Source organism: Oncorhynchus clarkii, chromosome 4 (assembly GCF_045791955.1).
Source record: "Oncorhynchus clarkii lewisi isolate Uvic-CL-2024 chromosome 4, UVic_Ocla_1.0, whole genome shotgun sequence".
In the NCBI taxonomy this organism is placed as follows: Eukaryota; Metazoa; Chordata; class Actinopteri; order Salmoniformes; family Salmonidae; genus Oncorhynchus; species Oncorhynchus clarkii.
The window spans coordinates 39,040,593-39,184,771 of NC_092150.1; the positions used below are offsets into that span (position 1 = coordinate 39,040,593).

General features: G+C 43.6%; 4 protein-coding genes and 1 long non-coding RNA gene across 12 annotated transcripts in view; 2 read left to right on the plus strand and 3 right to left on the minus strand.

The window, feature by feature from the left end:
* Positions 1 to 1,656: 1,656 nt before the first annotated feature.
* Positions 1,657 to 62,317, minus strand: LOC139406797 (auxilin-like). Of its 7 annotated transcripts, none has more exons than XM_071149846.1 (20): positions 62,070 to 62,317; positions 58,304 to 58,442; positions 42,551 to 42,701; positions 34,208 to 34,257; positions 29,601 to 29,749; positions 21,294 to 21,416; positions 19,797 to 19,930; positions 18,966 to 19,160; positions 18,651 to 18,768; positions 16,159 to 16,238; positions 15,728 to 15,921; positions 11,651 to 12,067; positions 8,941 to 9,012; positions 8,352 to 8,450; positions 7,934 to 8,071; positions 7,420 to 7,767; positions 7,041 to 7,189; positions 6,508 to 6,684; positions 3,469 to 3,953; positions 1,657 to 3,384 (listed from the first exon to the last, which is right to left on the minus strand). In XM_071149846.1, exons 2-19 carry the CDS (start codon positions 58,314 to 58,316, stop codon positions 3,852 to 3,854), a joined length of 2,709 nt encoding a protein of 902 aa, XP_071005947.1. In that variant the 5' UTR covers positions 58,317 to 58,442; positions 62,070 to 62,317; the 3' UTR covers positions 1,657 to 3,384; positions 3,469 to 3,851. The 7 variants fall into 7 exon arrangements, with proteins under 7 accessions (XP_071005947.1, XP_071005943.1, XP_071005941.1 ...); XM_071149842.1 differs by lacking the exon at positions 62,070 to 62,317 and adding an exon at positions 12,508 to 12,534 and having other exon boundaries at positions 8,857 to 9,012; positions 42,551 to 42,686; positions 58,304 to 58,688; XM_071149840.1 differs by lacking the exon at positions 62,070 to 62,317 and adding an exon at positions 12,508 to 12,534 and having other exon boundaries at positions 8,857 to 9,012; positions 58,304 to 58,688.
* A 3,014-nt stretch (positions 62,318 to 65,331) lies between these two features.
* On the minus strand, positions 65,332 to 70,729 carry LOC139406798 (adenylate kinase 4, mitochondrial-like). Of its 2 annotated transcripts, XM_071149849.1 has the most exons (7): positions 70,531 to 70,711; positions 69,924 to 70,105; positions 68,544 to 68,663; positions 67,819 to 67,991; positions 67,272 to 67,390; positions 66,935 to 67,075; positions 66,543 to 66,666 (listed from the first exon to the last, which is right to left on the minus strand). In XM_071149849.1, exons 2-6 carry the CDS (start codon positions 70,063 to 70,065, stop codon positions 66,946 to 66,948), a joined length of 684 nt encoding a protein of 227 aa, XP_071005950.1. In that variant the 5' UTR covers positions 70,066 to 70,105; positions 70,531 to 70,711; the 3' UTR covers positions 66,543 to 66,666; positions 66,935 to 66,945. The 2 variants fall into 2 exon arrangements, with proteins under 2 accessions (XP_071005949.1, XP_071005950.1); XM_071149848.1 differs by having other exon boundaries at positions 65,332 to 67,075; positions 70,531 to 70,729.
* Positions 70,730 to 72,072: 1,343 nt separating this feature from the next.
* Positions 72,073 to 73,600, plus strand: LOC139406799 (uncharacterized). Its single transcript, XR_011634025.1, has 2 exons — positions 72,073 to 72,368; positions 72,682 to 73,600. It is a non-coding gene; the product is annotated as an uncharacterized lncRNA (long non-coding RNA).
* Positions 73,601 to 79,314: 5,714 nt separating this feature from the next.
* LOC139406800 (tyrosine-protein kinase JAK1-like) lies at positions 79,315 to 136,673 on the plus strand. The gene is made up of 24 exons (XM_071149850.1): positions 79,315 to 79,541; positions 87,137 to 87,342; positions 99,401 to 99,524; positions 103,704 to 103,857; positions 104,069 to 104,232; positions 105,415 to 105,760; positions 105,960 to 106,142; positions 107,730 to 107,887; positions 108,086 to 108,200; positions 109,086 to 109,284; positions 117,035 to 117,144; positions 120,727 to 120,879; positions 121,130 to 121,217; positions 121,723 to 121,850; positions 122,336 to 122,471; positions 123,867 to 124,018; positions 124,382 to 124,532; positions 125,249 to 125,337; positions 125,500 to 125,692; positions 125,813 to 125,937; positions 127,213 to 127,385; positions 128,143 to 128,260; positions 129,505 to 129,615; positions 132,629 to 136,673. The coding sequence occupies exons 2-24, from the start codon at positions 87,144 to 87,146 to the stop codon at positions 132,734 to 132,736; spliced, it is 3,477 nt and encodes a 1,158-aa protein (XP_071005951.1). The 5' UTR covers positions 79,315 to 79,541; positions 87,137 to 87,143; the 3' UTR covers positions 132,737 to 136,673.
* Positions 136,674 to 140,066: 3,393 nt separating this feature from the next.
* LOC139407980 (ribonucleoprotein PTB-binding 2-like) overlaps positions 140,067 to 144,179 on the minus strand; it is a 41,064-nt gene continuing 36,951 nt past the window's right edge. Inside the window, exons 13-15 of the mRNA XM_071151834.1 lie at positions 143,604 to 143,726; positions 142,599 to 142,811; positions 140,067 to 140,339 (exon numbers count right to left, since the gene is read on the minus strand). Of these exons, the coding sequence (XP_071007935.1) occupies positions 140,202 to 140,339; positions 142,599 to 142,811; positions 143,604 to 143,726 (474 nt within the window). The 3' untranslated portion in view covers positions 140,067 to 140,201. The remainder of the gene's footprint in view (positions 140,340 to 142,598; positions 142,812 to 143,603; positions 143,727 to 144,179) is intronic.

Below are 144,179 nucleotides of genomic sequence, written 5' to 3' on the forward strand. Positions count from 1 at the left end.
TTATTTCACTCACCTCGACATCGTCGCTTTCTAAGTGCAAGTACGTGTTCGAATCCGTCTCACCAACCAGCATAGATACACAGCCTCTTCCACTTTGGCGCCATCATTTTGAGTAATTAAGTGTTTTTTTTCTGTTAAAAGTCAAATGACAGCGAATACGACAACAGGTTTGTTTGCAAGATAATTTTGCAATATTGACAAAGATATTGTTAGAAAAACAAATCCACTATAGTAACTTAAAGAAAGTCAGTTGCAGCCTCTATGGGTTCTAAAGAGTTATTAATATTGTTTGTTAATTACGATTTTTCAGGTGTTGCAGCACCCTCAGCACCCCTACTTCCTGCGGCTATGCTTACTAGCTAGTATGTTTTACTAATAGTTCTTGCTTTAAGTCTGAAATGGGTCTTTTAATTACAATGGTTTGAATATTAATCTTTGTCAAATCCATTAATTAATGAAAAGTCTAACATATCTCCGTATTTCTCCTGGTTAGCAACGGTTGTTACATTGTAACTACAAAGTAATTAAAACAGTCACTTCACTTTACATTAAGTTGCTTGCATTGGAAATACATGTCTACTGGTTAGCCTGTTGTCTGCAAAGATTGCTAAATTGTATCCACATAGTGATTTTAAAGGTTATACCCAACTGGGTTTCACTTTACATTAAGTTGCTTTCTCTGGGTAGATACATGATAATTGCAGTATATCCCATGTAAATACATTGTTCTTACGTTACACTTGATTCGGTATAGCCTTTGAGCCAGGTCATATCATAGAACTTAACTACTTGAAAATGACTGGTAGTTAATGACAGGTGTGACTTGTTACAGTTGTTGTTTCTAGGTCCTAGACTAATTATCAACCCTGGTATTACCTGTAGATTTGATGGTAGTGGCACCCTGTAGTTATATAACAATGTCACATGTTGGAGTCGTTAACATGAAAATTCACATGCGCCTTGTGATTACAAACTTGTGATTACAAATTATTAGTTACATACTGGAACAAGAAAATGTGTACTAACATCAGTAATTGCACATGCGGAATAACCTTCAGCAAGTGGATGTGTAATTGTGTAATATCTGATAGCGCTAAACCCTATTACTTAAAGTAAAGCGTTAGCCTATTTCCTTTGGGACAGTGATGCGGACGGGTCTGGATTTAGTTTATAGCACACAGAAAGCTCACCTATCCATTCATCTCAGATCAGATCTCACAAATTAAAAGAGAGACATGATAGGAAGTAGGAAGAACATAGTAGGAACATAAAATGCAATGTGCCTGAGCCCATAGCAGCTCAATACCATACATTTCTAGCATCATCCACGTAAACATGTTTTCACATCATTGATCAGTCATAAGGCAGGACAGGCAGACGGAGGACACTCTAAATTGGCCAACCACTGTCCTCTAGTGGTCAACATGAATTACTCAAATGTGGTTCCAAATGTGATTACTGTAATTAATAATCTACTGTGATCTTAAAGTACATTTTCACAAATACAATTAACATGGATATATCAATATGTGTCTAATGTATGCATAATAACAACCCTGACAAAGATTGAGTCTCCCAGAAGTCAGTGAAAGGGGCCGTGAACACTGTAGCTGCACAATGCATTAGTGGGGAAGTAATGAAAACAGACACATTTGATTGGTCTGTTGTTTCTCACCCCATGTTCTACTTCTCTATTTATTTGTGCATTGCACCTCGTCACGTCATCACTATGTACATCCTGTGAGGGTAAACAGAACCCACAAAGAGAAACACAGAAACAGAAGTTAACACTTTTAGTAGTAATGCTTTTACAGCAGACAAGCAAACACGTACAGTAGTTGTATCCAAATCGTATCACATCCTCATGTACGTGCAGCGGTTTCCACAACACACATCCACTATATAGAGAGGTTTAGCGTTTTAACATTGCCTTAAGATTGCAGGTAGACAGAGATTTCAATCAGCAAGGGAGCATATAGGGCTTATCTCACAAACACACACACAACCTCAGTGTACATACATACTACACAGTCACAACTCCTGCCATTGGTATAGTCACCAGAAAAAGCATCATAGCCTACAGCGGACAGACAGTCTCTTTAGTTCTGCACTGCTCAGTGGTCAGTCAGTGTACACGTTGTCCACAACCCAGGCGGTACCATTTCACAAAGGATGGAACCCAGGAAAGGTTTGACAGTGTCAGTATACAAGCAGAGAGAAAAAAAACAAGTGAGTGGTTGTATCAGATGAAATAGATGTGCAGTGTCTCTCTTGTTCTCGTTTAGCGAAATGGTCCACACAGATAAGAGAGAACAAGCCTTGCTGAAACATTGATATGCAGCTTTCGGTATGTTAAGACATGGTTGTACATGTCAGGTATTGTATGTTCTCATGAAATCCTTTCAGAGTGCTGACACACAGATGAGGGAGAGATGGCTCCATGTTAGGGTCTGGATAGTAGTCAAACAAAACGGCAGTATCATGAGCATGTATTATGAAATGATGTGCCACCATATGCAGTAAAATAAAGTCCAAGTCTTCAATAAGTGGTCCCAGTCAGTGCATGCAGAAAATATATGCTTCAAACAAACGGGGCGGGGGGGGGGGGGGGGGGGTCTTACTGAAGCAGATGCACATAAACATAAAATTGCTTGATGGGTTATTTGTCCTACACCAGATACCATATTTTGAAACACCCATCTGCAAACGACATCAGTGACATGTGCCCTTGGATTAAAACATCATTTCACTCGTGGGTCAATAGCAAAGGCTTCCGAGAGAGACAGCAGAGGGACAGGAAAAAGACCCCCACTGTATTTCACTGAAACATTCTGCAAAATAAAACACCAGTTCTTCTTTGGGAGGGATCAACATAGACATAAGCGTCACAGTATGACACAAACATCCGATAGTACAAGTGAATAAGTTAACATCATTAAAAGTAAATACACGACTAATGGCGTTGATGAGCCCGATGGAAACACTAGCAGCAGCAGTTTGGTTCTTAGATAAGTACAGTAGTGTGATATGGAATTATTCTATGATATATTTTACACCCTGGTTCCTATGAGACTGTAGACACCGGACAGTGACTGTAAAGACGCCTTTAGAGTGACTATAGGCTGCAAACAAGTCACCAGACTAACCTAATGACGTACTGCACCTTTCTAAACACAAGAACCAGCCAGTTGTGCTTTTTTGAAACACTGAGTCTCTTTTGTTGTTATTGTAAAACATTGATAAAACATCTTCCTTGGCGATTATAGTTCATACAGTCATATCCTGGCTGTTACACAGCACCTGTGACTAACCACACTGTGACCACAGGCGTGTCGTTATCACCTGTGACTAACCACACTGTGACTACAGGCGTGTCGTTATCACCTGTGACTAACCACACTGTGACTACAGGCGTGTCATTATCACCTGTGACTAACTACACTGTGACTACAGGCGTGTCGTTATCACCTGTGACTAACCACACTGTGACTACAGGTGTGTCATTATCACCTGTGTCCAGTGTATTAGGTGGACAGTATCGCTATTTGGTGATGTGTCTCCATAGACAGCTGGATGACTCTGCTTTGCTTGGTTCAGGACTAGGACACTGAACAGTTCTTGTTGGACAGTGCTGCCACCAGATACATAAGATAGGTGGGTCGGCAGATCTTTTTCTGACACGGTTACACTGTTAGTCTGGCTATTGAGGTCTCTACGGAGTCCACGGGACAGTAAAGAGAAGAGAAGGCGACGGGAGTCACAGATCTGGTGGGAGCTTGATTATTGTTCACGGAGGGGTCAGGGGTGGGTGGGCACAAACCCTGTCTCGCTTTCTCTCTTTTTCTATCAGCTCAGTAGAGTGCTTTCTGTCCTTGGCTGTCAAATTCTGACCAGGCGTCATTCAGTTCCATAAAAATCATCTTGGCATATTGTTCATAGGGCTGTCCCGTGGCCTGGGAGAGGGGAAGATGGGGAGAAAAAAAACATCAATCAGTAGGCAGGTTCCCATTGACCCAGGTTTATACGCCAAAAGAGAAACACAGAAACACCAAAAAGAATACATTGCGATGTATAATGGAAAACGGCAGCTATAGAAGAAATCTTCTAAAGATTGAAAAAATGTGGATCCGTTCAACAGGGGTGGATTTCTTTTGTCAACCTTTCTTTGTTGCGACAAATGGTGATGGAAATGTTGACTGAATATGTTTCAAATAAATGATGGTTGCCGAATCACTTGGAAGGTACGTGACGTCATCACGTAACCATAGTATAAAGCTCCACTCCACATTTCATTTGAAATGCCTACTGCTTACTAAAGCAATTGATAGAATGCAATGAAGTATATTTTGGTGAGCATTTGTTTTTCCACTAATTGCATTATGGAACGAATGTGTGCATTGCTGAGCTTATAATGTGAAGAAATAATAAACTCAGCAAAATAAAGAAACGGCCCTTTTTCAGGACCCTGTCTTTCAAAGATAATTCGTAAATATCCAAATAACTTCACAGACCTTGTAAAGGGTTTAAATGTAAAAGGTTTAAAGGGTTTAAACACTTTCCCATGCTTGTTTAATGAACGGCAGGTAGTCTAGTGGCAGCAGATAGCCTAGTGGTTATAGCATTGGGCCAGTAACCAAAAATGTTGTTAGATCGAATCCCTGAGTTGACAAGGTAAAAATCTGTCGCTCTTAATTTGTTCTTAACTGACTTGCCTAGTTAAATAAAGGTTAAATGAATAAAATGAACCATAGACAATTAATGAACATGCACCTGCGCTTACAGATGTTTGACAATAAGGTCACAATTATGAAAACTTCGGACACTGAAGAGGCCTTTCTACTGACTCTGAAAAACACCAAAAGAAAGATGCCCAAGGTCCCTGCTCAGCTGTGTGAACATGCCTTAGGCATGCTGCAAGGAGGTATGAGGATTGCAGACGTGGCCAGGGCAATAAATTGCAATGTCTGTACTGTGAGATGCCTAAGACAGCGCTACAGGGACAGTTGATCGTCCTCGCAGTGGCAGACCACGTGTAACAACACCTGCACAGGATCGGTACATCCGAACATCACACTTGTGGGACAGGTACAGGATGACAACAACTGCCCGAGTTACACCAGGAACACACAATCCCTCCATCAGTGCTCAGACTGTCCGGAGAGGCTGGACTGAGGGCTTGAAGGCCTGTTGTAAGGCAGGTCCTCACCAGACATCACCGGCAACAACGACGCCTATGGGCAAAAACCCACTGTCGCTGGACCAGACAGGACAGGCAAAAAGTGCTCTTCACTGACGACTTGTGGTTTTGTCTCACCAGGGGTGAAGGTCGGATTTGCGTTTATCGTCGAAGGAATGAGCGTTACACCGAGGCCTGTACTCTGGAGTGGGATTGAGGTGGAGGGTCCCTGTAACGCACAGCATGGTCTGGGGCGGTTTGTCACAGCATCATCGGACTGAGCTTGTTGTCATTGCAGGCAATCTCAACGCTGTGCGTTGCAGGGAAGACATCCTCCTCCCTCATGTGGCACCCTTCCTGCAGTCTCATCTGACATGACCCTCCAGCATGACAATGCCACCAGCCATACTGCTCGTTCTGTGCGTGATTCCCTGCAAGACAGGAATGTCAGTGTTCTGCCATGGCCAGCGAAGAGCCTGGATCTCAATCCCATTGAGCACGTCTGGGACCTGTTGGATCGGTGGGTGAGGGCTAGGGTCATTCCCCCCAGAAATGTCCGGGAACTTGCAGGTGTCTTGGTGGAAAAGTGGGGTAACATCTCACAGCAAGAACTGGCAAATCTGGTGCAGTCCATGAGGAGGAGATGCAGTGCAGTACTTAATGCAGCTGGTGGCCACACCAGATACTGACTGTTATTTTTGATTTTGACCCCCCCAATTGTTCAGGGACAAATTATTCAATTTCTGTTAGTCACATGTCTGTGGAACCTGTGCACTTTGTCTCAGTTGTTGAATCTTGTTATAATCATACAAATATTTACACATGTTAAGTTTGCTGAAAATAAACGCAGTTGACAGTGAGAAGACGTTTATTTTTTTGCTGAGTTTAGTTTATCAACATTTTAAGCTAAAGGTTCTGATCTGTTGCATCAACCTCATAGCTTTAAACACATAATAAGTCAACCTTTCTACTATGGGGAATAGTAGTTACTTGTCTTGTTGGCTGAGGAAAAGTAAATGTGGACAGTTATTTTAACATCTTCAATGTGCGTATCGGAATTCGGTAAGAAGGTCTCCCCAAGTTGCATGTTCTGTTAAGATGAATTAGCATCATCTAAATGTGATTATCTACCATTCTGAACACTGTGGGTGGACACCCTAATCAGGTTACACACCCAATGCATATGGGTCTGGTAAATTTCTCAAATGTCCAGTAAATTAAAATGTTGCCTAACGGAAAGCGTGGAAACATGTGAATGTATGCGTGTGTGCTTGCTTGCGTACGTGTGCGTACGTGTGTGTTACAATGTAAACCTCTCCCTTCCATCTCACCTTGTCTGGATGGACCACCAGCACGGCTTTGCGGTAAACCTTCTTGACCTGCTCTGGGGTCACCAGGTCAGCCATGCCTACAGGCTTCCAGCGGGTCTCCCCCTCCCAGAGCACTGTGTGCATGGTGGACAGCAAGGCCCGGATGTTACGCTCCTTCCCCTCGATCCAATCCAGAATCTGGGGGTAGAGAGGGGAAAGCCAAGGTCAGATAAACAGGAGACTCACCGATACAACAAAGATCTCACAAGCCTTCTTCCAAATCTTCAGCTTATTTTTCTCTGGCTGTCCAAAGAGGCTCTAATAATATATAACATTTTTATGTAAATCAACTTACAGTGATGCTTGCATACATTTTACATGTGGGTGGTCCTGGGAATCGAACTCACAATCCTGGCATTGTAAGCGCCATGCTCTACCAACTATGCTACAGAGGACCAACATTTGACTCCCTTCCCCCCCTGTAGTCCTACTGTATCTTCACAGAACTCTCCAACTCTTGGTCCAAGGCTAGTGATTGGCCACTGTAAGACTACCTTGAGTTTCTCGGGGTCCATCTCTTTAGCCATCTCCTCCTTCCTCATCTCTGCTATTGTCCTGGGACCTTCCTTCTTTTTGGCTCCAGCAAAGCCTTGGCCAGACAGCAGGTCATCGAAGTTAGCCGTTGCAACTTTGGGCTTGGTACCTGGGAGGGAGAATGTAAACATCTTCTCTCATCTCGCTTACAAAACAGTATATGTGCAGTCTTATGATGAATGACTACCAGCACAAATCACATGCATACAGGTCAGTTTCAGGTGGCACATTTGTCCATTAATCAAAGAGCAACACAAGTTATTTTTGGGGAAAAACAACCCAACAGTCTATCCATCCCAGTATGATTACAACCAGCCTCCCAGTCTCCCATTGACTCACCCATGTTGGGCTGTGGTTTCCCGGCTGCATTGGGAGCAGCCCCTCCTCCCATGGCAGAGAAACTGATGTTGTAGTTGGGTCTGTTGGAGGGGGAGGTGTGCGGCATGGAGTGGCTGGGGCTGGGTTTGGGCTGGGAGGGTGGGCCACCCTGACCCTGGGGTTGGGGCTGCCACCCTGCCTGCCCTCCACCACCGCCACCACCGGGCTGCCACGAGGGGAAGCCTGTGTTAGCCTGCCAGCCCCCACCGTGCTGGGGCGAGGGAGGAGGCCGTGAAGGGGAGCCCATGGGTGGGAAGGCAGGGGTGGTGCCTGTAGGGGTGGTAGGCTTACTGGAGAAGCCAGAGCCTCCTATAGACCGAGATATAAGGAGGAATGTTCACAGAAAGTTCAACACAGAGAATGAAGTTATCTATCTATAACATAACTGTCATAACACAACTAGTATAACATAACGTAACATGACATGACATATTTTATAGCATCTGTTAGTACAGTATTGGAAGCCTTCACTGACCTCCCAGACTGCCCCCCAGGTTTCCAATATCAGCGAATGGGTCCAGGGTCTTGGGTTTGACCTGGTGTGTGGGGGTGCTGTGGACTGATCCGGTAGGACTGGTGCTGGCTGACCTACTGCCCATACCAAAACCCCCTCCTAACACAGAATTCAAAACAACACAGTTGAAATACTGTACAATACAGTGGGCACTGCCGTTCTATGAATGTGATTCTCATGAGCACCAGTAGAGGGCACTATTAAGTAGGGAGCCTTCTGACGTGAACACATGCTTGCTTGCTTATTTTGGCACAGTACGCTGGATGATCGATAGCATGCCATAGCTCTCTGTTGTTCGTGGCAGATGGTAGTTCCTATGTTCTCAGACCAGCGCCTCTGCAGATGTCGTCCGTAAATGTGGCACAGCAGTAGAGCTTACCTGGAGCTGCAGACTTGTTCCAGTCCCATCCTCCCATGGCGTTGGGAGGCTGCTGAATGGTGACCACAGGGGTGGTGGGCGGGACTGGGGAGCTCCGTCCTATCAGAGCACAGAAACATCAGTGACAGACACGCCTAACAGACAATCGGAGGAAAGAGATGAGGTCATGCTACCGTCACAAACAGACATATAACCATACCACAAATCCTAACCACATTATTACCATTGCCGTTAGGCTACCCAACTAAGAGTGGAACCATACCAATACCAATAGCAATCACTGTAACCATACAATAGCCATTCCATTCAGATCTCCCTCAAAACCTGCAGCTTAAATTCCCATTGATCAACACACATTATGTGCATGCATATGCAGCAGTATATGCCCAACACAAATGTTTGGCTAAAGCAACAGAGTATCAGTGTAAAGAAGTGAATAGTGGATAGTGAGAAATGTTAGTGGATAGATGGTGCCTCTACAGATGCAGTGTAGTCATGCCATCACCCTTGCCAGTGTTCTGCATAGTGGGGGATGGAGAGCGAGCTGCATGCAGGAGGGGGGCAGGCAGCCCCAGGTTACCAAGGTTACCTGCTGGACCCCGGAAGGAACCCATCAGCTCCTGGGGCTTGGGCATCGGACCCGCCCCAAATGGGTCGAATGCTGGGTGGGCAGAGAGAAAAGCATAAACCATACTTTACTATTCGATTCAATTCAATACATTTTATTTATCTTGGACTGGCATTTATTTCTGGATGGCATAGGAAACAGATATTATGTTAATCTATGTACACATATGTGAGAAAATAAAATAAACAGACAAATAAACTTGAATTCCCTGCGTGGTCACCCACAACTCCAACACCATCGTCATTAAGTTTGCCGATGGCACAGCGGTGGTAGGCCTGATCACTGACAACGATGAGCCTATAAGGAGGAGGTCAGACAACAACCTCTCCCTCAATGTGAGTAAGACAAAAGAGCGTGGACCACAGGAAAAGGAGAGCCAAGCATACCCCCATTCACATTGACAGGGCTTTAGTGGAATGGGTCGAGAGCTTCAAGTTCCTTGGTGTCCACATCACCAACAAACTATTATGGTCCAAACACAACAAGACAGTCGTGAAGAGGGCACGACGACGCCTATTCCCCATCAGGACACTGAAAAGATTTGGCATGTGTCCTCAGATCCTCAAAAAGTTCTACAGCTGCAACACCACTTAGTATGACAACTGCTCAGCATCCGACCGTAAGGTGCTACAGAGGGTAGCGCTTACGGCCTAGTACATCACTGCGGCCAAGCTTTCTGCCATCCAGGACCTCTGTACCAGGCGGTGTCAGAGGAAGACCCTAAAAATTGTCAAAGACAATAGCCACCCTAGTCATAGACTATCTCTGCTACCACACAGCAAGTGGTACCGGAGCACCAAGTCTAGGTCCAAAAGGCTCCTTAACAGCATCTACCCGTAAGCCATAAAACTGCTAAGCAGTTAATCAAATGGCTACACAGGCTATTTGTATAAACCCCCTTTTTTGCACTGCTGCTACTTGTTATTTACCCCTACCTACAGTACATGTATACATTACCTCAACTAACCTGTACCGGTACCCCCTGTATACAGCCTCGTTATTATTATTTTGTTGTTACTTTTTTTCTTACTTTATATTAATTATTTTCTTATTACCTTTTTAAAAAATTCTGCATTGTTGGTTAAAGGCCTGTAAGTAAGGATTTCACGGTAACCTGTTTTATTCAGCGCAGGTGAAAAATTCCCTGTCTTAGGTCAGTTAGGATCACCACTTTATTTTAATAATGTGAAATGTCAGAATAATAGTAGAGAGAATGATTTATTTCAGCTTTTATTTATTTCATCATATTCCCAGTGGGTCAGAAGTTTACATACACTCAATTATTATTTGGTAGCATTGCCTTTAAATTGTTTATCTTGGGTCAAATGTTTCGGGCAGCCTTCTACAACCTTCCCACAATAAGTTGGGTGAATGTTGGCCCACTCCTCCTGACAGAGCTGGTGTAACTGAGTCAGGTTTGTAGGCCTCTTTGCTCACACAAGCTTTTTCAGTTCTGTCCACACATTTTCTGTAGGATTGAGGTCAGGGCTTTGTGATGGCAACTCCAATATCTTGACTTGTTGTCCTTAAGCCATTTTGCCACAACTTTGGAAGTATGCTTGGGGTCCTTGTCCATTTGGAAGACCCATTTGCGACCAAGCTTCAATTTCCTGACTGATGTCTTGAGATATATATCCACATAATTTTCTTTCCTCATGTTGCCATGTATTTTGTGAAGTGCACCACTCCCTCCTGCAGCAAAGCACCCCCACAACATGATGCTGCCACCCCCGTGCTACACGGTTGGGATGGTGTTCTTCGGCTTGCAAGCCTTCCCCTTTTTCTTCCAAACATAACGATGGTCATTATGGCCAAAAAGTAATATTTTTGTTTCATCAAACTAGAGGACATTTCTCCAAAAAGTACAATCTTTGTCAAATGTGCAATTGCAAACCGTAGTATGGCTTTTCTTATAGCTGTTTTGGAGCAGTGGCTTCTTCCTTGCTGAGCGGCTTTTTAGATTATGTTGATATAGGACTCGTTTTACTGTGGATATAGATACTTTTGTACCTGTTTCCTCCAGCATCTTCACAAGGTCCTTTGATGTTGTTCTGGGATTGATTTGCACTTTTCGCACCAAAATACGTTCATCTCTAGGAGACAGAACACGTCTCCTTCCTGAGCGGGATGATGGCTGCATGGTCCCATGGTGTTTATACTTGCGTACTATTGTTTGTACAGATGAACGTGGTACCTTCAGGCATTTGGAAATTGCTCCCAAGGATGAACCAGACTTGTGGAGGTCTACAGTTTTTTTTCTGAGGTCTTGGCTGATTTCTTTTGATTTTCCCACAATGTCAAGCAAAGAGGCACTGAGTTTGAAGGTAGGCCATGAAATACATCCACAGGTACACCTCCAATTGACTCAAATGATTAGCCTATCAGAAGCTTCTAAAGCCATGACATCATTTTCTGGAATTATCCAAGAAAGGCACAGTCAACTTAGTGTATGTAAATTTCTGACCCACTGGAATTGTGATACAGTGAATTATAAGTGAAATAATCTGTCTGTAAACAATTGTTGGAAAAATCACTTGTGTCATGCACAAAACTATAGTTTGTTAACAAGAAAATTGTGGAGTGGTTGAAAAACAAGTTTTAATGACTCCAACCTAAGTGTATGCAAACTTCCAACTTCAACTGTATGTTATAATATCCATTGACTACGTACCTGGGGAGGGGCAAGGGGAGGTGGAGGGAGGGGCTATTTTCTGGGGGGTGGACTGGGCCGAGGCGGGCCCACTCCCAGGCGGGGGCTGGGGGGAGGCTCCAAACAGATCCCCCAGGAGGTCTGTGGTGGTGTTGGTGGTGGGGGGCTGGGGTTTGGGGCAGGGGCAGGGGCAGGGGGGGTTCACAGCAGCCCCATCCAGGCCCAGGAGGTCCATCTCTTCTGGGGGAGGAGGAGCAGTGGCGAGGGCCTGAGGCTGCTCTGGTCTCTTGGGGCCCCTGGGGCCAGCCTGAGCCCCTCCGTGTCGCTCTCCGCTAGCGTTGCTCTGCTGGCTGGACAGGGACAGCATCTCATCATCAGACGGCTCACTGTCCTCCCCGTGAGGGCGACTGTCTGAACCACTGTGGGACCGGCTTGGCTCTGCACAGGTCAGAGGGCGGAGAGAGGGGAGGGGGAGAGGAGAGAGAGAGATATAAGAGGTAGGTCACATCAGGAAAACGTGGTCTTCCTTTAATAACACATGGGTTTGCTTTCCACAAAGTATTCTACAGGAGAACAGGAAATATAACTTTGCTATAGGTATGCATATTGCTAGCCACCACAGCAGAGTGACAAAGCCTATCTAACTTCAACCAGGAGAGCTGATTTCCTATAACTACAATAGCTAGCATCTCTACAATAGTATCTCTTTCCCCTCTGGAAAGGGTTCTACATTGAACTCAAAAGGGTTCTACCTGGAACCAAAACGTTTTTTTTAAAGGGTTCTCCTATGGGGACAGCTGAAGAAGAACCCTTTTAGGTTCTAGATAACACCTTTTTTAATGAGAGTGTTTTGTGGTCTCCTCTACTCTAGACCTTACCCTCCAAGTCCAGTCCCTCCATCTCATCTTGGAAGGAGAGAATGAAACCAATGTTAGGTTGAGAAAGAACATCAACAGCAGCTCTCCGTTAGCGGTGGCCATATGAGTGTCTGCCTATGTTTAGCTATCTGTGTCAGCGTGCATAGTTTCCATTTGCGTGTGTGTGTCTTGGAGCACACAGTATCTACAGGCCTCTGTGTGTACCTCTGTGTCAGCGCTTGTATCAATGCCGTGCTCGTCTGTGTCAGGTTGTATGTGTATGCTGTATGTTCACATGCGTGCGTGTCAGGGTTTCCTTTAGACAACGTGATCGGGAAGATTCAAATTTACCGCCCATTTGAGAAAATTGCCGGATCCATATGCATTGGGTGTATAAACCCATTAGTGTCCACCCACGGTGCTCAGAATGATAGAACAGTGCACCTGGGAAAACACCATTCTAAACAGTGCACCTGGGAAAACACCATTCTAAACAGTGCACCTGGGAAAACACCATTCTAAACAGTGCACCTGGGAAAACACCATTCTAAAACAGTGCACCTGGGAAAACACCATTCTAAACAGTGCACCTGGGAAAACACCATTCTAAACAGTGCACCTGGGAAAACACCATTCTAAACAGTGCACCTGGGAAAACACCATTCTAAACAGTGCACCTGGGAAAACACCATTCTAAACAGTGCACCTGGGAAAACACCATTCTAAACAGTGCACCTGGGAAAACACACACCATTCTAAAACAGTGCACCTGGGAAAACACCATTCTAAACAATGCACCTGGGAAAACACCATTCTAAACAGTGCACCTGGGAAAACACCATTCTAAACAGTGCACCTGGGAAAACACCATTCTAAAACAGTGCACCTGGGAAAACACCATTCTAAAACAGTGCACCTGGGAAAACACCATTCTAAACAATGCACCTGGGAAAACACCATTCTAAACAGTGCACCTGGGAAAACACCATTCTAAACAGTGCACCTGGGAAAACACCATTCTAAACAATGCACCTGGGAAAACACCATTCTAAACAGTGCACCTGGGAAAACACCATTCTAAACAGTGCACCTGGGAAAACACCATTCTAAAACAGTGCACCTGGGAAAACACCATTCTAAACAATGCACCTGGGAAAACACCATTCTAAACAGTGCACCTGGGAAAACACCATTCTAAACAGTGCACCTGGGAAAACACCATTCTAAACAATGCACCTGGGAAAACACCATTCTAAACAGTGCACCTGGGAAAACACCATTCTAAACAGTGCACCTGGGAAAACACCATTCTAAACAGTGCACCTGGGAAAACACCATTCTATACTGTGCACCTGGGAAAACACCATTCTAAACAGTGCACCTGGGAAAACACCATTCTAAACAATGCACCTGGGAAAACACCATTCTATACTGTGCACCTTATGGCGGTTCCACACTGTACGTGACAGAGATGAAAATCTCTGTTAGAAACTTGGAAAGAGGGGGAACCTAAAGATGCAACAACTAGGATGGGTTGCTAATATGACTAGGATTGTGCCTTTGGCTTCTGGACAACGGAAGAAAGTTGATTATGAAAATCAATACAACAGGAGAGAAATGGCATAGTGGTTCCAATACGGAAGTAAAGGGAAATACAAAAAAAAAAAATACTTCAAAATACTTCACCAGAAAGCAGAGATTTAACCACAGAGGAATTGAGGATCATCAGCTTCTGATAAAATAAAACTGCTGTGGATTGTTTCAGACCACAAGCTCATAGGCCTATGCCCGTTTGGGAAACCCGCAATTTGGGCAGCGCGCTTGGCAATATGCCTAGCTGATTATTGAGTTGCGGCTGTCAGCGGAAAGCATCTTAAATATGTGAAGTTAATGTGTCTTTAGTATAATTTAAAATGTTAAACAAGAAGGGGAGAGATGTGTGGCAAAGATACAGTGCATTTGAAAAGTATTCAGACCCCTTCACCTTTTCCACATTTTGCTACGTTACAGCCTCAATTCTAAAATGTATTAAAATTGTTTTTCCTCATCAATCTACACACAATACCCCATAATTACAATGCGAAAAAAGGTTTTGAGACAATTTTGCACATTTATAAAAAGGTAACATTAGAAATCCCTTATTTACCTAAGTTTTCAGACCCTTTGCTATGAGACTCGAAATTGAGCTTGATTGGACATGATTTGGAAAGGCACACACCTGTCTATATAGAGTCCCACAGTTGACAGTGCATGTCAGAGCAAAAACCAAGCAATGAGGTTGGAGGAATTGTGGGTAGATCTACGAGCAAGGATTGTGTCAAGGCACAAATCTGGGGAAGGGTACAAAAAAAAGAACACAGTGGCATCCATCATTCTTAAATGGAAGTATGGAACCACCAAGACTGTTCCTAGAGCTGGACGCCCGCCCAAAATGAGCAATCAGGGGAGAAGGGCCTTGGTCAGGGAGGTGACCAAGAACCCGATGGTCACTCTGACAGAGTTCCAGAGTTAATCTGTGGAAATGGGAGAACCTTCCAGAAGGACAACCATCTCTGCAGCACTCCACCAATCAGGCCATTATAGTAAAGTGGCCAGACGGAAGACACTCCGCAGTAAAAGGCACATGACAGCCTGCTTGGAGTTTGCCAAAAGGCACCAAAAGGACTCTCAGACCATGAGAAACAAGATTCTCTGGTCTGATGAAACCAAGATGGAAGTTTTTGGCCTGAATGCCAAGCGTCACGTCTGGAGGAAACCTGGTACCATCTCTACGGTAAAGCATGGTGGTGGCAGCATCATGCTGTGGGGATGTTTTTCAGTGTCAAGGACTGGGAGACTAGTCAGGATCGAGGGAAATATGAACGAAGCAAAGTACAGAAAGATCCTTGATGAAAACCTTCTCCAGAGCGTTCAGGACCTCAGACTGGGGCGAAGGTTCACCTTCCAACAGGACAACGACCCTAAGCACACAGCCAAGACAACGCAGGAGTCTCTGAATGTCCTCTGGCCCAGCCAGAGCCCGGACTTGAACCCGAACTAACATCTCTGGAGGATTTACATTTTTTGGATCGGCCAAAAGCCGGCAATTGCAGGCTAACGAAAACCCTGGTGTTTGTATCTGTGTGAACATCTTTGCCTGTGTGTGTGTGTGTGTGTGTATGTTTCCATCTGGACTCACACAGTGTATCTGTGACTGCCACTATATGTGTGTGTCTGTGTGTTGTCCACCCCTCTACCCTACCTGCGATGGCGAGGGCGTCCTGGTGCTCTTGGTGACATGAGAACAGTACGTTGGGGATCAGGTCTTTATTAGGGAACTGTTCCCAGGGAGGGGTCAGGTCCTTCTGCTTGTCTGTACCCTCCACCTCAATGTCCACCAACACATGGAACAGTTGTGGGTACTTCTCTGGAGAGTCACACGCATCCAGCTCCGGCCTAGACAGGTGTGTGTGTGTGTGTGTGTGTGTGTGTGTGTGTGTGTGTGTGTGTGTGTGTGTGTGTGTGTGTGTGTGTGTGTGTGTGTGTCAAGATAGAGAGTTAGTTAGTTCTTCGTTCACTGTTTCAAGCAAGAGCCATGTCCATATCATGAAATATGCTGACATTTGAAACAATATCAAGTATTTCACATATTAATATTCACATGTACAGATGACAGAGGAGAGAGTCGCTCACTTTGTAAACTTTAACACGGTTGTCCCTGGAGCGATGAAGCCTGTGTGGAACTGGATCTGGAGTATCTGGGTGTTGGACACCTGCAAATACCAACCAGCAAATAACATAGTTAGATTCAGGAAGTGGAATTCTTCTCAAACAATGACACTGTGGAGACTTCTTAATTGAGTCTGAACGCATTAGTGCTTTGTTTATGTTCCTTCAGGGCACACAATCTGTCCGATTAGATGGTAATCCGTCCTTGTGTGTCAACGTGTCAGCGTGTGGCAGTATCTTCCGGAGTGTAATCTCGGACTGTAAAGGTCAATGTATCAGGATATGGTCTCATGAAATCAGAGCTCACAGAAACTCCCATAGTATAGCATATCATCATCTGTGAGTGTCAGTCTGTTCATATATATATATATATATATATATATATATATACAGTGCCTTTGGAAAGCATTCAAACCCCTTGACTTTTTCCAAATGTTGTTACGTTACAGCCTTATTCTGAAATTGAGTAAATTGTTCCCCCCTCCCCTTTAATCTATACACAATACCCCATAATGACAAAAACAGATTTTTAGAAATGTTTGCAATTGTATTATAAATAAAAACCTGAAATATCACATTTACATAAATATTCAGACCCTGTATTTTGTTTTAAGCACCTTTGCAGCCTTGCGTCTTCTCAGGGATGACACTACAAGCTTGGCACACCTGTATTTGGGGAGTTTCTCCCATTCTTCTCTGCAGATCCTCTCAAGCTCCTTCAGGTTGGATGGGGAGCGTCGCTGCACAGCTATTTTTAGGTCTCTCCAGAGAGGTTGGATCGGGTTCAAGTCCAGGTTCTGGCTGGACCACTCAAGGACATTCAGAGACTTGACCCGAAGCCACTCCTACATTGTCTTGGCCATGTGCTTAGAAATGTTTTATTACCCTTCCCCAGATCTGTGCCTTGACACAGTCCTGTCTCAGAACTCTATGGACAATTCCTTCGACCTTATGGCTCTGACATGCACTGTCAACTGTGGGACCTTATATAGACAGGTGTGTGCCTTTTCAAATGATGTCCAATCAATTGAATTTACCACAGGTGGACTCCAATAAAGTTGTAGAAATATTTCAAGGATGATCAATGGAAACAGGATACATCTGAGCTGAATTTAGTCTCATAGCAAAGAGTCTGAATACTTATGTAAATTATGTATTTATGTTTTACTTTTTTTTAAAGTATATTTGTCATAATTTGCTATTGTGTGTAGAGAGGATTTTTATTTATTTCATCCATTTTAGAATAAGGCTGTAACGTAACAAAATGTGGAAAAAGTCAAGGGGTCTGAAATAGGAAGTTTACATACACTTAGGTTGGAGTCATTAAAACTTGTTTTTCAACCACTCCACACATTTCTTGTTTAACAAACTATAGTTTTGGCAAGTCGGTTAAGACATCTACTTTGTGCATGACACAAGTAATTTTTCCAACAATTGTTTACAGACTAATTTACAGACAGACAAAAGCCTCCCTCTTTTTCCTCCAAACATAACGATGGTCGTTACGGCCAAACAGTTATATTTTTGTTTCATCAGCCAAGAGGAAATTTCTCCAAAAAGTACAATCTTTGTCCCCATGTGCAGTTGCAAACCGTAGTCTAGCTTTTTTATGGCGATTTTGGAGCAGTGGCTTCTTCCTTGCTGACCGGCCTTTCAGGTTATGTAATCTGTTGTTGGAAAAATTACTTCTGTCATGCATAAAGTAGATGTCCTAACCGACTTGCCAAAACTATAGTTTGTTAACAAGAAATATGTGGATAGGTTGAAAAACAAGTCTGAAAGACTCTAACCTAAGTGTTTGTAACTTCCGACTTCAACTGTATATATATTTAAAACATACAATCTACCTGCATTGAAGCCGCACAACATTACATTACATTCAATCATCCAGCAGACACTCCCATCCAGAGCGACCCACAGGAGCAACCAGAGTCAAGCACCCCGCCCAAGGGCACAAGGACAGATCCCCCCCACCCACTCGAATTGGGGAACCGAACCAGTGACCTCTTGGCCACCAGCCCAAGCTCCCAACCGCCAGGCCACCAACCATCCAAGATCACCCCACAGTCCCCCCCGAAAATCCTCCCCTCCCCTCCACTCCACTCCCCAACCCCCGACCAAGTCACCATCCCCATTCAACCCAACCAAAACCACCACCCACCCAATGCGGGTAATAACCAACAAGAAAAGTGACAAAAACAAAGGAAAACAACTATGCAAAAACAAAGCCATCAAGGATAACAAAAATCGAAACAGTAAGGCCAACTGTATACATTTCTGTGTGTATGTGGCACTATTTACATGTGCGTATGTGTGTGTGTGTCCTTGTATGTGCACATCTGTGCGTTTGAATGCGAGTGTGTGTGTGTGTATGCAGGTGTACAAGCGCTTGTGTGGCATCAGCCTCAGGCAAACAGTGTGTCAGTGTTGTTAGCGTGCTAGGCCTTATACTGTACCTTGGCCTGCAGTCGTCCTCCTATGGTGTTTCTCATATGATAGACAGAGATGACCACATCACCCTGGACATTCACACCTAGAGGGAAGACCACCTTCCCATCCTGTACCCTGTGCTCTCTGAGAAAAAGGGGGGAGTGAGAGAGAGACAGAGAAAAAGAGAGAGGTAGTCAGAGATGGTGTGTGTGTGTGTGTGTGTCTCCGACTCAGTGCACTAGATAATCCAGTCATGAGGATCCGGGATTAACAAAAATCAGGTGACAACCCAGGTCTCTGTGTGTCCGTCTGTCTTTATCTGTGTCTGCATCTGTGCCTACCGCATCCTCTCATAGTCCTGTGCCGTAGAGAAGATCTTAGTCTCCCCTATGAGGACCTCACAGAAAGGTCTGCAGCCGATGCGTTGTTTGTTGAAGCAGGGTACTGGACTCATGGTGACCGCCTTGACCACCAGGGGCTTTGAGTGGGGCAGGGAGGGCTTCTCTGATACCATACTGCACACATAGCCTATGTACCTGGAGAAGTGCGAGAGAAAGAGTATGCAAGGTCACACACATGAACCTCCCCTAAGCACTGAGTACGGCCTATAAACAAACATTGTCTATGTATATTAAGATCATTTTTGTGCTCGAAAATCACAAAGCTATCCATCTTAAAGTTTAATACTTGAAATCGCTCCTATGTGCGGATGTTCTTGCATAAAAAGCATTCCCAGCGTCAAAACACAACGTCAAATCCCCAACAAAGATGATGTTTGGTTTCCACTGTCCTTATACACCAGCCTCTCTCTTTTTGCACTGAAGGATGAAGGAGTCTTTGTTATTGAGAAGCAGCTGTGTGCTCAAGCGGCATGCTGTGTGGGTGTTAGGTCACCAAGGAGGGGTGTGTGTGTCGCGGCGACTCGGAAAATAAATAGGCTCGTAAAGGATTTAGGAGAGCAATGGAGGGGGAAGAGGAAGGAGGTTTTTATGTTCATCCATCTAAACATGACCAAACTCAAAGTCGGGGAGGAGAAGACTGTTTACAGTGCCTCGTTTTATTTTACTTCACTAATCGTGTGTTTTCACACACAGGCACACACTGTGTGTTCACACACAGGCACACACACACACACACACACACACACACACACACCCTCTCTGTTGCCCTACCTCCGGTGCGAGGGCCAGAGGCCTGAGCCGGGTCTCTTGGCGCTGAGTAGCTGCATGGCGGGCACTGGGTTGCTGAAGAGGTGGCAAAAGCAGAACATGGCACAGACCAGCACACCCGAGGGAGCACGCCCATCCTGAAGAGGGTGAGTGAGAGAGCAATAGATGAAAAAGAGTTGCAGCAAGCTTACAGTGGATCACTTCACACAACTCAATGCATGATTCCTAGAAACTAGGAGGGCCGTTCCATGTTTCCTGTGCATGGCCAATATCTGTAGACTGGTCCCTGATCTGTTTTTGCTATCACTCTTGACAATGAGTGACAAGGAGTTGGGACGACGGTATCTGTGTTTTCAGCCCCACGTCTACTTATTCCTCCACTAGCACTAAACAGGGACTCCACACACAGAGTTTATCACGTATCTGCTGCCACTGTGAGTGTTAGCAAACAGACGGTATGTAAATATATTTCCTGTCTCTTTTTGTTTAATGAACATATCCAGAGTTATAAATACATCCAGCATTCTTGCTTCGACGCAACATTCGAGTTTTAGGAAGAGATTTTGAAGAACTCTCATAAATACTCAGTGACTGCTCGAAACCGATAAACTTGCCAAGCACAATAAAATCACATACAGCACGGTGGAAAGCATTCCATTCCAGAGTCATAGTGTACTGTAGTACTTAAATCAAATATGTACAGCGCACCTCTAAATATGTATACTTTCTCGACCCATAATTATTTTGCTGCAGAAAACGGACAATCAGGTTGTTGTCATTGCATTCTGCTGCAGTCCACAATTGTTCTATTCTCTCTCGAATACAGAGCTCATCTGTCTTTGCTAAAGGTCTGCAGTGCCAGTGAAAGAGCTCAGTGGGAACTGAAGCTGAAACAGAAACAGCAGCCTGAGCACTCCAAGCTGTGTTTCCCTTGGACCTCAGGCAGTCACGATAACCCAAAACAAACCCAGGACAAACCCAGGACGGGAGGGAGGAAACAATAGAAGGAGGAGGATGAGGAGACGGAAGGAAGAGATGGAGAGAGAGAGAGAGAGAGAGAGAGAGAGAGAGAGAGAGAGAGAGAGAGAGAGAGAGAGAGAGAGAGAGAGAGAGAGACAGAGAGAGAGAGAGAGAGAGAGAGAGAGAGAGAGAGAGAGAGAGAGAGAGAGAGAGAGAGAGAGGAATGGTGTGTAAACAAGAAAGAAGTGAGGACGGAGCGTGAATGAGATTCACTTTTGTATATTGTCTACTTCACTTGCTTTGGCAATGTTAACACATGTTTCCCGATGCCAATAAGGCGCCTTGAATTGTATTGAATTGAATGATGGTTCTCAGGACAGAGGCGACGAGAAGAAGGGAAGGAGGAGGGTGTAGGAGATGGAAGGTAGGAAGGTGGAGAGAAAGGAATGGAGTTTAAGCAAGGGAAGAGGAACAGAGGAAAAAGGACCGAGTGAAGAAGATGAAAGTGAATCTGAATAACAACTCTGGGTCTGGTCTTACCGAGCAGGTGATGACACACACATTCTTGGGGTTCTGTTTGAGCCAGTTGTGCATGTTCTTACACACCGCAAACAGGTTGTGCAGGCTGGGAGCCTGGCGGGGCGGCCAGTTACACTCCGAGACCTGGAGGGGGGGGGCAGAGAGGGGGGGAGAGAAGGGGTTGTCGAGAAAGAGTGGGGAGAGAAGGGGGTGGAGAGAGAGCGAGAGAAAGAGAGAGAGAAATAGAGATGATCTGTGACATGAGTCATGTAATTACAATGACATTACCAGAGAGCGAGAAAGAGAGCCATTTTGAATTCACACTTTCCCCCAATACACTAATATCTGCATGAGCAGAGGAAACTGCAGACTGCACAGCCATTTCAGCTGCATTGTACCAGTGAATGAGCAGAGTCTGAGCTCAGGAGGATAGTCGTGACTTTAGACTTGAAAGTTACAATCCTTAATTGAAACAACAAACGCTTCCCACCTCTGTTTTGGTAACAAACAAAACAAACTGAGGGATGGGTCTGGAGAAATGTAATCCCTCTTGAATTCATAGACCGAGGTATGAATGCAAGGACTAACCATCAATGACACAGTGTCAACGATATAGAATTAATCTATACAATGTTTGTTTCCATTTACATGGTTCACAAACATTGGAGTCAAACAAGCTAATGCTATGGGTTCTGATGGCTACGACAATTGAACTAATAAGTCCATTAGGCATTTTATAAATTATATTCTTCAAGAATCAATGGGTATCTATCATTAATTTATGTAGCAGCTAAGGATTTCACATGAAGCCTATTTCAATGGTTTCACATGAGGCCTATTTCAATGGTTTCACATGATATGCCTAAATAATAACCACTACGCTAATAAATAAACAAGTTTTTCTTTTGATTATTTAATTACCTACAGCATGTTATTTCAAGTTATCCTTTTGGAGTGAAACATCACATTGTTAAAAAAGATTAGTTGGGCAACTGAAGGCATCTAGGGCTTATGTTAACTTTGATTGGGTTCGATGGAAATGATAGACCTTTCAAATGTTGTACACGTTGCATGCAACATTATCAGCAAGTGACTTGATGTACTGTGCCAAAGCGATTTAGAGTTGTCAAACAGGAGTGTCACAATAATGGTAATATTGTCAAAAATTCCTTTTAACAACCACAAAACAACTGCATGCCAACATATTAGACAATAATTAGGAGTAGGCAAAGTGATGTACAGCCACATTCACCGTGGTTGTCTGAAGCGTGCTATAGAGTTCACAGCTGGCGAGGCCTCATTGCGATTGGTTATTCCCTATCATTTGCAACAATGTCAATGAGTGTCATCACATTATTTCCTTTGCAGTACCTCAAACTGTACTGCAGATTACCATCTTATGAAAACTCAGTTTGTCTGGGAAGTGTTTTAAAGGCCCCCTGATGTCAAAAACTTGATTATTCTATGTTTTATATATATTTCCACACTATGAGGTTAGAATAATACTGTGAAAATGCTGATAACTCCCTTTTAGTGTAAGAGTTGTTTGAAAAGACCACCTGAAATATCATCCTTTGTTGGGATGGAGTTTTGGCCTTCCATGGTGATATCATGCGATAAAGTAGTTAATAGACCAATAAGAAAGAGAGTTCCAAACCTCTCTGCCAATAATAGCTAATGTTCAGTTTTACCCCTCCCCACTCAGACCACTCCCAGACAGTAAGAGCTAAATTATTGTTTTGAGAATTTGCCCTTTGCTAAGAAGCTATTTATGTTTCTTTTTTTAAACCATTTTAATTGAAAACAATCACAGTAAGGTACTTAATTTTAACTGTGTTTGACCTTTAACATTATCTTAAAACCTACTTTGAGCTAGGAGTTTTTGTGTGTGTGTGTGAGTGCATGCATGCCTGCCTGCATAATGAGAGAGGGGTGATGATGGTTGAAGGCTGGTGCCTCGTTGACCCATAAGTGGATGGAGCGATCTAGCCAGATAGAATCCAAGCATAACATCTCGTCAGTGAAAAGAAAAGAAGCTGAAGTGGGGACCAGGGCCCATATCCACAAAGCATCTTAGAAAAGGTGCTAGGAATCTAGACAAACTCTGAGCCAGAAGTAAAATCAACTCATAAAAGTTTATCTCAGCTGGAAATCACAACAGTTTGAGGCAACTCAAAGGAAAGATAGTAAAAAAACGCTCATTGACATTGTTGCAAATTATGGGGAATAACCAATCGCGATGACGCATCGCCAGACAACATAAACGGTTGTAATGAGAAAACGTTTGAAATCATTGAATTTTGATGATATTATTGTTATATCAACACACTCATCCCTACCCGTTCCACAACTAAATCGCTTTGGCACAGTAGGGATGAAGTCGCTTGCCGATAAATGTTGCATATATTTTTTTAAAGGTCTATCATTTTCACCGAACACAATCAAAGTTAACATATATTTTCAACAACGTGATATTGCGCTCCAACGGAATAACTTGAAAGAATATGACAATTAAATAATCGAAAGAAAAATATGTGACTATTTGTTAGCGTAGTGGTTAGTATTTAGGCATGTAATGTGAATTAGGCCTAGATAAATCATTGTCAAAAGCGCAAGAGCTACTGTGGCATGTAGGTCGAGATTACTTACGGGTTGATTATATAGAAATATCAACAACAAAGCAATTGTTTGTCTATGCTGCATGAATCACTGACCTGCTACCTTTTTCGATTATCAAGACATCTGCTGGTAACTCATGGAGCCTCCTAAATATATGTAGACTAGGTAGGACTCTTATGACTAAAGAGGCTTCATGCAGAGCTTTTATTTTGACCCATAAGAGTAGGCGTGAAATGTCTCTATTATTTTTAAATGTAACTCTGCAATTCAGTTAAGAACACATTCTTATTTTCAATGACAGCCTAGGAACAGTGGGTTAACTGCCTTGTTCAGGGGCAGAACGACAGATTTTTTACCTTGTCAGCTCAGGGAATTGATCTTCCAGCCTTTTGATTACTAGTTCAACGCTCTAACCACTAATTCTCAGCACTATTCTCGACTCCGAGACGCTTTGTGGACACGGCTCCTGATCTAGGAGTTATTGGAGTCCTATTTGACGACTTAATTTCTGCCTCACTGTGAGACAAACTTTCCAAGTTCAGTCTTTCATCCTGATCTAGTTCTATGCATTGTCCTATCTCCTTTTACAGTTTCCAGTGAGTATTCTATGTCAATAATATTATGTAACATGTTTGACATGAAACAATGCTGAGTGCCTATGGGTAATGTAATATAAAACATTGCATACATGTTGGTATTGTGTGTTTTAGCATTACAGTGCACCAGATAGAAGAAAGAAAAATGTATGTCTGAACTGAGGCAGTCTCCCATGTGTATCGCTGTGTGTTGATCTTGGTAGGCCTGGGTAGACTTTTTCTCTCTCTCTCTCTCTCAAACTTGTTACATAATATTATTGACATAGCATAGGAAACTGTGAAAGAGGATAGGACAATATATATACACATACAGTTGAAGTCGGAAGTTTACATACAGCTAAGCCAAATACATTTAAACTCCGTTTTTCACAATTCCTGACATTCAATCCTAGTAAAATGTCTTAGGTCAGTTAGGATCACCACTTTTTTTTAAGAATGTCAAATAATCAGAATAATAGTAGAGCGAACTGTAGTAGAGAGAACTATTATAGTAGAGAGAACTATTAATTTCAGCTTTTATTTATTTAATCACATTCCCAGTGGGTCAGAAGCTTACATACACCCAATTAGTATATGGTATCATTCGGGTAGCGTTCCACAAGATTCCCACAATACGTTAGGTGAATTTTGGCCCATCCCTCCTGACAGAGCTGGTGTAACTGAGTCAGGTTTGTAGGCCTCCTTGCTCGCACACGCTTTCTCAGTTCTGCCCACAAATTGTCTATAGGATCTAGGTCAGGGCTTTGTGATGGCCACTCCAATACCTTGATTTGGTTGTCCATAAGCCATTTTGCCACAACATTGGGAGAATGCTTGGGGTCATTGTTCATTTGGAAGACCCATTTTCGACCAAGCTTCAATTTCCTGACTGATGTCTTGAGATGTTGCTTCAATATATCCACATCATTTTCTTTCCTCGTCATGCCATCTATTTTGTGCAGTGCGCCAGACCCTCCTGCAGCAAAGCACCCCCACAACATGATGCTGCCACCCCCGTGCTTCAAGGTTGGGATGGTGTTCTTCGGCTTGCAAGTCTCCCCCTTTTCCCTCCCAACATAACGATGGTCATTATGGCCAAACAGTTATATTTTTGTTTCATCAGACCAGAGGACACTTCTCCAAAAGGTACGATCTGGCTTTTTTATGGCGGTTTTGGAGCAGTGGCTTCTTCCTTGCTGAGCAGCCCTTCAGGTTATGTCGATATAGGACTCGTTTTACTGTGGATATTGATACTTTTGTACCTGTTTCCTCCAGCATCTTCACAAGGTCCTTTGATGTTGTTCTTGGATTGATTTGCACTTTTCGCACCAAAGTACGTTCAGACAGAACGTGTCTCCATACTGAGTGGTATGACGGCTGCATGGTCCCATGGTGTTTATAATTGCGTATTATTGTTTATACAGATAAACATGGTACCTTCAGGCATTTGGAAATTGCTCCCAAGGATGAACCAGGCATTTTTTTCTGAGTTCTTGGCTGTATTCTTTTGATTTTCCCATGATGTCAAGCAAAGAGGCACTGAGTTTGAAGGTAGGCGTTGAAATACATCCACAGGTACACCTCCAATTGACTCAAATTATGTCAATTAGCCTATCAGAAGCTTCTAAAGCCATGACATCATTTGCTGGAATTTTCCAAGCTGTTTAATGGCACAGTCAACTTAGTGTATGTAAACTTCTGACCCACAGGAATTGTGATACAGTGAATTATAAGTGAAATAATCTGTCTGTAAACAATTGTTGGAAAAATTACTTGTGTCATGCACTAAGTAGATGCCCTAACCGACTTGCCAAAACTATAGTTTGTTAACAAGAAATTTGTGGAGTGGTTGAAAAACAAGTTTTAATGACTCTACCCTAAGTGTATGTAAACTTCCAACTTCAACTATATACTGTAGTTGACCACCACAGGAAAGGAAGACCCAGAGTTACCTCTGCTGCAGAGGATAAGTTCATTAGAGTTACCAGCCTCAGAAATTGCAGCCCAAATAAATGCTTCACAGAGTTCAAGTAACAGACATATCTCAACATCAACTACTCAGAGGAGTGCGTGAATCAGGCTTTCATGGTCAAATTGCTGCAAAGAAACCACTACTAAAGGACACCAATAAGAAGAAGAGACTTGCTTGAGCCAAGAAACACAAGCAATGGACATTAGACCGATGGAAATCTGTGCTTTGGTATGATGAGTCCAAATTTGAGATTTTTGGTTCCAACCGCCGTAAATTTGTGAGACGCAGAGTAGGTGAACGGATGATCTCTGCATGTTTGTTCCCACTGTGTAGCATGGAGGAGGAGGAGGAGGTGTGATGTTGCTTTGCTGGTGACACTGTCAGTGATTTATTTAGAATCCAAGGCACACTTAATCAGCATTCTGCAGCGATATGCCATTCCATCTGGTTTACGCTTAGTGGGACTATCATTTGTTTTTCAACAGGACAATGACCCAACACACCTCCAGGCTGTGTAAGGGCTATTTGACCAAGGAGAGTCACCAATCACCAGACCTCAACCCAATTGAGATGGTTTGGGATGGGTTGGACAGCAGAGTGAAGGAAAAGCAGCCAACAAGTGATCAGCATATGTGGGAACTCCTTCAAGACTGTTGGAAAAGCATTCCAGGTGAAGAGTGAGAGAATGCGAAGAGTGTGTAAAGCTGTCATCAAGGCAGAGGGTGGCTACTTTGAAGAATCTAAAATCTAAAATATATTTAGATTTGTTTCACACTTTTTTGGTTGTTACTCCATAATTCCATGTGTTATTTCATAGTTGATGTCTTCACTATTATTATACTATGTAGAAAATAGTAAAATAAAGAAAAACCCTTGAATGAGTAGGTGTGTCCAAACATTTGACTGGTACTGTATACACACACATTATATATATATATACAGTGCCTTGCGAAAGTATTCGGCCCCCTTGAACTTTGCGACCTTTTGCCACATTTCAGGCTTCAAACATAAAGATATAAAACTGTATTTTTTGTGAAGAATCAACAACAAGTGGGACACAATCATAAAGTGGAACGACATTTATTGGATATTTCAAACTTCTTTAACAAATCAAAAACTGAAAAATTGGGCGTGCAAAATTATTCAGCCCCCTTAAGTTAATACTTTGTAGCGCCACCTTTTGCTGCGATTACAGCTGTAAGTCGCTTGGGGTATGTCTCTATCAGTTTTGCACATCGAGAGACAGAAATGTATTCCCATTCCTCCTTGCAAAACAGCTCGAGCTCCGTGAGGTTGGATGGAGAGCATTTGTGAACAGCAGTTTTCAGTTCTTTCCACAGATTCTCGATTGGATTCAGGTCTGGACTTTGACTTGGCCATTCTAACACCTGGATATGTTTATTTTTGAACCATTCCATTGTAGATTTTGCTTTATGTTTTGGATCATTGTCTTGTTGGAAGACAAATCTCCGTCCCAGTCTCAGGTCTTTTGCAGACTCCATCAGGTTTTCTTCCAGAATGGTCCTGTATTTGGCTCCATCCATCTTCCCATCAATTTTAACCATCTTCCCTGTCCCTGCTCAAGAAAAGCAGGCCCAAACCATGATGCTGCCACCACCATGTTTCACAGTGGGGATGGTGTGTTCAGGGTGATAAGCTGTGTTGCTTTTACGCCATACATAACGTTTTGCATTGTTGCCAAAAAGTTCAATTTTGGTTTCATCTGACCAGAGCACCTTCTTCCACATGTTTGGTGTGTCTCCCAGGTGGCTTGTGGCAAACTTTAAACAACACTTTTTATGGATATCTTTAAGAAATGGCTTTCTTCTTGCCACTCTTCCATAAAGGCCAGATTTGTGCAATATACGACTGATTGTTGTCCTATGGACAGAGTCTCCCACCTCAGCTGTAGATCTCTGCAGTTCATCCAGAGTGATCATGGGCCTCTTGGCTGCATCTCTGATCAGTCTTCTCCTTGTATGAGCTGAAAGTTTAGAGGGACGGCCAGGTCTTGGTAGATTTGCAGTGGTCTGATACTCCTTCCATTTCAATATTATCGCTTGCACAGTGCTCCTTGGAATGTTTAAAGCTTGGGAAATCTTTTTGTATCCAAATCCGGCTTTAAACTTCTTCACAACAGTATCTCGGACCTGCCTGGTGTGTTCCTTGTTCTTCATGATGCTCTCTGCGCTTTTAACGGACCTCTGAGACTATCACAGTGCAGGTGCATTTATACGGAGACTTGATTACACACAGGTGGATTGTATTTATCATCATTAGTCATTTAGGTCAACATTGGATCATTCAGAGATCCTCACTGAACTTCTGGAGAGAGTTTGCTGCACTGAAAGTAAAGGGGCTGAATAATTTTGCACGCCCAATTTTTCAGTTTTTGATTTGTTAAAAAAGTTTTAAATATCCAATAAATGTTGTTCCACTTCATGATTGTGTCCCACTTGTTGTTGATTCTTCACAAAAAAATACAGTTTTATATCTTTATGTTTGAAGCCTGAAATGTGGCAAAAGGTCGCAAAGTTCAAGGGGGCCGAATACTTTCGCAAGGCACTGTATATATATATATATATATATATATATATATATATATATATATATATATATATATATACTGAGTATAGAAAACATTAAGAACACCTGCTCTTTCCATGACATCGATCAACCAGGTGAATCCAGGTGAAAGCTATGATCCCTTATTGATGTCACTTGTTAAATCCACTTCAATCAGTGTAGATGAAGGGGAGGAGACAGGTTAAAGAAAGATTTCTAAGCCTTGAGACAATTGAGACATGGATTGTGTATGTGTGGCATTCAGAGAGTGGATGGGCAAGACAAAACATTGAAGTGTCTTTGAACGGGGTAGCAGGTGGCTGAGCGCAGCGGTTTGTGTCAAGAGCTGCAACACTGCTGGGTTTTTCCACGCTCAACAGTTTCCCATGTGTATCAAGAACGGTCCACCATCCAAAGGACATCCAGACAACTTGACACAACTGTGGGAAGCATTGGAGTCAACATGGGCCAGCATCCCTGTGGAACGCTTCGACACTGACAAATTGAGGCTGTTCTGAGGGCAAAAGGGGGGAGGTGTTAGGAAGGTATTAGGAAGGTGTTCTCGTGTTTGGTAAACTCAGTGTATATCTGTCTCACCCGGTTGGAGAACTTGGCGCCGCGATAGTTACGCTGTGACAGGTTGAAGACGGTGTAGTGGTCAGCGTGCCGTGAGTCCAGGAAAGAGCGGATGTCCTCCACATGGTTCTGGTTGCCGATCTGCAACGCCTCCGCAGGATATGACATCACTGGCAGGGGACAGAGAGGGAGACATATGTTCAATCCCAATGACCATAGAGGTGATGATGAGGCATGCCAGGATATACAGTCCAGTACTATTATTAAACACTGTCATGGGGTTCCACTTTCATTCCTTCTGCACTGTGCAGTATGGAAACGCCTTCAGGGTGATGGACCTGTGGCCACAGGGGTTTACCAACACAAACCAGGCAGGGAATCATTCTAATCATTTAAAAGATGAGAGTCTTGTACTGTATGTGGTTTATGTAGTTAAAGTTACATTCATCTGGTTAAAAGTGGGTTGAAAGTAATTTAACCACAGGCAGGGTGTGAATTACAGAGCAGCAATGGGGGGGGGGGGGGGGGGGGGGGGGGGGTGAAATGTTAGTGAGTGAAATGTTAGCTCCCCTAAATGCAACAAAAGTCAAACTTGGGTAGGGTCTCTAAATAAGGCTAACTTAACCATTTTCCTATTTGTTTAAAATGCTGTGGTAAATATGTTTTACAGTGGTAAATATGAAAATAAAAGCCTCCAAATGAAACGAACACCCCCACCTCTCTGTCATGGTTTAAACCATTTATTTCTAGTTGGCTGCATAAACCGTCTCCCTGTCTACGGCATGGTCCACTCAGTGAGTTTGGCCTCAGCTGAGCTCCTTTAAACGCATAGATTTTCCTTTGTATTTAATTTTCGCCATTTTACCATATTTCCTTGATTTTTCAAGAAAAGAGCCTTTCTTCCAATGCATTCGATTTGTCTGTTGATTTATCATTGTTTGCTTTTGTCCGTCAGCTGTTTAGAGCGCTCATTGCTTTGTTTTTCATGTGCGCGGGGGTATTGGTGTTCTCTGTGTCGTCCGTGGCCAGAAGTAGACCATTTATTTAGCTTCATTATTTTCTATCAATATTTGTTTTCTTTCCTGGATCAGAGGATGATGGTCGCAGATATCACTAGACACCAACGGAGCATCCAATACATCCAACATGAATGACAGTAGGCCTATAGTTGACTCTTTCAGTTAGAAGCAATCGATTTTGCAACGGCATAGGACTACATTATTTGAGATTTGTGTGCCCATGAGAACTGTTTTCACGGTGAAACACAATGAAATGTTATGAAGACATAGTTACACTTACAGTGCATTTTCAGATATCTCCAATATCCAGGATTTTTTTTACAGGGTTTAAGTTCTAATTCAATTGTTATAAGCTTAATAATGACAAATAACACCGTCATAAATGTCATTCATGTAAGGAAAGTCAGGTAGTGTTTTAAATCACGCCATCTGAGAAGACTCCAAGCATTAACTCATGAATTATGGACAACTCATGAACGAGGGTGTAAACATGTTTGGATTCAACTCATGTATTATATTGAATGTAGGCTGCCTGTTCTGCGTGTGTTCATGTGTGTAAAATTGCCTCGGCTGAGAGGTTAGGCTGCCAGCAGTGGTGTAAGCCTAGCGGAGGGTGGGCGCAACTAAATGCAGTTTACCATCTTTTTTCAAAATATTTTACTTATCAGTGGTAACCCACCTTTTTTTTTTTTTACCACTACATCACTGGCTGCCGGTAGGCCAATTTGAAGTTCATGGTAATAGGCCTACACATTGTAGCCTGGACTAGTAAATTGACCGTGTGTGTTAGGGTGACCATCCTGTTTTACTCGGGACAGTTTCAGCCCCATTTCAGGTGTCTCGACTTTTCAGGTTACAAAAAAGGGGTCCATTTGTCAGCAAGATGCATCAATTAATATAGGCCTAAACAATGGCAATCGCCGAATGTCAATAGCCACACTTTTTGGTGTTTTGTAAATAGATGTGTCATTTGATGAATGGAAATAGACGCGTGTACATGCAGTTTGGATTATTTGGAGTGGACAAACGGGCACAGGTAGCCTACTTTTTTGAAGTGATTCGTTAGCCAATCAGATGAAAGCATCATGACTGTTCATGCCACATAAAATGGTAATTCATTTTTACCGGTAAATGACGTCTTTATTATTAGGCCCATAAAAAAATAGAGCTCTGAATTCACGGGCCAGAGCGCATTCTGACACTCGAGTTGAATTTACGAACGCACCCATAAATGAGTGTTCAGTAAGAGGAGGGATCTAAGGTGACACACTATGCATTATGAGATAGAGGCCCTCAGGTGTCAGAGGAAGGCCCTTCAAATTGTCAAAAGACTCCAGCCACCCAAGTCATAGACTGTTCTCTCTGCTACCGCACGGCAAGCGGTATCAATGCACCAAGTCTGGAACCAACAGGACCCTGAATAGCTTCTACCCCCAAGCCATAAGACTGTTAAATAGTTAGTGAAATAGTTAACCAAATACCTACCCAGACTACCTGCTTTGACCCTTTTTGCACTAACTCTTTTGACTCATCACATACGCAGCAACTACTGTTAATCATCTATCCTGTTGCCTTGTCACTTTATCCCTACTTACGCATATGTACATATCTACCTCAATTACCTCGTACCCCTGCACAAGGACTCGATACTGGTACCCCGTGTATATAGCCAAGTTATCCGTTATTTATTCATTGTGTTATTTTTCTATTATTTCTATTATTTTCCCTCTGCGTTGTTGGGAAGGGTCCATAAGTAAGCATTTCACTGTTAGTCTCCGCCTGTTGTTTACAAAGCAGGTGACGAATAACATTTGATTTCATTTCATTTGAGTGGCTGTGTCCTCATCATCTGGAGGACAGACTGCTGTTACATGCAGCGTGCGTATGGATGTGTGTGTGTTTGTGTGCGCTTGTATGTGTTAGCATATACACGACATGGACAAAAGTATGTGGACACACCTTCAAATTAGTGGATTTGGCTATTTCAGCCATACCCTTTGCTGACATGTGTATAAATTCGAGCACACAGCCAAGCAATCTACATAGACAAGCATTAGCAGTAAAATGGCCGGTATTGAAGAGCTTAGTGACTTTCAACGTGACACCGTCATAGGATGCCACCTTTCCAACAAGTCAGTTCGTAAAATTTCTGCCCTGCTAGAGCTGCCCCGGTCAACTGTAAGTGCTGTTATTGTGAAGTGGAAACGTCGAAGAGCAACAACGGCTCAGCCGTGAAGTGGTAGGTCACACAAGCTCACAGAATGGGCCCGTTGAGTGCTGAAGTGCGAATTGTCTGTCCTCAATTGCAACACTCAATACCGAGTTCCAAACTGCCTATGGAAGCAACGTCAACACAAGATCTGTTTGTCGGGAGCTTCATGAAATGGACTTCCATAGCCACACATAAACCTAAGATCACCATGCACAATGCCAAGCGTCGGCTGGAGTGGTGTAAAGCTAGCCGCCATTGGACTCTGGAGCAGTGGAAATGCGTCCTCTAGAGTGATGAATCACGCTTCACCATCTGGCAGTCCAATGGACGAATCTGGTTTTGGCGGATGCCAGGAGAACTACCTGCCCGAATGCATAGTGCCAACTGTAAAGTTTGGTGAAGGAGGAATAATGGTCTGGGGCTGTTGAAGGGAAATCTTAATGCTACAGCATGCAATGACATTCTAGACGATTGTGCGCTTCCAACTTCGAGGCAACAGTTTGAGGAAGGCCCGTTCCTGTTTCAGCATGACAATGTCACCGTGCACACAGAGATATCCATACAAAAATGGTTTGTCGAGATCGGTGTGGAAGAACTTGACTGGCCTGCACAGAGCCCTACCTCAACCCCATCGAACACCTTAGGGATAAATTGGAACGCTGACTGCGAGCCAGGTCTAATCGCCCAACGTCAATGCCCAACCTCACTAATACCCTTGTGGCTGAATAGATGCAAGTCCCCGCAGCAATGTTCCAACATCTAGTGGAAAGTCTTCCCAGAAGAGTGGAGGCTGGTATTGCAGTAAAGGAGGGACCAACTTCATATTCATGCCCATGGTTTTGGAATGAGATGTTCGACGAGCAGGAGTCCACATACTTTTGTGTATCATAATATCACCCTACCCTCATCCCAACCAACCCTAAAAGCTCTCCTAGGCCCGAAAAACCAAGAGCAAACTTTCTCTTGTTGAAATCCCACCCTCTGTCATCTATAGATTTACAGTAGATGTTGTGTAAGGAGGGAGTGAGGCAAAGTTTACAGGAGGCTAGAGACGGAGAGATCTAAAAGTCTAACAATTGGGTGGAGAAGAAACCTGTGAAGCCCAAATACAGGCTTTACTACCCTCCATAATGATGAAATAAAGCTACCGTTAGAGAACGATGGATGTCCTTTTAGCTAGAGAGAAAAGCCATTGCCAGTTAGAAGAAGACGAGAGTCTGGTACGCTTCATGAATGGAATGGTGCTAAAGCTAGAACAGCCCAACACCGCAGGCACCCATGCAGTAAATGAACACAGCTGACGGAATTCATACACAGGCACACGCCCTGTCCTTTCATTCCATTTCATACAGTTGATCTAGAACTTACAGTATGATTTGACAATAATGTGTACTCACCTATGATTCGTGATGTGATGTAGGCAATGTCCAGCTCTCCTTTTGTGTACCTGCGACAGAAATAATATTTTCTCAATTCATAGAATATGTATAACTTCAGATTCTTAAACGTATATGACGCTGAATTGTCTAGATCACTGAGATTTGTCTACAGTTTTTTAAAGACGTGATTGTTTTTGTCTAATTTGTATTTGAATGATCCAGACACATTGTAGCAAGCAGCTGAAGTGAACATACACAGACAGGGGTCTGTGGGAGGGGGGTCCTTTGGGGGGGGGGGGGGGGGTCCAGGGATTTGGAGACCGGTGCAGGAATGCACAATAGGGTTTTTTAATACACCCAAAACAAACACGTATACAAAAACACTGGGCTGTACCCAAACAAAAGAGCGAGGGTAAACCTGGTTGAACGACATGGGACGATACCCGTAATACACAATATATAAAGCACGCAGCATAACAGCTGCACCAACGCATAGGTACTCACACCACCAACGGACAAGGGAACAATAATCGACAGGACACTGGTAAACCAAGGCCAACTGTGTTATTTTGTTTGTTTTTTCGCATTGTTTGTAACTTATTTTGAGCATAATGTTGCTGCAACTGTCTCGTATGCCCGGAAAGAGCTTCTGGACATCAGAACAGCGATTACTAACCTTGAATTGGACAAATCATTTTTCTTTAATGAGTTGGACGGGAAGGATATGCTCCAAACACCCAAACAGGCTCTCATCCCCGTCATTCGCTGGAGAAAGAAACAGAGATTTTGCGGAAAAAGATTGGGGTGCCTTGTGAGGATCAGGCGACGAGTGGCTAATCTGCCTTTGCCATCCATACTGCTAGCTAACGTTCAATCGCTGGAAAATAAATGGGACGAAGTGAAAGCTCGTATATCTTACCATCAGGACATTAAAAACTGTAATATCTTGTGTTTCACCGAGTCATGGCAGAACGACAACATTAATAACATGCAGCTGGTGGGTTATACACTGTATCGGCAGGATAGAACAACATCCTCTGGTAAGACACGAGGCAGGGGGCAATGCATATTTCTAAACAACAGTTGGTGCACAATTAGATATTGTGCACCAAAAATCTTTAGATTTTTCTCGCCTGAGGTAGAGTATCTCATGATAAGCTGTAGACCACACTATCTACCTAGAGTTTTCATCTGCATTTTACGTAGCTGTCTGCATACCACCACAGACCGATGCTGGCACCACACTCACACTCACACCACACTCACACACTCAATGAGCTGTATACCGCCATGCATGTTAAATGTGAAACCAGAGGGGAAAAAAACTCTAGACCAACTTTACTTCACACACAGAGACGCGTACAAAGCTCTCCCTCGTCCTCCCTCGCCCTCCATTTGGCTAATCTGACCATAATTATATCCTCCTGATTCCTGCTTACAAGCAAAAATGTAAGCAGGAAGCAGTGGCTCGGTCTATAAAAAATTTATCAGATGAAGCAGATGCTAAACTACAGAACTGTTTTGTTAGCAGAGTCTGGAATATTTTCTGGGATTTTTCCGATAGCATTGAGGAGTACACCACATAAGTCACTGGCTTCATCAATAAGTGCATCGATCACGTCGTCCCCACAGTGACTGTACACACATACCCCAACCAGAAGCCATGGATTACAGGCAAAATTCACACTGAGCTAAAGGGTAGAGATGCTGCTTTCAAGGAGCAGGACTCTAACCCGGAAACTTATAAGATTCCGCTATGCCCTCCGACGAACCATCAAACAGGCAAAGTGTCAATACAGGACTAAGATCGAATGGTACTACACCGGCTCGTCGGATGTGTCAAGGCTTTCAAACTAGACCAAACTGGCAAGTGTCTTCACTGACATTTTCAGCCTCTTCCTGTCTGAGTCTGTAATACCAACATGTTTCAAGCAGACCACCATAATCCCTGTGCCCAAGAACACTAAGGTAACCTGCCTAAATGTCTACTGACCAAAAGCACTAACGTCTGTAGCCATGAAATGCTTTGAAAGGCTGGTCATGGCTCACATCAACACAATTATCCCAGAAACCCTAGACCCACTCCAATTTGCATACCGCCCCAACAGATCCACAGATGATACAATCTCTATATTGCCCTTTCCCACCTGGACAAAAGGAACACCTATGTGAGAATGCTATTCATTGACTACAGCTCAGAGTTCAGCACCATAGTGCCCTCAAAGGTCATCACTAAACTAAGGATCCTGGGACTAAACACCTCCCTCTGCAACTGGATCCTGGACATCTTGACGGGACACCCCCCAGGTGGTAAGGGTAGGTAACAACACATCTGCCACGCTGATCCTCAACACGGGGGCCCTCAGGGGTGCATGCTCAGTCCTCTCCTGTACTCCCTGTTCACTCATGACTGCATGGCCAGGCATGACTCCAACACCATTATTAAGTTCGCCGATGACACAAAAGTGATAGGCCTGATCACCGACAACGATGAGACCGCCTATAGGGAGGAGGTCAGAGACCTGACTGTGTGCTGCAAGAACTGCAACCTCTCCCTCAATGTGATCAAGACAAAGGAGATGATTGTGGACTACAGGAAAAGGAGGACCGAGCACGCCCCATTCTCATTGACAGGACCATAGTGGAGCAGGTTGAGAGCTTCAAGTTCCTTGGCGTCCACATCACCAACGAACTAACGGTCCAAGCACACCAAGACAGTCATGAAGAGGGCACGACTAAACCTATTCCACCTCAGGAGACTGGCATGGGCCTTCAGATCATCAGAAGGTTTTGCAGCTGCACCTTCGAGAGCATCCTGACAGGTTGCATCCCTGCCTGGTATGGCAATAGCTCGGCCTCCGACTGCAAGGCACTACAGAGGGTAGTGCGTACGGCCCTGTACATCACTAGGGCCAAGCTTCCTACCATCCAGGACCTCTATACCAGGTGGTGTCAGAGGAAGGCCCTAAAAATTGTCAAAGACTCCAGCCACCTAGTCATAGACTGTTCTCTCTGCTACCGCACGGCAAGCGGAACTGGAGCGCCAAGTCAAGGTCCAAGAGGCTTCTAAACAACTTCTACCCCAAGCCCTAAGACTCCTGAACATCTAATCAAATGGCTACCCAGACTATTTGCATTGCCCTCCCCTCTCTCTTCTACGCTGTTGCTACTCTCTGTTATTATCTATGCATAGTCACTTTAATAACCTACATGTACATATTACCTCAATTACCTCAACACCAGCACATTGACTCTGTACCGGTACCCCCTGTATATAGCCCTGCTATTTTTATTTACTTTTTTAACATATTTTCTTAAAACTGCATTGTTGGTTAAGGGCTGTTGTATTCGGCGCATGTGACAAAAACAATTTCATTTGATTTGTAAACGTATATCCACTATTCTAGGCCAATGGTCTGTTTGTGAAGTACTGAGGTGGATGAGAGCCATATGGCCCTGAGGGCTTCCCATCCTGGCCCTGCATGGTTATGCAACAGCCCAGCCACATGGGTAACCTGAGGGAGGGATGAGAGGAGGAGAGGAGGCTGGGAGGCGGGGACAGGAGGAAGCATCAAGTGGGAAATACTCATAATGAGGTAATTGGACAAGCAGCAGTGTTCTATTTTGATACAGTGTTCTGTTGTGCTCTCCTGCAGCATGAACAGTGTTAGACTATCTGGCTAGTGCTAGCTCTACTAACTGTGTCTGCAGGCCTTCAGAACTGGATTTGGCACTGTGGCTGCTACATAGGCCTTTCTGGCTAGCGCTAGCTCTGCTAACTGTGGCTGCTGCATAGCCCTTCCTGGCTAGCGCAAGCTCTGCTAACTGAGGCTGCTGCATAGGCCTTTCTGGCTAGCGCTAGCTCTGCTAACTGTGGCTGCTACAAGTCTAGCTATAGTGCTGGCTCTGCTAACTGTTAACTGTGGCAGGTACAAGTCCAGTTATAGTGTTAGCTGTACTAAATGTGAACTGTGGCTGCTGCTGTCTGGTCATAGAGTTAGTTCTGCTAACTATGGCTGCAAGACTGCAGAGCCAGCCCAGGTTATTTTGAGCAGGATAAGCAGGTGTAATTTTGCTTTGCGTGAGGCCAGCAGTGTTGTAGCATGCAGCTTAGAAGCCTCTGACCTATTCTGGCTACATGCTGGAGCGTGTACAGCCGGGCCCCCCCTTGAGATGTCGATAAGAATCGCTACAGTAGGCTTGCTAGTATCTTGTTGGTGGGGGGAGAGGTAGGCTAGGCAGAGAGCTCTGTAAATATTTGACATATTTTATTGTTTTTAAGGGTTTTGGATCCCCCAAAAAAATACTTTTAAAGTTTTTGATAACTTGTTGATAGATGAACTGAAATATCTGGTGGTGTTCCACATAAATGCAGGACTGATTATGGCAAGTCCGTTTCTATTTAGCTAGCTAGCATGATTTAAATGATGCAGCAAAACCAGATTAACAGCGTTGGCTTTTTAGCACCCTGCCCCAGTTCCTAGAGGGACAGCGGTGTGAGGGGATGCAGAGGCTCATTGGACCATTGTTGAGGTGTGGTGGTCTTACTGGGGCTTTTACAGTCGCTGAAGCAGCACCCAGGTGGGTACTACATTTCAGGACTGGACGATCCAGCCTACCTATGAAGGAGGAGCTGTGACTATCGAAGACGACAAGGTGCCCGTTGAGGAGCTCTGTGGCATATCTGTCAGATGTCTCGAGCTCCCTGCCTGGCTGTACCACCTACTCTCCCTCTTCATGATACTACTTTACTGAACTGCTTATCATCATCTAACGATGTGGAAGACCATTGCCAGATCCCTATATTTGTTTTATAAAATTGTTTTTGGTTTATTTTGTTTTTAAAGCAACTTTGAGATTCTACTTGTAATGAAAAGCGCTATTTAAAATAAATATATGATTATTATTATTAGAGGGCGGTATACACACCCACACACACACACAAACAGGTGTATAGGCTACTGTAGGTATATATTCTATACCCTGCTATATATACACAAAAACACAAAACATTAATTAGGCCAGGCAAGCTACAGCTACCCTTGGCTGTATTACATTAGAGACATTGGAGCCATGCTCTAACAGTTAAAGCTCACACGCTCAGCAGTGTGGCGACAGCACAGCTGTGGCGTTTCCCACCATTTCCTGTGGTTACTGTGACACGTTGCAGTAACCACAGATAGGGTTTGTCTGTAAATAGAAGGTTCTGATAGAGAGGAATAGGTCATCATAACTTATGAGTCGTGTGTTTCTAGAGAGAGAGAGAAAATGGGAGAGAGAAGAGAGGGAGAATATAGAGGGGAGAAAGAGGGGGAGGAAATGAGAGAGAGCGAGAGAGAATGGGAGATAGAGAATATAGAGGGGAGGGAGAAGGCGGAGGGAATGAGAGAGAGAGCGATAGAGAGAACAAACACCATTATAAATACAACTAAATGTTTATTTTTCCTTTTGTACTTGAACTAATTGCACATCATTACAACACTGTATATAGACATATGACATTTGAAATGTCTTTATTCTTTTGGAAATTTTGTGAGTGTAATGTTTACTGTACATTTTTTAGTGTTTATTTCACTTTAGTTTATTATCTATTTCACTTGATTTGGCAATGTAAACATATGTTTCCCATGCCAATAAAGCCTCTTAAATTGAAATTGAATTGAGAGAGAGAGAATATAGAGGGGAGAGAGGGGGGATGTGAGAGAGAGAGAATGGGAGTGGGCCAAGGACACACTGCCTTTCAGACCAATACAACACTCAGTGAAAACAGAACAGAACACAGCACTGCAGAGTCTGTCTGTCACAACTGCATGTGTTCTAAGGAAGACAGCTTGCACACAGCTGATTGAATGGTATCTCATTTGACCATGAATCAAGTAACTGACTTTGTTTCAACAAATTCCACTGAATCTTGGATTATATCAGATGTACACATGTAGCCTCCATGGCTTTGAAATAGCTAGCTGTAGTGTAAGCTATAGATAGGGACTAACTATATCTGTAATACACACTGGCCATGCCTGCTCTACTATACAAATGGCAGGTCAACAGTAACTAGCTGTAATACACAGTACCAAACTGACAGTGGTGTACACATGGCCTGTTTTTTTCTAGGTGAAATGAATCCCTGTGTATCAGCATTGCTCTAAGTACAATAAACCGCTATCAATTATTCACACAGGAGAGGAGAGAAAAGGAGAAGAGAGAAAAGGAGGGGAGAGATGAACAGAAAATGGAGGAGATGAGGAAAGGATAGAAAAGACAAATAGGGGAGAGAATAAACAAGCTGAGAGGAGTGAAGTTGAGATCATAGGAGAAGAGGGGAAATAACAGGAAGGGAAAGGAAAGGAGAAGGGAAGAGACGAGACTAGGCAAAAGATAACCGTATTAGCAGCAAATTGTGATCGACCCGCTGAATCAATATACCCCGGCTCTGCCCTGTCCCTGCTCCGTAACTGACACCGTTTCAATGTGGTCCAGAGAGATGGCAGAGGTTCTGTGCGTGTGCGTGTGTGGCAGGGTTAAAGGCAGAGTGTGTGGACAAGGAGGCATGAGTCTCGAGAGGCCTGCTCACTGTCCGACAGTACAGAGGCTCCTTTGTGTGGCCAGTGCAGACGCCTACGCAGAAAGAATGTCATCTCTCTCAGGACCCAGCGGTGCCAGACTCGGTAGCCCCCCCACAGACATTATCCGTCATCCCTCCACACCCTTCCCACTGTTCCTCCAGGCCTCTCCATCCATTCATCTGCTTTCCTTCCCTCACATCCCCTTTAGGAAAAATCTATCCGGCCTTTTTTATTAGCTATCTATTTTACTCATATTTTATCTCCATATACAGGTACAATTCAAATAATAACTCTGTCTCTCACCAATAGTATTAAGTGTTTTCCCATTGTGCTGTGGTGTACAGCCATAGAGATGTATCTAAGTGTCTAAAACAAAGCTCTCCAACCCTGTTCCTGGAGAGCTAGTGTCTTGTCGGTTTTCGCTCCTACCCTAATTTAGCCCACCTGATTCTAATAATTAGCTGATTGATAAACTGAATCAGGTTAGTTACAACTGGGGATGGAGCGAAAACCTACAGGTTAGCTCTCCAGGAACCGGGTGGGAGAGCCTTGGTCTGAAACCATGCGTAATCAGCCCAGTCATAACTACCCCATTCCATATTTCACAGGTCAGGAAACCACGGCAACCACAGAGGACAGGTAAACATCTCAACTGGATGACAACTGACGCTCCTCCCTTCACACTACCATGTTAGCTCCCAGCAGGCACGTAGAGGCCTTTTCTCAATTCGATTTGCTTAACTCCTGTGTCCTCTCTCACCTTCTTTTGAAAAAGGACAAAGGTAATCGAGGAGAGGCGGCGAGGTGAGGGAGCGTGGATGAAAATGAGCTTGTATGAAATTAGACTCTCCTTCTCCACTCACGCGTCATCAGGCAAATTCCACTTACAGTGGTGGATCGCAAAATAAATATGTAAAGTGTTAAAAACAAATTAAGTTGGCTATGCTAGACATTTTATAGATAAAACGCTAAGTTTCATATTGTTTTTAAACGTGTGCATGCTTCTCTCCTCCGACAAAACAAAAGCCGACTCAAAGTGGGTGTGGCAGATTTCAAAATGCTTCCGCGAAGGACTCAGATAGGATACACATGACTATCCTCGATGAAAGGTGGCTATCGAGGAGGGGAGGACACTCTTCCGTTCGTCCACTAATGAATTTACATCTTCTCGACCACTTGAGGAGAGAGCAAAGGCCTGAGATCTCTGCTAGGCCCAGCCTGAGCGCTCCTTATCGGGGAAGGCATAGAGTCGTTCACCTCTAGGCTAGCCTGGGAACCAGAACTGGGTCAGAGTTGGGTAGGAGGAAAAGCCTGTGAAATTTCTAGCCCAAAACAACTAGATATCATGGCATGGAGGCTAGCCACATGTCACCACACCCCAGCCAGGGAGCACAGACACATCATATCTCCCATGCCAGATCCACCCATAAGAAAAAAAAGATTGCAGTCGGAGTGCAGTATAACTGCAGTATGCTGCAAATACTGCGTTCACATTTTTTTTACTGCAGTAATTTGGCAGAGTAACTGCAGTTACAGTGCAGTATAACTGCAGTATACCGTAGTTATTCTGCAACTACTGCGTCCAAAATACTACATTTGCTGCAATTTTTGTAAGGGCAGAGATGGGTGGTGTAACAGGTTAAGGAAGTTAGGGCTCAGGAAATCAAATCACAATTTATTTAAAGTGTATTTCACTAGGTCTCAACACACTTAACAGAAAAAGTTTGAATTAAAAGAGAATAAAAATTCAAATGAGTCAGGGGTAAAGGGATTGGGGGTGATTTTTGGGACTTACGTGGCCACCTGGTGCATGACTTTAGTGGAGGTGTCTTTGAGTGTGTCCTTCAGGTTATCCTTGAAGTTGCTGAAGAACTTGCCGGCTCCGCCTTTCACCATATCCAGCAGCCCTCCGCCATAGTTGGCATCCATATCTGGAGATGGAGGACCTTTACAATTAAGAATGACGAGAAACACACACTGAGGATGCAGACAAAGACAGACAGACATGTAGACGCATGTAGAGACACAGTATATGGAGCACAGAACAGACAAACAAATATACCTAACAACATGTGTGTCTTTCATCCCCAATGGCCCGACAAACAGAAACAACATCCAACATATAATATAGGACTGTCCCCGACTAAAATAAATCTTGGTTGCCCAGTCTGTTCTTTCGACCAATCGATTGGTTGACATTTTAAAACGTGTATTTTTCCATATATATACACAAACACATCCTACTGTATTGTGTTAATCAAATCAACTAGATGCACTGCGCTTGTCTGATGCTTTAAGCGCACTGTTTGATTAAATAACTAAGACACACAAATGACTAGAGGGAGTCCGACCGCAATGTATTTGGTTGTGCCAGGCCGGGCTCAGACTTGCTACGCTGTGACAGCGAGTGACTGAGTGACTAGCACCCGTTGTCTCTCTCTCCTCCCTGCTGCAGCGACCACCACAGAACTTCAACAGTGTGTATCGCGCTGTCCGTGTCGATGAAGCTGCAACATAATTACCTCGTATGTTTAAGAAAAATATTCCCTCTTCCTTTAACCCTTGCTCTCGTCACGTGACACATATATGCACCGCATGCACTTATTTTAGAATAAGGATAAAGAAGTTGACAAGATGGGGTCAGCCCTAATATAACAAGCACACTAATTGGACCGATAAACTGTTCGAAAGAGAGAAAGAGAGGGAGATGCAGTCAACTCTGGTACTGTGCTAGTTCAAGAGAAAGCCCTCCTCTTGGACTTTACCCAAGTCCTATATCTGATTCAGCAGCCTGGTCTAAACACACTCCTCCCTTCCCCACCCCATCCATCTGTACACAGCACATGGCACTGAGCTGACACTACCACTACCACTTTCACTTCCGCAACCACTACTCCTAAATGTGTTCTCTGAACATTCTTGTAACATCAAGAAAATGTTTCTTGCACAAGTGTATAGTTTTTGTGTTTTGGGAATGTCCCAACAATGTTCCCACCAGACTCTTCCCACAGCCTAATGAAACATTCTGAACAGACTAAATGTGTTCTAGGAACATTCTTGCAACATCAGGTGAATGTTTTACACAAACATTCTATAATCATCTGGACAGTTTTTGTGTTATGAGAATATTTGCAGCGCCCTAACGAATGTTCAGAAAACCTTCACAGAACCAATTTTGGTTTGCTGGGAGGTCTCCTGATCTCAACCAGATTTCTTGGATAAAGGAACGTTATTTTATTAAAAAATATATTTAAAAAAAACCACCACCACTAACACAAAACTCTGAATCACTCAGATCACACCAATAGGAGTTATTGGGGAGTAGTAGGTCTATTGCTCTTTACAGAGAAATCTACATAAGATTTTTTTGTCCATCATGAAGGTAAAAATAACATTTTGTTAGAATTCCTACTGAAATGGAGGGTTGCCTTTATGTCCTGCTACTAGTGTGTGTGTGTGTGTGTGTGTGTGTGTGTGTGTGTGTGTGTGTGTGTGTGTGTGTGTGTGTGTGTGTGTGTGTGTGTGTGTGTGTGTGTGTGTGTGTGTGTGTGTGTGTGTGTGTATTGGGGAGGGGGAGCTCTGGTAGCTTATGGAGGTCAAATCGAGCTATGTACGGCGGTTCCCGTGCGCCTCCTAAATGTTTTAACAATACAGAAGGCTCCACATAGTGCCGTATAGTGTCTTAGGTCTCTCTTGTCGTGATGTGTGTTTAGTCCTATATTTTTATTTGATTTGTAATCCCCCGTTCCTGCAGGAGGCCTTTTGCCTTTTGGTAGGCCGTCATTGTGAATAACAAGTTGTTCTTCACTGACCTGCCTAGTTAAATAAAGGTAAAATTAAAAAAATAATAAATGTAAATTACTCAGCATTGTCATGATTGGTTGTGGGGGTACATCCTGTATAAACAGAAACTCACTTCCTTGACAACTTTGACAAAAGGCTATCAGAACAAGTTCACAAATAAAATACATCTTTATGATACCTCGTGTATGGATTTCAAAGACACAAAAATGAGTTTGATCTCCTGGAAAAAGATCTGGGAGGTAATGGGGATAGATGCCAGTAAAGAGGTCAATGGAATGCAGACCGTGGGGGACAGCAGGGTGCTGAATTGGCGCACATTCAACAAATCTGATCTAACAAAGTGGATATTTGTCAAATCTGTTATGATTGATCTATTGTAACAGGCACACAGTGTAGTTACTAAAATCCGATTTGGATATATTTGGCTGTTTTCGTACATAACATTTAGAGGTTGTCCCTTTTCAGGTTTAGAAAAAGTGACTGCTAAATGCTAACTCCCATCCGTATAAGCTGGTAGCATAGCTAGCATACAGAAATCGGTTGTGGTTGTCAAAGGCGTTTTAAACTGTATTGATTGATGACGATGACATGAAAATATATTGGGGTTGACATCCATACAAGCGTTATACTCCAATTTCTACCTCAATCTAGTGTGAAATACACATGTAAACAATAGCCTAAATGTAGACTAATTTGCTGCTGGGGCAATGGGGAGATTTGGGATGGAGATGCAGATGCGGGAAAACGGTTCAGCCTTTTTATTTAGGGTCAAGGGTTAAAATTGATATCAGTGAAAAGTGTGATTTGTCAAATTGAAAATGTAACTATTAGTCATGGATTCTTTTAAAGTATTTCCACAAAGATCTTTTGGATGGATCTTTTGGATGGATCTAGAATCAAATCAAATAAATGAGCACCATGTGAAGTTTATAGGAGCATGTCAAATTGGGTGTCTGTTGGAGGAAATTATAGTTGAAATGATTAATTATGTATACATTTAAATTAGAACCATTTATTTTAATACTATTATGTTGTGGTATGAAATGTATGGGTTTTTAGTTAAACTAGGACTGAAAATGTAGTTAAAACGAATGAATTGTCTGTACCTTGCGGGTTTAAGCACATACAGCACATTCGGGTTTTCAGACCCCTTGATTTTTTTCCACATTTTGTTACTTTACAGCCTTATTCTAAAATATATTACATTGTTTTCTCCCCCTCATCAATCTACACACAAATCCAAAACAGGTTTTTAGATACATACTTTTCCCCCCCGGAAATGTGACATTTACATAAGTATTCAGACCCTTTACTCAGTACTTTGTTGAAGCACCTTTGGTAGTGTTTACAGCCCAGAGTCTTCTTGGATATGACGCTACAAGCTTGGCATACCTGTATTTGGGGAGTTTCTCACATTCTTCTCTGCAGATCCTCTCAAGCTCTGTCAGGTTGGACGGGGAGCGTCGATGCACAGCTCTTTTCAGGTCTCTCCAGAGATGTTTGATTGGGTTCAAGTCCATGCTCTAGCTGGGCCACTCAAGGACATTCAGAGACTTGTCCCGAAGCCACTCCTGCATTGTCTTGGCTGTGTGCTTAGGGTCGTTCTCCTGTTGGAAGGTGAACCTCCGCCCCAGTCTGAGGTCCTGAGTGCTCTGGAACAGGTTTTCATCAAGGGTCTCTCTGTACTTTGCTCCGTTCATCTTTCCCTCGATCCTGACTAGTCTCCAAGCCCCTGCAGCTGAACAATATCCCCCACAGCAGGATTCTGCCACCACCATTATTCACTGTAAGGATAGTCGTCTTGATTACTTTCTTATGTCATTCTCTCATGCACCAAAAGTTTAAATAGTGTTGATAGGTGACAGAATGCAGTCGGACCCTCACATAATTGGCATATATATATTACTCTTGCAGAATTTCCATGTGGGTGAGGATATTGGAAATTGAATCAAAGCCTACAGGATGATAACTTGTTTTTAACAAGGACAGAAGAATTCATAACTGACTTTTTTCGACATAACATAGATACAGCAGATCCCCTTATTGTATGGGACACTTTTAAATATGCCTTTAGTACTCTATGCCTTTAGTACTTAGTACTCAGTACTCATCTACAAAACAAAAGCAATTTACAGTTGAAGTCGGAGGTTTACATACACCTTAGTCAAATACATTTAAACTCAGTTTTTCACAATTCCTGACATTTAATCCTTGTAAAAAACTCCCTGTCTTAGGTCAGTTAGGATCACCACTTTATTTTAAGAATGTGAAATGTCAGAATAATAGCAGAGAGAATGATTTATTTCAGCTTTTATTTCTTTCAACACATTCCCTGTGGGTCAAAAGTTTACATACACTCAATTAGTATTTGGTAGCATTGCCTTTAAATTGTTTAACTTGGGTCAAAAGTTTCGGGTAGACTTCCACAAGCTTCCCACAATAAGTTGGGTGAATTTAGGCCCATTCCTCATGACAGAGCTGGTGTAACTGAGTCAGGTTTGTAGGCCTCCTTGCTCGCACACGCTTTTTCAGTTCTGACCACACATTTTTATGGGATTGAGGTCAGGGCTTTGTGATGGCCACTCCAATACCTTGACTTTGTTGTCCTTAAGCCATTTTGCCACAACTTTGGAAGTATGCTTGGGGTCATTGTCCATTTGGAAGACTCATTAACGACCAAGCTTTAACTTCCTGACTGATGTCTTGAGATGTTGCCTCAATATATCCACATAATTTTCTTTCCTCATGATGCCATCTATTTTGTGAAGTACACCAGTCCCTCCTCCAGCAAAGCACCCCCACAATATGATGCTGCCACCACTATGCTTCACGGTTGGGATGGTGTTCCTCGGCTTGCAAGCCCAAAAAGTACAATATTTGTCCCCATGTGCAGTTGCAAACCGTAATCCGGCTTTTTCATGCGGTTTTGGAGCAGTGGCTTCTTCCTTGCTGAGCGGCCTTTCAGGTTATGTCAATATAGGACTTGTTTTACTGTGGATAGAGATACTTTTGTACCTGTTTCCTACAGCATCTTCACAAGGTCCTTTGCTGTTGTTCTGGGATTGATTTGCACTTTTCACACTAATGTACGTTCAACTCTAGGAGACAGAACGCGTCTCTTTCCTGAGCGGTATGACGGCTGCATGGTCCCATGGTGTTTATTGTTTGTACAGATGAACGTGGTACCTTCAGGCGTTTGGAAATTACGACCAAGGATGAACCAGACTTGTGGAGGTCTACAATTTTTTTTCTGAGGTCTTGGCTGATTTCTTTTGATTTTCCCATGATGTCAAGCAAAGAGGCACTGAGTTTGAAGGTAGACCTTGAAATGCATCCACAGGTACACCTCCAATTGACTCTAATTATGTCAATTAGCCTATCAGAAGCTTCTAAAGCCATGACATCATTTTCTGGAATTTTCCAAGCTGTTTTAAGGCACAGTCAACTTAGTGTATGTAAACTTCTGACCCACTGGAATTGTGATACAGTGAATTATAAGTGAAATAATCTGTCTGTAAACAATTCTTGGAAAAATGACTTGTGTCATGCACAAAGTAGATGTCCTAACCGACTTGCCAAAACTATAGTTTGTTAACAAGAAATTTGTGGAGTGGTTGAAAAACGAGTTTTAATGACTCCAACCTAAGTGTATGTAAACTTCCGACTTCAACTGTAGGTCAAAAGAGTCCATATTAACAAAGGAAATTGAAGGACTAACAGTACAGACAGCAATAAAAACTACAGCATAGAGGCTCAGAATAAGATAGAGGAAAAAGACAAAGAAATGGAGAAACTTATTTAAGAAAGATCCAGTGTAATATATTATACAAATAAAGTGAAAGTGAATGGAATATGGGGAAAGATGCAGCAAATCTTCAACATAGAAATGCTACCAGAAAGAATTTACTGAACCTTCTTACAAATTATGGAGTCACTCATGATTCACCAAATTATATTTTAAAAGAGGAAGTTAAGTACTTTAAGCATATGTCTCCTCCATCTCCACTAACCAAAGCTAATTGTATGGATTTTTTTCTTATTAACAATGTAAAATTAACATCTGTACAGAAAGACTCATGTGAAGGCCAAATTACAGAGGAACTTCCTGACGCAATTAAAGCCTTTAAGTCCGAGAAAATTCCAGGGCTGGATGGCAAACCAGTGGAAGTATGATATACTCAGAGAACCGTTATTAGCATGTTTTAACCACTTATATATACATGGTATATTATTGGAAACTCAAGAAGGTCTGATTTCATTATTACTAAAACAGGACCCAGGTGGTAAATATAAAGATTCAGTCCATTAAAAAATTCAGTGGCATCTTACACTTCAGTGTTGTGATGCATAAAATCTAGCTAAATGCTTAGCGCATAGAATTAAAAAGGTTTTGTCAGATATTATTCATCCTCATCAGACAGGTTTATTTTACAATGGAGATAACATAACACAAGCACTGGAAACAATAGAACACTATGAAATATCTGGGAAACCAGGCCTGGTATTCATAGCTGACTTTGAAAATGCTTTGATAAAGTACGACTGGAGTTTATATATAAATGCCTGGAATATTTCAATTTTGGTGAATCTCTTATAAAATCGGTTAAAGTTATGTATAGTAGTCCTAGGTGTAAAATAGTCAATAATGACTACTTCTCAGTTTTAAACTGTCAAGATGAGTACAACAAGGCTGTCCACTTTCGGCATATCTATTTATTATTGCCATCGAAATGTTAGCTGTTAAAATCAGATCCAACAATAATATTAAGGGATTAGAAATCCATGGCTTAAAAAGAAAGGTGTCATTGTTCACTGATGATTCATGGTTTCTTTTAAATCCACAATTAGAATTCCTCCACAGCCTCATAGAGGATCTATATACTTTTTCTAACCTCTCTGGATTAAAACCAAAATATGATAAGTGTACTATATTACGAATACTTACAGTCGTGGCCAAAAGTTTTGAGAATAACACAATTATTCATTTCCACAAAGTCTGCTGCCTCAGTTTGTATGATGGCAATTTGCATATACTCCAGAATGTTATGAAGAGTGATCAGATGAAATGCAAATTAATTGCAAAGTCCCTCTTTGCCATGCAAATTAACTGAATCCCCAAAAAACATTTCCACTGCATTTCAGCCCTGCCGCAAAAGGACGAGCTGACATCATGTCAGTGATTATCTCGTTAACACAGGTGTGAGTGTTGACGAGGACAAGGCTGGAGATCACTCTGTCATGCTGATTGAGTTCGAATAACAGACTGGATGCTTGAAAAGGAGGGTGGTGCTTGGAATCATTGTTCTTCCTCTGTCAACCATGGTTACCAGCAAGGACACACGTGCCGTCATCATTGCTTTGCACAAAAAAGGGCTTCACAGGCAAGGATATTGCTGCCAGTAAGATTGCACCTAAATCAACCATTTATCGGATCATCAAGAACTTCAAAGAGAGCGGTTCAATTGTTGTGAAGAAGGCTTCAGGGAGCCCAAGAAAGTCCAGCAAGCGCCAAGACCATCTTCTGAAGTTAATTCAGCTGCGGGATCAGGGCACCACCAGTACAAAGCTTGCTCAGGAATGGCAGCAGGCAGGTGTGAGTGCATCTGCACGCACAGTGAGGCAAAGACTTTTGGAGAATGGCCTGATGTCAAGAAGGGCAGCAAAGAAGCCACTTCTCTCCAGGAAAAACATCAGAGACAGACTGATATTCTGCAAAAGTTACTGGGCTTGAACTGCTGAGGACTGGGGTAAAGTAATTTTCTCTGATGAATCCCCTTTCCGATTGTTTGGGGCATCCGGAAAAAAGCCGAAGAAGACAAGGTGATCGCTACCATCAGTCCTGTGTCATGCCAACAGTAAAGCATCCTGAGACCATTCATGTGTGGGGTTGCTTCTCAGCTAAGGGAGTGGTTTCACTCATAATTTTGCCTAAGAACACAGCACGAATAAAGAATGGTACCAACACATCCTCCAAGAGCAACATCTCCCAACCATCCAGGAACAGTTTGGTGACGAACAATGCCTTTTCCAGCATGATGGAGCACCTTGCCATAAGGCAAAAGTGATAACTAAGTGGCTCTGGGAACAAAACATCGATATTTTGGGTCCATGGCCAAGAAACTCCCCAGACCTTAATCCCATTGAGAACTTGTGGTCAATCCTCAAGTGGCGGGTGGACAAACAAAAACCCATAAATTCTGACAATCTCCAAGCATTGGTTATGCAAGAATAGGCTGCCATCAGTCAGGATGTGGCCCAGAAGTTAATTGACAGCATGCCAGGGCGGATTGCAGAGGTCTTGAAAAAGAAGGCTCAACACTGCAAATATTGACTCTTTGCATCAACTTCATGTAATTGTCAATAAAAGCCTTTGACACTTATGAAATGCTTGTAATTATACTTCAGTATTCCATAGTAACATCTGACAAAACTATCTAAAGACACTGAGGCAGCAAACCTTGTGAAAATTAATATTTGTGTCATTCTCAAATCTTTTGGCCACGACTGTATACATTGCGTGTATTTTACCAATCAAATGGTCTGACCCCAGTGGACATACTCGGAATACACATCCTGAAAGACAGAAATGATCTCACTCCAAAAATAGATAACATCTTGCTCCAATGGAAAGAAAAATACCTGTCTATTTGTGGAAAAATCACTCTAATTAACTCTTTAGTCATATCACAATTGACCTATTTGCTTATGGTTTTGCCTACACCTAGCGACCTGTTTTTTAAATGATATGAGCAAAAAATATTCAATTTTATTTGGAATGGCAAGCCAGACAAAATTAAAAGGGCCTATTTATATAAAGAATGTGAATTTGGTTGGGCAGAAATTATTAAATATTAAAGCATTAGACCTCTCACTAAAGGCATCAGTCATACAAAAGTTATACTTAAATCCGAAATGGTTCTCTAGTAAATTAGTAAGAATGTCTCAACCCATGTTCAAGAATGGCCTTTTTCCCTTTATTCAGATTACAAATGTTCACTTTCGGTTAAGTGAAAACAAAATAATCTCCAAAATATCTGTCACGTGTACTCCCTCTCCGGCCTCTAGGTCATCAGGCTGCTGATTATCCCGCACACCTGTCACCATCGTCAAGCACACCAGCGCCTCATGACACTCACCTGGACTCCATCACCTCCTTGATTATCTTCCCTATATCTGTCACTCCCCTTGGTTCCTTCCTCACATAAGGGAAGCGTCAGAGAGTGTTTTATTTGTGTCAGTGTAAATGACATCCGGTCCGGGAGCCGCTACAGGCTCTCATGCCTCAGACAGATCACCAGGCCCCCCTGCCTCTGCCGGCTCGTCAGGCTCCCCTGCCTCAGCCGGCTTGTCGGGCTTTCATGCCTCCCCCGGATCGCCAGTCTCCCCTGCTTCTATCCAAAATTACAACAAACTAATTGCAGCATTACCGCAAAAATGAAAGAGGCAAGTGGAAGGGGGAAAAAGTAAGGAAATTGACTGTCGGACCTGCATTAAAGACCGAAATTGCTTTAAAAAAATTGTGATAAATAAAAATATATACCAGTTTCATTTAAGGACCAAACAATTGACAGCTGTGCCATATAAATTGTGAATAGTTGGGAAGAGACTTTCGATGTACCGATTCCATGGCATTTGGTTTATGAATTGACACACAAAACGACGCCAGATTAAAAACGTAGAATTTTTCAATTTAAATGATTATGCCAAAATTCTTGCAACCAATAGAATGTTATATATGTATATGGGGGATACAATTTTCCCAGCTCTGCAGATTTTGCTGCGAGGAAGCAGAGTCATTAGATAATTTATTTTGGTACTGTCCATATGTAGCTCGTTTTTGGTCACAGGTCAAGGAATGGCTGAAGAATTGCAACATTTACCTGGAGCTAAAATGCAGTTAGCAATACTGGGTGATTTGAAAAGTCATAGTCAATCGATCAATACTATTTTAGCAAAAATAAAAATCTATTTTTAAAAAGAATCTGGGTTTGGCAGATGCCAGGAGAACGATACCTGCCCGAATGCATAGTGACAACGGTAAAGTTTGGTGGGGAAGGAATAATGGTCTGGGGCTGTTATTCATGGTTCGGGCTAGGCCCCTTAGTTCCTGTGAAGGGAAATCTTAACGCTACAGCATACAATGACATTCTAGACGATTCTGTGCTTCTAACTTTGTGGCAACAGTTTGGGGAAGGCCCTTTCCTGTTTTAGCATGACAATTCCCCCGTGCACAAAGCGAGTTCCATACAGAAATGGTTTGTTAAGATTGGTGTGAAAGAACGTGACTGGCCTGCAACAGGGCCCTGACCTCAACCTCATCGAACACCTTTAGATGAATTGGAACGCAGACTGCGAGCCAGGTCTAATCGCATAAAATTAGTGCACTTCCTCACTAATGCTCTTGTGTCTGAATAGAAGCAAGTCCCTGCAGAAATGTTCCAATATCTAGTAGAAAGCCTTCCCAGAAGAGTGGAGGCTGTTGTAGCAGAAAAGGGGGGACCCAAATCCATTTTAATGTCCATGATTTTGGAATGAGATGTTCAACGAGCAGATGTCCACATACTTTTGATTGTGTAGTGTATTTCCATGTTAAAATGTTGTGAGGCATTTCCCCCATTGTTTTTGACGGTAGGCCACCCTATTGGGCCTATGTTATGATCAAATAGCCACAGTAACCTACTTGACCGCTGTCTGAAACTGTAACTTAAAGCGGGTACAGTCTCAGTGATCACAGTAATGCGCGCTAGAAGTTGCACAGAATTTTCACAACATTCAAGTTTGCACTCAGCAGATCTGACATTTTCTCAGTTCCGAAAACATTTTGAGGGATCATTGGTGGTAAGTAAGTCCCAGTACATCACAGGGGCCTGAGTTCCCTGCCATCCAGGACCTCTATACCAGGCGGTGTAAGAGGAAGGCCCAAGAAATTGTCAAAGACTCCAGCCATTCAAGCCATAGACGGTTCTCACTTCTACTGCCTGGCAAGCGGTACCAGTGCACCAAGTCTGGAACCACCAGGACCCTGAACAGCTTCTAACCCCAAGCCATAAGAATGCAAAAACAAAGCTGCTAAGTAGCTAATTAAATGGCTACCCAGATTACCAGCATTGGCCCTTTTTTGAACTAGGTCTCTTACACGGACTATATGCACACACACTGGACCCATACACTCACACATACTTACACTGACACCCCAACACACACATACACACAGACAATACATATTCCCACATACACATAAGATGTGCACACATGCATACTGAAGCCACACACACGTTCACTCGCATACACACACACACACACACACACTTTCAAATTCACCACATACGCTGCTGCTACCGCTCAGTCTATAATCTATCCTGTTGCCTAGTCACTTTACCCCTACATATATGTACAGTACATAGGTACCTCAATTACCTCGCACCTCTGCACATCGACTCGGTACTGGTACTTCCTGTATATAGCCATGTTATGCCCTAAAGCAAATTGAAAAGTAAAGCCTGTGAAGCCTTAAATGTGTGAAACCCTGTGTATAAAGTTTGTCTGTGTTATTTAGCATACTGTTTTGTAAGATATGTTTGTATATTGTGTTATATTTGTTGTTAATAAGTTATAATTTTGGAATCCCAGTCTAGTTAGCTAGTTTTGTGTTTTAGGCTAGTGTGCAGCGGCTGCAGCCAGCAGGTGTTATCGATGAGGATGTTTCAAATGATCATCATCTGGTGAGTGGAATGGGTGTTTTTTTTATTTTTATTGCAGCTCGCTTGCTGTTGTTATCACTTTGAAAATAACTTGTGTGTAAAACATTGTTCCATTGAAACTTTAGATCACCGGTTACTTTGTGTGCTGAACGTGACAAATGCACTGGGATGTAACAGTTGTACATTTCTATGGGCAAATGGTTGAGTTTTTGTATTCTTATGATTGGGACTTACTGACTTATTATGTCCAGGTGAACAGGCTGCTTATCTTTTAACATCATGCTGTGTGCGACTGCTGTCTTTCTATCGGTCCTATGTATTTTACAGAAAGTGCACTCCTACGTGGAGTGTGCTGGTATCACATTCGCTGTACTTTCAACATCACGAGCCTATCACACTCACATCCTTTGATATGTCACTGTTGTCGCGTTTGGTGATAGTGTGATAGTGATGGCGTTAGGCTACCATGGGTTGTGTAAGCAGTATGGTTGATGTTGCTGGTAGCATTCGTTTTGCAGGTGCTGTTTCTGTGTGAGTGGCAGCCCGAAGCCTGGCTCAGCCCGAGGAGCGCATTAAGTGATGCTATGTTTCTGTTATTTTTTGCGATTTCTGAATTTGGTACAAAGGCCTAGGCTCAATAGCCACGGTTCGCCACTGACACAAACACATAGCATCAGAACCTCCTCCTCCACAGCTGTATGTAGACAACAACACAGAGAGTCTGCAGACATCTTGACTAATACACGAGTGGAAATTTACAGATCTTATTCGGTTAAAACAAGAATTTCAGAAACTATATCTAAAGAGTCATTGTGTAACTCAGACATTATTTACCACCCTCCTTCAGACTATGTGACAAGTCATTGTGTCCCTCTTTTAAAGTAATGGAGCCTCCTCCACAGCAGTTCCTTAGTTAGCTACTGCTCTCTGAACTCTGACCAAAACGCCCCCTCTCAACCACCTCCTCTGCTCCCTTCCATCCCTCCATCCACCCTGCTCCAGTCAGACACCTCTGATGTGTGAGAGAGAGAGACCCAGTCACAGAGGCGCTGGCACAGATAGAGACTTGGCCCGGTCGGTCAGAGAGATCAATACAGACAGTCTCCATGTGCCTCTCTCCTTCAATAGACCTAACCTTTCTCATTTATACCCTCCATCTGGTGCAGACAGACAGACAGACAGACAGACAGACAGACAGACAGACAGACAGACAGACAGACAGACAGACAGACGGAAAGAGAGAGTACTGCAGTAGTGACATGTGTGCCTCTATTGTGTGCCAAACAGGAACTGTCCCAACAAACAGGCCCTAAGCTTTTCAATTATAGATGCCACTGATAAGACAAAGAGTGTATGATGCATCTGTCTGGAAGGGACATGCAGCTTGGCCTATATACTGACCTATGTGGGAGATACACACCCACAAAGCATGATTGATACAGCAGATATGCACCATACCATTATGCATTTCTTCCTCTAGAAAGGGTTCCTAAGTATTCCTTCAGTAGAAAGAGTGAAAGCTATCATATCACACCCACATTTCACAATGTTCCCCTTCATTTAAGAATCGAATATTCACAGCAGACTGCAGTGACGCCATCCAGCCATCTATTATTCACTTAATGTCAATAAAACAGATCTACTGTAAGAGAGCTGCCCTGGATTTGGGGAGATGGGGAAGTTTGCATTTCTGATATGAAATTTGTCACATAATAGACACTTTCGGATGCCGAACGGATGGTGCCCGGTGGTCTTGTCATTCCCTATCAAACACATTGGTGATTTATATAAACCTTTTCTACATGGGAAGACCGCCAATGCAGTCTCAGAACCTAACTACTAACCAGACACCTCCTGTCTAGCTGCAACCTGTCAATCCACCTGTCTCTGGGTCTGTCTCTGTGTCTGTCATTGTGTCTGCCTCCGTGTCTGTTGGTCAGTCAGTCATTCAGTATGCCTGTGTGGCTGGCTTGCCTGCCAATGTAACAAGGCTGGCCAGATGGACGTGGGAGTCTGCAGAGCTCTGATGTTTACTGAGCTACACATGGAAGCAGAGAAAGCTGGAGATACAGACTCAGCCACCTCATACAGCAGAAGCAGCACCAGCCATACTGCAGAGGCCAGCCAGCCAGCTAGCTGTCTAGCCCGGACAGACTCACCTGACACTCAGCTCAGATAGACCCAGTCCTTAAGGTTAGGTTTTTTCATTGCACTGCAGTGCAGTGAGCAGTGAGCTGTGGGGATAGCCCTGTTCACAACATTACTACTCACTCACTGACAATGAACTGTGGCTATTTAACTCTCCACATGATATAGGCCAGGGGTTTTCAAACTGGGATCCACGGCCCGACGTACTGCAGGGGGTCCACAATAATATTTTTTGGTGTGAAAATGTATTATTTGATGAATATCGCTAGCTGCAACAGAACACCAATATGGATACCATTTGTATGTCTCTGTGTCCAGTATGAAGGAAGTTAGAGTTAGTTTCCCGAGCCAATGCTAACTAGCGTTAGCGCAATGACTGGATGTCTAGAGTAGCAGTTAGCATGCTAGCTGTTCCTGTTCATCTGACTCTGGGGAAGTAGGTAAAGGGCTTCTTTGTCAAAATCTACAACTATCCTTTTAATCTGGAGGAAATTACATTCACTGGAGCTAATTACAGTGTTTTTTCTGTATAGAAAATTCTTAGGCAGGCCGTCTAAGCGATAATATGCGGGATGGAAAAACAGTTTCACTGTCAACTTAAATGACCAAAACAATATATTTTTGGATAGAAAAACTGTTTCAGTGTCAACTTAAACGACCAAAACCAGAAAGAAAGCATGCAGAAAAGATATTGAACTATATATATTTTTTTTTAATACCATCTTTGAGAAACTAACAATCAAATAAAAGCTAGACAGTCAGGGAGAATCGAAAATTCAAAAAAACTGGCATTCAGGGCATTGATTTTGTTTGAGGAGAGGAACAACAGCATTAGCATTCAAACTTTAACATTTCCTCTCAGCTCATGACAAACGGTGTAGCATTGCTGTAAATTAGCTTCTAAACTGCAACATTTTCTCTCAACTCAATGGAAAAATGTGTAGAATTGCAGGAAACTAGCTTTACAATAGTGAAATGTTCTCTTCGCTGCCAAGATACCTTTACAGCTAATAGACTATGTTAGTTCACACTTCCAATGAACTGTGGGGAGGTCAAAATAATGACACTGTCTACCAAATCTATTCATTTTAAAATGTTGATTACTTCTACTTGCCATTATCATTCACATTCACCTATCATGATAAGACAATACTTTTTTGTTAACATCTGATGGGGGTCCGGTCTGGGTAGCCGGTTTGCCTGGGCAGGGGTCCCTGGGCAAGAAAAGTTTGAAAATCCCTGACATAGGCAATTGTATATGCAGGAAATTCACAACATGAAATTATTAAAAAAAGGAACAAGGACAATTAGATTATATTATTGGGTTAGTGGGGGGTTTCCTGCCATGTAAGCTATTGTCAATCTGTCTATTACTATCACTGGTAATCACTTAGGACTACACCTTAGCAGGGTGATTGATGGGGGCTATGTTTATGGTCTAATGCGTGCATGTTGAATTACAATAGTTGCAGTTTTATTACAATATATGTAGCCTAATAAAAGACTGCAACATTAAGCATTTTTTGTTAGAATAGTAGTGGACGCTAAAACAGACATACATATGTTGTTTCAACCCGAAGTATACTATGACGAGATCAGCTCGACTCACACAAAATGAAAGCAGAACGATGTAGTCCTACATAATGAGACAACCACGATTACATGATGTATTGCACGGAAGCAACAAGACATACAAATATCAGACAACATGGGCTAGATGGATAACCTATTTGGACCTGTTCACACTCATCTTATTCAATTAAATATATTTAATGGAGTATCACACGGCGATGGGCGTGCTCTGCCTCGCATGCAACAGAGCAGCGTTATCCGCATCTTGTTCTTGCTTGCTGCGCGTGTGCCACACCGCCTCCCATGGCGAGAGAGCTGCTTACCTGAGCTGTCCATGGTGCTGCAGTCGTCCTCGCGCAGTGGGCCTGCCTTCGGTCCTCCTAGGGTTGCTGCTACCGAGCCGCCGCCGATTCCGCTGCCTCTCCCTCCCCCGTTATTGAAGTTACCGCTGCTATCGACCAACTGTAAAGATTCATAGCCATCGTAACTGCAGGTCTTTTTCTTATAGCCACCCAGTAGGCTCATCTCATTCAACTCTGCGCCGTGGATTTGAGAATTACATATAAATAATACAAAAAAAGCTACTGCATGCACATATCCCCGACGACAAAAATCTCAGATATCTGTTTAGAAAGAATCCACCAGATATGCGCTAGCAGTTCCAGCACCGCGTCTCCCTGTTTTCTTTTCTCCGCGATATCATAAGCAGAACGTTGTCATCAGGATCGCATTTACTACGCCGCACATCCACCGCTATGCCTGCCAGTCCCCGTTGAGTTAATGGGTCCTTTCAGGCTTTCTGCTCCAGGCCAATCCTGACAACACCATGTCGGCAGTAGGTGACTAAACGATCGCCTGTTTCATTGTTATTTCTTTACAAAGCAGTAGGCTAATATTTGTCAGAAAATATAAATGTTGGATAGGTTGTAGATGTGATTTAACCTACAGGATAGCCTACATAGGATTGATTCTATTCTACACGAAAATATTCCCAAATCGATTTATAATAACATATTTTAACAGCCTATAGTTAACACAATATCCTCATATGCTCATAATAATAATTAAGGCTTAAATTAACAATATTATTACAGAACACTTTTCAGGCTCTTATAAGCTATGTAGGCAATAGTCTCCATTGCTAAGGGCTATAGTTTAAGCTGGTTATGGGCCAGTTTTAGGCTATACAGTATCGCTCCACAGACATAGTATAAAGGAATTAAAGTGCTGAAGTCTATTAGTCCGCACTGTAGGACAGCATTGTGCTTTAAAGATCTCAACACCCTATTCCCTATATAGTGCACTGCTTTAGACAAGGGCCACGGGCCTCTGGTCAAAATGGGCAGTGGTCAAAAGTAGTGCACTATATAGGGAATAGGGTGCCATTTGGGACGCAATACCAAGTCAACTACTTGGAGTTCTGGAACATGCTTCCTTCCTTGGCCCAGTCCCCTGGCAACTGAGGGGCTGCATGGTTGCTCAAAGCAGGACTCGGGCCTGGGAAACCCTTTATACCAGGAGCCCTGGATTGAAAGCGCAGCAGGGAAGGGAATTTCCAAAAAAAGATAAATGATTCCCCACGTAACCGGACACAAAGTGCCACTCCATTGAAGGATGTAGTTTCCTCTGAAAGCCAGCCTCCCAACATCAGACATTTCCCCCTGATGCATTGCTTCAGGATGTCAACTCCTGCTTTCAGTCTCCAATACAAATGGTTACAACCTTCACTTAGAAAACTGGACCAGGACATCAAAAAAGCAATGTAATGTCCTGACATTGCAGCTGGGTTTTTTTTGTACCAGTGGTGACATGGTATTTTATGGTTATGGTCACACAACTGTGTAATACAAGAAGCGATCACTTTGATAATGACAGTGCCCACTGTACTCATAACTAACTAACCCGTTTTGAATTTGGGATCCAGTTTTAAAAGCAGATCACACTGTACTGACAACTACACTTCCAAATAATTCATCATAATGGACAGATAAGTGAATATGAACAGCAAACAGGGAGAGACAATCATAAACCTGCTAAAAACAATGACAGCAATTTATTTCTTGTTAAATAAATAACTACATAACCCAGCCTACTACTGCCTTTATTAACTTCCTAAAGCTTTAAATTCCACATTGAACTCATTCATACTTTTATAGGAGGGGTTTAACCACTTGGATATGTCTTGGATGTTAATAAGACACTGTGGGTTAAAGAGAAGATCAAGTTTAACAAAGACCGTGGGATATTTTACAAGACCTTCGCCTCATAAACTGATGTTTATTTCAGCTCTTCAGCTGTACACCCCCTCAAACATTGCGCTGTGGCATCCATGTTGGGTGCCTTTACTATATGATTTGTAAGGCATGTCCATATAATTTTGAAGACGACAATAGTATGGAAGTCCGGCCAACTGTCCAACCATACAATCGTTCTCTTCAATAGGCCTATACTGACCAAAAATAAGCTATTCTACTAGATTAATTGGATTTGCCATCATCTTTAAGGGTGGATAGTGGATTAATGATTATCCCTATACTGTTTAAAATGGAATGACTACTGGAATCTGCTGGGTAGGGTTAGGGTCCACTGGCAGACATAGGGAGATTTTCAACTGCATACTCCGAGTCCTCTCATCGCTTCCTTCTCAAAACCCATTTCATGAGGAAGCCAGAGGGCCAGACCCTCTGACCTTCTCCACCAATGGGTTTTCAGGAGTATGCAATTGAGATTCTCCCATAGTATTGCATAGTATTTCTATATAGGCCTATGCTATATCTCATTATTCAATCTATGAAGATTTTTTGTATATTCATGCATAAGAGAAATATGCCATATAGCTAAATCAAGTTTAGACTTCATCTGGTCAGTTGCTCATAATTAAGGCTACTAATGTCTATAACTCATATTAATAAGCTACACCTACACTGAAAAATCTAGTCCTGAATTTATCTATCTTCGATAATATAATGTAATCGTCAGTGCGTTCAAGACAAGGGGGAATTCGGAAAAAAACGAAGCCCGAATGAGAAAAATAGTTTTGAACGGTTATCCAACTCGGAATCCCAAGTTAGAAACTCGGACATCTTTCTAGAGCTGCGACTTTCCCACCTGAAAATCACTGACGTCATTATTTGACCTCGTTTGTCCAGTTGTCTTGAAAGCACCAAATGCCGTCGTGGGAAAAACCAGAACTGGCAATCGCATAAGCGACTGGATCATACAAGGGATTTCCCTAATATTCTTCCTCAGCAAAACCCATTTCCCTTTAAAACTGAGCTTAATAATTCATTTGATAATGATAGCAAATAGGCTCATTACTATAATATGTTGATGTTTTTCAAGGATTGTCGTCTTGTTCAACCTGCCCCTCCAATGCAATGTGTCCGCCTCCAATAAACGCGCATTCAGCAACATGAATCATCCCCGTCATAGCCAGCTTTATTTTGTTGCTTTTTTTAACTAAACATGTAATTTTCCATTTTGATGTCTCACCGAATAGAAACTTAAAGAATTATGTTCGAGAGTTTTCCCAAATAGTTCAATTATGAATAATCTCAGATCATGTCTAAAAATCCCCTTGGTCATATTTGTCATTCAGTGTACTTGGAACGTTTGTAACCGTTAGGCTACGGCGGATTCATTACTCATATCAGTGCACGTTTTTTGTTTCATAATAATTAACAAATGCATAGAAAGGTTTAAAGCTTCAACAGTAGCCTACGGGTTATAATCAACGTCATATAGGGCTTGAGCGCAGAGGGCCTTTTTCCCGTCGTTATGCATTTCCTCGCCTAAAGAGGAAACACCTGCACTGAAAATAAAGCCAAACATCAACGATGCTATGGGATATTCATATTCCAATATTCTGGTAAAAACGCAGATTGATTTCTACTGTTGGCCAAACCACGATATTCAGAAAATCTTTCTGCAGAAGAGAATCATTCTTTAATATTAACATCTCATCGGGAAGTAACACATGAAGACGATGCTTCTCCAGAGGAAGCATTTCAGTGGCATTTGATATAAAACGTATATGGTTTCAAACGAATGATGTAAAAAAACAGCCCTTTTTGTCATAGGCCTCCCTACCTTCCAGAGCGCTCGCTGTCATTATCTCAGGAACCCCGACGTCCTCAGCTCTGGAGATGCGCGCGGAAACCCCAGCTGTGGTCTGAGAAATGCCGACTTTCGATTTGTCATTCGCCGCCTGTCAAAGGTCAAACGTCCTTCTGTACCTCGACCTGTAAGTGGTGTTCGGGTACAATGTAAACTCCTGGGGTTGTCTAACATTAGAATTACAAGGACTACGACATCATCATATCATCACCTTATATATTGCATGTGAGCTTCAGTGAAACGAATGCTGCGACCGCCATTTGCTGATCTCACACTAATATGGAGTAGCCTATCTATGTGCGTTCAAGTGTTCCGGATGTCATATAGATCAATACATTGTAAACTGCATAGTTGTGTGCTTGTGAATGATACCTACATAGTGGATCACGACTTGTTTATGAAAGCAAAACCTGGGAAGGATTTATGGACTGGATAGATTAATAAATTAAATTCCTCACTCACATGTGTGAATTATGTAATAACCCAGTATCCAGCAAATATACATGGGTTTTTATCATTGCCTATATTAGATTTTACCAGACATATTTCCTATCTGTAGGCCTATCTAGCGATATCGCTGTTATATCCACCTCCATACAACAGGAAATGACAAACCTCTGATGGTTGAGTCTGATATGTAAACAGAGCAGAGGTCATCAGGCTCCAAATTCAGTATTAATCCCTGGTTTAAATCCACTCCATGTGTTCCACCCCAGTTCAATGCACATGGGATTAATGCTGCATTCATAACCAAGTGGGAATCTGGAATTTATCCTTATGCCTGGGATAAACCACTTGAACACCCCTCCAACTGATAATTACTTGTGTGAAATTATCATCCCTGAGCTCCGAAGTCTCACACAATCTGACCTCTGATGTCACTTACTAAGGAAATGACCTCGATAACAGCATTTTCGGCTTTAAATGCAACAACAAAACATTATTTATAATAAGCAATCTATTAATATGGTTTTTGAACACTATAATTAGTTTACAAGCATGATAGCTGCACTTTTAGTTGATGGTTGATGCAGCTTGTTGGCCATTAACAAATCAGCATTTCTCAACGAGTTCAAAGCATGTGAATGCATCCAAATGGTATTTAAGATTTCTTATTATTTCTTTTAAAAAAATTTAACAATTATTTTCTCCCCAATTTCATGGTATCCAATTGGTAGTTACAGTCTTGTGTCATCGCTGAAACTCCCATACGGACTCGGGAGAGGCAAAGGTCAACAACAATCAACACACTGCTCCTTGACACAATGCTCACTTAACCCGGTAGCCAGCCACACCAATGTGTCGGAGGAAACACCGTACACCTGGCGACCGTGTCAGCGTGCACTGCACCCGGCCCACCACAGGAGTTGCTAGTGCGCGATGGGGACAAGGACTTCCCTGCCGGCCAAACCCTCTCCTAACCAGGACGACTCTGGGCCAATTGTGCGCTGCTCCACGGTTCTCCCGGTCGCAGCCAGCTGCAACAGACTCTGGACTCGAACCCAGAATCTCTAGTAGCACAGCTAGCACTGCGATGCAGTGCCTTAGACCACTGCGCCACTCGGGAGGCTGTATTTACGATTTCACAACCAGGGAAGCAGGTAGCCTAGCAGTTAAGAGCGCTGGGCCAGTAACCAACCCTAATTGGTCCTTTAAGTTGCACTGGATAAGAGTGTCTGCGAAATGACTAAAATGTAAAAAATGTATGGTGATTACCACCTTCCCACTTGGTTATGAATGCAGCATTACAGAGCCAACTCTGGTGGGGGACAGAAAAAGAGAGAGTCGTCAGAAATACCTCCCTTAGTTCTTCTCAGGTTTCATTACAGTAACACACACACACACACACACACACACATGTGCAGGCATTAATAAAAACATGTGCATGTGTACACACAAACACGTGTACAAATGCAGACACAAGCACTTCTCCCTGCTGCCTTCTCTGATGTCAGATCAAAGGCTGTATTGAACAGAGAGGGGGAGAGAGGGTGCTATAAATGTTATGAGTTCTGTCACAATATACTGCATTGCCATGCATGGAAGACAACAGTGCATTCAGAAAGTATTCAGACCCCTTGACTTTTTCCAAATGTTGTTACAATACAGCCTTATTCTAAAATGTTTTCATCATCAATCTACACACAATACCCCATAATGACAAATCGAAAACAGGTTTTTAGAAATTTCTGCAAATTTCCCACAGCTGACAGTGCGTGTCAGAGCAAAAACTAAGCCATGGGGTCGAGGGAATTGTTCGTAGAGTTCTGAGACAGGATTATGTAGTGGCACAGATCTTGGGAAGGGTACCAAAAACATTCTGCAGCATTGTCCCCAAGAACACAGTGGCCTCCATCATTCTTAAATGAAAGAAGTTTGGATCCACCAAGACTCTTCCTAGAGCTGAGCAACTGGGGAGAAGGGCCTTGGTCAGGGAGGTGACAAAGAACCCGATGGTCACTCTGACAGAGTTCCAGAGTTCCTCTGTGGAGATGGGAGAACTTTCTCCACAGAAGGACAACCATCTCTGCAGCACTCCAACAATCCGACCTTTATGGTGGAGTGGCCAGACAGAAGCCACTCCTCAGTAAAAGGCACATGACAGCCCGCTTGGGGTTTGCCAAGGCACCTAACGACTCCCAGACCATGAGAAACAAAATTCTCTGATCTGATGAAAGCAAGGTTGAACTTTTTAGCCTAATGCCAAGCGTCACGTCTGGAGGAAACCTGGCACCATCACCACGGTGAAGCATGGTGGTGGCAGCATCATGCTGTGGAGATGTTTTTCAGTGGCAGGGACTGAGAGACTAGTCAGGATCGATGGAAAGATAAACGGAGCAGAGAGATCCTTGATGAAAATCTGCTCCAGAGCGCTCAGGACCTCAGACTGGGCGAAGGTTCACCTTCCAACAGCACAACAACCCTAAGCACACAGCCAAGACAACGCAGGAGTGGATTCGGGACAAGTTTTCGAATGTCATTGAGTGGCCCAGCAAGAGCCCGGACTTGAAACCGACCGAAAATCTCTGGAGAGACTTGAAAATAGCTGTGCAGCGACACTCCCCATCCAACCTGACAGAGTTTGAGAGGATCTGCAGAGAAGAATGTGATAAACTCCCCAAATACAGGTGTGCCAAGCTTGTAGCGTCATACCCAAGAAGACTCTAGGCTGTAATCACTGCTAAAGATGCTTCAAAAAAGTACTGAGTAAAGGGTCTGAATATTTACGTAAATATGATATTTCAGTTGTTTAATAATAAATACATTTGCAAAAATGTCTAAAAACCTGTTTTTGCTTTGTCATTATGGGGTATTGTGTGTAGATTGATGAGGGGGGAGGGGGCAATTTAATACAATAAAAAAAAGGGCTGTAACGTAACAAAATGTGTAAAAAGTTAAGGGGTCAGTATACTTTCTGAATGCACTGTAGATGCTGCATCACTGCAGTGTGCCTATAGATTTCTATGATAGCCTATCGAATATGTCTGCAGTGGCATTCCCACACAATACTCATAGTAGAAACCTATCAGTCTCCTATAAAGGACACACAATAATGTTATGAACAAAACTAATATTCAGGGAATGCAGCTGAAACGTACAGTACTTTTGCATTGAATGGTAGACATTTAGTTTATATTCATAGTAGGCATGTTGCCTGGAACTACTGTTTGACCTCGAGAGTGAAACAACTGAAAGGAAATTCTGAGAAAGTAATTGTATTTTTCTTGGAATATGCCAGATTTTGGACAGCCAGATGATTTATGGACAGAAAACATTCAGTGTTGCACAACAGAGCGTATGAAAAGCTTTCCTAACCACTCGTTCACCACAATGGGCTTGCCATATATATTCTGGGCCAATTACAGTTTACAGCAGTGACTATTTGCATATTGTGTTATTGAAATCTAAAAGGGAGACAGACACAAGACACATCCTCCCACAAACACTGTCCAACCACTAACCACACCCATCCCTTTTCTTATACAGCAATTCAGATGCATTACACTTTCAACTGGTTAAAACACTCACAAACTTTTCAACAAGTCATTAGAAATATTAAGGCCTCTGGCTCTTTGAATATAATTCTACCATTTATCTTTGGCCACATTCAAATCTTTGGTCCTTTTTAACACAATTATAGACCCATTCATTATCATCGTTTTTTATTTGGTCTAGTCTTGCGGACTAAACTTCAATAGACTAGGGAGAAGGTTCAATTTGGTCTAACTAAAGTCAACAAAAACTGTTTCAAATTAAACAAAAGAAAAACACATTTATGTAATCCAAAATCTTTTGATAAAGATGAAACTCTTCATCTGATGGAACTTAAAATTAAGCCAAATTATAGAGTGTGTTGTTTATAAGAAAATGTCCACAATAGTCATTTCAGTCGAAATGAAAGATAAATCAGATATACAGGAACCAACAGTTCTGTACACACTGGGTGCTATAGAAGTATCAAGCTCGTTTTACAGTCTTTGGAAGGCATATTTAGAGTTGCACAACCTAGGCCCTCATGTTCTGCAGTCCTGCTGATTTCCGTTTCTCCCTGGGACTTTAAACTTACGATCTGGGAAATGGAAATCAGTCTCAGGGTTAAAAGGTAAGGAAGAAAACCTTCATACACTGCAACCCTTGAGGACCGAAGCTATGCACCACTGATGCATGTAGTGCATAAGACTGTATTTTCAAACATGTTTTGAGACTGAGATAACTGCCAAGCTAATGGCTCCTAACATCTAGCGGTAGTCTTGTCTTGCAGCCATGTACTCAACCAATGTCTTCACTAACTAACATTAGTATCCCCTGGTGCAAGGCCTTTCCTTCTGATGCGTCACCTCGGCTCTCCTCAGGGCATTGGGATGCGTTGTGTGTCCGTCTGTGATGTGCTGGGGATCTTGGTGCTGAGGAGAGAGTTGATGTAAGGCCAGATCCTGTCTGTCTCTGTGCCTGAGAAAGTGTGCAGGATGCCCTTTGACCTGGGGAGGACACACTTTACATGTAAAGTTGCATAAATACCATGTAGCATAATTACATTATATTGTAAGAACATTATAATTATATTGTAACTACATTGTCACTCAGTACTTCTGAGTACTGTATACAGGATAGTCAGGGCAAGCAATTTACACAATGCTTTTAAAAATGTGTCAGTGAAGTGGAGGGTGGACGTACTTATACAGGTCTATGATGGGCTTGGCCACGTCCTTGTAGTGCCTCAGTCTGGCCACTAGAGCCTCTGGTTTGTCATCATCATGCTGGATCAAAGGCTCCCCGCTGATGTCATCCCTGCCCTGGGGGGGGACAACAGAACCATGACAACTGAATTATTATTATTATATCAATGACATAACCCCATGAAAACGGTACACAGCTCACAGAGAGTTGTCTTGAACCCCACGCATTCAATACACTATTCCAAGGTATTACTGATCATTCACAAATACACGGGTTAGGAATATAATAATCTGGCATCGTATTTTCACAGCCTCCTGTAGCAACCATAGGAACCATTGCTTAGTGCAGGCTTTCCCAAACTCAGTCCTAAGTTTCTGATTTTAATCAGCTGCGTAGTGCAACCGGGGGGGGCCAAGGACCGAGTTTGGGAAACCCTGGCTTAATGTTGGTTCTGTGGGAACAGACAGACTAACCGGAAGACTAAACATGTGTAATGGCGATAATAATGGTGACAAATTAGGGAGGAAAAACAATGTTTTCTGACTTGTACGTGTGGAGGGTTGAAGCCCATGTTGTAGACCCTGCCGCTGGCTGGGTGGATCCAGCGGTCACTCAGCCTCTCCTTCAGGGTCTCATAGGGAATGTTGAGGCTGATGACCAGGTCCAGGTCACAGGTACTGTTCAGAGCCTTGGCCTGGGCCAGGGTACGGGGAAACCCTGGGGAGAGTTGGGAGATGAAGCACGGAGACTGAGGGGAGTGTGTGTGTGTATCTCACATTGATCCTGCACAACAACTTTATGGAAAATATTTATGTACAGTATTTTGTGTGACATCATAAAGGTCATATCGTTATGTAAACAATCCAAAGACCACATCCGTATCTGTTTCCCTTTAACCTACACTGATATGGACTGGTAGACATACTGCAAATACAGTATTTACTGTTGGTTCTTCTGGCCTGGCTGTGAGACTAGTTAATAGCTGCTTTCAGAGGGTGTAAACCTGCACTACTGTTTACAAACCTTGGACTGCTGCCTGACTGGCCTGTTTCAGCTTGTTTCTGGGTCAGACACAAACCTGTACAGTCAATGTTTCATGATACCTTACTGTGCTCATGTGTTTTTGGTTGTTTGACAATTTATTAGCCCTCTAAATATTCTTGCTTTCACTACGCAGCTGCAAAAAGATCTTTGGAAGTGCATGTGCATTTCAAGGTGTGTGTATATGTGTGTGTGTGCGTGTGTGTGTGTGTGTGTGTGTGGTCTTACCATCCATCAGCCAGCTGTGGCGGGTCATCTCCTCCAGCCTGGGAAGTAGGAGCCGGGTCATCACATGGTCCGGCACTAGCAGACCCCTCTCTATGTAGGTCTTAGCCAGAACACCAGCGTCTGTGGAGGGAGGGAGGGAAATAATGAGGAGCAGGAGGAGGAAGAGGAGAAGGAGTCATCATCAATTCCCGATAAGTATAAAGTATTAAGAAGTTTTCAGAAAGATTTCTAGTAAAAGAGGTGGACTTTTGGCTAGAGGTTGGGGGGCAGAGCAAACCCAGACAGGAATGCCCTCTGTAGCTTTAACACCTAAACGATTACCCATTCGCCCTGTTTTCTTCCCACCCCCATTTGTATTGCTTTCTTTACAGCAGTGAGTCACATAGCACATCTCATAAAGATCTCCAGACCCCTCTAAACTCAAATCAGCAATAAATGATTCATGTCATTGAATGACCTACTGACCAAACTGGATCCTGACAAATGTCGTTACAGGGGCTTGAATAAAAATACATAGAGCCATAGCATAAGATTCATTGTGTCCATTCAGATTTTCCTAAGGTAGTCTCTCGGGTTTACAAAGTTTGAATGTAAGAGAATGTCTTCATTAATGTAAATAACTCCAGTATAGTAATTCTGGAAAACTGGGTTTAGTAAGGCATGGCCTTGACACGGCACTGTGACTGTAATTACAACCCCACACATGTTTTCACTGCCCTCCCTGCAACACATTTAATTTGTGGGCTAAAAAGATTGGCACAAGTTCGGATTAAAAATAGGCTCCAGAAGAAGTCAATGGGCTCAAATAAGTCAACTCCAAACATACGTTTGCTATAGACTGTGAAGTTTCAGAGACTACTAACAAAGAACGTTTCATAACTTGGATTCCTTTTGATATGGATAGTGGATCATTTTAGTTTCTTATCAGATAGTAGATTTGCCATTGCCTCTAAATTCAACTAATGTTTTTGTCTCTTGGATGATAGGAGAGAAATGTGCCACTGTCCAGCCCAGTGCCAACTTGCAAGAGACTCTCTTCACCTCACCTCAACTTAGGCCTCTGCTGGTGTTACAATATTGTTGCAATTTATGGCTTAGGCTACTGGAGGCGAATGCTAGTTAGGCTACTATAGGCTAACATGAACAAATATGTAAGCTAGGTTGAAATAATACTACAAATAATAATAATAATACATATTTTAAGATAGGACACTGTATCCCTGAAAATCTGACCGTTTCTACCAACCCCGCTGAGGATGACACATATGTGGCAAAAAACAATAAGCAAAAAAAAAAAAAAGATGCAATCAAAAAAACAGATAAATAAATGGTAAACAATAAATAGATGCATGTCTAATTATTTATCAAGAATAGGCCTACCTGTTTTCGCAGCTATATTCTCCCGAACAAAGTCGCCACTGGACAGACGTGCCAGGCCAAATCTTTGAGCAATTCTCTCGGATATGGTCCCCTTTCCCGAGCCTGGTGGACCCATGATCACCGCTCGGAACAGTTTGGCCATCCTCCACTATAGCCTGCAACACCACGGACTGTATCTGTGTCTGGAGGAGACAAAATAAATAAGTCCAGGGTTGCTATAGCCTATACCTGCTGCCTTCAATGAAACATTGATAGGCCTAAGCATCTTTCAATGTTGCCCATGGTGTGCACTGTGCACCTTATTATCAAAGTACGTGAACAGATACTTTCTGCTCGTTTTGAGTTAACAGGGGCACTATATCAACAGTTTATTACACGGAATCTAACTTAATTGCCAATTTTCCCGAATTGGTTACGACTTAAAACGGCTACAGAAAAACGGAATTGTTAAAGAGCCCCATTCATCCAATCAGCTAGAGAAATCGAACTTTCCAGATTCCTGATTGTACAGATGGAGGATTTAAACTATGGCGGACAAAAAAAACACAACGGGGCAACAGTCAAGCGATGTAGGCCTACCTCACCGATGCCCACAATCCCTCCTCACTTTCGATTTATGCCTGTGTGTCCTGCAAAACGTATGCGTAATATAGCACGTAGTTCACTCAGACCAAGTCAGAAAATGTTTATTTTTCTGTTCCCAAGGGACATTAGCTTGTCTGCGTCTTTAAGAAAGGTTTTTTTCTCTGCGAATGAATGGAGGAGCTGCCTCAACGCCCTATTTCTCAACACCTCCCAGACACACCAAGAAGAAAAAATGCGGATGACTTGTGCGCAGGAACTTGGTACAACTTGGGAATCTGGTACCTGTAGTTTTCTATTGTGAGTAAAACGAATAATTTCGAATTGCAACCATATCATATGTAAGTGGCTGAAACATGAAAGGTAAAGGAGATACGCAGTCAGTTGCGTAACTGAATGCATTCAACCGAAATGTGTCTTCCACATTTTACCCAACCTCTCTGAAGTCTAGAATATACTTATTCTAGAATATAATTTAACCTGGGTCGATTAGAATGGAAGGTCATCAACCATGCATAGTTTGTGTGACCTACCTCTACACTATTCCACACTATTAGGCTAGTAACTCACTTCACAGTATGAAAGTTCTCATCTTCATTTTCTATCCTCAATCTGCAACTTCCTGCATTGATTGAGGTTGTATTACTATGCAATTAAAGCTATTCAGATCTATTTTGGGGTTATATTTATTGGCAGTGGTGTAAAAAGTACCCAATTGTCATACTTGAGTAAAAGTAAAGATACCTTAATAGAAAATTACTCAAGTAGAGGTGAAAGTCACCCAGTAAAATACTGAGTACATGTCTAAAAGTACTTGGTTTTAAATATACTTAAGTATCAAAAGTAAATGTAATTGCTAAAATATTCTTAAGTATCAAAAGTAAAAGTAAAAATTCCTTATATTAAGCAAATCAGATGGCACAATTTGCATGTTTTTTATTTATTTAAGGATAGCCAGAGGCACACTCCAACACTCAGATATAATTTACAAAGAAAGCATTTGTGTTTGTGAGTCTGCCAGAAAATAGGAAGTAGGGATGACCAGGGCTGTTCTCTTGATAAGTGTGTGAATTGGCCAATTTTCCTGTCCTGCTAAGTATTCAAAATGTAAGTACTTTTGGGTGTCAAATGTATGGAGTAAAAAGTACATTATTTTCTTTAGGAATGTAGTTAAGTAAAAGTTGTCAAAAATATAAATAGAAAAGTAAAGTACAAATACCCCCCAAAACGACTTAAAGTACGTTAAAGTATTTTTACTTAAGTACTTTACACCACTGTTGATTGCCACGTTTCCAGATGGGGTAGGGAGTTGATAATGACGTAATGAATGGTAATAGGATAAATCCGAATTCATGAGTAAGAGACCTATTGACAAAACACTGCAAACTACAAAATAAACGCACTTGTTGACAGCAGCAGTCAATGCAGAGTGTAAACGGTAATTCCGGATTGTCGGGGTTCCCTCTGAAACATTGGCCATCACCCATCATCATCATTACGCACTGAGACAGTGCCATTCCGCAACATTTGCGGACCAAGGCATCAAGGAATGTACTTGTTGCGAACCATACCGCGGCGTCAGTGTCCAAAAGCAGTCAAATGCTGCGCATGCACAACCTATTGGTGTCTTCAGTCAATGGAATCTGCCTAATCCATCACACGAAAAAAACTAGATTGAGTAAATTGATAATCTTCCAGTTAGTTGTGCGGCGAGACCCGGAAACATTGTTTTATTATTTTGTCACATGGCTGAGAGATTTCAATAACAACAAAAAATGGCGACAATCACGTTGTTCGATGTGGGTCTTGCTGCGTCATTAAAACTATTCACGTAAACACGGGAATGAAACGCGCAAAATGCAAGTAAGTAAGACTAATATCCGTCAGATATTGAACTACAAGTAAATATGAATAAGAATTGTTCATGTTAATTTCGATGCTTGGACTACATAGTATTTGTTTTTACCTAGAGAGGGGTGTGTGCAGGCTGGGCGTTAGCGTTTGTCAGCACAATAGTAAAACTCAATCAACACCAATAGCGTTGCTCTTTTACATGGTCTTGTTATTGAATATCAGAGTTATTATGGCAATGTATATATGTTTAAAAATTTAAAATGATAAGACGGGCTATTTACAAAGTTTTTTTTAAATAGCCTTACTCTTGTTGTATTTATAGAAAACAGCAACAAGCTTTCCCGACAACGTGGAGTTGAATATCTGGAACCATTGAAATGTGATGATTGCTTTCAATATTTTTCTTTCGCGTTTTAAACGTGTATTTAATGTATAGGCTACCTGGTCTGCGCTTCACGATTATTGAAGGGTCCGAGATACGCTATTATGATAATATACAGTACAGTCTATTGGGAGTTGTATATGCTATTTGCATTTTTACAGTTACGCAACCAATGTTATGTTTTGCTCGATTGAACTGTTGTCTCAACCTTGCGCAGCAGGTTATTTTTCAAGTAAGTGTTGGCAAGTGCTCCTGCAATTCTGTGATACCAAAACAGAACCAGCAAATCGAGTTGTTTACATGAAGCGGAGGGAGAAGGAGATAGGGAGGAGCCTCCTCCGGCGGGCTACGCGACTGGACTGCTGGAGAGCCTTCGCGCACTGAGGGCGGAACCCCAAGAACCATAACAAGTCCGACGTCAGCAATGTGGTGTCCATAAATTATGCAGTTCAAACACTACCGAGTAAACAGTGGTGACTTCGACCAATTAACAAGGTTTTATTCCTTTAGGCTACATGTATCTGTTGTATAGGAAATTATCTTTCAAAGGGGTTTATGAAAAAGCTGATATGCTACAGTAGTTACACATGTATTGGTAGGTATTACAGTCATGTGAGGTGAGAAAGAAACATCTTACTAATGGTAGTAAAATACCTTTCTAGAATTCTGTAATGCCTGTGTGGAATTCATAGCACATACACAATTCACGATTATATCCTGTGAATAATTACAAAGCTTTGCAGATTTTGGTAACCTATTAGAGAAACCTCTTTACATTACTTCTGCATGCAATTGTGTTCTCGTTCTTGTAATGTGATACCATGAAATACATAAATACAGACATGATATTTGGATTTTACGTATTGTCAAACATCATAGTCATTTTGTTACTCCGATGACCTGGGCATGAAGTAAATGCACTTTCTGCAATGTCCAAAGGCACCCCCACCTGCCCGACCCTATACAGTGTCATGTCATTCTAAGTCCCTCTTTTGGCACGATTCCATCTGCAAAAGAATAGTGTGACTGACAAGATATTATTGTTGCTCTGGGCTCCAAGTCGTGTGTGTATGTGTGTGCGTGCGCGTGTCATCATGTGTGAGCCTGGCATCATGAAGACGGATGGAATCTGACCCCTTGGATCACCATGGCTGATGTTGTACTGTGCTGGAACTCAGACTGACGGGGCTGCTGTCTCTTGGCTTCCTAACATGACATCCAGGCTGCCCTGGTTCAGTTATCACTGTGCTGATGCTGTCCATCTTAAAGGTACAGTACTGTGATAACTGAAGGATGGCTGCCACCTTGACACACCCGACCCACTTTGTGATGATGGATGGAGATGGTACTGCTGTATCGAAGGTGAAGTTTTTCATTGATATCACTGGTGTTCCCAACTTTAAAAAGTTAGGAGAACAACATAAAATTTAGGAGCACCAGAAAATACGATTTTTCAACTTGATTGAGATATAGCCTATATTGGGCCTACATGAATGCTAGCTCCCGAAGCACATGCTGTGCTCTATAAACTAATATGTAACCCTGGAAAGACAGTTGTTTATTGTAAAAAGCTGTACATGGTTATACAAGTACCTGTTATTGAAGTTACAAAGTTATTTGTAGAATAATAGGTTTCTACATTGTGTAAAAACACTATTTTCAAACCAGCATACTGCTATACAATATCACACACACCCCTGCCAATAAAGACTATGGTGAGTCAATTTGTTTGGTCAATTCTTAAATTTAAATAAAAAAATAAAGTTGGTTCTGGGAGTATTCTAAGGGTGATTATTAGGATGCATAAACATGATTAGTGCTTTCCCCCCACAATTCTGGCCTTCAAATTGGCATAAATACTACCTTTAATAGAAACAGCTCTTCTCTAATTCTCTAGACTACTAGATATTTAAGGTTCATAATACAAACGTTCTCCATTTGAATTTTTTTAAATTACTATATCATTCTTATTCGTACTTATATTTGAATGTACTATTTTATTTGTTCCAAGTTAGCTCACAGATTTGAGGGTTTGTTAAGATGAGAGAGGAGATATTGTGCGTATCCCCGTTCTCCCTACTACAAGCCTTGCTCAACTTGTTTTACCGTCACAAACTACCGCCTCTAAAGACCGGGCTAAACCAAAAGAGTTTTTGGCCGCGGGGGTGTTCCAATCATAACATGAGGATTCTTGACCCACCTGTCCCCCGGGCAAGTTACGCGCTTGACCATGACGCTACCGAATCTAAGCTCGTCTTTTTCTCTGGTGCACTTGGAAACAGCATTACAGCGAAGGATAATTATAACAACAATTATTATCTGGGTGATTTTTTACAAGGCAACATTTTTTTTAAATCAAGGTTGCACAGCAAAATATTTACGATCATATGCAACCAAAATGGTCTCACATTATAATGTTGTGTCTTGATTTTCAATTGTAATACTTTATAAAGATTCACAAAGCCCAATGAGTGTAGCGTATGCTTTTCAAAATCGATTTGAATAGAATTGTTATTTTATGTAGAAAGAATGATGTATTACGTAATAAGTTGAAAGGGGGCAAATGTATGTTTTTGTAGCATTTGAATCATTCTTGTTTTTAAGAAAATGCAAATGAATTGGAAAGAAACTGATATGTATACATGTTTTCTAATTTCTAATAGTCATGATGTGTGGCCACGCACCTCTGATTAGATTTCTATCTATGGTGGAAAAGTATCAAATTGTCAAACTTGACTAAAAGTAAAGATACATTAATAGAAAAGGACTTAAGTTAAACTGAAAGTTACCCAGTAACATACAACTTGACTAAAAGTCTAAAAGTATTTGGTTTTAAATATACTTAAGTATCAAAAGTAAGTTTAAATCATTTCAAATTCCTTATATTAAGCAAACAAGACAGCACAATTTTTTTAACCGATAGCCAGGGGCACACTCCAGCACTCAGACATAATTAACAAACAAACCATTTGTGTGTAGTGAGTCCGTCAGATCAGAGGCAGTAGGGATGTTTTCTTGAGAAGTGTCTGAATTGGACCGTATTCCTATCCTGCTAAGCACTCAACATGTAAGGTGCTTTGGGTGTCAGGGAAAATAAATGGAGTAAAAAGTACATTATTTTCTTTAGGAATGTAGTAGATTAAAAGTAAAATTAGTCAAAAATATAAATAGTCAAGTATAGATATAGTACACAGAAATACTGCTTATGTAGTACTTTAAAGTATATTTTGTTAATTACTTTACACCACTACATAATAGATACAAACATAGTTGTAAAAGTTATTAATACATTTTTAGGATGATTGAAGAATATAAATAACCTAAGAGTAGAGGTATTAACATAAGACTCCGGTTTAACACGTCTTTAGAATGTTAGACATACAGGAAGTCAATGCGGAAATCCCCCCCAGACAGATAACCAAAAGATCACGCCACATCTTTTTCTCTCCCCCTCTCTCTGCCCCCACATTCCCCTTCTCTCATTCTCCCCTCTCTATACCCCCCCCCCTCCTTTTCAATGTCTCTGTCCCCTCCCTCATGGTTTGGTTTAACTGGACTGATCAAAGTTGTAAATGGTTTTGGGGGTGGGAAAGGTTTTTGAACCCTAATCGCCCAATTTGACTGTGGAGGATATGTCAATCAGTGGAACATCAATTTGGGTAATTAATAAAAACGCTGACAGATAAATGTAAACAAATAACTGTAAATAAAAGTCAACTTCTTATACCTGCTATTGAATTCTGTTTCACATCCCTATTTTTAAACTAAATATCAGCTTTCTCTTCTCGTATTAAATATCAGCTTTCTCTTCTCTTATAGCCGAGAAAGTAGTGGTTAGTTGATGGTGACCTATGGTTTTTGCTTTTCATTTACTACACTGTAAGGACATTCCATTCCCTTCCCTTGCCTTTCTTTCAGTTTACTGGAGACCCTAAGGATATCTGTGAGTCTGGATGTTCCAGATGAAAGCTATAAAATCATTGTTATTCAACACCACAAAGTCTCATAATGAGTAGCCTTTTAATAAGCACTTAAGTGATAGACACTTTCGTAACTATGTTTGATATGAATTGTACTATCAATCATACTGTATATGTTGTCAAAATCATCTAAATAGATGCTCACATTTTCACATACCCAGTGGCCTACATACCAGCATACAGTATTTTAAAAATTAGGTTTTAACTAGTAAGCTTGTAATACATATAGGCCGATTACAGATAGATAGATGTGGCACTTTTTATTGTGTCAGTGACTACAACATTCTTGGGAAATATCTGCCTATGATTTCCGGAAAACAAACTCAGTTTCAACACATCAGATATGGGAGACGGGAAGTACCTCCACTACTGGCAAACGGAACCTCCCGTCCCTGTCCCATCGTAAAGGGCCTGGCTCTCTATTTCCTCCCACCTCACTAGGAGGATGGTCAGTTTCCATTTGACTGTAGCCTCCTTTTTGGACTACAAGACGATACTGTAAATAAGAAATGTTGTTGATCATATGTGGTAATATTGACAATCAAAAAGATGATCAGATGGGAAAGAGATGGAGGTGCAGAATTACCATTTACATTTGACATTTTCAACAGAAAAAGCCTTTTCTCATCTTTTGAACAGATAAAGCTATGGGTCATGAATTAAATATGTAGGTTATTGATTAACATGGTCATATACAAACAGGATTGTGACTGTGTTTTACTTACCAAGGACAATCAATGTTTCATGTAACACACAACTGGATGGAATTTTGACGATATTACCGTAACAGTCAGGAATTGATTTTGTTAAACATTCCATGTGTTGTAAATTCAATATGGAATTGCTTTTAGAGTCAGAGTGTGTTTGCATTGAGGCACCGAGTGCCTGGTAAAGAGGCAAAATACACTATATATACAAAGTATATGGATATCACTTCAAATTAATTTGCTTATTTCAGTCACACCCGTTGCTGACAGGTGTATAAAATCGAGCACACCACCATGCAATCTCCATAGCCAAACATTGGCAGTAGAATAGCCATCCTGAAGAGCTCAGAGACTTTCAATGTGGCACCATCATAGGATGCCACCTTTCCAACAAGGCAGTTTGTCAACTTTATGTCCCGCTAGATATGCCCCGGTCAACTGTAAGTGCTGTTATTGTGAAGTGGAAACCACTAGGTACAACAATGGTTCAGCTGCGAAGTGGCACACAAGCTTACAGAATGGGACCGCCGAGTGCTGAAGCGTCTGTCCTCGGTTGCATCACTCACTACTACTGAGTTCCAAACTGCCTCTGGAAGCATCGTCAGCACAATAATTTTTCGTTGGGAGCTTCATGAAATTGGTTTCCATGGCAGAGCAGCCTCACACAAGGCTAAGATCACCATGTGCAATGCCAAGTGTCAGCTGGAGTGGTGTAAAGCTCGTCGCCATTGGACTCTGGAGCAGTGGAAACGCATTTTCTGGAGTGATGAATCACGCTTCACCATCTGGCTGTCCGATGGATGAATCTGGGTTTGGCGGATGCCAGGAGAACTCTACCTGCCTGAATGCATTTTGTGTAGTCTTTTATGACATTTATAATTATTTTCTCAAACCCCTTTGTGTGTATTGTAGCCCTTTCATGCAGTCAAATCACGAGTGGCCTCATGGGTGAAATGTTATGAATGTTTTCAATAATTTCCTAATTACCTCCCATAAAATATAAGGAATGGTTCCATCCCCAATGGCAATACTCTTACGCACGCACGCACACACACACACACACACACACACACACACACACACTTGTTCTTCTGTCCTCATGGGGACCTGAAATGTATTTACATTCAAAATCCTATTTTCCCTAAAACCTAAACTTTACCTTAACCCCTAACCCTAATTCCAACCCTAAAAAGTCAGTATATAAGTAGCCTTGGTTTGTGCGAGCCGGAACAGCTCATAGGGCAGGGGACTATCTCCTGTTTCTGTAGTGTGAGGCAGCTTGATGTACAAGTACACCCACTGGACATGGCGCTAGGCTATCGCAGGGCCTTACCCCAATCTATCTCCTTAATGCTGAGTGCCAAGCAGAGATGCATCAGGTCCCATTTTTAAAGTTTTTTGTATGATTTGGACAGGGATCAAACTCACCACCTTCCAATCTCAGGGCGGACACGCTAACCAGAAAGCCCTAATCCAACCCCTAAATGTAAAATAACCTTTTTCCTCGTGGGGACGTGGGAAATGTCCCCACTAGGGACAGTTTTCCTTGTTTTATTATCCTTGTGGGGATTTTGAGGGATTTCCGGTCCCCACGAGGATAGAATAACAAGACCACACACACACACACACACACACACACACACACACACACACACACACACACACACACACACACACACACACACACACCACACACACACACACACACACACACAGCTGCTGCTACATTACAATGGATGTGATACCATTCAGTTAACTGTAATGCTGATCCATTCTAGGGTTAACAACATAAAATTGTGTCAGTAGGCTACACAGTATCACTTGACTGAAGGAGCAGTGCACCAATCAGAATGCGTGAAGCTGAGCTTGCAGTTGCATTATTTTCGGGAAGAGGGACGTTACTTGACAGGAAGGGTTAGAAAGATTATGAATTTGCTCTCGACCAGAAGGGAAAGAAACTCGTCAGACAAAACATTTTTCGTTTGGAATATTCCCATACCTACGGATTTTGTCAAGATTAAGTTAGTCTTTATAGTTTCACAACGGATAATTATATTCTGGATCTATGAACAAAACGATAGGGAAGTAACGTTAGACTTGGATAGCTCGCTAGGTGAGTAACGTTAACATATCAAATATGTGATTATTGATATTGAGTAAAATGTCACATATCCAGGCTAGCTATCCACTATCCTATTAACTTTAGCTTGAATCATTATTATTCCTGGGCCTTAGCGGAAAAAAAACGTTACGAAGCAGATACAAGCATCAAATTTGGTACAAACAAGGTGATGTGAAAACATCCTAGAAGGGGTGCCTGAAATCATCCTAGAAGGGCCCATGTCAAATATAACCAGGAAGCGAGTTATCGCGAAAATCCAAAATGGCTGCCATAACAGCTGGTATTTGAAAATAAAATGTGTTATGCAGCAGATAAAGGCATGACATTTTGTACAAACATCCCTCAGAAGATATGCTCCTTTCAAAATTAGCCAGAAAGCAGAATTCAAAATGGCTGCCAATGGTAACGACAATGGTAACGACATTCCAGCTTATAAACATTTCAATAACAATAACTTTTTAGTTGACCTGACCAAATTCACATATACATGTTACTTATAGATCTTTATAGATCTTTCATTATTTTTGAAAGCAAATCTAAGAAGCAGTACATCTGTTCTTTGTGTGCTATTTCTATGCCTTCGGTTTTGTACACCAGCTGAAAATACAATATTGTGGTTATAGAAAATATATTTCACAGGGGTTTAGATGGTACAATGATTGTTTACACCAGCGTTTCTCAAACTCAGTCCTCGGGACCCCAAGCGGTGCACATTTCATTTTTTTGCCCTAACACTACACAGCGGATTCAAATGATCAAAGTTTGATGATTAGTTGATTATTTGAATCAGCTGTGTAGTGCTAGGGTAAAAACCAAAACATGCACCCAGCGGGGTACCGAGTATAGAGTTTTGGAAACCATGATCTAAACTTTCTTGTTTTGTCAAAAACTGAAATTAGGCGAACTATTAAAAAAAAAAAAATATCTGCATAGTGAACCTTTTAAAATTCTGATTAGTGAAGAAAATAAAAGACTTAGGGCTAGGGATGTTAACCGTTAGTCGGTTAGCCACTGGAAAAATAATAATTTGACCGGTCATGCTTATCAGTTTGTAGGTTAATTTGCATACATTTGTGGAATTAATTTGGTGTCCGAATTTGACAAATCTCGTCAGTCATAAAACAGGAACAGTGTCTTGGTCGACCGGAATTATTATTTGATAGAAAATAGTCATGTAAAGTGAGTTTATGGAGGTAGTTGAGTTAAGAAAGCTACTTTCTAATGGCTGTCTCTAGTCAGAGTGAGCCTCGAGCAAGCCAGAGCGGAGACTCGTTGCTATGCAACTCACAGACACAGTCTGTGTGGAGCAGTGGGAAAGAGAAGAGCAGCACAAATCAGCTAACAACAACAGCTAAGCTAGTAACCAAAAAGGTTTCACAGCATTTCTCTCCTGTTCTACTGATTTTCATATCAACTTTCTTTTGTTGCCCAGAAGCCAAAGGCACAATCCTAGTCATATTAACAACCATCCTAGTTGTTGCATATCTACGTTTTCCCTCTTTCTAAATTTCTAATTGAGATGTTAATCTGTCAAATGAAACGGCTCGCATCAGGTGTGTCTTTTAGAACAGGGTTTTCCCACAAATTGCAATTTAGCAAATGTAAAATTAGGAAACTCTCTTTTTGAAGTTTTTAAATACATTTGAAGCTACTTTTTAAGTAAATACCTGCAGTCAACTTGTGTAATATGTTAGGAGATAAAGAAGATCACATTCTTGATTTCACCTGTCACATATTTTTTCATTATTAAGCTTACCGGTAGTACCCAGTCACATGGTGTTTGTTTACAAGCACACAACGATGAGAGACCAGAGCCTTTTGAGAACGGACAAGTTGTGCATTTGGTTTGTTAATTTCGTAGTTAGTTAGCTATGTAGCTGTGATTAGCTTCTTCCAAAATCAAGCATTCGCTTGGTAACAGCAGAGTTCACTCCTGGATCAAGAGCCTAGTATTTGTTTTGGGTATGCAGCAAACTGTGAGTAGTATTTTTGAGTTACTTATTTACTTGTATAGTTTAGGTCAGACACTATAAAATGAGCTTGTTAGAATTTAGTTAGCATTCTCTAAGAGATTTTACATGTACTTGTTAGCATTGCTAACCTTCAGATTACAGAGTATCAGTGAGGTTTGAAAACAGTGCCCCTGGTGTTCAGTGCCGGTATTACAGAATATCTGGGTATGGCACAAGGTCATTATGACAATCTGGATACCTCCCAAGCCTGAGGAGTACCGCTGTCTAAATCAAATCAAATTGTACTTGTCACAGGCGCCGAATACAACAGTGAGATGCTTACTTACAAGCCCTTAATCAACAATGCAGTTTTAAGAAAAAATACCTTAAAAAAATAAGAAATAAAAGTAACAAATAATTAAAGAGCAGCAGTAAAATAACAATAGTGAGACTAAAAACAGGGGGTACCGGTACAGAGTAAATGTGTGGGGGTACCGATTAGTTGAGGTAATATGTATATGTAGGTAGTTATTAAATTGACATTTTTCATTTTAAAAGGCTAATTGATCATTAGAAAAACCTTCTGCAATTATGTTAGCACAGCTGAAAACTGTTGTCCTGATTAAAGAAGCAATAAAACTGGCCTTCTTTAGACTAGTTGAGTATCTGGAGCATTAGTATTTGTGGGTTCGATTACAGGCTCAAAATGGCCAGAAACAAAGGACTTTTTTCTGAAACTCGTCAGCCTATTCCTGTTTTGAGAAATTAAGGCTATTACATGCGAGAAATTGCCAAGAAACTGAAGATCTCTTACAACGCTGTGTACTACTGTGCACCTTCACAGAACAGCACAAATTGTCTCTAACCAGAATAGAAGGGGTGGGAGGCCCCGGTGCCCAACTGAGCAAGAGGACAAGTACATGGGGATTTTCTCCCATTCTTCCTTCCAGATTTTCTCATGCTCTGTTAAGTTAGTTGGGGAGCGGCAGTGACCAGCAATCTTCAAGTCTTTCCATAGATTTTCAATGGGATTCAAGTGTGGGTCACTCAAGGACTTTCACGTTCTTGTTCTGAATAATACCAGCGTTGGTTTGGCTGTATGCTTGGGGTCATTGTCCTGTTGGAACGTAAATCTTTGCCCCCAGTCTTAGGTCATTTGCACTCTGAAGCAGGTTCTCATCAAGGATTTGCCTGTATTTGCCTCCATTCATTGGTCCCTGCTGCTGAAAAGCATCCCCACAGCATGATGCTGCTACCACTATGCTTCACGGTAGGGATGGTGTTAGACAGGTCATGACGTGTCTTTCTACAGACATAAAACTTTGCATTCAGGCCAAAGTTAAATGTATGTGTCATCAGATCACAATCTTTTGCCTTCTTTTGCCTTTCACATGCCTTTTTTGCAAACTCCAGGCGTGCTGCCATGTGCTTTTTTCTCAGGAGTGGCTTCCGTTTGGTCACTCTCCCATAAAGCCCAGATTGGTGAAGTGCTGTAGAGACTGTTGTCCTGGTAGGTTCTCCCATTTCAGCCAATAAACTCTATAGTTCTGTCAGAGTGGTCATTGGGAAAGGGAGATTCAAATTAAATGTGTCTTTCGCATTTACCCCAACCCCTCTGAATCAGAGAGGTGCGAGGGGCTGCCTTAATCGAACATCCACGATCCAGCAACCTTTCAGTTACTGGCTCAACGCTCTAATCACTTGGCTACCAGCCGCCCATTGAGTTCTTGGTCACCTCTCGGACCAAGGTCCTTCTTGTCCGGTTGCTCAATTTGGTCGGACTGCCAGCTCTAAGCTCTTGGAAACTTTCAACACTCTAGAAATAGTTGTATACCCTTCGCCAGATACAGTATATGCCTCATCACAATTCTATCTTGGAGATCTTTGGACAGTTCCTTGGACTTCATGGTATTGTTCCTGCTCTGAAATGCACTGTCAACTGTGGGACCTTATATACACAGATTCTTTCTAAATCATGTCCAAATAATTGAATTAGCCACAGGTGGACTCCAATCAAGGATGATCAAAGAAAATTGGATGCACCTGAGCTCCATTTGGAGTGTCATAACAATGGGGTTTGAATACTTATATAAATGAGATAGTTCTGTATTTTACTTGCAAAGACATTTCTAAGAACATGTTTTCACTTTGTCATTGTGGGGTATTGTGTGTAGATGGGGTAGATTTTTTTTCTCAGTCTGTAACACAGCAAATTGTGGGATACGTTGAGGGGTATGAATACTTTATGAAGACACTGTACGTACTGTCACTGTGGGGATGACGTCGTACTTGCGCTTGACTTTTTCCACATTTTGTTGTGTTGTAGCCTGAGATTTTGTCACTGGCCAACACACAATACCCGATATTGTTAAAGTGGAATTGTGTTTTTAGAAATGTTTACAAATGAATTCAACATTAAAAGCTGAAATGTCTTGAGTCAAAATGTATTCAACCCCTTTGTTATGGCAAGCCTAAATAAGTTCAAGAGTAAAACTCGGCTTAACAAGTCACATAATACATTGCATGGACTCACTCTGTGTACAATAAGTGTTTAACATGATTTTTAATTGACTATGTCATCTTTGTACCCTACACATACAATTATCTGTAAGGTCCCTCAGTCGAGCAGTGAATTTCAAACACAGATTCAACCACAACTATCAGGGAGGTTTTTCAATGCCTCGCAAAGAAGGACACTTGGCCTCCCGAATGGCTCAGCGTTCTAAGGCACTGCATCGCAGTGCTAGAGGTGTCACTACAGATCCGGGTTAGCTGCTGGGCTGTGTCGCAGCCGGCCGCAACCAGGAAACACATGAGGCGGCGCACAATTAGTCCGGATTAGGGGAGGGTTTGTCCGGCTGGGATTTCCTTGTCCCATCGCGTTCTAGCAACTCCTTGTGGTGGCCAGGCGCATGACTTCGGTCGCCAGCTCTACGATGTTTCCTCCGACACATTGGTGTGGCTGGCTTCAGGGTTAAGCGGGCAGTGTGCCAAGAAGCAGTACAGCTTGGCAGGGTTGTGTTTTGGAGGACGCATAGCTCACGACTTTCGCCTCACCCGAGTCCGAGTTGCAGCGATGGGACAAGACTGTAACTACCAATTGGATATCAGGAAGTTGGGGAGAAAAAGGGGTAAAAAATGTTTTTCAAATAAAGAGGGACACCTCATAAGTAAGCATTTCACAGTAAAGTCTACACCTGTTGTATTCAGCACATAACATTTATTTTTATTTGATGTGGTAAACTCCTCAATGTTATCGGGTGAATCCGAGAACATATTCCAGTCTGTGCTAGCGAAACAGTCCGGTAGCTTAGCACCCGCTTCGTTTGTCCACTTCCGTCAAAGATTTTTTAGAACTAAACCAAGATAGACCACAGCCTGTCGTTTCCAATGTGAACAAATTAGTTATAGTGGGCAGAACAAGCAAGGAGGAGGGAAGAGACCAGCACGAGCTAGCGAGATCCTATTTGCCCGTTCCAGCCTGCATTTGCATATGTCCGTTAGGGAACACCTACTCTGTGAAATGCGAGTGTGTAATAGCTAAATTTGCCTTTGCACTCCTTAACAACGCAATTTAAAAAAAACAATGGCAAAGGGTAAAGTCCACACAACTTAATACACTCTGTTTGATTCTTGTTTGGGGAACCAAAATATTGTATTGAGATCAAATGTTTCATCGATGAGAAAATGTGCAGTTTCGGACAAAATCCATCCATTTACGGCCACTGAGCTTCCTCTCACTACCATATTGGGTAGTGAGTGGCATGCGCTTGGCGTTTCTTCACATTTATACATATGAAATATCAGTCTCAATGTTCTATCTGTGATTTCGTATTGAGCATGTCACTGGTACATCCTGTTTTTGAGTTTTTGCTTGTAAGCAGAAATCAGGAGGATAGAGTTATGGCCAGATTTGCCAAATGGAGTGTGAGGGAGAGCCTTGTATGTGTGGAGTAAAGTGATCTAGAATTTTGTTGCCTCGAGTTACACAGATAAGATGCTTGTATAAATGAGGTAAAACGGATTTCACTTTCCCTGCACTGAAATCACCGGCCATGAAAAACCATCCACTCCAGACTGATCCCAGTGAAGAGCAAATTCAGCAACTCTTGGAGGGCAGTGGAAGTTGATCAAATGCTTCTTTATTGATGCCCTCCCAAGAGTTTCTGAATTTCCTCTTCACTTCAGTTTGCTCCTCCATTCATGCACCTTGGTTGGAGAGTGAGGTAGCAGGCCTGGGATCTGCCAGGGAACTCACCATACCATATTATCACGATACTTAGGTACCAATGCGATATGTATTGCAATATTTCACAATTCTATATGTATTGCGATTCGATATTTGATCTTTCAAACATATCGCTTACTATGTCTGCTGCAGAGAGACGAGGAACAAAAAGTGCTGAAAACAACATGTTGGCTCACTATTGATTGCGTTACAATGTTTGAGTCACTCAGATAGCATAAGAACACAACATAAGCCATGGCAAATCTTCTCTCAGCCTCATGGCACGATGTGTAGAATTGCAGGAAAGCAGCTTTAAAACTGCAAACTGTTGCCTCGGTGGCCAAAGAGGAGGGCCTCTAAAACCTTTGGCGCCGTTGGCCACGCCGGCTGACTTTGCTACCGCTGCTGAAAAAAATCCTAGGGAAAACGCATCTGACTCATCCAAACTTTCATCATGTGTTGAAGGATAGTACAGTAATAGAATGTAGCCTAGCCTACCTCTGAGGTGTCTTTTTTTTTTTGCCAGTGTAACATACAGTAGTTCAGTTGTGGCTGATGCAGAATGTCGTCCCTTGGTCTACATTGTTTGGATGTGAAGGATGACCCCATGACAAGCGTTTGAAGGCCACATGCCTTTAAAATACAGTACAGAATGTGGACTATAAAATACAGAATGTGTATTGTCTAACGTAGCCTTTGGCGTTAGCACTTTGCCCAGCAACTATTGTGCCGTCTTCAGCCATCCTTGATGAACTGCAGGTATCGGTTCATCGCAGAAATCCATTTTTTCCGCTGTTGCTGCACTGTTAACCGTTTCTCAGCACTGTAGACTAATGAATACACCGTGTGTGTGGAGCGGGGTTCTCACAGGCTGATAAGACTTCAGCAGGACCTGAGGACACTTTGGCCCCGACAGTGTGCGTGTGTGATTCATGTAGGCCTACGTGTGTGTGATCCTGCTGATCCCAGCAGCAGTCAGTAGATCAGAGCTCTGTCGCCATTGGCGATAGGCTGATTAGGGGTGTTATGAAACAAACTGTCCTAGCCACTAGGGATGCCACCTGCGCCGCTGTAGAGGAAGGGGAAACGCTGCTGGGAGAACTAATGGGATGATCTGCACGCAGAGGGAGAACTACCTCACCTGCCTCCAGAGGAGGTTTGTGTTTGCTTTGGTGAGATCATCTCAGTAGGTGTGTGTGTGTCGTGAATTACATTGCCTGAGTAGGTGTGTGTTGTGGGTAGCCAACGTGAGTCATCAGGGTATGCTGGACTCCGTACCACTGCTACAGTGAGCTCACCTCTGGATCAATACGTTACCCACCCCCGACACACATACACACTCCCTCTGTTTTGCCTTTGATGTATTGACATCTCCATCCCTCTGCCTCTACCTTCAGTGTGGATTCAGTCTGGATGCCAAGTCCGGGGGTAATGGAGCTGGGTAGGCAACTGTGTGGGAAGATGAGGAGGTCGAGGAGAGCCGAGGGCCCCGTCACTGTTCCCATGAGGGGTCTGGAGATCCATTTTTACCTGCCAGATATGCCGCAGCTGGGATTCCTCAAAGACAGCTTCACCGCTGAGGAACTGTGTGTCGAGGCCGCCACAATATGCTGTAAGTACTGTCTCACCTCCCGCCCAGAGCGTGTGTGTGTGTGTATTGTATGGCATGACTGCAAGTGTGTGTTGCACGCCTAACTGCATCCATCCCTGTATGTGTGGGTGGGTGTGCCTGTAGGCACCCGTGTGTGGGTGGGTGTGCCTGTAGGCACCTGTGTGTGGGTGGGTGTGCCTGTAGGCACCCGTGTGTGAGTGTCTGCATGCCAGGGCATCAAACAGGGTGTATTTGTACGATTGGATTTGCGGGAAGTTTTCAGGAAGATTCAGAAGTTCTATATCTTAAATATGGTCATTTACAACTAATTGGGGATAAATGTGGTGAACCATCCTGATGGAGCCTGTCCGCCAACAGAGAGGTCCACTGTTGCCACTGTGAATAGGCCGTCACATGAGTTTACTCTTAGCTAGGAGACCAGAAGGAGAAATGGTAAGTAACTAAGGAAGAAATGGCTTTGTAATAGATGTTTCATTTCATTGTGTGTACTGCTTATTTACATCATACAGTAGGCTTGGCCTATACAACATGGCATTGGAAATTGTTACAAAGATGTATGTATTACTTGTGAAGCTTTGTTTTATTGCCTACGTGTGTTTTGTCAGTGGATGTTCTTTATCTCAATGCTTAAGATGTACTGTGTGTATATATAAGGGGCATCAAGAGGCATCACTGCAGTCCCTGGTTCGAATCCAGGCTGCATCACATCTGGCTGTGATTGGGAGTACCATAGGACGGCGCACAATTTGGTCCCGGGGTAGGCTGTCATTGTAAAAAAGAATTTGTTCTTAACTGACTTGCCTAGTTTAATAAATAAGACAAACTCTAAATCCTAAAATGAGGAACCTTTGAGTCGTTCCTTGTCATTTAACTAAGCCGTGACACCCACCATCTCAGATGATTCAGAAATTGTTTCTGTAGTTAGAAACAGATAAGATTAATGCAAGTGACTTCAATGGCTAATTTCTATGAACAGAGAATCAAAAGAATCACAAAATTCACAGGGAATATACATTACATAGGATGACAATTTAGATTTTATTGGATTCCTCATGTCTTACTCATTTAGAATTACGGTCTAAATTGGATGTTAGGTACTATATAGTGTTGGGAGATGTCAACCATTGTCCTATCGTGATTATGTACCCATAAAAAATTGTGATATAGGATGCTATCACCCCTATTCGCCACTCCGCGAAAATATATATATATATTTTTTACTCTGGAAAAAAAACTGCAGTTTGGCTATAGCGCAAAATCTAATTTAACTGGACAAATCATGACAAAAGAGAATATTGTTGAAGGCCTGGGTAGAAGCTAAGTGCAGCTTTCAGAGTCTATCGAATGGAGAAAGAAAGGAATATAGGCTGCGTTATTTAAAAAAAACGCTAAATACAAAATAGTTACTGCTTGGTGGAATTCTCCGCTCTCTGGCCTAGATTCCTCTCTTGTTTTATGTAGGCTATATAACATGTTTATTGAAATAGGCTATAGCAAATAGGACTAGGCTATTACTCGGAATGCCACTTGTGTGTCACCCTGCTGCTGCCCTGCTTGTTTACAGCGTGGCGCTAGTAAAGAAAGAGGCTAAACCATCATCTGTCACATCACGATGTCGTCACCATCAACGATGGCTGTCCATCATCGTCGACAGACGATGCTATCGCAATATCGGCCACCCTAGTACTATATTTATTGAAAATTAGGCTATATGAATCCTATAAATGAAAATGACCAATTTGTGTGCAATCAATTAGCTTAAATGATCAGAGATCAAATTATATTTAAACAAAATAATGTTTCAGGAATGCTAATTTTATTTGTTTGTGATTACAGAAATGATTTCATGATTTTGTGTGGTAATCCTCTTGTTTTGCGGTGGGTGGAACGACCCTCTTACTGATGCCAAATGGCTTTGTTTTAACTATATTAGCAGGCTGTTACAGTAGTTGAATTTATGCTTCTCTGCTGACTTCCACATATACTCTACCTGATTTGATGACAAAACATGACATAATACTTACAGTAAATACTGTATACTCCTCCCTTGCCAGATAGCAGGCACACAATACAGACAAAGCCAATGTAGCCTAGCTACTAGGCTATCCCGCATGAGAAAAGATACTAACACCCACCCAGCACCTGTTTTCCTACAGCTCTAAAGATGCTGGTTTGGTAGTCTCCATTTTTGACAAACAAATTCTAGGCCTGTATTTATACCTTTGTTCTGATACTGGCTGAAAAACTCCACAACATCTGTCAGCGTGATCGATGCTAGAAAGGGAGAGTAGAAGAGAGGGTAAGAGAAGTGTGGTTTCATCCTTCCGGCTGTTCCTTTCAGCCACATACTGACTCCAATACAAGATGGTGGCTGGTTAGGGTTGGTTCAGGGCGGGACGTGTTCTGGAATTTCGTCAGAGCGAGCAGAGAAAGGAAGCCTACAGACAACATACAGACAACAACAAGACTCTGGAGGAGTTCAACTCCACAGCTACCATAGTCTATATATGCAAATACTCACCAGTTATAGGCTAAACAAACAAAGCAGCTGCCAACACAAATGTATGATCTGTTTATAGTCCAATCCAAAGTATTCTGTGTCTGTGTCTGTGCAGGACCTTTCTGTCTTGTGTGGTCAGTGGTAGGTAGTTTAACGCACATTATGTCCCTCACATCAAAACAAAAGAGCCCAGAAAAGAGGAAGTGTCATGGCCCTATACTTTTCCCGTGTCATATTATGTTCCATTTATAGTTCAAAACAAACAGAAAGGCTCATCTGTGGGTGGGTCTAATCCTGAATGCTGATTGGTTAAAACCGCAGTTACCACTGGCTAATTCTGTGATGTTAAAATGCCTATTTACTCTGTTCCATCGGACTGTGCAATCCACTGTCTCATCAGCCCAGCCAAGCAATTTATAAACTTGATCTCCACTATAAAAAGCATCTAGACATTCTCACATTTCTTTTAGACTAACATTTCGTTTTCAACAGCAGAGATTTAGCCCCTGTGATATGCAACTTTTCAGGGAAGTTAGGAACAAATATACACAGGCAGTTAGGAAAGCTAAGGCTAGCTTTTTCAAACAGAAATTTGCATCTTGTAGTACCAACTCCAAAAAGTTCTGGGACACTGTAAAGTCCATGGAGAATAAGAGCACCTCCTCCCTGCTGCCCACTGCTCTGAGGCTAGGAAACACTGTTACCACCGATAAATCCACGATAATTGAGAATTTCAATAAGTATTTCTCTACGGCTGGCCATGCTTTCCACCCCTACCCCGGTCAACTGCCCGGCACCCTCTACGGCAAACCGCCAAAGCCCCAACCATTTCTCCTTTACCCAAATCCAGATAGCTGATGTCCTGAAAGAGCTGCAAAATCTGGACCCCTACAAATCAGCCAGGCTAGACAATCGGGACCCTCTCTTTCTAAAATTATCTGCAAAAAATTTTGCAACCCCTATTACTAGCCTGTTCAACCTCTCTTTCGTATCGTCTGAGAATCCCAAAGAATTTAAAGCTGCCGCGGTCATCCCCCTCTTCAAAGGGGGTGACACTCTAGACCCAAACTGCTACAGACCTATATCTATCCTACCCTGTCTTTCTAAGGTCTTTGAAAGCCAAGTTAACAAACAGATTACCGTCAATTTCGAATCCCACCGTACCTTCTCTGCTATGCAATCTGGTTTCAGAGCTGGCCATGGGTGCACCTCAGCCACTCTCAAGGTCCTAAACGACATCATAACCGCCATCGATAAGAAACATTACTGTGCAGCCGTATTCTTTCGACTCTGTCAATCACCACATTCTTATTGGCAGACTCGATAGCCTTGGTTTCTCAAATGATTGCTTCGCCTGGTTTACCAACTACTACTCTGATAGAATTCAGTGTGTCAAATCATAGGACCTGTTGTCCGGACCTTTGGCAGTCTCTATGGGGGTGCCACAGGGCTCAATCCTCGTGGCGACTCTCTTCTCTGTATACATCAATGATGTTGCTCTTGCTGCTGGTGATTCTCTGATACTCCTCTACGCAGACGACACCATTCTGTATACTTCTGGCCCCTTTTTGGACACTGTGTTATTAACTAACGTCCAGACGAGCTTCAATGCCATACAACTCTCCTTCCGTGGGCTCCACCTGCTCTTAAACGCAAGTAAAACTAAATGCATGCTATTCAACCGATCACTGCCCGCACCTGCTCGCCCGTCCAGCATCACTACTCTGGACGGCTCTGACTTAGAATACGTGGACAACTACAAATACCTAGGTGTCTGGTTAGACTGTAAACTCTCCTTCCAGACTCACATTAAGCATCTCCAATCAAAAATTAAATCTAGAATTGGCTTCCTATATCGCAACAAAGCATCCTTCACTCATGCTGCCAAACATACTCTCGTAAAACTGACCATCCTACCGATCCTCAACTTCGGTGATGTCATCAATAAAATAGCCTCCAACACTCTACTCAACAAACTGGATGCAGTCTATCACAGTGCCATCCGTTTTGTCACCAAAGCCCCATACTCTACCCACCATTGCGACCTGTACACTCTCGTTGGTTGGCCCTTGCTTCATACTCGCCGCCAAACCCACTGGCTACAGGTTATCTACAAGTCTCTGCTAGGTAAAGCCCCGCCTTATCTTAGCTCACTGGTCACCATAGCAGCACCCACTCGTAGCACGCGCTCCAGCAGGTATATCTCACTAGTCACCCCCAAAGCCAATTCCTCCTTTGGTCGTCTTTCCTTCCAGTTCTCTGCTGCCAATGACTGGAAAGAACTGCAAAAATCTCTGAAACTGGAGACTCATATCTCCCTCACTAGCTTTAATCACCAGCTGTCAGAGCAGCTCACAGATCACTGCACCTGAACATAGCCCATCTGTAAACAGACTATCTATCTACCTACCTCATCCCCATACTGTATTTATTTATTTATCTTGCTCCTTTGCACCCCGGTATCTCTACTTGCACATTCATCTTCTGTACATCTACCATTCCAGTGTTTAATTGCTATATTGTAATTACTTCGCCACCATGGCCTATTTATTGCCTTAAATCCCTTATCTTACCTCATTTGCACTCACTGTATATATACTTTTTTTTTCTTTTGTTCTACTGTATTATTGACTATGTTTTGTTTATTCCATATGTAACTCTGTGTTGTTGTATGTGTCAAATTGCTATGCTTTATCTTGGCCAGGTTGCAGTTGCAAATGAGAACTTGTTCTCAACTAGCCTACCTTGTTAAATAAAGGTGAAATAAAAATAACAAAAAAATCTGTATAAACCTTGCTGTCTGTTTCTCCAACATTTACCACAATGTTTCAATATTGAAATTCGATCTTCAGTTGTCCCATAGTATTGAACGTGTCGGGACAAGACAGACAGGCAGGCAGCGTTTCTCAGCCAGTTGAAATTGTGAATTAAATGGCATAACTTTTATGTATATATACAGTTGAAGTCGGAAGTTTACATACAGTGGGGCAAAAAAGTATTTAGTCAGCCACCAATTGTGCAAGTTCTCCCACTTAAAAAGATGAGAGGCCTGTAATTTTCATCATAGGTACACTTCAACTATGACAGACAAAATGAGAAAAAAAAATCCAGAAAATCACATTGTAGGATTTTTTATGAATTTATTTGCAAATTATGGTGGAAAATAAGTATTTGGTCAATAACAAAAGTTTATCTCAATACTTTATTATATACCCTTTGTTGGCAATGGCAGAGGTCAAACGTTTTCTGTAAGTCTTCACAAGTTTTTCACACACTGTTGCTGGTATTTTGGCCCATTCCTCCATGCAGATCTCCTCTAGAGCAGTGATCTTTTGGGGCTGTTGCTGGGCAACACGGACTTTAAACTCCCTCCAAAGATTGTCTATGGGGTTGAGATCTGGAGACTGGCTAGGCCACTCCAGGACCTTGAAATGCTTCTTACAAAGCCACTCCTTCGTTGCCCGGGAGGTGTGTTTGGGATCATTGTCATGCAGAAAGACCCAGCCACGTTTCTTCTTCAATGCCCTTGCTGATGGAAGGAGGTTTTCACTCAAAATCTCACGATACATGGCCCCATTCATTCTTTCCTTTACACGGATCAGTCGTCCTGGTCCCTTTGCAGAAAAACAGCCCCAAAGCATGATGTTTCCACCCCCATGCTTCACAGTAGGTATGGTGTTCTTTGGATGCAACTCAGCATTCTTTGTCCTCCAAACACGACGAGTTGAGTTTTATCAAAAAGTTATATTTTGGTTTCATCTGACCATATGACATTCTCCCAATCTTCTTCTGGATCATCCAAATGCTCTCTAGCAAACTTCAGACGGGCCTGTACATGTACTGGCTTAAGCAGGGGGACACGTCTGGCACTGCAGGATTTGAGTCCCTGGCGGCGTAGTGTGTTACTGATGGTAGGCTTTGTTACTTTGGTCCCAGCTCTCTGTAGGTCATTCACTAGGTCCCCCCGTGTGGTTCTGCGATTTTTGCTCACCGTTCTTGTGATCATTTTGACCCCACGGGGTGAGATCTTGCGTGGGGCCCCAGATCGAGGGAGATTATCAGTGGTCTTGTATGTCTTACATTTCCTAATAATTGCTCCCACAGTTGATTTCTTCAAACCAAGCTGCTTACCTATTGCAGATTCAGTCTTCCCAGCCTGGTGCAGGTCTACAATTTTGTTTCTGGTGTCCTTTGACAGCTCTTTGGTCTTGGCCATAGTGGAGTTTGGAGTGTGACTGTTTGAGGTTTTGGACAGGTGTCTTTTATACTGATAACAAGTTCAAACAGGTGCCATTAATACAGGTAACAAGTGAAGGACAGAGGAGCCTCTTAAAGAAGAAGTTACAGGTCTGTGAGAGACAGAAATCTTGCTTGTTTGTAAGTGACCAAAAGTTAGCCGTAGTTGGCTAGCTAGCAAGCAAGGGATAAGAATGTTGCTAGCCATTATGGCAATGGAACATTTAGAACAAACAAAAACAAACATTTAGATACGGAACAACCGAACCGATAGAACGAACGACCAGCCGGCTTGGGTAGCAACCCTAGATTTGTGTCGGGACTACTATGAAATAGTATGAATAAATTCATCAAAATAACCTTTTTTAATGAAAATATCATTATTTGAATATGTTGGTAACCCGTTGTATAAAAGTGATAATGCCTTCAAAGCCGGCGTTGAGGATATATGGGCTCTGTTTGCCAGCCCTCAACTTTGTCTCGGGCCTAACAACTTAATTATGCGTGGGAAAACATTGGAACAGATTTCCCTAATTAAAATCCCTTGGAGCTGATTTGCTGGTGTTTTTAACTGTCTTTTGTGACCAACAATTAGTAAAAAATGTGGGCCACAGGCCGCCAGTTGGGGACACCCTGCTGTAGGTTGTACATTAGTTCCTACTGTATTGTTATAGGCATATTACTACTATCACTTTATTACATAGCCTAGTTTACACTTGCCATTTAATGACAGTCTATAGAGTAGTGGTTCCCAACCGGTGTGCCTTGAGGAACTCTCAGGTGTGCTGTGAAACTTGTACACTCACTTAGAAGCGTGACATGTGGAATACACACATGGAATTTGGACTTGGAAGCACTAGTGCCGGTCAGATGATACATTAAATGGCACATGGCTACATCTGTATCGTTATTTCAAGTCCAGTGAGCTAAGGCTGTTGTTAAATTTTTATCATTTGAGGGGCACACATCACGAGCAAAGTCATTTCTATCATTTGATTTTGTCTGTGAAAACCATTAGCACAGGCAAATATGATTAGGCTTAGCCAGAGTTATTTATTTCTTAATATATGGCTCTGGGCTAAGCTATACCACAGCTTCTGCCATATAAACAAATGGAGAATGGCTTCGTGTCTGTGGTTGCACCTTTACAATGCAGAAAACCAGTTGTCTGTAAACAAAACCTTTAAAAACTAAAGACCTATTTTACCTTAGATGCATTTTCTTCTTTCTGGCACAGATTCGCCGGACGCTCTTAAAGGGGTACACACAAATTAACCATTGTGAGTAAAGAACTATCAACACTATGAAAATATTTCAAATAAACCCTTTTAAATCTATACAAAAACTTTGTCACAAAAAATGTATGGTTTGTAAATGAAATCAATACATATTTTTATATCCCATCAAGGTGTGACAGGGTTCAAAAAATATTTGGAACCAATAGTCTAGAGACTCCACAGTAGACTATTGACAATCGTGCTTAGTGCAATATTTAATCTTAATCACCATCCACATCCACATCCACATCGTCGGGGCAACAGTGGAGAGGGTTGAGCGCTTCCTCTGTGTCCGCATCATTGAGGACTTAACATGGTCCTCTCACACCAGCACAGTCGTGTAGAAGGCACGGCAGCGCCTCTTCTTCCTCGGGAAGCCGAAACGATTTGGTATGGCCCCTCAGATCCTCAGGAACTTTTACAGATGCTCCATCGAGAGCATCCTGATTTGTTTATTCACTCTCTGATATGGCAGCTGCACCACCCTCGACCGGATGGCCTCACAGAGGGTGTTGCGGACTACCCAGAGCATCACTGGGTGTCGAGATCCCAGCCATCCAGGACGTACATGCCAGACCTGAAAAATTACTAAAGACTCCAGCCACCCAAGACATGGACTATTCTCCATGCTCCAGACAGTAACGGTGCATCAAGGCTCAGACCAACAAACCCTTAAACAGCTTCTATTCCCTGACCATAAGACTGTTAAATGGCTAACAACTAACATTACTGTTCTCCCTCTCCCACATACTATCCACACGGACTCTATGCCCATCCACAGGTCTCTATCCACTCTGACACACACACCTTTACTGTCGCTCTTACTCACGCACACACACATAATACACACACTCACAAACACCCTCACTCACACTCTCATCACTATTATTGCTGTTTATATGTATATATTACCATTTAGTATATTACCATGAGTATTTATATATTCCTGCTATCAGTCACTTTTCGGCCCTGTTTACATGTACAGTGCCTTCAGAAAGTATTCATACCCCTTGACTTATTCCACATTTTATGTTACAGCCTGAATACACACAATACCCCATAATGACAATGAAAACATGTTTGGAAATGTATTGGAAATGAAATACACTAATATCTAATTTCCATAAGTATTCTCACCCCTTTTCTATGACACTCCAAATTGAGCTCAGGTACATCCAATTTCCTTTGATCATCCTGGAAATGTCACTACATCTTGGTTGGAGTCCAACTGTGACTAATTCAATTGTTTGGACATGATTTACAAAAACATACCTGTCTATATACAGTGTCTTCGGAAAGTATTCATACCACATGACTTTCCCCACATTTTGCTACTTTACAGCCTTATTCTTAAATGGATTAAATAAATACAAATCCTCAGCAATTTACACACAATACCCCATAATGACGAAGTGAAAACAGGTTTTTAGAAATTTTTGCAAATATATTAAACAGAAAAAACATACAATTTTTACATAAGTATTCAGACCTTTTGCTATAAGACTCGAAAATGAGCTCAGGTGCATCCTGTTTCTATTGATCATCCTTGAGATGTTTCTACAACTTTATTGAAGTCCACCTGTGGTAAAATAATTGACTGGACATGATTTGGAAAGGCACACACCTGTCTATATAAGGTCCCACAGTTGACAGTGCATTTCAGAGCAAAAACCAAGCCATGAGGTCGAAGGTATTGTCTGTATAGCTCCGAGAAAGGTTTGTGTCAAGCCACAGATCTGGGGAAAGCTAATAAACATTTCTGCAGCATTGAAGGTCCTCAAGAACACAGTGGCCTTCATCATTCTTAAATGGAAGAAGTTTGGATCCAGCAAGACTCTTCCTAGAGCTGGCAGCCCGGCCAAACTGAGCAATCGGGGGAGAAAGGCCTTGGTCAGGGAGGTGACCAAGAACCCAATGGTCACTCTGACCGAGCTCGAGAGTTGCTCTGTGGAGATGGGAGAACCTTCCAGAAGGACAACCATCTCTGCAGCACTCCACCAATCAGGCCTTTATGGTAGAGTGGCCAGACAGAAGCAACTCATTAAAAGGCACATGACAGCCCACTTGGAGTTTTTCAAAAGGCACCTAAAGACTCTCAGACCATGAGAAACCTGGCACCAACTCTACAGTGAAGCATGGTGGTGGCAGCATCATGCTGTGGGAATGTTTTTCAGGGGCAGAGACTGGGAGACTAGACAGGATCGAGGGAAAGATGAACGGAGCAAAGTACAGAGAGATCCTTGATGAAAACCTGCTCCAGAGCACTCAGGACCTCAGACTGGGGCGAAGGTTCACTTTCAAACATGACAACGACCCTAAGCACACAGCAAAGTCAACGCAGGAGTGGCTTCGGGAAAAGTCTCTGAATGTCCTTGAGTGGCCCAGCCAGAGCCCGGACTTGAACCCAATCAAACATCTCTGGAGAGACCTGAAAATAGCTGTACAGCAACGCTCCCAATCCAACCTGACAGAACTTGAGAGGATCTGCAGAGAAGAATGTGAGAAACTCCCCAAATACAGGTATTTCATGCTTGTAGTGTCATACCCAAGAAGATATGTACTGCCAAATGTACTTCAACAAGTAAAAGTTGCCAAGTTTCGAGCATCATACCCAAGAAGACTCAATGCTGTAATCACTGTTAAAGGTGCTTCAACAAAGTACTGAGTAAAAGGTCTGAATACCTATGTAAATGTGATATTTCTGTTTTGTTTTTCAAGAAATTGGCAAAAAATGTCTTAACCTGTTCTTTCTTTGTCATTATGGAGTTGTGTTTGTAGATTGAGGAGGGGGAAAAAAACAATTGAATAATTTTTAGAATAAGGCTGTAACGTAACAAAATGTGAAAGTCAAGGGGTCTGAATACTTTCCGAAAGCACTTTTAGGTCCCAGAGTTGACAGTCTGTCAGAGCAGAAACTATACCAGGAAGTCCAACGAACTGTCTGAGGTATACATCTGGGGGAGGCTATAAAACCATTTCTAGAGTGTTGAAAGTTTCCAAGAGAACATGTGGTCTCCATCATTAGGAAATGGAAAAAATATGGAACTCCCCAGACTCTGCTTAGAGCTGGGGAGATCAAACTGAGCAACTGGGCAAGAAGGACCTTGGTCAATGACCACTCGGACAGAACTACAGAGTTCCTTGACTGAGATGGGGGGGAAAAACCCACCAGATGTGCTACAGTCTCTATAGCACTTCACCAATCTGGGCTTTATTAGGAGAGTGGCCAGACGGAAGCCACTCCTGACAAAACGGTACATGACAGCACGCCTGGAGTATGCAAAAAAGCACGTGTAAGCATAAAACAAAAGATTCTGTGGTAAATGCAAAGCACAGTGTCTTAGAGGTTAATTAACAAAGCTTGATGAAAATCTGCAAGGAAGAATGGGAGAAAATCCACAAATCCAGATGTGCAAAGCTGATATAGATACAGACATACCCAAGATGAGTCAAAGCTGTAATCGACCCCAAAAGGTGCTCTTCCAAAGTATTGACTCAAGGGCTGTGAATACTTATGTAAATGAGATATTTCTGTATTTAGTCATCAATGTATGTCATCGATGTATGTCCTATCAGTCACTTTTGATGTATAAACCTACCTCAACCACTCCAGAACCCCTGCACATTGAATAACCTGTATATACTCGCATTCTCATGTTTCTTCAACCCCGTACCATACTTTTTGTGAGTGTTTATTATGATTCCATGTTCTATTATTACTACCGTCACTGCATTGTTGGGAAAGAGCTCTCAGTGTAAAAATGTCACAGTACTGTTTTACACCTGCTGCATCCTGTGCACATGGCAAATTAACCGTGAAACGTGCACTCTGTACTTTGGTATACACTGGCACGTGTGAACTCTGTGCAACTGATCATTCAGTGTCGGTTCTTTCCTAGCCTGATTGTTCAAACTTTGACCTACGTGGAAGCTGCTCTCCGGGTAAGAGCACTGACAAAATGAATTCATGGATGAAAAAGGTTGTAATGTAATGTGTCCTCCCTTTTTCCCTTTCTCCCTCTTCTTTCATTCCTTCCTCTCTCAGATATCTCCCCCCTATGCCATAATCTGTTTGGTCTGTATGATGAGAGCAGGACTCTGTGGTACGCTCCCAACCACCTCTTCAAGATCACGGACGAGACCTGCATCAAGCTGCACTACCGCATGAGGTACTTAGACGGGCCTACTGCAGTGTGTGGGTTCGCGTGCGTTTTGAGAGTGTGTGTGCGTTTGCTTGCTTCCGTGTGTGTGTGTGTGTGTGTGGGTGTCATCACATTATCATAGTCATTGTGATGAATCATGAATATCTCACTGATGTCATTCATCAGACGATCAATACACCCCCCCGTTGCGTGCGAGTTACTCATTTACTCATCCGCCACTCTGTTACCAACAACACCTGCTGTTGTTGCCACTCTGCACTCTCGATATCGCCTGTGACGGCAGTGTAAACTTGTCAACGTGACTGTTATTCAACCGTCATTCACTGACCATGATTCAGTGTAACAAGAAAGTTGTCATGCAGGTTGGTTGTATGGCACATTGAAAGCATGCTGCGCAGAGTAGAACGGCAGTTTCTGAGCTGGTAAAGTAGTCTACATCAGATAAGATTAGAGTAGTATCTGATTAAGTAGGATTTCCTTGTGAACTTCTTTTACAATTCACGTGAAACATTCATACAAGGCAGGACAAAATCCAATTACTTAAAGTATCAAGTAAGTGTGTTTGTTTTCTGCACTTGAGGATAATGTGATAGGAGATATTCAGTTGTCATGGCAGTTCAGTTGGATATGATCCAAGATAAACGTTTAACTCCGAGAGGAAGGAGAGTAAATGTGGTGTCACGCACACTTCCTCTTTCTGCTCTCTTTCACTAAATATAACCAGTGTTCAGAGTGGCTCTCCAGACCTCGGTGAAGACCGAATGCGGCTCCCGGTGCAAAATGCAAAATGCGGGAGCCGCATTCGGTCTTCACCGAGGTCTGGAGAGCCACTCTGAACACTGGTTATATTTCCTTGCTATCACAATTTGCTAAAAGTAGTGCTCCATCCATCGTTTTTGAAATGTTCGCTGCACCCTGACTGTCTAGTGATTATTAGCGAGCAGCCGGGCAGTCAACACCCCCGGGGTGTAAGTTTGACACCCCTGCAATAGAGGGCGAGGAGGAGGGTGAATGTGGTGAGAGCCTAATAAAGTTGACCCAGTGCTGAGTTGAATTTGCATCATACAGCCAGGGTACACTTACTCAACAAACAGGTTATGGCCAACGGGGAAAGAAGGCAAACCCAAACGCGCTTCAGCCCATCTTAAATGGAACAAGGGAGAATCAGATGCTCGACTGAGGGACCGGAAAATAGCCAAAACATTCCTTATCCCAGGATACTTCAACTGGTGACTATCCGGGAGAATGAAGAAAAAGGAGCACTCCATTTCTGCGTAAATCGGATAGATTTATTGTCGGGACAAACAAACAACAGTCTTCCGTTTCGGCACAAATCTCCTTCATCAGAGCCTTGAGTAGGAGAAATGTGTGAGGCACCATATACCCTCGCAGGGGAGTGTCCCGCTCAAATAATGTTCCTCAAACGTGTCGATAATGTCAGTAGTAGTAGTAGCAACTAGACCGGTTATTCAAACAGTGTGATCATCATTCAAGTTTCCTACACATACATTCCACTTGAATAACAAAAGACGGAGAAATAAAGTAAGAAAAACACATTTTCCAAAAAGATGCGAACGAGGGCTGTTCATTCCAGACCCATTTGGCTCGACGCAAAATGCCTCACTGTAACAATTTCCTCGTAATTTTGCCCCCTCTGGAGGAAAGAGAAACGTTCTCAATTCCCCAGAATGCCAAGGTTGAGGCTGAGCCATGATTGGCCTTCAGGTAGTGCCGCACGATTGCATATTCAATATTTTTTGGTGAGGATAGCCGTTTTGTGTTCAGCTATTCTTAATTTGAGCGCCTGTTTCGTCTGACCGACGTAAACAAGCCCACATGTGGGCATTTGAGCATTAAACAACATTTGCTGTACTAAACTCAGCAAAAAAAAGAAACGTCCCTTTTTCAGGACCCTGTCTTTCAAAGATAATTCGTAAAAATCCAAATAACTTCACAGATCTTCATTTTAAACACTGTTTTCTATGCTTGTTCAATGAACCATAAACAATTAATGAACATGCATTTGTGGAACGGTCATTAAACACTAACAGCTTACAGACGGTAGGCAATTAAGGTCACAGTTATGAAAACATAGGACACTAAAGAGGCCTTTCTACTGACTCTGAAATCCTTAGGCACGCTGCAAGGAGGTATGAGGACTGCAGATGTGGCCAGGGCAATAAATTGCAATGTCCGTACTGTGAGACGCCTAAGACAGCGCTACAGGGAGACAGGGTGGACAGCTGATCGTCCTTGCAGTGGCAGAGCACGTGTAACAACACCTGCACAGGACTGAGGGCTTGTAGGCCTGTTGTAAGGCAGGTCCTCTCCATACATCACTGGCAACAACGTTGCCTATGGGCACAAACCCACTGTCGCTGGACCAGACAGGACTGGCAAAAAGTGCTCTTCACTGACGAGACATGGTTTTGTCTCACCGGGGGTGATGGTCGGATTCTCATTTATCGTCGAAGGAATGAGCGAGGCCTGTACTCTGGAGCGGGATCGATTTGGAGGTGGAGGGTCCGTCATGGTCTGGGGTGGTGTGTCACAGCATCATCGGACTGAGCTTGTTGTCATTGCAGGCAATCTCAACGCTGTGCGTTACAGGGAAGACATCCTCCTCCCTCATGTGGCACCCTGCCTGCAGGCTCATCCTGACATGACCCTCCAACATGACAATGCCACCAGCCATACTGCTCGTTCTGTGTGTGATTTCCTGCACGACAGGAATGTCAGTGTTCTGCCATGGCCAGCAAAGAGCCCGGATCTTAATCCCATTGAGCACGTCTGGGACCTGTTGGATCGGTGGGTGAGGGCTAGGGTCATATCCCCCAGAAATGTCTGGGAACTTGCAGGTGGCTTGGTGGAAGAGTGGGGTAACATCTCACAGCAATAACTTTTTTTGAGTTTACAATTTCTTAAGTATTTTACCTTGTTACCTGAGCGTGAGTGATCGAATACTTTTGTGTCACTTGAGTTGGAAGAATGAGTACAATGACCACAGCGGTAGAAACCATTGGGGGGGGACCTGGGAGCCAGGAAGAGGGTGCAGGATCCGGGAGCACACTGTGCACGACGCGGTCTCTGATATTGCGACCCCTCCTCAACAGAGCATGTGAGCGGAGTTGAGCGGTTGGAAAAGACACGCTATGTTATCGACCCACCTCGTTCCTTTCTTTTAGCATGTGCACATAGTAAGTACACCATTATACTTTTGGTGACTTTTCAGGTTCCACAATGATTCTTCAGGTGTGGACAGTACATCATCGCACTCCCTCTCTTGCTCTTGGTCCTCCTCTTTGTAAGCCACCTTGATTTAGCACCTGTGTATGTTATCAGTTTCTTGATGAAAATATTTAGCCAACTCCATGACAGTTTCTAAAGGAAGGGGCTATTAGCGGCACACAAGTAGACTTCAAATGCATGCTGGGACGGGAGCGCTACTTGAGCGAAATTGGTGCGGGCAAGAAGGCTGACGCTCCAACCTTTGGGAATCTCGCTCCACGCTCCAGTCAAATTGGTCACGCTCCAGCTCCTCGCTCCAGCTCCTCGCTCCGCTCCAGTTCCGCTACAGCCCCTCGCTCTGCTCCAGCTCCAGCTACTCGCTCCAGCTCCACTCCACTCTGCTCTCACACTCTACTCCTAAACCAGTTCAGGAGAGGCTTCAGACGCAAAGTCTTTGAGCGAGGGGACACTCTGGAGAATGTGCCAGTGTTTGAGGATCGTGCTTTTTTATCTGCCCTTGTATTCAGTGGAAAAACAAAGGGGGGGGGGGGCCTCTATCAGTCTGTCGCTCTCGCTAATGAGACATGTTGACGAGACTGTCACTGTAGCCGTGTCCAAGGAACCTCTCTTTCATTATTTTAGCTTTAGTCTCAATCATTTGATTTGTTAGGAATATTGCATTTTTAGAGGTTTAAGATGATTAGTGTCACACCTTAGGGGCGTGTTCCTAGATTAAGGCCAACCTTTGTACACAAATACAAACAAATCTGCATACTTAACGTCAATGCACACACACACACACACACACACACACACACACACACACACACACACACACACACACACACACACACACACACACACACACACACACACACACACACACACACCTCACTCTTTTTGTCTCCTCTCTCTCTCTCTCTCTCTCTCTCTCTCTCTCTCTCTCTCATCCACCAGGTTTTACTTCACTAACTGGCATGGGACCAGTGAGAGTGAGTCTCCAGTGTGGAGACATTGTATCAGTAAACTGCGAGGAGGACTCAGCCCACAGAAGATCCCAGAGGGTACACCCTTACTGGACTCTGCCTCCCTCGACTACTTGTTCTTCCAGGTACGTGTGTGTGTGTCTATGAGAGGGTATGCACACTGTACATGTATGATTCACTACTCTTCCTAATTTCATTGGAATATTAGTCACCATTCACCACATCAGAAATCTGACGATTTGTATACACATGTCCCTTCTTGTATGGTTATGTATGAGTATATTGTGTGTGTGTGTGTGTGTGTGTGTGTGTGTGTGTGTGTGTGTGTGTTTCCAGGGCCAGAATGATTTCCAGAAGGGTCTGGCTGTGGTGCGTAGCCAGCAGAGTGAGGCGGAGCAGCATGAGATAGAGAATGAGTGTCTGGGCATGGCTGTACTGGCCATCACTCACTACGCTATGACCAAAGAAATACCTCTCTCTACTGCTTCCAATGAGATCAGGTATAGATGACACACTCACACACAGACAATGTTCCCTACAATTTCTTTTAGGAAGTGAGCAAATTTCAGATCTGCCTAGGGCAAACATGAACGTTGTGTACATTTTGTGCAACTTCCAGGGTGTGTCTACTGTGAACACTGAGGCCATACCCACTTTAAGTTACAGTTGTCGTAGTCAAGTAGGCTAGTGTGGCTATTTGGCCTACCGTCAAAAACAAAAGAGAAATGGATCCCGTAACATTTTAACATGGAAATAGCTGTTCTATCATTCAGTCTACAGTAGCAGCCAATGTGCTGTGTTCAATGTAGGCCTACATTCCATGAGACTTTTGAAGAAAAACATGCAGGGCTTGACATTAACCTGTTTAACCACTTGTCCTTCAGACAAGGTGGTGACAAAAATGTTGTCTTTGATGCAAAAATAATAAATCAAATACATTATTATTCCCATACCATTATTACAAGGAATCAGACAAATTATGACATCCTCTGCCTATTGGCTACTTAGCTTATTTAAGCATCTCTCAAAATACAACACTGCCCCTTTAAGACAAAAAAAAAGCTCTTTACCTGACTGGCTTTTCAAAGATGTCTAGAAATGTACACATTTTGTTCTCTTGTAGGAATCAATCACTCCCACAGTAGTTACCACAAATTATTTATAAATGGGCTAATAACTCACTAACTAGCAGCTACATGCAGCTCATGCTTTGATCTCAAAACAAGTGCATCTACTCACGACTGCTCATGCTGTAAACACAGTCCAGTTCAAAATGAATGGCACAGATCCATATATGGCAATGTTCTATTTGCATATAGGCCTACTGCAGCTTTGCTTGGTTATGGCACACCGGTCTGTGTAGCGTACGGGCTATGGCATTGATTGAATCAATCACAATTCCCACAGTAAAGGGAAATTGTGATAGTGTTAATTAACTAAGGGGGAAAACTCTAGTTGAGTCAAGCTCAAACTTGTGCTTCTATACGAGGGCTGATATTTCTTCTGCGCGGCAGTCCCGGGGGAGCATAGTTTAGAGGGAACATTGCACACAGATATACTGTATAATCTGTACACACGTACCTGTTAACAAATGGAAAGGGAAGACAATGTCCCTAATTCCTACACTGACTCCATCTACCCCCCTCTATTTACCAATCCCTTTCTCCTCCTGCTCTCTCCAGCTACAAACGTTTTATCCCGGAGAACCTGAACCGGAGCATTAAACAACGCAACATCCTCACCCGGCTCCGCATCAACAACGTCTTCAAGAACTTCCTGAATGAGTTCAACAGTCGCACGATGCAGGACAGCAACATCACGCTGTACGACCTGAAGATCAAGTACCTGTCCACCCTGGAAGGCCTCACCCGGGGCCTGGGGAGGGAGGTGTTGGAGCCCAGGGCCCTGGTACTTACCCAGGAGGGAGAGACAAACGGGGGGCTGAGCCATGGACCTGAGCCCTCCCTGGCCATAGAGGTCCAGGTTACTGGGACCACAGGGATCTCCTACAGGAGGAAGCCCCCTAATGTGAGTGGGAAGGTGGGGAGGTTAAAGGTGTTGGTGTGAGATTTCTGGTTGAGATATGTTAGAATGTCTAACATTAGACTTTTGGTTGAGATATATCTGGAGAGGGAGTGATTGGAAGGTATTGAAGTATCTGAATGTATTTTGAAACTAATCTATGAGAAATCTTATGACAATGCATTTTTGCTTTTATTGGCAATAGAATACCCTGATGCTGAAAGAGAAGACAAAGTCCAAGAAGAACAAGCTTGAGGGCAAACAGCAGAAGGACAAGAAGAGCGACGCCAGTGACGACTGGGTGACGTTCTGTGACTTTCACGAGATCACACACATCGTAATCAAAGAGTCCTCTGTCACCATCTTCAGACAGGATAACAAGAAGATGGTAAGATAAGTGCACGCACGCGCACACACACACACACACACACGCGCACATGCACACGCACACACTCCCAATACTGCTTGAGCTGAGATTATGCCGATTAAGCAGTGACAGTAGCATATTTAGTGTTTAATTAATTAATTAATTATTTGGTCTCTGTACTGTCTCAGCTCCAGCCAGCTGGTTCAAATGTCACCGGGCCTAACAACCAGCCAACCTAGCCCAGGAACAAATCATCTGATTAGTAGTCTGTGTTTAGATGAGATTAGATTACCATTAGACATTCCTCTGTTAAGAATAGAGCTATGTACAGGAGAAGTATTGTACAGTTGCTGAGTGTGTGTACAGTACTTACAGTGTTGCTCTAATTCTGTGGGACTGAAATGATCGCTGTGACTGCATGCCACGGCTTATAAGTGTGCCACTTGTTGCATCAGACCAAGCTAACTGAACCTCGAAAAAACAAGCTCCTTGAAGATGTGCAGTCTAGAGCACTAAGGAAAGATGAGAAAAGGAATGAGGGATGAGAAAAGGAATCTACAAGAAAGGAAGCTAGTGGAGTGTTTTGGAACACAGACTAAGGTGTCAGCTAATGGGGAGCAGGTTGGTATTTATTGGGATGAATCTTGAAATGTTATTGGTCACATAGACATGGTTAGCAGATTATTGCAAGTGTAGAGAAACGCTTGTGCTTCTAGTTCCGACAGTGCAGCAATATCTAACATGTAATCTAACAATTCCACATCTACATAATACACACAAATCTAAGTAAAGGAATGGAATAAGAATATAAAAATATATGGATGAGCAATGAAAGAGCGGCATATGCTAGATGTAATAGATGGTATAAAATACAGTATATACATATGAGATGTGTAATGCAAGAAATGTAAACATTATTAAAGTGACTAGTGATCCATTTATTAAAGTGGCCAATGATGTGAAGTCTGTATGTAGGCAGTAGCCTCTCTGTGTTAGTGATGGCTGTTTAGCAGTCTGATGGCCTTGAGATAGAATATGTTTTTCCGTCTCTCGGTCCCAGCTTTGATGCACCTGTACTGACCTCGCCTTCTGGATAGTAGCGGGTTGAACAGGCAGTGGCTCGGGTGGTTGTTGTCCTTGATGATCTTTTTGGCCTTCCCGTGACATCGGGTGCTGTAGGTGTCCTGGAGGGCAGGTAGTTTTACCCCGGTGATGCATTGTGCAGACCGCACCACCCTCTGGAGAGCCTTGCCATTTGATTTATTGGGATGAATCTTGTCCTGGAGGCAGCTCTGCAGAGTGGTCACTAGCTGGCCTAGCCACAAAGTAATCAAATCTGATTTTAAAGCTAACCTTAACTACCCTGCTAACCTTACGCCCAACCTTAAATGAAGACCAAAAGGCTCATTCTTATTAGCATACATTTTTTACGATATAGCCAATTTTTACTTTGCTGTGGGAACCGCTGAGCTAGGCCTCTGGGACACGATTCATCCCAATAAATGTCAACCTGCTAACGGGGATCCAAATAATGACGAATGAATCAAGTATTGAATGTAATGATTTATGAGGTATTTGTTACTATTGTGTAACTCGATTGTCCTCTAGGAGGTGCAGCTGGAGTTTAGAGGCGAGGCGCTGGCGTTCGCTGCTCTGGTGGACGGGTATTTCCGTCTTACGGTAGATGCCCATCACTACCTGTGTACAGAGGTGGCTCCTTCTTCTGTGGTGCAGAACCTACAGAACTGCTGTCATGGACCTATCTGGTCAGTAGTCACACACACTCACTCTCTCTTTTTTTCTCTCTGTCTGGCTTTTGTTCTCTCTCCCCCATTTCCATCTTTATATCCCCCTCATCTCTCTATTCTCATAACCTCTCTTCTTGTCCTTCTACCTTTCTCTATCTGTTTCATTTGTCTTAATCTACCGTCGAGTTTCGGGGGTTTGACTGTTGTCTCCTGCAGTACGGAGTATGCCATCCAGAAGCTTCGTCAGGAAGGCAACGAGGAGGGAACCTACGTCCTGCGCTGGTCCTGTACTGACTACCGTAACATCATCATGACCGTGGTCTGCAAAGAGGTAACACGTGCTTACCTGGCACGGGAGACACCTTGATTACGAAAGAGGCGCGAGACCATTGCACTCTGGCCATGCTGACCCCTGTGAATTACCCCAAATGTGGGTATCTTGACTGCATAATTTCCGGTAATAGGAAAGTGCGTCCACACTCTACGCTGGAATTAGGGCGGCAGGTAGCCTAGCGGTTAGAGCGCTGGCCCAGTAATCGAAAGGTCGCTGGTTGGAATCGCGGAGCTGACAAGGTGACAAGTCTGTCAATGTGCCCTTGCGCAAGGCACTTAACCCTAATTGTTCCACGGTTGCATTGGTATGGCCAGGGTCGAAATGGCAGACCCTGACCGTGACTCCACTCTCCGAGGGTGTCTCAGGGAGAGTTGGGATATGCAAAAAAAACACCCTGTTGAGAACAAAGTATTTTTGCAGGCAGAGAGAGTTGGTTGTTAATAACTGAGGTGGAACGAATGGAGAAGTCTGATAAAAAGCCAAAACAACAAAGTTCAGAGATAATCACACAAGGAAGTGACTAGGAGCTGTCTGATAAACAGTTACAACACAGATGATACCAAAACATGATACACACTCTGAGACACATACACACAGACACACACAGACACAGGATGTCCTTTTCAAACAATGTGTGGTTACTGTCAAAACAACAGCCTGGCAGTCTGGTGTGTATATCACATTACCATGGTTAGATAAGCTGAACTCCCATCAGTGAAAACTGTGTGTGTGTGTGTGTGTGTGGGGGGGGGATAGTATGTTCCAGGCAGTATGCAGTGGAAAACAGTTTGTTTTATCCTGCCTAACTCTCTCCCCCTTTCCCTCCCTGATTTCCTCTTTCCTTCTCTCCTTCCCTTCATCTACCCCCCCCCCCCTCTCCAGTTGGATCTGTGTGAGTCGAGGCAGGTGCATCTGTATAAGAACTTCCAGATCGAGGTGGGTTCTGAGGGATTCCGTCTGTTTGGGACCGAGACCTACAGATCTTCTCTCAGAGAGCTCCTAGACCACCTGGCAAGACAGAACCTCCGTACGGACAACCTCCACTTCCAGCTCAAACGCTGCTGCCCCCCACAGCCCAGAGGTATGAGGAGAGACACAAATATTCAGTACACACACACATACTTTCACTTCAACTTTTAGTGCTTTTATTTCAGCCCCTCAGAATGTCATGTTGGTCTTTCCATACATGTTTTGCACACAAGCACGCACGAACTGAGCCCTCTGCGTGACTTGGTTCTGGTCAGCTGAAAGGATGTCCCTTTTAGTACCTGTTTACACCAAGAGCTCTAGTTTCCCTTAGCGACACTGCCTCACCATGATTACCACTCACTTAACCCTCTGAGGGTAACTGTGTGCATCTGTGTGTAGGTGTGGCTATGTGTTTTTGCAAGTGTCTTGTGTGTGTGAGAACCCTGTCTTGTTTACATCCTCTGTGTGTGTGTGTGTGTGTGTGTGTGTGTGTGTGTGTGTGTGTGTGTGTGTGTGTGTGTGTGTGTGTGTGTGTGTGTGTGTGTGTGTGTGTGTGTGTGTGTGTGTGTGTGCGTGCATGTGCATCAGTGAGAGGCAAGGAAAGGAGTACTGTGGTTTCCTGAGCACATCTCTCCTCCTCTGTTTACTGCAGACAGGCGTGGGAGGTGGAGGTGTGTGTGTGGAGGTTGTTATGATTAAATATTTTGCCTGCTATGATGAGCCTGTCACAAGGGTGGAGCATCATTTGTGTTTTGATTTTGTTGTGTTTGTGTGTTGAAAACCACAGAGTTCTTTTTGTCACAACATCACTTCCTCCTCTCCACCCAGCCACACACTGATAATGATTCTAATATATCTACTACTCTACATTGCATTTTTGTTACACTGTACAGTCGTGGACAAGTGTTTTGAGAATGACACAAATACTAATTTCCACAAAGTCTGCTGCCTCAGTTTGTATGATGGCAATTTGCATATACTCCAGAATGTTATGAAGAGTGATCAGATAAATTGCAATGAATTGCAAAGTCCCTCTTTGCTATGCAAATGAACTGAATCCCCAAAAAAACATTTCCACTGCATTTCAGCCCTGTCGCAAAAGGACCAGCTGACATCACGTCAGTGATTCTCTCGTTAACACAGGTGTCAGTGTTGACGAGAACAAGGCTGGAGATCACTCTGTCATGCTGATTGAGTTCGAATAACAGACTGGAAGCTTCAAAAGGAGGGTGGTGCTTGGAATCCTTGTTCTTCCTCTGTCAACCATGGTTACTTGCAAGGAAACACGTGCCGTCATCATTGCTTTACACAGAAAGGGCTTCACAGGCAAGGATATTGCTGCCAGTAAGATTGCACCTAAATCAACCATTTATCGGAGAGCGGGGAGCGGTTCAATTGTTGTGAAGAAGGCTTCAGGACGCCCAAGAAAGTCCAGCAAGGGCCAGGACCGTCTCCTAAAGTTAATTCAGCTGCGGGATCGAGGCACCACCAGTACAGAGCTTGCTCAGGAATGGCAGCAGGCAGGTGGGAGTGCATCTGCACGCACAGTGAGGCAAGACTTTCGGAGGATGGCCTGGTGTCAAGAAGGGCAGCGAAGAAGCCACTTCTCTCCAGGAAAAACATCAAGGACAGACTGATATTCTGCAAAATGTACAGGTATTGGACTCCTGTGGACTGGGGTACGGTCATTTTCTCTGATGAATGCCCTTTCCGATTGTTTGGGGCATCTGGAAAAAAGCTTGTCCGGAGAAGACAAGGTGAGTGCTACCATCAGTCCTGTGTCATGCAAACAGTAAAGCATCCTGAGACCATTCATGTGTGGGGTTGCTTCTCACCCAAGGGAGTGGGCTCACTCACAATTTTGCCTAATAACTCAGCCATGACTAAAGAATGGTACCAACACATCTTCCGAGAGCAACTTCTACCATCCATCCAGGAACAGTTTGGTGACGAACAATGCCTGTTCCAGCATAATGGAGCACCTTGCCATAAGGCAAAAGTGATAACTAAGTGGCTCGGGGAACAAAACATAGATATTTTGGGTCCATGGCCAAGAAACTCCCCAGACCTTAATCCCATTCAGAACTTGTGGTCAGTCCTCAAGAGGCGGGTGGACAAACAAAAACCCACAAATTCTGACAAACTCCAAGCATTGATTATGCAAGAATGGGCTGCCATCAGTGTGGCCCAGAAGTTAATTGACAGCATGCCAGGGCAGATTGCAGAGGTCTTGAAAAAGAAGGGTCAACACTGCAAATATTGACTCTTTACATCAACTTCATGTAATTGTCAATAAAAGCCTTTGACACTTATGAAATGCTTGTAATTATACTTCAGTATTCCATAGTAACATCTGACAAAAAAGACACTGAAGCAGCAAACTTTGTGGAAATTAATATTTGTGTTATTCTCAAAACTTTTGGCCACAAAAGTATATACTGGATTATATACTGGTTCTCTTTCAAGTATTTGTTTTGGTATTTCACTTATGGGATACGGCCCCAGCGTATATGTCATAAAACTTTATTACACTACGCCATCCTTAATTGGCTGGATTTCGTGATGTGTGCGTCGGGGAACTGTGTCCCTCCTACCCTAGAAAAGGTTTGAGTCATTCAAGCACCTCTTCTCGCTTTTCATCAGAAACCTTACCTCGACACGACTGCCTTTTCCGGAATAGCTAAACTGTCCTCAGGCGTGAGCTTACAACTCGCTCAACAGGCACTATTCTCTGGACTGTGCGGTAGTGGCAATTTTCCTTTTCCTTCACCATAGTTAGAGGAAGATTCTTTGAGGAAGAATCTTCGGCTAACTCTTTTCCCGACCAAGTTAGCTGTATCCAAACAGTGACTACTCATAAGCAAGCTTGCCACCACGCTAGCTAGCTTCAAAGTTTAGTGGTTTAACTTGGACAATATTTTTTTTTTTACTACGTACTACCAAGCTATCTTGTCTATCTTTTTTGGAAATGGTATCCGGCCATCACACAAGTGCCACCATTGGAGATAAACCACTAATTGCTAGCTACCTAACTGGACTGTGCCCTCTTCATGGTGAAGAGTCTCCGTCGCACGCCAAGCTAGCCTCAGTCAACACGACCCTAACATGGGGCTGACATCCCCAATGGCTCATTAGAGGCGATGGATATCCCCACAGGGAATCTCGAAGCGATTGCTAGCACTAGCTGGGATGACCAGCTTGAAGCCATTGCCCCACTGTTGGAGGACTCCAGCAATGACCTTGCTGCCTCCCTGCCGGGCTTCCTGATATCAGACGACAACGACTCCATGGGGCTTTCTTGACAGCCTCCATTTGGAATCATCAGATGGAGGCAACGACTCCTTCATCCCCTCAGGCCGCCAAGCCTCCTGCCAGGGAATCCGAAACCGTCTCTCGGTGTGGACCTGCAAGACGTGTGCAAACGCACTGCAGATAAACTGTTGATTCCCTTGCCTAATACAGTAGCAGAGACCACCACGTCCCGCTACGAAGGTAAGCTACCCAAAGCCAAATGGGCAGCCAGGCAATTTATACCAGTCTTCCAGAATGAATGGAGGAGGTTATCCGTACCTGGAATAGACCTTTTTCCTCCAAGAACCCTGTCCAAGGTGGGTCGTGTTGGACTGTGTTGACATGGAAGGGATTGGGCTTGCCCACATGCCCCCCCATCGACCCAATGGTAGCTTCCCATCTACACCCCAGCCAGAAGTTCTCCATGAGCTCGACTGGTCCCACCTTACCAGCCAAGTGCGTGTGCATTCAGTCCTCCGTGACAGAGGTCTACAAGTTGATCGCCACAGCGGTGACAGGGCTCAACACCGCTTCCATGACCTCGGCATACCAAGCTGAGCTACAGGAAGAGATAACGGTCACACCGGAGCCAAGTTTGTGAGACGAGAGCTGCATTGCTACAGACCTCAACCTGCATCTGCTTAAAGCTGCCGTCCAGGTGTCGGGAAGAGTGATGGGGCTCATGATATCCCAGGAGAGGGCGCGATGGCTCGATGGCTCAATCTATCCACGGTGTCTGACAGTGAGAATCTGAAGATCCTGGATGCTCTCGTAGGCCTTGTCGGTCCCACCATTGAGAAACGGTGCGAGGAGAAGAAGAGGGAGCCCTCCAGCTCTGTCTGCCCAGTAAGATACAGCCCAGTGCCTCCCCTGTGCATGGCTCCACCTTCGCCCAGTCTGCAGCAGGTCAAAATTCCTTTAAGATCCCCAGCCCCCTAGGCTGCAAGCCCAAGGCAGCAGAGAACCTCGGACCCTAAAGACCCCTGATCTAAGAAGCCTCCCTTCCCACCCATGGCCCCAAGGAGCCAACCGGCCCCTAACCCCACCCAGGGGGTAAGGAGGAAGATGCAGACGGCCTAGTGGTGTCCCCATTGCCAGAGAGGTGAGAACGGCCTCCCCCAAGTGCATTTCTATCTCCACCACCAGTCCTGAGCCTGTTCCAGGGTGCAAGTTCCCAGGCACCTGAATACCGGCCCCAAGTCGGTGGTCACAGAGTACAGCCCAAAGAGGAGAAAAGACAGTGTTCAGGTGAATGCTTCTACAAGACCCCCCCTCTCGTCTCACAAACACTCCCCAATGTCAGTTCACTTTTTTTATTATCCCACTAGCACAACCAGGCTACAGGCCAAGGGTGCAGTCAGACATGTTGTTTCTCACACAATCAAATCAAACAGTGTGCCTCCCTATAACCGCTCCTTCCTGTGGTGATAGGCCACATAAGCACTCTTCCAGTGCGGGCCAGCCGTGCATGTGCAGCGCTTCGCGGACTGTCATACACTCTCCCCCCGACAAAGGGTGCTGCTCTCTCTCGGAAAGGAGAGAGATCTGGTGGGCATGCGTAGTGTCAAACTGGGTACAGGGCACGATAGACGGACTACAATTCCCTGTCACCCACCTCAATTCAAAGGAATCGGAGCTCAGGCTCAGATGGATTCAGAGCCTGTCCTCTGGGAAATCACAAAACTAATAGGGATAACTCACTGTCACCTCTCAGAGGAAGTCTATATACGGCTGATGACGTACATAGACAATTCGCTGCTGTGCACTCAATCGAGACAAGAATTCTTAGTCTGCTCTGGGAACGCCTGAAACTTCTAGGTTTCAGAATAAACACAGGAAAGAGCATTCTGATTCCCACGCAGACAATCTCTTTCCTAGGTCTAACCCTAGATTCGGTATCATTCAAGCTCGCCTCAAGGAAACGTATAAGAACATTCCAGAATTGCCTAGCACTTCTTCGCAGAGGGAACCTGGTCTCTTTCAAAACATGCCTACGGCTGTGGGGTTTGATGGCATCGGCTTTAGTGGTCATCCCATTAGGGCGCTTGAATATGAGAGGGTTTCAACGCTGGGTCTCTTCTCTAGGTCCCAATACATCACCATGTACAGATCTCCATAGATTTCACGGTAGCACTGCACTCCTGGAGAGACCCGACATTTCTGTCGCAGGGTGTCCAGATGGACACTGTTTTCGCCCAAAAATTAGTCCTGACAGGCACATCTCTCTCGGGTTGGGGTGCGACCCACGAGGTGCTGAACGGGGTGTGGGGACCCCATCTCCGTTCCACTCACATAAACTGCCTGGAACTCCTTGCAGTGTCCCTAGCATTAAAGTCGTTTCTCCCATTTATGGAGGGTCGTCATGTTCTAGTCAGAACAGACAGAAACCACGGTTGTGGCTTACATAAACAGACAAGGGGGACTGCGATCCCCTCACTTACACACACTGGTACACAGACTGATTATGTGGAGCAGTGTGCATCTCCAGTCAACGAGAGCTACTCATGAACCAGTAGTGCTGAATTTGAGGGCATGTTTACTCTCCTGGGGGAACCCTCTATATGGGGAGTGGAAGCTCCACCCAGAGTTGGCCAATCAGGTTTGGATTCGCTTCGGCATTCCAGCAGTGGATCTTTATGCATTGAGGGAGAATACACTGTGTCCCCTGTTATTTTCCCTGAGGGGTCGGGATGCACCGATCAGGATGGACGCGTTGGCATATGAGTGACCATGTGACCTCCTGTATTCATTCCCCCTACTGGCCCTGATCGCTCTCTCTGTTTCTCATACTAATAGTGCCACATTGGCCAGAAAGACACTGTCTGGCGGAGATCACTCAACTACTATGCGGTCAACTGTGGCACCTCCCGCTGCATTGGGACCTACTGTGCCAGGAGCGCAGGGAGATTTTCCAACCTCCCCCGGAACGGTTGGCACTCTGGGCATGGCCCATGAACGGTTTCATTTGAACACTGCCGGGCTTCCCCAAAATCACATTTAGACTGTTGAGTGCTAGAGCCTCATCCACCAGGTCCCTTTATGATTTGTAAATGGCATGTGTTTGAGGAATGGCGCACCAATTAACAGGCCGTGTCGTTCCAGTGCTCTGTCCCGGTAATCCTGTTGTTTACACAGGAATTATTAGACAAAGGAAAGGCCTTTTCTGCTATTAAGGTATATCTGGCAGCTATTTCGGCTTGTCGTGTTGGTTTTGGGAGCACAACAGTAGGTCAACACCCGTTTTGCCCGTTTGATGAACGGTGCGCGTCGTTTGAGTCCAGGGTCCAAACAGCTTGCCCTGTCATGGGACTTATCAGTTGTTTTGGATGCTCTATGCCAACAGCCTTTTAAACCCTCGGATCAGGTGGAGGTTAAGATGCTTTCATTTACGGCAGCACTGTTACTAGCGTTGGCCTCTGCCAAGCGTGCAAGCGACATTCACACGCTCTCAGTGCACTCGTCAATGTGCACAGTTTGCTCCTGGTAACGATAGGGTATCATTGCGGCCAAATCCCGCCTTTATCCCTACGGTTACTAACCCATCTTAGACGTGTCTTCCCCTTGAGCTGACAGCTTTTCATCCCACAGCCAGAACAAATGGTTGCATATGTTCGTGCTCTGTGCATCTACATGGACAGGACTAAGTGGTTTAGAAACTGTGATCAGTTGTTCATTTCCTGCTCGAAACCTTACATGGGTAGAGCACTCCATAAACAATGCCTCTCCCACTGGATAGTGGGGGCTATCGCTTTGGTAAAGGTATTGTCTCCTGCTGGCCTACTGGCTCATTCCACTAGAGAAATGGCTGCGCCCTGGGCTTTATTTAAGGGCATATTTATCCAAGATATTTGGGCAGCAGCGAGTTGGGCTTCATCTCATACGTTTGCAAAGTTTTATAGGCTCCATGTCACTGCACCAACACTGGCGCATACTGTTTTAGGTGTAGGATCTTCTGAGGGCCAGGGCCCATTTTGTGTGATGAGTCACACAGGGCAGTCGGTCGTCAGGATAAGCTTGTCTGGCAATACAGGAGTTCGTATATACCATAAGTGAAATACCGAAATGAATACTTGAACGAGAACTTTAGGTTCCAACTGTAACCCCGGTTTTCTGACAGTATGAGTGAGGGATTTCACCAGACCACCCTCCTTGCAGGAGAGAGGAAGAGGTGTTGCTTATATTGAATGACTCCTCGATGCAACGTTGGACCTTTTTATAAAGGCAACACCGACAACACACGTCTCGACGTCCAGCCAATCATGGCTGGCGTAGTGTATTAAAGGCTTCTCACAAATACACTGGGGGCGTATCCCATAAGTATACTATCATACTACACTATATACAAAATCAAGTGGATTTGGCTATTTCAGCCACACCTGTTGCTGACAGGTGTATAAAATCGAGCAGACAGCCATGCAATATTTTGTTGTTGCGTGGCCTAATGAACACAACCCTGGTGTGTGTTCTGTGTTGCGTGTTAGTGTGTGTGTGTGTGTGTGTGTGTGTGTGTGTGTGTGTGTGTGTGTGTGTGTGTTTTGCACTGGCTAATATGGAATATGTGTGTGTTTCAGAGGTGTCCAACCTGCTGGTAGTAACTAAGGAACGAGTGCTGGTCCCCCAGACACCCCTGCAGGAGAGCCAACTCAGCTTCCACAGGATCCTCAAGGAAGAGATCTTACAGGTACAGTACCACACACCGTAACAGGCACGTGCACAGATAGGGGTCTTCCTGTGCCCAAGCACCTGCCCATTTACCCTCCTACTTGCCAAGTGCCCTTTTGGGTGATGAGTGAGGTATTTCACCAGACCATCATATATATATATATATATATATATATATATATATATATATATATATATATATTTTTTTTTTGTGTGTAGTAGCCCTAATACATTATCACAGCATATTGGCTATATGCCTGGCCTACCAATATTGTTATTCTCAGACCATATTTCATTTCATAATTCGAGCTTTGATAACAAAATATATCTGTGGGCGTATCACTTGCGAGGCACAGCTGAGCATAAATGTAAATAATTTTACTGCACTGATGTTACCTGCATCTGATGGTCAGTCTCAGCGGAGGGAGGCAGAGAGCAGCAGAGGGTCTAGCTCTCACGGTCCCTGCTCTCTCCTTTCCTCCTGTGAGACTGACCAGAGAGGGGACATTGTCCTCCACCTGATGCCGAAACTCAATTCAAACTGCATCCCCCTCAGGCACAAATTCATGTTGTTCCTATGACGAGAGAAGTTAAATATTCCTTAATATTAAAATAGACACGATGAGCTGCTAATATTAAAATGCAGGCCTATCGATACACTTGGCTACTCATTCATTCCAGCTGCAGCGCGAGTGGAAGTAGGGAGCGCGTTTTATGTTTTGTAAAAGGGCTGAAATAAAAACTTAGAAATGAACTCGCTCATAAAAACAGCAGCTCTTTGCTGTATTCTTTCAAAGTTTCTCTCTTGGTCATAGTTTTAAAAGTTTGATAAAATCACAGGTAGGCTAGTCTCAAACATTTGCTGTGGGGTCGTGAGAGCTGTAGGCACGGTGATATGAGCTATCCGACTGGCCAGCGCAGTAGGCGCTCTTGATTTAGCCACAGTTCTCCTGGTAGGCGGTGTTTGTCCCTTCAGACAAATGAAATGGTTCAAAATGGGAACACTTGGCCTACACGGCGTGCAGGGCTTCTGAATCAAGTGCACCTACCGCCAACAGCGCAAGACAAATTAAACAATTCAATGAGATGGCAAACCTTTACGGTTGGCTTTTCTACAGAAATGTTTGGTGATCAACTAGGAATGCCTTAAATATCGGCCAGTCGACCGTGATCGACCTGTTGGTGACCACTGGTCTAGACTCTAGCTAACTACCGCATACAACAAAGATCCACATGCCACTAGCCAGCCAGCCACATATCATGAGTTAGAAGATTGTGAATATTATTCTATGAAGTTATTATTTAAGGGCATTGAAGATAATGTTTGCATGTTTGACACCCCCACTCCACACATCTAGTACATACCCTATCAGTCACATCCAGTACATACCCTATCAGTCACATCCAGTACACACCCCCATCAGTCACATCCAGTACACACCACTATCAGTCACATCCAGTACATACCCCTAGCAGTCACATCCAGTACATACCCCTATCAGTCACATCCAGTACACACCACTATCAGTCACATCCAGTACACACCCCCATCAGTCACATCTAGTACACACCCCCATCAGTCACATCCAGTACACACCCCTATCAGTCACATCCAGTACATACCCCTATCAGTCACATCCAGTACATACCCCTATCAGTCACATCCAGTACATACCCCTATCAGTCACATCCAGTACATACAGTGCCTTGCGAAAGTATTCGGCCCCCTTGAACTTTGCGACCTTTTGCCACATTTCAGGATTCAAACATAAAGATATAAAACTGTATTTTTTTGTGAAGAATCAACAACAAGTGGGACACAATCATGAAGTGGAACGACATTTATTGGATATTTCAAACTTTTTTAACAAATCAAAAACTGAAAAATTGGGCGTGCAAAATTATTCAACCCCCTTAAGTTAATACTTTGTAGCGCCACCTTTTGCTGCGATTACAGCTGTAAGTCGCTTGGGGTATGTCTCTATCAGTTTTGCACATCGAGAGACTGAAATTGTTTCCCATTCCTCCTTGCAAAACAGCTCGAGCTCAGTGAGGTTGGATGGAGAGCATTTGTGAACAGCAGTTTTCAGTTCTTTCCACAGATTCTCGATTGGATTCAGGTCTGGACTTTGACTTGGCCATTCTAACACCTGGATATGTTTATTTTTGAACCATTCCATTGTAGATTTTGCTTTATGTTTTGGATCATTGTCTTGTTGGAAGACAAATCTCCGTCCCAGTCTCAGGTCTTTTGCAGACTCCATCAGGTTTTCTTCCAGAATGGTCCTGTATTTGGCTCCATCCATCTTCCCATCAATTTGAACCATCTTCCCTGTCCCTGCTGAAGACAATTAGGCCCAAACCATGATGCTGCCACCACCATGTTTGACAGTGGGGATGGTGTGTTCAGCTGTGTTGCTTTTACGCCAAACATAACGTTTTGCATTGTTGCCAAAAAGTTCAATTTTGGTTTCATCTGACCAGAGCACCTTCTTCCACATGTTTGGTGTGTCTCCCAGGTGGCTTGTGGCAAACTTTAAACGACACTTTTTATGGATATCTTTAAGAAATGGCTTTCTTCTTGACACTCTTCCATAAAGGCCAGATTTGTGCAATATACGACTGATTGTTGTCCTATGGACAGAGTCTCCCACCTCAGCTGTAGATCTCTGCAGTTCATCCAGAGTGATCATGGGCCTCTTGGCTGCATCTCTGATCAGTCTTCTCCTTGTATGAGCTGAAAGTTTAGAGGGACGGCCAGGTCTTGGTAGATTTGCAGTGGTCTGATACTCCTTCCATTTCAATATTATCGCTTGCACAGTGCTCCTTGGGATGTTTAAAGCTTGGGAAATCTTTTTGTATCCAAATCCGGCTTTAAACTTCTTCACAACAGTATCTCGGACCTGCCTGGTGTGTTCCTTGTTCTTCATGATGCTCTCTGCGCTTTTAACGGACCTCTGAGACTATCACAGTGCAGGTGCATTTATACAGAGACTTGATTACACACAGGTGGATTGTATTTATCATCATTAGTCATTTAGGTCAACATTGGATCATTCAGAGATCCTCACTGAACTTCTGGAGAGAGTTTGCTGCACTGAAAGTAAAGGGGCTGAATAATTTTGCACGCCCAATTTTTCAGTTTTTGATTTGTTAAAAAAGTTTGAAATATCCAATAAATGTCGTTCCACTTTATGATTGTGTCCCACTTGTTGTTGATTCTTCACAAAAAATACAGTTTTATATCTTTATGTTTGAAGCCTGAAATGTGGCAAAAGGTCGCAAAGTTCAAGGGGGCCGAATACTTTCGCAAGGCACTGTACCCCTATCAGTCACATCCAGTACATACCCCTATCAGTCACATCCAGTACACACCACTATCAGTCACATCCAGTACACACCACTATCAGTCACATCCAGTACACACCCCTATCAGTCACATCCAGTACATCGGCTGAAAGAGACTTTGTCAATCTTTTATTTTTCTTGCCACTTAAGTCCTTCAGTGTTTTCTTACTGGTGTCAGTCACCAGTGTGTGTTTATCTCGTGAGTGTGTCTTGACTAACTCACTCTCCTCTCTCCCTCTCTCCTGCCTCTCAGGGAGAGCACCTGGGGCTGGGTACCCGGACGAACATCTATGCTGGAGTACTGAAGGTGAAGAGTGCGGAGGATGAGGATGCTGGATACTCTTCCTCTCAGGATGTCAAAGTAGTGCTGAAGGTGCTGGGGTCCGGACACAGGGACATCTCTCTGGTAAGACACACACACTGTTTCCATCCTGTGATAACTTTAGGGACTCCCACTAGAAGAGTAACTTCTGAGAGTATGTGAGTGATGTTCTGTGGCAATATTCTGCCACATTAGCTGACTGACTCTCTCCTCTCTCTCTCATCTCCATTTCTCCTGCTCTCTTTGTCTCCGGCTCTCTCTTTTTCTCTCTCTCACCTCCATCTCTCCCGCTCTCTTTTTCTCCCGCTCTCCCTTTTTCTCCCTCTCTCCCCAGGCCTTCTTTGAGACAGCCAGTATGATGCGGCAGGTCTCCCATAAGCACATCGCCCTGCTCTATGGAGTCTGTGTACGCCACCTGGAGAGTGAGTACACACACAAACACACACCTTACGCTGCCATGGTAACCTGCATGACACATCTAAACCTTAAACTCACTTCTTAATCCATCCTTCTGTTACTGTAAGAAGTGGTAATACAGGACCTACACTGTTAGTGGATGTGATAGGACTTGCCATTATTTACAAATACCGAATTGGGCATTTTTATACATGACCCTAAGCATGATGGAATGTTAGTTGCTCAATTAACTCAGGAACTACACCTGTGTGGAAGCACCTGCTTTCAATGTACTTTCAATATCCCTCATTTACTTGAGCGTTCCCTTGTCTTTTGTTACTTATAGGTGTCACTGTACTGTTTCCCAAAACACAAGACAAACCAGTCTTTCTGTTGTGGTGGCCAGCGGGCAGAATATTCCCCGAGTGCGTGTGTGTGTGTGTGTGTGTGTGTGTGTGTGTGTGTGTGTGTGTGTGTGTGTGTGTGTGTGTGTGTGTGTGTGTGTATTGACTGTCCCTCTCTCTCCCCCAGATATCATGGTGGAGGAGTTTGTTCAGTTCGGTCCGTTGGATCTGCTCATGCGAAGACAACACAGTCCTCTCGGTACACCATGGAAGTTCCAGGTGGCCAAACAACTGGCTAGTGCTCTCAGCTACCTGGTAAGACACACACCAAAGACTTCAATCACCCAAAGCCGTAGAGTGGACCATCTGCGTTGACCTTATCTTGCACTGACTCTATGTACACTCACAAGACTATACCCACTCACTTACACACACACACACTACACACACACACATACTTTCACACTCATCATATGGTGCTGCTACAATGTTCTTTATTGTACTCTTATTATTATCTATCCTGATGCCTAGTCGCTTTCTCCATACCTAGATGTACATGTCTACCTCAAATACCTTGTACTCCTCCACATTGATCTGGTACTGGCACTCCCTGTATGTACCCTGTCTATGTTATTCCTCTTGGGATATAAAAAAAAAAAACTCTGCATCGTTGGTAAAGTCTCATAAGGAAGCATTTCACGGTAAACTCTACTACACCTGTTGTATTCAGCGCATGTGACAAATACAATTAGATTTGATGTGACTCTCTCTCGTGTGTGTGTGTGCGTGCGTGCATGCAGGAGGATAAGAAGCTGGTGCATGGCTTTGTGTGTACCAAGAACATCCTGCTGGCCAGAGATGGAGTGGACAGTGAGGGAGGACCCTTCATCAAGCTCAGCGACCCCGGCATACCCATCACTGTGTTGACCAGAGAGGGTACGACTTCACTGAATCATTTCTGTGTGGCAAGTTATGCACAATGTGTGCCAGACAACCACCATATTCAATGACCGTTTTTGTTGTCATCCAGAGCAACTCATCTTGTTTTGCTGTAGGGATCCACGTTGAGCTCTGACAGGACAAGGGCCCAGTGTGAGATCATATAAATATGAAGCCTCCGTTGTAACAGTATATTGAGTTCCGAAGGGTTTGTGACCCAGGAGAATGTCTTCACAGTCATATAATATATGCTGTTTCAGCACACGCTTTTATCCAAAGCGACTTAACAGTCATATGTGCATGCATTTTACGTATGGGTGGTCCGCGGGATCGAACCCACGACCCTGGCGTTGCAAACGCCGTGCCCGACCAGCTGAGCTACAAAAGACCACCCGTGTTAGTGAGGTTTTGTCGGGGAATTGTTGTCTTCAGGAAGGATACTGTACGAGGACACTTCTCACATTCCATATTTCCCTCCGACGGCATCATGTTTCTGTTCGGCAACCATTTACGGTGTCTGTGGCTGAGTGAAGACGGTTAAACAGACCGGAGGAGTTAATGACTGGACTGGATGTCTCCGTGTGAAAGTCCACTGGGACATTTGAATCTGACAAATGAGAAGACGCTTTCATCCCAATCTCTATTTCCCCTCTCCGCACCGCTTTCTGTCCTTCTCCCCACCCACTCTCCTTTTCCCACTCTCTCCCCTTATTCTCTGTAATTCCTCCTGGACTCTCTCCTTTTCCCGCCCCTTCCCTCCATCACCCCCCCCTTCGGTTTATGTACTGTGTTACTGGCATGGCAGGGCTGTGGATTCCTGTCAGTTGGGAGTGAATTGACTCCAGGCCAGAGAGAGGCTGGGTGGCCTGGGTCACATGACGGGGAAGGCAGAGCCCACTACACAAGGAGAGAGAGAGAGAGAAGGGAGAGAGAGACAGAGAGTGCAACATGGAAAAGTAATACAGTAAATGTATCAGAGAGGGAAGACAGGACGACAAACATATTAACACTGACAAAACCTCTCCAACAGTTTGTTGTGTGTGTTCAGTACAATAGAGTGTGTTTTTACACCGAATGTGAATGTGTTCGTACAGTGAGCGGCGGGTAGGAGCGTTGGGCCAGTAACCGAAAGTTTGCTGGATCGAATCCCCTAGCCAACAAGGTATAAATCTGCCCTTGAGCAAGGCAGTTAAACGCCCAACAACAACTGCTGCCCGGGCACTGATGACGTGGATGTTGATGTTTAAGGCAGCCCCCCCCCTCACCTCTCTGATTCAGAGGGGTTGGGTTAAATGCGGGAGACACGTTTCAGTCGAATGCATTCCCCTCTCCCCGTATAGTGTACACAAACACATACCGTGTGCCTAAGGCTGTGTTTGTGCCACCCTGCAGAGTGTGTGGACCGGATCCCATGGATCGCTCCAGAGTGTGTGAAGGACTCTACCAACCTGAGTGTAGCGGCCGATAAGTGGGGCTTCGGCACAACACTCTGGGAGATCTGCTATGATGGAGAAGTGCCCCTCAAAGACAAGAAACTCACTGAGGTACACGCCTGCACACACACACACACACACACACACACACACCTTGATCCACTTGTAAGATACTACCAATACATATCTGTAACAAATGTATTGCAACCCAGAGTAATACACCGTGCTTGACTTGGACTGAAATAAGTGCCAGTGCTCATTTTGGGTACCGGTGCTGTTTATATTTCAGTGCAGGAGCTCCACAATACTTATGATCTAATATTCTATAAGAGGAACAGGAACTCAAGCAGTAGAACCTTTTTTTTTAGGGGGCGGTACTCAGTTCCTGCCCAGGACAAGCACGGATAATACATGCCCTCATGCTTGCTCTGCCTTGATAACTAATGAGGTTTCTCTCTCTCCCCCCGTGAGTAGAAGGAGAGGTTCTATGCAGCGGAGTGCCAGTTGGCTACCCCAGACTGCAAAGAGCTGGCTGAACTGATGACTCACTGCATGACCTACGACCCCCACAAACGCCCCTTCTTCAGGGCCATTGTCAGAGACATAGACACGCTGGAGGAGCAGAGTACGTGTTTCTGTGTGTGCTTGTTAGTGTTGTCACGATACCAGTATTGCGATACTAGGAAGTAAGGAAGGAGAGGAAACAAAACAGGAAGCAGACTTAATTTATTGAGGAAAACAGCCCTACTGTTGATAACAAACAGAATAATGTTGTCATCCAGAGTCACATTTATTTATTTTCTGACATAAAGTAGGTCTATCAAGGACCATAGAGTTTAGTCTTTCATTTTTTTTGCCAAGGAAATCGTGTTACTGGTGTGTGTGTATGTGTACGTCTGTGTGTGACACGTGGGAGGAGCTGTGTGTGTTTGTGTGCATACGTATCTGTACGAAGGCTCTTTGAATGTATGCAGTAAGTCATGTGTCATCATTCCCCTGCTACTCTTCCTGTGGCTGCAGCTTTCGCAACCGCTAACACGGCTCCTAATAAAATACTAAATACAGCAGCCGTTCCCAATCGCTAGCTAGAGAGAGAGCTTGCAAGAGTGTGTGTGTGTATGAGTGTTGTGTGCGAGTGAACCCAGGAAACTACATCTCCCCCTAAACTGGACCCCTTGGATATGCATATTGCCCTTAATACTCCCACACTGTGGCCAGAATGAGGTACTGCAGTCATGTCGCAGATCCACATCCATCATACTGGTGTGCTGTAGCTTCGCTGAATAAACCCACTCACTGTACAAGTTGTCGGTGGTAACAGTGTGTGTGTCCCTCCACCAGACCCCTCTATCAAGCCGGCGCCCACTCAGGAGGTCGACCCCACTCTGTTCCAGAAGAGGTTCCTCAAGAGGATCCGCGATTTGGGGGAGGTAAACGCACGTTTCTGTGTTTTTCAATGCGGCAGAGAATGAGTGTGTGTGTATGCAGTTACCGCTAGGCGTGTCACGGTGTGTGTTCCTGAGTCTCTTTAGGCTGACGTGGATGGTGTATAACGGGAACGTGGGTATGTAACTGGCTGTCTGCGTGCGTAGGGTCACTTTGGCAAGGTGGAGCTGTGTCGGTACGACCCCAGAGGGGACCGGACAGGGGAGCTGGTAGCAGTGAAGAGTCTCAAACCAGAGAACAGGGAGGAGCAGAGCAACAACCTTTGGAGTGAGATAGGAATCCTTAAAGAACTCTACCACGAGAACATCGTCAAGTACAAGGGCATCTGCCAGGAGGAGGGTGAGCGAGAGGAACGCATACCCCTGCCACACGCGCACGGACGTAGACACGCACGCAGGCACGTACACTAGCATCACCTGTGCTGAGTCCGCTCAAACCTCTTTATCTGTGTATGTGTAGGAGGCAGAGCCATCAAGTTGATCATGGAGTACCTGCCTGCTGGCAGTCTGAAGGAGTACCTGCCCCATAACAGAGGACAGACCAGCCTGAAGACCCTGCTTAGCTATGCTGTCCAGATATGTCAGGTACTGCAACTGTCTAAACCCTAATCCTAGCTTCGTGTCCAACCCTAACCCTAGCTTCATGTCCACATCCCGGTTCAACCCCTACCCTAGCTTCATGTCCAACCCTAACCCTAGGTTCATGTCCAACCCTAACCCTAGCTTCATGTCCAACCCTAACCCTAGCTTCATGTCCAACCCTATCCCTAGCTTCATGTCCAACCCTAACCCTAGGTTCATGTCCAACCCTAACCCTAGCTTCGTGTCCAACCCTAACCCTAGCTTCGTATCCACATCCTGGTTCAACCATAACCCTAGCTTCGTGTCCACATCCCGGTTCAACCCTAACCCTAGCTTCGTGTCCACATCCCGGTTCAACCCTAACCCTAGCTTCATGTCCACATCCCGGTTCAACCCTAACCCTAGCTTCGTGTCCACATCCCGGTTCAACCCTAACCCTAGCTTCGTGTCCACATCCCGGTTCAACCCTAACCCTAGCTTCGTGTCCACATCCCGGTTCAACCCTAACCCTAGCTTCGTGTCCACATCCCGGTTCAACCCTAACCCTAGCTTCGTGTCCACATCCCGGTTCAACCCTAACCCTAGCTTCGTGTCCACATCCCGGTTCAACCCTAACCCTAGCTTCGTGTCCACATCCTGGTTCAACCCTAACCCTAGCTTCGTGTCCACATCCTGGTTCAACCCAAACCCTAGCTTCGTGCACTAACCCTGACCCTAGCTTCGTGTCCACATCCCGGTTCAACCCTAACCCTTGCTTTCTTTCCAGCCCTAACCCTAGCTTCGTGTCCACATCCCGGTTCAACCCTAACCCTAGCTTCGTGTCCAACCCTAACCCTAGCTTCATGTCCAACCCTAACCCTAGCTTCGTGTCCACATCCCGGTTCAACCCTAACCCTAGCTTCGTGTCCAACCCTAACCCTAGCTTCGTGTCCAACCCTAACCCTAGCTTCGTGTCCACATCCCGGTTCAACCCTAACCCTAGCTTCGTGTACACATCCCGGTTCAACCCTAACCCTAGCTTCGTGTCCACATCCCGGTTCAACCCTAACCCTAGCTTCGTGTCCACATCCTGGTTCAACCCAAACCCTAGCTTCGTGTCCACATCCCGGTTCAACCCTAACCCTAGCTTCGTGTCCACATCCCGGTTCAACCCTAACCCTAGCTTCGTGTCCACATCCCGGTTCAACCCTAACCCTGACCCTTAGCCCTGGTTATGGGAACATTATTTTTATTTTATTGATAGTTAAATAATAGGATAAATTCCTCCCCTCTCTCCAGGGAATGGACTATCTGGGATCTCGGAATTACATCCACCGGGATCTGGCAGCCCGGAATGTTCTGGTGGAGAACGAGAGCACGGTGAAGATTGGAGACTTCGGCCTGACCAAGAGCATCAAGGGCAACGAGGGATATTACACAGTCAAAGATGACCTGGAAAGCCCTGTGTACTGGTGAGAGGACTGGACTACTGCGGACTACTGTTGTTTTATCCCACCTGGTGCAAGCGCTTCTGGTCCCATGTGTGTGGCTTTAACCCCCCCCCGAGAGTTGATTGACGCATCTGTGCGCCAATCAAAGTATCATAATCAAAACAATCCCTATCAAAATCTGTCCGGTTTAAGCCAGAGAGATGTTTCCGCATCTGCGGTGAAAGTTGGCAGAGCTAGAGCGGTGTTTGTCAGACCGTGAGACATCCCGAAAGGCTTGTGTTCTCAAGAAAATGTCTGTAACGGTTTGACCTCCAAAATATTATGGAAAGGGGAGACTCTCACGAACACCATAGTGTTCTCCATTTTTCTCTACGAACCCCACAAGGGTCACGGGACTAAAAAAAAAGGGGTTAAATATGTGAAGAAAGAAATAACTATTCCCTCAGCTTTCTTATATGTCCTAAATACAGGACAAACACTTCAAAACTTTGTCGTTTATGAATGTGTAATTCAATGTTTTTCTCTGGGCTATAGTAGTAAAGACCAAATTCAATATTTTATTCAAAATTCAAAAATCAAATAGCTAAATGATCCTCATTATGACCATCTTAAAACAATTCCATATGTCAGTTCCTAAACACCCCCCCCACACCCCCCAATGGCTTTTAAGAATTAAAGAGAGAGCATGTTGGATTCCTGAGAGTTTGTGTCTTTGTGTAGATAGTGATTTACAGTGTGATGTATGTTGGCGTGTTCCCTCTGTCTTCCCATGTACCAGGTATGCCCCTGAGTGTTTGGTCCACTGTAAGTTCTACCTGGCCTCTGATGTCTGGTCCTTCGGTGTCACCATGTACGAGCTGCTCACCTACTGTGAGAACGCCATCAGCCCCATGCCGGTCAGTACACACACACGCACGCACGCAACCGCAACCGCAACCACACACACACACACACACACACACACACACACACACACACACACACACACACACACACACACACACACACACCCCCACCCCCCCCCCCCCCTCTAGGCCTGGCAGCACAGCCTTCCATCCCACTGATCAAGGCAGGTGGTGCCAGTCTATTCCCAGGGTGGCTAATGACTCACCAAGGGGCTCTGCCCACTCCTGCTAGCCTGTGCCATCACACACACACATCCTTCCAACTCCCTGATTGCTCAAGCTATACCAATATGTCTTCTCTAATCAACACCCTGTAGCCATGATCATTACATATCTATTAAGGCTTATTCCTACACTTTACCACACTGTTCAATTCACAGAAACTGGTTCACGGTTGATAGGTATTACCATCTTATATGCTTTAGTTGCCACTATTAAGAGAATGCTTTGAAACACGTTCTAGAATTGTAGATGGAATGCAGTGGTTTAGTTTGACTATTTTCTTCTGACTGCCTTTGTATCAACAACAATGCATCAACAATATAACTCTATAGGGCTCGGTAGGGGCCACGCCCCTCTTTTGGAAAACATTTCTGGGGTGAACCATTTAATTGAAAAGATTAGATTTTAAAAAACAGTGATGTATGAAAGAAAAGTCAAGGATACAAGACTGTGTACATACTGTACCAAAGTTAGGGGAGAAACAAACTACTCATCCCATGCAGCATTGCGGTCTGTATCTTCCAATCACAGAGCAGATATAAGCCATTGGAATCGTTCCCAAAGATGGTGGGTAAATATGGTTTACTCAGGCCGCTTACCACTGAAAAAAATTGGCAATGTTTCTGTCTGTGTAAGTGGCCGTTTCTCTTGCGTGAGCATGCTTTTCCTGCTTAAGCTTGTGTTTCCTCCATCATATCTGGCGCAAGAGGGAACAGCTACTTATTGTCCCCTCCCACTTGCCCTACCTGCCAGAAAAACACAGGTTGAAACATTCATAACCGATGGGCACGACATCAACATAGGAATTGTTTTTCAGTCTCGGGTGCACAGTAATATCGCTTTCACTAATATTTAAATATCACTATGGGTTACGAGGATTGTAAAATCCACTTCCGGAATCTCGTCAGAGCCCTCGGTCAGTCCTGTCTTCACTGGCTAGATGGGAGGAGTCATTTTGTTTCATCGTGTTTCCATGGCAACTCATCTCTTCTCCCCTTCCCCTTGTCCCACAGGTGTTCCTGAAAATGATTGGTCCTACTCGGGGCCAGATGACAGTGACGCGATTGGTCAAGGTGCTGGAGGAGGGGAAGAGGCTGCCCCGTCCTGATAGTTGTCCTGGAACGGTAAGATCTACCAGAGATATTAGCGAAAGGAGGAAATAAGAATCCCATTGGACAACGAATGGAGGAACGAATAACGTCTCACCCAGCAGACTGTCGACCAATCACGTTCACATTGTCATGCTGCGTCACGCGGATGCTAAGCTAATCGTCACGCAATCCCTTCTCAAAGTCAGGGTATGAGTCGAGAAAAGTGCCTATTTTCCTCCGAAGGTACATAATGTCACAATTCCATTACATATAGCATGTTAATTATCTCACCTCTCTGAAAATATTTGTAACGTTGTTCTTCTTGTTGATGAAACTCATGCTAATGTTGGGTTTTTGAACTAGCGCCCAATTCACTCCTTGTTCCAAAATTGCCCAGAATGCACCGCACGGCCCATTGGCGTAGCATGGGCAACGTACACAATGGGCGACAATATGATTGCAATGGAGTTTCCCATCTCCTCAAAAGTATCTCTGGATCTACCTACTTATCTACCTTTGGAAGGTATTCAGACCCCTCAACTTTTTTCACGTTGTTAGCTTACAGCTTTATTTTAACATTTATTAAATAGTTTTTTCCCCATAACGACAACGGAAAAGCAGGTTTTTAGAAATGTTTGCTAATTTACAAAAACAAACAAACGGAAATATCACAGTTACGTAGGTATTCAGACCCTTTACTCAGTACTTTGTTGAAGAACCTTTAGCAGCGATTACAGCCTTGAGTCTTCTTGGGTATGACGCTACAAGCTTGGCACACCTGTATTTGGGGAGTTTCTCCCATTCTTCTCTGCAGATCCTCTCAATCTCTGTCAGGTTAGATGGGGAGAGTTGCTGCACAACTATTTTCAGGTCTCTCCAGAGATGTTCGATCGGGATCAAGTCCGGGCTCTGGCTGGGCCACTCAAGGACATTCAGAGACTTGTCCCGAAGCCACTCCTGCGTTGTCTTGGCTGTGTGCTTATGGTTGTTGACCTGTTGGAATGTGAACCTTCGCTCCAGTCGGAGATCCTGAGCGCTCTGGAGCAGGTTTTCATCAAGGATCTCTCTGTACTTCAGATCAAAAATTGAATTTGTCACATGTGCCGAATAGAACAGTGAAATGCTTACTTATAAGCCCTTAACAAAATGCGGTTTTCAGAAAAATACCCTCACAAAAATAAATAAAAGTAACAAATGATTAAAGAGCAGCAGTAAAATAAAAATAGTGAGGCTATGTACAAGGGGTACCGGTAGAGTTAATATGCGGGGGCAGCGGTTGGTCGAGGTAATATGTACAGTTAAAGTCGGAAATGTACATACACTTAGGTCTTCCAAATGGACAATGACCCCAAGCATACTGCCAAAGCATACTGCCAAACCCTCTGTAATGCCTTGCGGTCGGAGGCCGAGCAGTTGCCATACCAAACAGTGATGCAACCAGTCAGGATGCTCTCGATGGTGCAGCTGTAGAACCTTTTGAGGATCTGAGGACCCATGCAAAGTCTTTTCAGTCTCCTGAAGGGGAAAAAGTTTTGCTCCGTTCATCTTTGCCTTGACTCCCAGTCCCTGCCGCTGAAAAGATCCTCACAGCATGATGCTGCCGCCATTATGCTTCACCGTAGGGATGGTTCCAGGTTTCCTCCAGACGTGACGCTTGGCATTCAGGCCAAAGAGTTCAATCTTGGTTTCATCAGACCAGAGAATCTTGTTTCTCATGGTCTGAGAGTCTTTAGGTGCCTTTTGGCAAACTCCAAGCAGGCCGTCATGTGTCTTTTACTGAGGAGTGGCTTCCGTCTTACCACTCTACCATAAAGGCCTGATTGGTGGAGTGCTGCAGAGATGGGAGAACCTTCCAGAAGGACAACCATCTCCACAGAGGAACTCTGGAGCTCTGTCAGAGTGACCATCGGGTTCTTGGTCACCTCACTGACTAAAGCCCTTCTCCTCCGATTGCTCAGTTTGGCCGGGCGGACAACTCTAGGAAGGGTCTTAGTGGTTCCAAGCTTCTTCCATTTAAGAATGATGGAGGCCACTGTGTTTATGCGGACCTTCAATGCTGCAGAAATGTTTTGGTACCCTTCCCCAGATCGGTGCCCCGACACAATCCTGTCTCTGAGCTCTATGAACAATTCCTTTGGCTTCATAGCTTGGTTATTGCTCTGACATGCACTGTCAACTGTGGGACCTTATATAGACAGTTGTGTGCCTTTCCAAATCATGTCCAGTCAATTGAATTTACCACAGCTGAACTCCAATCAAGTTGTAGAAACATCTTGAGGATGATCAATGGAAACAGGATGCACCTGCACTCAATTTTGAATCTCAAAGCAAAGGGTCTGAATACTTATGTAAATATGGTATGTTTTTTCTGTTTAATATATTTGCAAAAATGTCTAAACACCTGTTTTCACTTCGTCATTATGGGGTATTGTGTGCAGGTTGCTGAGTTTCCTTTTTGTTTATTTAATCAATTTTAGAGTAAGCCTGTAACGTAACAAAATGTTGGAAAAAAATCTATGGGTCTGAATACTTTCCGAAGGCACTGTGGCTACCTACCGGCGTTTAGTCACCCCACCACTCACAATATGCGCTCTCTTCTCAATATGTCACTCAATTTTCCATCCTCAAGATAATTTATTTCAGTAATTCATGGAGCTAGAAAAGTGCTGTTTGTCAATAAAAACTGTAGTTCTTTTTTCTTTACATTGTTATCGTAAGACTAAGGGCTGAAGCGTTACAGATTGTACAATTTACATTTTAAGTTCATTTCCTATTGAGCTGACATGTGTCACGTTTACTGTGAATGCAGTCTCCCCTAACGTGGGAACGTTGCCTTTAAATTTCAATCACGCTGTAACGCTGAACTTCCGCCATACGGATGGAATAGAGCCCGAGAGGAATTCGGCAATACTAGAAATTGCATGACTAGAAATCTTTGTGTGTAATCTGACTGTGTGTGTGTGTGTGTGTGGGTGTTGAAAGTGTACGAGCTGATGTTAGAGTAGATGTTAGAGTAATAATGATTATTTTCTCTGTGTTTTTGCAGGTGTATGAGCTGATGAGGAAGTGCTGGGAGAACACCCCCGCGATGAGGATCACTTTCAAGAGTCTCATTGACGAGTTCACCCGCATGCTCACCAACAACAGCGTGTAAAACATGGCAGCCACCGACACGCCTTACCTATCACACAGACAATCTCAGGAGTAAAGAGTGAAAGGTCAAGGGTCACAGACCATGGTGACCTGGACTAAAAACCCACATGTATCGGAATCAGTGCTACAAGACACTATTTCACACTGTCGCTGACTTCCTCTATATTTTAACTTTTTGTTTTTTAAGATGCTCTACTATAGATCACATATATATATATATAGAATGAAACACATCCCAACACGTAGCTTTGACCCCTCACTGTATGTGACACTGACCCTAGTCACATTGACAGATGAATGAGCCCACTAGCCAACCACTGAGCTGTCCGTCGGCTGATATGCCACCTGGGAGCTACCGCAGTGTGACCTTTCCCCTTTTTATTAGAGCACATCAGCTCCGCCTTTTTCATATTGCTACATGCAGTATGTACTCTGTGTGTGGACTTGTATCATAATCATTAAACCCAGAGGGAGAGGGGTCCTTAGTTGGACCTGTGTAAGATAGACATTTTCTCTGTGAAGGACCATGGTATATGTGAGCTCCTTTGTGAGGGATTGCTGCGGCCACTGTGAAGATGACACTGTGAAAAAGCCAACCACATGTATTTAAGTGACCAGGATTCTGACATTCACACCCTGCCCCATCGGACCAGGGACTGCATGGATCCAAGCCACCTCTCTGGGAGTGGTGAAAGATGAGTGGGATACAGTATACTGTAGCAGTGGGTTGGATTGCATTAGGGAGAATGGATGGGTGATGACAGTATCAGTCAAGCCCAGACAGCTGCACCTCCCCTTTTTAAGACTGAACCTGTTGCAGCTCCTCTTTAAAACGCAGAACCCTGGATGGAATACTGTAGAACCACCTCGGAACTAGAACCAGCCGAATAACTTTCTCTCTGGTGTTTCTTTCATCATGCGATGTTCCACGTTCTGTTGTCAACGCTCGTGCACGTAACGCTTGTGGTGGGGTCAGCATGAAAGAAGAGACTATAAACAATCTGATTTGAGACCAGTTAACAGGTAAAACCACAGAAATAGAATTAGTGGAACATGTTATACCTGTGAGGGGACACTTGAGGGCAGTATAGTGTTACATATTTTAATCCCAAACTTTTCTGTACTCTGCTCAGATTTCTAAACAGCTTAAGTATAGCCATAATGTGTATGTCAGATATTGCATGTCTTTTATTGAAATTATTATTTTTTTAATTCTACAGAATGACAGATTGTGTGTGTGGGTGTGTGGATGGAAGGACAGAAGGAAGGAGACAAAAGAGAAACATGCTGACTGCACCGGGCACGCGCATGTGTGTGTACCATCGCGCGCATTGTTGATTTTTGTCCAGCCGCAGGTTGAAATATCAAAACGAACTCTGAACCACCTATATTAATTTAGGGACAGGTCGAAACACATGAACATTTAGCTAGTTAGCTTGCTGGGATATAAAAATTAGGTTGTTATTTTACTGAAATGCACAAGGTCCTTTTTTTCCCCTGGATCTTTGTAGAATTTTGACCCATTTTGAGTCACACAAAATCGTGTGTTCTCTACTCTGACAATTAATCCACAGATAAAATGGGACATTTTGTTTGTTTCTGGTAATCTCTTCTCCAATCTGTCTTATTCTTCCTATTCATCTTCTGTGGACTTTATATGGCGGTTGGCAACCAACTTTAAGGTGCATTACCACCACCAACTGGACTGGAGTATGAACCTCAGTTCAGTTTTCAATCACCCATGTGGGTATACAGTGCATACGGACAGTATTCAGACCCCTCGACATTTTCCACATTTTGTTACATTACAGCCTCATTCTAAAATGGATTAAATCGTTTTTTCCCATCAATCCACACACACTACCCCATAATGACAAACAACAAAAAAAATTAGAAATTTTAGCAAAGTTATTAAAAATAAAAAGCTGTATTCACATTTACATAACTATTCAGACCCTTTCCTCAGTACTTTGTTGAAGCACCTTTGGCAGCGATTACAGCCTCGAGTCTTCTTGGGTATGACGCTACAAGCTTGGCACACCTGTATTTGTGGAGTATCTCCCATTCTTCTCTGCAGATCCTCTCAAGCTCTGTCAGGTTGTATGGGGAGTGTTGCTGCACAGCTATTTTCAAGTGTCTCCAGAGATGTTCGATGAGGTTCAAGTCCAGGCTCTGGCTGGGCCACTGAAGGACATTCAGAGACTTGTCCCGAAGCCACTCCTGTGTTGTCTTGGCTGCGTGCTTACGGGCATTGTCCTGTTGGGATGACCGCTCCAGAGCAATGTTTCATCAAGACTTGACACTTGGCATTCAGGCCAAAGAGTTCAATCTAGGTTTCATCAAACAAGATAATCTTGTTTCTCATGGTCTGAGAGTCTTTAGGTGGCTTTTGGCAAACTCCAAGCGGGCTGTCATGTGCCTTTTACTGAGGAGTGGCTTCCATCTGGCCACTCTACCATATAGGCCTGATTGGTGGAGTGCTGCAGAGATGGTTGTCCTTCTGGAATGTTTTCCCATCTCTACAGAGGAACTGGAGCTCCTTAAGAGTGACCATCAGGGTCTTGGTCACCTCCTTGACCAAGACCCTTCTCCCCCGATTGCTGTTTGGCCAGGCGGCCAGCTCTAAGAAGTATTGGTGGTTCCAAACTTCTTCCATTTATGAATGATGGAGGCCATTGTTTGGTACCCTTCCTCAGATCTGTGCCTTAACACAATCCTGTCTCGGAGCTCTATGGATAATTCCTTCGAGCTAATGGCTTGGTTTTTGCTCTGACATGCACTGTCAACTGTGGGACCTTATATAGACAGGTGTGTGTCTTTCAAAATCATGTCCAATTAATTGATTTTACCACAGGTGGAGTCCAAGTTGTAGAAACATCTCCAGGATGATCAATGGAAACAGGATGCACCTGAGCTCAATCTCAAGTCTCATGGCAAAGGGTCTGAATACTTATATTAATATAAGGTATGTTTTTTATGAATTTGCAAACATTTCTAAAAACTTGTTTTCACTTTGTCATTATAGGGTAGTGTGTGTAGATTGATGAGGAAAAACATGTATTTGATCCATTTTAGAATGAGGCTGTAACGTAACAACATTTTGAAAAAAGTAAAGGGGTTTGAATACTTTCCGAATGCACCGTATGCTTCTAAAAACCAATGAGAAGATGGGAGAGGCGGGACTTTCAGCGTGTCATGCGTCAAATAGAACCAAGTTCTATTTTAGTTTCTGGCTACGCAGACGCTTGTTGACTCGTGTGAGCAGTTTGGATTAAATGATTCTATTTATTTTGCAACGCTTGTGCACGTAACGCGAACTGTGTGGTCAGCATGAAAGAAGAGCCTATAAAAAGGTCTGATTAAAGACCAGTTAACAGGTAAAACCACAGAAATAGAAATTAGCGGAACATATATATTTCATGAAATGAATGTGACCCATCCAACATGGCCTACACCACTTACAGGTATATTTACAGTATGCAGACACAAACAGTAACACTCGTTACAATGGGAAAAGGTGGAAAATGTGATATTGATAAGAACGTTAAGATTTTTTTGCAAAAGGTTAAAAATATATATATATTGGGAAGAGGCAGCCGATGTTTTCGGCAATATGTGTAAAGCAGATGCTTTACTTTGAAACAATCAACAGGTTATTGAAATAGGGGTGAGTTCTATCCATTATATTTCTATGGTTTTAAACTAGGGACAGACCATGTGTGCTCTCAGATAGGGAGCCATGAGAGACATTTTGAGAGAATGAGAGAGACATTTTTTACTTTTTTCAGTCCATGTTTATTCCGGAATGTAAAAGACAATTATTTTATTTTTGAGAGAAAACAAATCTATTTTTCAGAGGAATAAGACAATAAATAAATGCACAATATAAATGAATAAAATCACCCCCCCCCCCCCCCCCAAAAAAAAAAAAAGAAAAATATGTTTGGTGTGTCAAATTCCTAAAGTCTGATGCAATATTAACTAGTGTTTCTTCTAGATTAAAGCAGTAAATATGCATGCTAAATTTCAATTGCTTCTATAAATAAGTTATTCACAGTAAAGCAATATCAATGTAGTTGTGATATAAAATATTGCAAAATCTACAGTAGAGATTTTAGGTCAGAAATAAATCCACATACTTTCAAAAGAAAACCGTACAAAGCAAAAAGCACACCCAATCTATGTCTACAGCTTTGTAAATGTTCTGTTCAGTCTTAAAATACTTCAGTATTGCAAAGCTTTGTGGTCACACACACAGTTCATATGGTTCAGTACCCTAGGTGCAGGCTCACCCAGTGTAGTACCAACACTTGCGTCACCGCTATGCACCGTGCCTACAGACAGGCCAACTAAACTGTTTCTCCTACAACACTGACTGAGTAGTTATGGGGTAAAGAATCTTGTTTACAATCAATATAACGATACGCCTGGTTGGCAACATGCAGAGATAGGCACAACAGATATATATATATATATGGGAGACTCCATAACTGCAACCCCTGGTCAGGTCTCTAGTTCTAGCAAAGCTAAACGCACTCAAGACGAGAGATGCTCAGTTCTGGCCCTTGAGGCCAGTTACACTGCTGATTATTAATTTCCCCCCTCTTTTCAACTGGCACATCATACAGTGTATATGCAAGACTATAGGGAATACTTCCTAAAGGAGACAGACATGTCCTGCAGAGGTAACTGTGCTGTGATTATCAGCCCTATTATTAAATGGTAACAGACCTGTCCTGAAGCCTACCGTAGGAGCCCTCAGCTCAATTCTGGACACACACACACACACACACACACAGCCAACACCCATCAGCCAGAGACCGACCAGAGAGAAAGAGAGGAATTCAAATGGAACGACAGTGCCAATAAACGCTGGCTGTGCTCGCAGCAGGAGCTGTTTTTCCCGTCTCTGTCCCTCTCTTTCTCTCCCTCACTGTTGTCTGTTCCCCTCATACCTGCCAAAAGCAGGTTATTAACACACACACACACACACACCCACACAAAAAAAACATAGACTAGACTGAATAACTATAAAAACCTATGGACCTGCTATAGGCAAAGGGGGAAAATGTGCAGGTCAAAATCACTCTCACACATATCACACACAGAGCTCTGCATAGCACTGTGGCACACGCGGTAATTGCAGAGTGGGGGAGACTGCCGAGAAAAGCTAATACAATCACCAAAACACTATTAAGACAACAGACTGGCCTAAAGTGCCTGAATACGTGGCAGACAGACATGATTTACTGCCTGGGTCTGCCTTTTACAGCCACTGACAGAGAGACAGACTCCTATGGTCTCTCTCACACACACACACATACACACACAAAGAAGCTACACACACACACACTTCTAAGCATTGCTTGGTGGGAGAGAGCAATCAGCTGGCTGGAAAAACCAAGTCCTACTGGGCAGTTCACACAGACACGCACGTGCACACACAGTGAAAATAAGTGTGGCTCTAAGCCAGTGTAACAGCATTGAAAGGGTTGAAATAATCTACAGTCACACACTAATATAATTTTGAGATGGTTCGCCCGTTGAGAGCATGGTGATATATGACAGCACTAAAACACATCAGTGCTTCAAATCAAGTCACGTGACACAGGAGAACGCAGCCTCATCAAGTCAAGAGTGGAGGATGAAAACAGACAGATTAGAGAGTAGGTAGCATATAACGAGAGAAAAGGACAGGAAGAAAGGTGAAAAGAGATACATCAAGAGACGGGCAGATTTGATTTATTATAGCAGAGAGGTAACGCCCTCGTGTTGGCATTGTGATATTTGTTGGTGCAGTAGTTGTCGTTATTGCCTGGGTCTCAGGCTGAATACCTGTGCCAACACTTAGCCCTCATCCATGCCCTTTCCTGGGGCCTTTATACCCCTAGTCAGATCACCAGGGTTGGGTTCAGAGCCTTTTCACTTGCACTGTACCACATGAGTCTTAAGGGGATGAATTGAAATTAGATTCATTGCTTGATGAAAATTGCTGATTTATTATGACATACTTCTGGCTTTTAAATTCCTGAATTGACTGACTCAAAATAGAATTGACTCCAACCCTGGAGTCCACAACATCTCTGAGATAATTCAACATGGCTACTCTCCTGGATCTTTCTGTTTTCGGGTTTCATTTCTAATGGCAGCTTATTAAGCGGTATCAAAGTGTCGGTTGGTTTATTTGTCTCTCCAGAGTCCTTCCAGTTCCTGAAAAGTCCACCGCATTTAAAAAATAAAAACAGTGGGAAAAGAAGAGGACCTGGGAAAACCTGGGAGTCCTCCTCTTGCGTACCTTATTGCGTTTAGCGACTGTTCCATGGCCCCTACAGAAAACAACAGCCATTATAAACAGGAAGGTTTCAAACCTGTAGCTATCACAAACACGGGACCATATGAAGGCCTAGTAAGTGTCCATCTACAAGCAAGTATAATACATAACTATATGGGCACTAAGAAGTGTCCACTCGGTGACTATTCTAATGGCTATAAGATACCACGTTTAGGTGTCCATTCATTTGCTAGTAGACCAGCCTTTGTAAGTGTCCATTAGCATCGGCCGAGTCCCCAACAGTTTTCTGGGGAAATGGAAAGAGAGCCGGGACTTCCACTTTTGCATGTTAACAAGGCGACACCTGAGAAACACTCCCATCTTAACTCCTCCTCCACATTTACTGGATTGGTTGAACAGTGCAGAAGAGAACCTCCCCCAACAGTTTTTTTGTTCTTCTTCTCGTCAAGACCAGTATGTAGAGGATCTAGTTTCAGACGTTTCTTTTACACCTGCTACGTTAGGATTAGTGTCCATTGTTAAAGGTTAAGAGCAGTGATTGGATGTCCCCCTTCCTGTGTCTCTGAGTTTCCAGGGTAGACCCGCCGCCTTGTACCCTGGGAATGGCTGATCACTCCTACGCTTACAGCACAGCACAACAAATACGCACGCGCGCACACACACACATACACGCGCCAAGTCAAGGTCTCCGCGAAGAGAGATAAAAAGAGACACTGAGGCAGTCAGAAAAAGAGAAAGACACCGAGGAAGAGAAAAACACGTCAGTTACAGCAAGGCATCAAAGCAACTCTGTGTGCAACGCTGTACAGTTTCCCCCACTTGAAGAAAGAGTACACATAGAGATAAAAACAGAGAGAGAGAGAAACCCGACTACACAGTGACTGGCCTTCAACAAGGCAGACTGACTGATTGGCCATAAAATACAAAAGCAGCTCATATATACATTACAAACAATGTACAGATTATTAGTCAATAAACATTTACACATCAACTGAGAAGAGAGTAATAGTTCAGAATTAAGGCTTGAAAAAGAACAAAAGCGACATAACGGTGTGTGTGTTTACCAAAGTCGTACAACACTAAACCCGAGACTGTGTGTATGTACTGTAGGGGTTAGGAGTTAGGGTGCAGGAGGTCAGGGAGAGGGAGGCCGGGGGAGGGTCATAGGTCATCTCTAGATCCTCTTCTTCTTGAAGTAGTCAGCGTACTGCCCCCCTAGCCCCTGGGAGTGCTGCCCCACATACACGCCCTCTGATGTCATATTCTGCACCGCCAAGTGAGGGTACTCCCGCTTCTGCCCCCGAGCCTGATTCTGAGAGACAGCGAGAGAGGGAGGAAACGGAGAGAGAGAGAAGACGATATAAGATTGAAGGGTGGAGAGAGACAAAGTAAACACGACTACTTACTGTAAGATCCAGACCCCTCACTAAACCTTCTCCATATACCGTCCCAACCCCAGACCTGACTGCATGTACATATACCGTCCCAACCCCAGACCTGACTGCATGTACATATACCGTCCCAACCCCAGACCTGACTGCATGTACATATACCGTCCCAACCCCAGACCTGACTGCATGTACATATACTGTCCCATCAACTTCAGTCCACTGAGCACAGTATATGGTTGAGACAGACTACACCCAGACATCGGGTATGTGTCCCATTTCTGGTCTGATCTCACTACCTGGGTCCCCAGTGTTTGCATCTTCGCTGGTAGTGAGAGGGGAAGAGGAGGGAAGAGATTGAGACGGGAGGAGGTGGTGGAGAGTGTGTCCGTACAAAATAGAGTATTATTAAGTCAGTATTTTAAGAGAGAGTTCAGCTCAAGTGTCTGGGTAAATCCTCCCATCTGCTCAGCTCAGCTTGTCTCCTAATGTCCTTCTCCCCCTCTCTCACACTTCACACACTCAGGAAGTGGGGCTGGCTCGCACTCATACTACTAGTACAGCCTGCAAGGAAAATGCCTCTAGTAACATTTAATACACTATATATACACAAAAGTATCTGGACAACGCTTCAAATTAGTGGAGGTGGCTATTTCAGCCACACCCATTGCTGACAGGTGTATAAAATCTAGCACACAGCCATGCAATCTCCATAGACAAACAATGGCAGGAGAATGGCCTTACTGAAGAGCTCAGTGACTTTCAGCGTTGCACCTGTCATAGGATGCCACCTTTCCAACAAGACAGTTCATACATTTTTGCCCTGCTAGAGCTGCCCCAGTCAACTGTAAGTGCTGTTATTGTGAAGTGGAAACTTCTAGGAGCAAGTGGTAGGCAACACAAGCTCATAGAATGGGTCAGCCGAGTACTGAAGAGCGTAGCATGCAAAAATCGTCTCTCCTCAGTTGCAACACTCACTACCCAGTTCCAAACTGCCTCTGGAAACACTCACTACCCAGTTCCAAACTGCCTCTGGAAACACTCACTACCCAGTTCCAAACTGCCTCTGGAAGCAACGTCAGCACAAGAACTGTTCGTCAGGAGCTTTATGAAATGGGTTCCCATGGCCGAGCAGTTGCACACAACCCTAAGATCACCATGCACAATGCCAAGCGCCGGCTAGAGTGGTGTAAAGCTCGCCGCCATTAGACTCTGGAGCAGTGGAAACGCATTCTCTGGAGTGATGAATCACACTTATTGGACGAATCTGGGTTTAGCAGATGCCAGGAGAACGGTACCTGCCCAAATGCATAGTGCCAACTGTTTGGTCGAGGAGGAATAATGGTTTGGGTCTGTATTTCATGGTTCGGGCTAGGCCCCTTAGTTCCCTTAGTTCCAGTAAAGGGAAATCTTAATGCTACAACATCCAATGACATTTTAGACGATTCTGTGCTTCCAATTTTGTGGCAACAGTTTGGGGAAGGCCCTTTCCTGTTTCAGCATGACAATGCCCCTGTGCACAAAACGAGGTCCATACAGAAGTGGTTTGTCGAGATCGATGTGGAAGAACTTGACTGGCCTACACAGAGCCCTGACCTCGACCCCATCGAACACATTTGGGATGAATTGGACAGGACTAATCGCCCAACCTCACTAATACTCATTGGACTAAGGCTGAATGGAAGCAAGTCCCCGCAGCAATGTTCCAACATCTAATGGAAAGCCTTCCCAGAATAGTGGAGGCTGTTATAGCAGCAAAGGGGAGACCATGAATTAAACTTTTTTTTAACTTTTGCTCATGTAGTGTAAGTACTAAGCATAGTACTGACTACACTACAACTGCGTCTTCTAAATAACTTATATAGTTGGGTCTTTCCACGAAATAAGTGCTTTTTGTGTCCCTTTGATATTTTAAGTAGAAATTGCACACACATTTTAAAAGCCCGTTATGTTAAACGGAGTGCCCTTTAACATAGACCACATAGACATGTCTATAAATCAGATTTTTTATATGAATAAAGATCTGCTAAAGTGCCCAAATTCTGCATTTTGACATGTCCCTTTGCGCAAAAAAGCAGTTGCACTGATTCTCCCACTTTCATACTGGAGTCTGGCCATAACGAGCACTGTCTGTCTCTAACAAACAACAAAATCTGGAATAAAATCACCATCATGCGACTTACATAGTAATACTGGTTCCATTCGCTGGCCGCTTGGACGTGGGCACTCTGAGTGTGTGTGACAGGGCTGGGTGGGAGTGTGTGTGTGGAGGGAGGTGGCACAGTCATGAAGCCTGGCATCATAGGGATGGAGCTGTAGGCTGGCAGCACCGACTGGGCACCACTGTTACTGACCGCATGTAGAGACACACCCAGCGGCTTACACACGTCAGCCTCCTGGGGGGGGGAAGCGAGAGAGCGAGAGAGACAGGGAGAGAGAGAGAGAGAGCGAGAGAGAGAACACACACATAGTTACTGACCGCACAGAGAAACCCACACAGGGGCTTATTCGCATCCGCCTCCTGTCATTTAACACACAGATACAGCAACACTCTTTGACACCTCCTGTGACGCGACACCTACTCTGGTGTGGAAGGACAGCCTCTCCCAGCAGGATATCCATGTCCTGGGTTAGGGTAGGGGAGTGTCATCATCTCCAAATAAACACACCAGCATCTAAAGAGCACAGGCCTTCCACACCAGTGGCTCACTGACATACTACTCGGATGAATTACACCCCACGAGGGGTAAGAAGGGGGCAGAGTGGGGGGGATAGACTCAGGGAGGGGGGATAGGATGGAGCAGCTAAGGTGGGCGAGTGGAGGTCACTACAGTTAACCAGAGAGAGACGTGGTAAGGATGGTATACAGTGTGAGCTGGGTTATTAGAGGGATGGGACAGTGTTAGATATAACCTGGGACATGTGGTCCAAGCTACAGGCTAAGTGCTGATGGTAATGTATATTACATCAAGGCTATACTACATCTAGAGAAGGAAGGGGTGTGTAATGACGTGCCCTTGCGCATAGAGAGGCTAGACTGGGGTTATACACCGTCTGGGACATTGGATTGGAGGTGTCGACTAGGGGAGGGTTTGGGGGTAGGAGTGTCGGAGGCTCGGCATGGGATTGTGTGCTCTGAAGGACAACAACACTCTGTATTAACAGTGACATAGTGCACAGTAGTGTACCTTGGTGGGTTCTCTGTTCTGGTAAGCCTGGGGAGGTGGCTGGGTCACGGGAGGCTGAGAATAGTACTGACTGACAGCCTGCATGTAGGAGCTGTAATCCCCATAGGACGGCGCCGCCGCCTGCTGCTTGGACACAACACAGATAATGTTACACACACACACACACACACACACACACACATAGGCTTTTAAGACACACACACACAGGCTTTTAAGACACACACACACACACACACAGGCTTTTAAGACACACACACACACACACACACACAGGCTTTTAAGACACACACACAGGCTTTTAAGACACACACACACAGGCTTTTAAGACACACACACACACACACACAGGCTTTTAAGACACACACGCACACACAGGCTTTTAAGACACACATACACACACACACACACACACACACACACACACACACACACAGGCTTTTAAGACACACACACAGGCTTTTAAGACACACACACACAGGATTTTAAGACACACACACACACACACACACACACTTTTAAAGACACCAGGGAGACAGAGGAGGAAGGTGATAGTTTTTCCTGAAGGGTAACGTTTCG

Excerpts from the sequence above, each read along its gene's own strand:
- LOC139406798 (XM_071149848.1), bottom strand. The coding sequence starts at position 70,065 with ATGGCCAAACTGTTCCGAGCGGTGATCATGGGTCCACCAGGCTCGGGA. Across the intron at positions 68,664-69,923 it reads GAATATAGCTGCGAAAACAG|ACGCTGGTGTTCTGGCTAAG; the intron begins GTAGGCCTATTC and ends CTCCCTCCACAG. Across the intron at positions 67,992-68,543 it reads CCACAGCTGGCTGATGGATG|GGTTTCCCCGTACCCTGGCC; the intron begins GTAAGACCACAC and ends AACTCTCCCCAG.
- LOC139406800 (XM_071149850.1), top strand. The coding sequence starts at position 87,144 with ATGCCAAGTCCGGGGGTAATGGAGCTGGGTAGGCAACTGTGTGGGAAG. Across the intron at positions 105,761-105,959 it reads ACAGGAGGAAGCCCCCTAAT|AATACCCTGATGCTGAAAGA; the intron begins GTGAGTGGGAAG and ends TATTGGCAATAG. Across the intron at positions 128,261-129,504 it reads ACGCCATCAGCCCCATGCCG|GTGTTCCTGAAAATGATTGG; the intron begins GTCAGTACACAC and ends CTTGTCCCACAG.
- LOC139406797 (XM_071149840.1), bottom strand. The coding sequence starts at position 58,505 with ATGAGCCTACTGGGTGGCTATAAGAAAAAGACCTGCAGTTACGATGGC. Across the intron at positions 19,161-19,796 it reads CTCTGGCCCTCGCACCGGAG|GTACATAGGCTATGTGTGCA; the intron begins GTAGGGCAACAG and ends GCACTTCTCCAG. Across the intron at positions 3,954-6,507 it reads TGGTGGTCCATCCAGACAAG|GCCACGGGACAGCCCTATGA; the intron begins GTGAGATGGAAG and ends CCCCTCTCCCAG.